This window comes from Hemitrygon akajei, chromosome 15 (genome assembly GCF_048418815.1).
Source record: "Hemitrygon akajei chromosome 15, sHemAka1.3, whole genome shotgun sequence".
NCBI lineage: Eukaryota > Metazoa > Chordata > Chondrichthyes > Myliobatiformes > Dasyatidae > Hemitrygon > Hemitrygon akajei.
In genome coordinates this window covers 75,451,041-75,595,219 of record NC_133138.1, presented here as the reverse complement: position 1 = coordinate 75,595,219, position 144,179 = coordinate 75,451,041, and the positions used below count along the sequence as shown (strand labels likewise).

Genomic DNA, 144,179 nt, shown 5'->3' with positions numbered 1-144,179 from the left:
TTTTCTTCCCCCAGGCAATTCCGATCAAATATTCTAGATGGCCCCCACCCCCCACCTCATTCACTGTACTGCTCTGTAAACACTTTAAACCATATTTTATAGTGTTGTTTACATTGTAACTATATGCAGTTATTTATGTATCTTTGCACATTTTATTCTATATTTTTACTTCTAATTTTATATAATAAATGGTTGAGTGTGTTTACACAAAAAAAAAGCACATCTCTCACACCAGAAGCCCTGGATGAACCAGGAGATTTATAGTCTGCCGAGAGCTAGATCAGCGGCATTCACGTCTGGCAATTCAGAGACCTACAAGAAGTCCAGTTTTGACTTTCAGAGTGCAATTGTAAGAGTGGAGAGCAATTCTGGACAAAGCTGGAGACCCAGCTGAATGCCTGACAGGTGTAGCAACTCTTGGATGCCATCACCTCCTACAACAAGTAGTATAAATGGCAAAAATGCATCACTCCCCAATGAGCTTAATGCCTTTTATGCGTTAATGACACCCCTGTGTGAATTCGCACAACACTCAATGGTCCTGTAATCCCAGTCTTGGAGGTTGATACCTGAACATCCTTCAGGAGGCTGAACCCTTGCAAGGAATCATTGGTCATCAACCAAGGTGCACATTTAGGCAGCATGTCTAGGCCTCTGCTCTTTCTATACCTACGTCTGTAAGGCTAAACATAGCTTCTGTTAATGCCCCTCCTCCCTTTCTTACCCCATCCCTGACTTATTTATTTCCCCCCTCCTTTTTTTCTCTCTCTGCCCCTCACTCTTTGCCTGTTCTCCATCTCCCTCTGGTGCTCCCCTCCCCCTTTCTTTCCCCCTAGGCTTCCCGTCCCATGATCCTTGCTCTTCTCCAGCTCTGTATCACTTTCGCCAATCATCTTTCCGGCTCTTAGTTTCATCCCACCCCCTCCGGTCTTCTCCTATCATTTCGCATTTCCCCCTCCCCCCACTACTTTCAAATCTCTTACTATCTTTCCTTTCGGTTAGTCCTGACAAAGGGTCTTGGCCCGAAGCGTCGACAGCGCCTCTCCCTATAGATGCTGCCTGGCCTGCTGTGTTCCACCAGCATTTTGTGAGCAGAGATGTGTACTTGTTTTTGATGTGAGCAGGTCACTGTTCAGATTGTGCAGCAAACTGATTGCAAGAAGGAAGAAGTTCCTTGGATTTACCTCCAGAGTCATCTCCAGGTGTGGAGGTTGAATCAATGGTGGAGCAATCTGAGTGCAAGCAGAAAGTGATCATTGCACATTCTGCATCCTGAGGGGATACTATTCTCAGAACACTGATGTTCCCCTTAGGAAGTCAACAGTTCACCTCCTACTCTAATGTCTCAGGCAGTATGCTCATCTGTACCCCAAACCCAGCCAACTTAAGCTGCTTCTTCAAATGGCTGGACCAACGGTATGAAGTCGACCAACTAGGTCAAAAGCTTCTGATGAGTTATCAAGAAATTTGTACAAGCCTGAAGGGAGAAGAGCGGCTTTCCATTAGCCACACCATAATTTTACAAGGGACAGTTTAACATAGCCCCAGGACATCACAAACTACACACAAGGTTGTGAAATGATAATACTTGAAATGATGCTGGAAAGAGATGACATTTTACTACATAGCTAACAGTACAATAGCTTTATATTTGAGGTCTTTCAAGCCTAAAAACTGCAATGGAAGCCACTGTTGTAAATGATGAGATTTTAAGCTATTGAAAAGAAGTAGTGTTATTATAAACCATGGACAGAGCCAGCATACTTGGCAGAACATAATATCCAGAAGGCAAGCACTGCAACTAAAAGTATCGTAGAGGCCTCCATTACTCAAATGTGGCCCTCAGAGGAGAGCTTCAGTTAAGAATGAAGTCCATAGTTCTAGGGCCTCCATTCCCTGAAAATTGCCTGGCTAATGAGGACCTCAGAGCAAGATTGTTTCCTTGGAGGGAGACGAGAGAATACAGTCTACTCTGTTACACTGAGGCATAACTCACCCCTAACTCACTTGACACAGTGCCCCATCTGAAGGTTTTTCAATTCACCACTTTAATTAGACAGCTGTATTGGTTAAGGTAAAAAGTGGTGGTATCTGCTTTATGATAAAATGGACATGTTGATATTGCCCATTCCTGCTCCCCTGACTTGGAATATCTGGCAGAGAAGTGCCGACCATCCTACCTAAAGTGGGAGTTGTCTGCTGTTATCCTGACTGCAATCTACATGTTCTCTTGGCAGTGGAGAGTAAACAGCTTTAAATTCCTGGATGTTAATATCTCAGATGACCTGTCATATTGACACATAGGTGCAATCATAAGGAAGGCTAACCAGCGTTTGTACATTCTTATGTGGCTAAGGGAAATGTGCTTGTCAACAACCACTCTTAACAAACATCTACAAATGTACCGTTGAAAGTATTCTGACTGGATGCATCATGGTCTGGTATGGCAGTTCAACTGTGCAGGAATGTAAGAAGCTGCAGAGAGTAGTGGATTCAGGCCAATACAACATGGGCACGTCCCTCACATCCTCTGGTGTACAAGCCATATATCTATTTTCTGTCTGTATTGTATTTTGTGGCGTATTTATTATGGTAAGCTGTCACTTGGGTTGAGGCATGGTAGAAGCAAAAGAGTGTAGCTATATATTCACGCTTTGTCTTAGTTGTTTATTGGATGGGGGGTGAGCCACAGGGAATGATATTTTTTGTTGACCACTAATTGGGATGTTATTGGAATGCTAACTTCATTATTTCACTAATTGGAAAGATTGGTTATGCTAATTACACGATTATATCGCTTAGTATCACTATTAGACCGTGACATTAGTTTTGTTTAATTAGTTTTTTTATTGCTACAAGGTCATTTGTCTTTAATAAAAGCTTGAACATAACTTTTTTGATTCTGAAATTCGTCATTTGGAAGTGTGTCACACCATGATGCACTTCCTGGCTTCCTCTCTCAACAGCTTTAGTTTGTTTTCAAGTAACCACTACATTTTGTCAACCAAATGAACACCAGCCTACAGCAAAGGATTGCCTTGGACCTGTTAATGAAATTGAAATTGCAACACTGAGAAGAACAGTTGGAGACAAGAGCAGTCTGCAGTAGGATTATCTGTGACCTTTTGTTAATTCATGCTGTGTGTTTGTGGTTTGAACACAGTTTTGAATGGTCAGCACTGTCCATCCATTGGGGACTGCTGCTTGATTGTGTTGTGTTTGCTGAAGAGTTCGTCTCTTTTTTATCGAAATACTGAAATATTCAGTTGCCGATGCTTGAATTGAAGGCTGTTTGTCCAGGCTGGTTTAAGCGATGTGGGTAAGCGGATAGTTTGTTGACTACATTTATTGAATTGAATATCACCGGTGCTGGAGGTAAACAAAGAATTAATGAGTTGCGCAACTGGGGAAAGTAACAGTGTATCAAAATATGGAATTGGTGCCAACAACCCTGCAGTTGGGGCTTGCAAAAGAGAAATTAGCGCTAAAGCAAAGGCTAATCCAATCAGAAGCCTTCAAAAGGAGTATGAAACAAATGTGAACAAATTTAAAGTTTTAGCACCATCAATTGATGATCTTATCAAAACGAAAGAAAATGCCTTACAAGTGCAATCTCATCTTGAGGACTTGAATAATCTCTGTTAAGCTGTTCTTAGGTAACATATAATGCTAATCTCATTACTTCTCAAGGCTGAACAAGAAAAAAAACACAACCCATGTTTTTCAAACATTGATTGCTATTGGAGTGCATTCATAGAGGAGAGGAAGCAATGGTTGAACCAAACATGTTCCATTGAAGGTCATGTTGCTGCAACAAGTGAATATGCATCTCACCTTCCATAAGACAATGTTTCTCAAATTCCAAGTCATGTTTTAACCATGCATAGAGCAGGTGACTCACAGGATTATGTCAAACTGAAAGGCAGTGCACCAATAAAACAGAAGCTGATTTAGCTGCATTAGTCACGCATCAACAATTATTGAAGGACAAATATGCACTGGAAGAACAAGAGGGGCATCTATCGAAAAGGAAGGAGCAGCTATGGAAAGGAAGGAACAACTTAAGTTGGAGGAAGGAATTGCTGCACAAATGGCTAAAGTTAATGTGCTAAGGGCTTCAGGTATGGCAAGTGCCAAAAGCTCTGTCAGGACAATCCTAATGTGTGAGTTCCTATATTGAAAATGCACAAAGAAAGTAAAAATACCCAATGTCAATGATGATTTATTTGTTCCTCAAGTGTCTGAAACATGAACGACACCCACAAGGGGTAGTTCAGAGTGTTTACTCTCAGCCTGCACTAATGAGTCACTCTGAACCTGTGTCAGAATCAGGTTTAATATCACTGGCGTAGGTCATGAAATTCATTGCTATGTAGCAGCAGTATATTGCAATACATAGTAATGAAGACTGTGAATTTAAGTAAATGTATATTATGAAAGTTAAAATAAATAGTGCAAAAGTAAAAGTAGTGAGGTAGTGTTCATGGTTTCAATGTTCATTCAGAAATCTTATGGCACAGGGGAAGAGGCTGTTTACTGAATCGTTAAGTGTGTACCTTCAGGCTCATGTACCTCCTTCCTGATCATATACCTCCTTCCTGATGGTAACACCGAAAAGAGGGGATGTCCTCGGTGATGCATGGTCCTTAATTGGTGAGTATCACTGCTTGAAATGTCCTGGATGCTGGGGAACTTAGTGCCGATGATGGAGCTGACTGAGTTTACAACTTTCTACTGCTTATATAGATCCTGTGCAGTGCCCCCCCACCCAACATACCAGATGGTGATGCAGCCATTTTGAATACTCTCCATGGTATATCTAGAGATATCTGTCATCTCCAAAAGCTCTAACTGCTTATGGGGACATTAATTTGCAGCATGGTTTAGCTGAAGAGGTCAAAGTAGTATTGGAGTATAAAAGTTGCATTGTTTGCTGTGTAATCAAAACTATGTAGTCAGCTTTGAACTTGCTATTTGCTATGCATGTATCCAATTTAGTAGGAGAATGAAATCTTAAGAATGTAGAAGACAATGGTGTGTTAATGAGAGGCTAGCTAAGAGATGTAGATAAGAACATGATTAAGTCAATGGGTAGAAACAATAGTGGCGGATGTACTTGTGATACGCAACTGTAGACCGATTGGATATGCTAATACAACTAAACCAGGAGATTGCTATAAAAAATGCTATGTACAAGGATCGGTGGGCAATCAGCGACTAGCTCAATGACTGTCTCAGCTTTGATTTGCAAATTAAAGTTTAATACTTCTTGAAGAATCTTCTGTGTCTCCTGGTCGTTTGTGGGGCACGAGAAACCACGACAAAATTGGTGACCGCGGCAGGTCCGGAAAGAGACCCGCGGAAAGGAAACGGCAGATTGGGGACTCTTCCCAGTCCTCTAGGGACCCCCACAAGTCTAACAGAATTAAGGGTGCACCCAAACAAAAGGTAAGCACTTTTTGCGACAATTTGGACTAAGAATTCTGTTGGTTTTGGGGAGGTCTTGGAGTCTCAGAAGTGTGGAACCACTGCCGAAGGGTCTCTCCGGTCCAAAGAATCTGGCAGAATTGGGGGTTAACAGGAGGCTCAGAGGATTGATCAAGAACACTGCAGTGAGGGTAAGTACAAATAAGTTAATAAGAAGTTAAGTGAAGAAAAATTCCACGTGGTGTTGGTAAGTCCCTGTGGATACTGCTTCGTATAAAACGAAGATCTGAACGGGCAGGGAAAGGGAACATAGAGAAAATCCTCGTGGATACCGCCTTAAGAGATAAGGGTCTGAATAGACGAGGTGCAAAGAGAAAGTTCTCTGGATACCGCTCTGAATAGAGGTCTGTACGGGCAGAACAGAATAAGAAACAAGGACAGTCCAATATATAGTTTAAAGCGCTGGTAGATAGACGATAGACTAGGCATAGAATTAGAGTAAATAATATTATCCAGTAAACGAACTGTGAATCTCTGAAATACCTTAAAAAGAGAGAACAACATGACAGGTAAAGGAACGGCAGTAGAAGGTCCCACATAGAAGATTGGTGGGTAAAATCAAAGCTCATGGCATTGGGGGGAAGACATTGACATGGATAGAAAACTGGTTGGCAGATAGAAAGCAAAGGGTAGTGGTGAATGGGTGTTTCTCGGAATGGCAGGTGGTGACTAGTGGGGTGCCACAGGGCTCGGTATTGGGACCACAGCTGTTTACAATTTACGTCAACGATTTGGATGAAGGCATTGAAAATAACATCAGTAAATTTGCTGATGATAGTAAGCTGGGTGGCAGTGTGACATGTGATGAGGATGTTAGGAGAATTCAGGGTGACTTGGATAGGCTGGGTGAGTGGGCAGATACTTGGCAGATGGCGTTTAATGTGAATAAGAGTGAGGTTATCCACTTTGGGAGTAAGAACAGGAAGGCAGATTATTATCTGAACGGTATAGGGTAAGGGAGTAATACAAAGGGAGTAAGGGAGTAATACAAAGAGATCTCGGAGTCCTTGTTCATCAGTCACTGAAGGTGAATGAGCAAGTGCAGCAGGCAGTGAAGAAGGCTAATGGAATGTTGGCCTTTATTACAAAGGGAATTGAGTACAAGAGCAAGGAAATCCTCTTGCATTTGTACAGAGCCCTGGTGAGACCACACCTGGAGTATTGTGTACAGTTTTGGTCTCCAGGGTTAAGGAAGGACATCCTGGCTGTAGAGGAAGTGCAGTGTAGATTCACGAGGTTAATTCCTGGGATGTCTGGACTGTCTTACGCAGAGAGGTTAGAGAGACTGGGCTTGTACACGCTGGAATTAAGGAGATTGAGAGGGGATCTGATTGAAACATATAAGATTATTAAGGGATTGGACAAGATAGAGACAGGAAATATGTTCCAGATGCTGGGAGAGTCCAGTACCAGAGGGCATGGTTTGAGAATAAGGGGTAGGTCATTTAGGACAGAGTTAAGAAAAAACTTCTCCCAGAGAGTTGTGGGGGTCTGGATTGCACTGCCTCGGAAGGTAGTGGAAGCCAATTCTCTGGATGCTTTCAAGAAGGAGCTAGATAGGTATCTTATGGATAGGGGAATCAAGGGATATGGGGACAAGGCAGGAACTGGGTATTGATAAGGAATTGATCAGCCATGATCTCAGAATGGCGGTGCAGGCTCGAAGGGCCGAATGGTCCACTTCTGCACCTATTGTCTATTGTCTGTAGAGATGCTGAGCAAAAAAATCCTGGTAAATAAATATGAGATCACAAAAACATCAGAAAAATGGGAAAAAAGAACCAAAAACCTGGTCACAAAATGGCCAAGAGAAGGAACGTTTGATGTAAGCTTGTGCGAAGAAATGGAGGCACTAATTAAAAATTACAAACCAAAAGATAAATCTAAGAAAAGAGGGCAAAAAAAGAGAACGAGAAATGGAAGTGCTAAAACTCTTCAGAACGGAGGGAGAAAGGCTGAGGAGGACAGGTAGAATATTGATTACAAGCGGGGAAGACACTAAGGTGCTGGAGAAACAGCCTGTTAGAAAGAGAGGAAGGTACAGTGAGAAGCTAGCTTCAGCTCCATACCGGATGTGAAAGAAATAGAAAAGCCCCCTCCCTATTATGAGGAAGGAACCCCTAAGCAGTGCCCCCTCCTGACAGGTACAGTAAACATGCAGGGAGAAGTACAAGTTTGGGATAATGAGGAGGATAAAAGACAATACGAGAAGGAAAAAGCGGCGATATGGAAGGAGATACAGGCAGAAAGGATAAAGGTGGAACAGGCAAAGAGAGAAATGAAAGAAGAGATTGAACGGATGAAATATTTGAGAGAGGAAAAGGAGTATGAGGAGTATCGGTTATACCATAGAAATAAACAGACTAGAAAAGCAAGTGGCTCATCAGGGCAGGAAGAGATGAGACATTCAAGAGGAAGTGGAAAAAAGATAGGAGATGAGAGTCTTGGTGAAACACAAGAGAGAAGGGAATCAAGCACGAGTAAGGATCATGAGGAGTCCCTGCCACAGGTGTACAGACACGGACAGGAAGAAAGAGAATGTGACTCATTGGAGGAGCAAGAGTTAAGTGGAGAGAGAGAGAGAGGATGCGAGAATTTGTGGGGAAGAGGTAGGAGGCAGAAGCCTAGAAGAGGAGAAGGAGGCGGTAGGGGAGTGACTTGCGGAAGTAGAGAGAGAGCTAGATAAGTTACTGAGAGGGGATTGCCAGAGGAGATGCGAAAAATACTCCAGAGGCCAACCAAGTATTGAATCAAGACAGAAAGGAAGGACTCCACAGGGAGACTGAGGGAAGAAGAGGACCCCGGAGAAATTTGTGTGGGAGGCAGTAAAGACATACCCTGAGACAGATGGGGAGTCAGGCGAGGAGGAGAGCCAGGGCAGGTGGGAAGAAGGAGGAAGAATGATGCCGTTGTTAGTTAAAGGATCAGGACAAGTGCAGTATATCCCTTGGGGATCCCAGGACCTAGAAGGGCTGAAAAACACTGCCCAATCTACATGAAGGAGCAGGGAAATGGATTAGAGCCTTTGAAGAAGAAACGGTGCGACGATATTGGCTATGGGAGATTTGAAGGCACTATTGATAAGGTTGATGGGAACCTCCAAATTTAACAAACTAATGGAAATGGCTGGCATAGTAAACTCGAACGACCCGAGAACTGATGGAGACGGGTTTGACAGAGTGAGGCAGAGGGTATGGCAGGCCCTCAGGAAGCTTTATCCACCCAAAGTGGACCCCAAAGCCTTAAAGGGGGATCCACTGGGAGACACTGAAAACCCAGCAGCCTACGTAGAAAACCAGTTGAAAAGGTGGAGACTGGAGACTGAGCAAGAGGTGGAAAATAGCTTATTTATCACCACACTGTTCCGACATAGCATTTTGGATGCAATGCCTCCGCAAGTAAAATCCAAACTGGAGGAAGTGGTTGGGCTGACGTCAATGACCCCACAAGAATTTAGAGACCACGTAGTCCATGCGGTTGAGAAATACTGGAAAGACAAACGAAGGTTGGCTGAGCAGCAGGAAGAGGTGCAAAGAAAGTTAATACAAATTCAGCTCGAAGAACTCAAAAAGAAGGGAAAAGAGAAAAGCAAAAAGATGCTGCCAGCAACCTCCGGTCCGAGTACAGCCATCAAACTGGATGAAGCACCGCTATATGGAGGAACCGATCATACTGAAAGACAAGGGCTGGAAAACCCCATGCCAATAATCAACGTCTTTGGAGGAGCATTCCCACAAATGCCCTATCAGGAACAGACTAAATTCAAACAGCCCAGACAGGTCTGGAAGTCCCAAGGAGGGGGACAGAGGAGCTATGGGCAGAGGGGACCAGTGAGGAAACAGGGGGAAAGAGAGGTAGAGAGATTGTGCTGGGGATGTAATCAGCCAGGTCACATGAGAAGAGATTATCCGTTTACACCATGGCCTGTCACACACCAGCAGGAACCGATAAGAAGGGAACTAAAGTTTAGCCAAGGACCAGTCCCCACAGGCCCAAGCGGACCTGTGAACCCCTATGCGAGGTATTAGGGGTGCCTCGAGAACTCGAGTAGGAAGGGACATTACCCAATGATAACAAGGGAGGCAGATGAGGAACCCATTGTTCAGGTTATGTTAGAAGGGCAACTGACACCAATGATGATAGATACTGGAGCCACGTACACTTGTGTACAGCCACAGTATGCCCTTCACCTTCCCATGTCAGGAAAGTTTATTAAGACGGTAGGGTTCTCGGGGAAAACACAGTTGACACAGTGCACGGCTCCAGTGCGGTTGAGAATGGGAAATAAAGGAATTGTTTTGCCGGTGCTAGTATTTAAAGGAACTCCGATTAATTTGTTAGGCAGAGATGCCTTATTGAAACTGGAATTAAAATTAGAATGCACCAGAAATGGGCTGAGTGTGGAAAGAGCAGGGGCTTAATTGATAGTGCGAGAAGACAAGAAGGCTAATGTCTTTTGGATAGGAGACATCGCAGATCAGATTCAGGAAACCTGGGGAAAATGGAAAAAGGGCGTGCAGGCTATATTACCCAGAGCTGTAATGCCCAAATCTGAGCTACATTGTACAGTGATTTTTGACGAGACTCAGAACAGGGAGTTAGAGGAGAGATGGCACCTGGAAGGGGAGGCTGTGATAATTGGAAAGCAAGGGGCAGCTTTACAAGTTAAGTGGAACACCTTTTTAGAAAAATGGTACAGGATACCGGAGGCTGCGCCCCACGTGACGTTGTTGGTAAACAAGGGATATCAGTCTAAAGACTTAGGACCCTTAGTTAAGAGTGCTGAAACCGTAACAGTGTGGAGGAAAATCACGCCAGAGGTGTGGATATCAGAAGACAATAATTGCATTAAAATAATGGTAAGTGTAGATATGGTAGGGACGGTGAGAGAGGTCGAAATAACTCCCCAACCACACATGCCATTGCTGGGAAAGGAAAGAGGCCAGCAGAAAGATAGAAGGTTAGATGAGTTGCCATCTATTCTGTGGTCACAGCATGACACGGACATAGGGAAAATAAAAACAGCTAGTCCGGTGGAAATAAGGCTGAAAAAAGGAGCAATTCCACCCAGGAGACCACAATGCCCTCTAAGACCAGAAGCAGAAGAGGGAATAGCATCGACAGTGCAGGGGTTGCTTGAAATAGGAGTGCTTAAAAGAACAAACAGTCCGTGCAATACCCCATTGCTGCCAGTCTTAAAAGCAGATAAATCTAAGTGGAGATTGGTGCATGATTTGCGAGCGGTAAATGATGTGGTAGAGGACTGGCCAGCGGTAGTCCCCAACCCACACACGCTCTTGACTAATGTTCCACCAGAAGCAAGTTACTTTTCAGTGATTGATTTGTGTTCGGCTTTCTTCAGCATTCCTCTAGCCGACCAGTGTCAGTATCTGTTTGCATTTACTTAGAGGTGCTCAGTATACCTATACCAGAATGCCGCAAGGGTTTAAACATTCACCACACGTTTTTAATCAGGTGTTGAAGGCAGACCTAGAGGGCATACCATTGGAAAGTACATTGTTACAGTATGTGGATGACCTGTTGATTTGCTCCCACAGTGAGGAACAGTGTGAGCAGGACACTATAACTCTGTTACGGAAGCTGGCGCACGGAGGACATAAAGTATCCAAAAAGAAACTGCAGTTTTGCATGCAGCAAGTGGAATACTTAGGCAGGGTAATATCCAAGGGAGTGAAGGCGATAGCACCAGATCAGATTGAGGCAATAACTAAGGCCCCAAAACCCCAGACTGTAAGGCAGATGATGACGTTTTTTGGGAATGGCAGGGTACAGCTCAGATTGGATAGGAGAATATGCTGAGATTGTGGCACCTTTGAGAAAGATAATGAAAGAAGCAGGACATACACATTTGAAGAATGGCTTACAGTGGAATGAAGAGGCGGAGATAGCTTTCAATACTATTAAGCAGGAATTGCAGTCAGCACCAGCATTAGCTTTGCCTGACTACGAGAAGGTTTTTCATTTGTATGTATCCAACCGACAGGAGGGTTATGTCACAGCGGTTCTAACACAAGAGACAGGCACAGAAAAAGCAAAGCAGCCGATAGCATACTACAGTACGAGACTAGATGAGGTGGCTCAGGGGTATCCACCCTATTATCAGGGATTGGCGGCGCTGTACTATGCATATGAAAAGGCATCATCTGGGCTATCCTGTGACTCTGTACACATGCCACAAAGTAGGAGAATTGCTGGAAAGAGGGAAATTTGTGCTGATGCCAGCCAGGATAGCAGCGTATCAGATGCTATTGACATTTCCAGACATAACTATACAGAGATGCACTACCAGTAATATAGCCGATTTTGTCCCTTTAGGCTATGAAGGAGAACCCCATGATCGTGTAGGGAAGACGATGGCATTTGCCAAATTGAGAGCAGATTTACGGTCAGAACCACTAGAGGATGCAGATTAAAAGGTTCTGTTCGTAGATGGCTCCTGTTATAGGGATTATGATGGAAATCATGCAGGGTTCTCAGTAGTGCAGCAGGATCAGTCGAGCTATAAGATTATTAAGATGGAGTCCTGTCCCCAACCGTGTTCCGCCCAACTAGCGGAAATCAAAGCCCTGACAGCTGCATGTGAAATGATGGAAGGTGAGAAAGTAGACATCTATACTGATTCGGCATATGCTCATGGAGTATGCCATTTGTTCGGGGCAGTGTGGAAACAAAGAGGTTTTTAAAAAAGTAGTGGAGATCCCATACAACATTGTCAGCGAATTCTAGACTTAATAAAAGCCATGATGAAACCTAAAGCATTGGCTTTAGTAAAATGCCAGGCACATAAAAAGGGAAATGATGTAATAATAAAGGGAAATCAAGCTGCGGACGAGGCAGCCAGAAAAGCGTCTGGATGTACATCAGCTGTCATTGCCCCCCAGGTAAGCTTAGCTACAGAACCTGTGGTAGAGGACCTAATTGAAATGCAAGGTAAGGCAACTTTGGCAGAATAGACAATGTGGAGACGAAGGGGGGCCAAGCAGAACCCGGAAGGCTTGTGGAGCATGGAAGATGATTTGTTGGACCCTCTACTGACGATTCTGATTTCAGAAGCGCATGGGATTGACCATTGTGCAAGGGGGAACGTGATAAAGAAAATAAAGAAGGATGGTTTTTGGTCACCTTATTTACAGGCTTCAGTGGACTTTGTCTTGTCACAGTGCGAGGTATGCACACAGAATAATGTTCGGAAGGGAATTACAACCCCAATAGGCCACATTCCTGTACCTGAAGGACCATTTAAACATCTAGTGATCGATTACGTAGACATGATAAAGACAATGAGAGGGAAAAGATACATGCTGGTAGTAATTGATCGATTTAGCAGATGGGTGGAGGCGGTACCTTCAAGAGATCAAGTGGCAAAGACAGTGGTAAAATTTCTGACAAATGAAGTGATCCCAAGGTTTGGAATACCTACAGAGGTTAGCTCAGACAATGGTTCAGCTTTTATCCAGAAAGTGGTCAAATTGGTACTACAAGCTCTGAGGATAAAGCAAAGATTTGGATGTGTATACCACCCTCAGTCGCAGGGCATGGTAGAGAGAATTAATGGAACCCTGAAAGCCAAACTGAACAAAATTTGTGCAGACACTAAACTTAATTGGGTCGATGCTTTACCGTTAACATTGATGAGTTACCACATGCAAACTAATCAAATGACATGCCTGACACCGCATGAGATGCTCACTGGGAGGCCCATGCCAGTGCCCCAGTGGAGAGGGCCGTATAAAGGACCTAGTTTGGAACAATTGGAAATAGAATTGAAACAATACATGCAGCAGCTAACTATGATACATAGGTCTATTTATGCACAGGAAAAACAGAAAGAGCCGGAGACCGTACAAGGGGAAGGACCGATCAAACCAGGAGACCAGGTTTACGTGCGAGTTTTTCGGAGAAAGTGGAACAAGCCAAGAAGGGAAGGACCCTTTACGGTGACCAAGGCATCACCCACCGCAGTTCAGGTAGAAGGACGCTCCACCTGGTACCATCTGCACCACTGCATGAGGGCAGTCCGCAAGGGCAATCAGGTGAGGTGTCTGAGATAAATGATGCGGAAGAGCAGTTAGCAGGAGACAGACAGGAGGAACAAGAAGCTGACACTGCACCTCAGGAGTTTGATCAATTAGTAAGGGAAATTTTTGATTCTGAGGACAGGTCTGAAGACCCTCAGGATGTGGTGGTGGACAGTAGGGCTTCTTCAGATAATGGGGATGAGCTGGGAACGACCAGTCGTGCCCCTGGGGACAAAGCACCCACATACTCCAGTGCAGACTTGGAAACCATTAGTGTGGCAGATATGGAATGGGACTGTTAAGTCCCCACAGAACCTACAGAAAAGAAGTAAGAGGAGCACAACACTTACCTCCTCGCCATGGTTACAGACATGTACTAATCAGTGGTATCAATGGGCAACACACGGTAGGAATGATGAAGAGACAGAATTGTTACCTGTGCTCAAGGGAAAGCCCCACTCAGCATGTAGTTCCCATGCCTTATAACTCCTCCACCTGCACGCGGTGGCAAAGAGAGTATAGGGAGCAATGTGAACGACAGCGTTCAGGTTCGATTAAGGCTTGCTTCCTGAAGCTTTGTGTTATAACAGATCCCTGCTATCAAAGCTGTATGAGAAACGCATCAATGTGCCCATTTTGGTGTATGTTATATCAGGCTTCCTCGCAGTTTGTGTGATGTTTGGAGAGAAGTGCTGTACTTTTATACCATATAACACTAGTCCAGAAGGATCGTTTACTAAGGCAATGTATAAGTTGAGAAGTCTAAGAAAGGAAGTTAATCAGAATGCAGGGTCCGGACATCAGTTATTTGACTGGTTAGAAAGTAGACTCAGAGGATGGGGAGCATGGCTGACTAAAATGGCACTAACTGTCAGTATTGTATTGTTGAGCTGTGCGCTTGTGCTGTGCTGTTTTCTTCCTTGTCTCAAGTCTCTTGTAGTGCGTGCTGCAACCAAACAATTTCCGATGCTCGTGGCAATTACTGAAGCAAGTTTAGTGGAGAAAGAAACACCGAAAATGTATCGTTACAGCCTACAACACCTGCAGGATGAACAAGAGCAAAACGACAGTGTGGGAGTAGATTGTAAGGGCTTCTGAGTTTTTTCCCCCTGTCTCAGGTACAAAGGGACAGGTTTTTGGCTCAGCGGCCCAGGGTAACAGGGAGAGAATACTTTGAGGTCTTGGCGCAGAAAATTATAGTTTAACCCGAGATTTGGGAATAAGTGTTTGAGTTTATTGGGGCTTTTGTGCACGGACTCTTAGTCTTTCTCAAAGGGGGGATATATTGGAGTATAAAAGTTGCATTGTTTGCTGTGTAACCAAAACTATGTAGTCAGCTTTGAACTTGCTATTTGCTATGCATGTATCCAATTTAGTAGGAGAATGAAATCTTAAGAATATAGAAGACAATTGTGTGTTAATGAGAGGCTAGCTAAGAGATGTAGATTATGTAGTCAGCTTTGAGTTTGCTATTTGCTATGCATGTATCCAATTTAGTAGGGGAATGAAATCTTAAGAATGAAGAAGATAATGATGTGTTAATGAGAGGTAGCTAAGAGATGTAGATTAGAACATGATTAAGTCAATGGGTAGAAACAATAGTGGCAGATGTACTTGTGAAACGCAACTGTAGACCGATTGGATATGCTAATACAACTAAACCAGGAGATTGCTATAAAAAATGCTATGTACAAGGATCAGTGGGCAATCGGCGACTAGCTCAATGACTGTCTCAACTTTGATTTGCAAATTAAAGTTTAATACTTCTTGAAGAATCTTCTGCGTCTCCTGGTCGTTTGTGGGGCACGAGAAACCATGACAGTAGTAGTATTGATATCATGACGAAACAAAATGAAATAACAACCTTATTGGTAAAACAGGAGAGCATTTCATCTTTGCCTAAAAGAGAGATTCAAATCTTTGATGGCAACATTGCTGTATCACACAGGGCTTTTGAAAACAGCATTGAAGGCAAGACTGACAGTTATAGTAAATGCCTATATTTCCTTGAACAGTACACTAGGGGTCGCCCTAGAGAACTTATTAGAAGTTGCCAGCATGTTGCTCTTTAAGGCTGATTTATACTTGTGCGTCGTGTCTACGCCATAGGTACTGCGTACCCTACACCATAGGGTGACGTGCACCTCCCCAAAAAAACTAACTCGAGCGTCACGGCAATGCAGACCGCAACAACTGTGATTGGTCTGCTTGGTAGCATCGTATTTCCTCTTATGCATTTCCTGTTGCTTCTTCTCTGCCGTGTCTGTATACCGATGTGAAATAGATGAATCAAATTGTCAAATCTACCTGCTGACATGCGAAAATGTTTGAAATGCATTTCCTCGTCTATGTCTTTCATGAAGAAACTCAACACAGTGGCATAGAAACCCCACCACCAACTAGCGTTTTGGCGCACACCAATGCATGCTCACTACGGCGTAGAGCGACACAGAAGTGAAAATCAGGGCTACAGCGTAGCCTGTACGCACAAGTATAAACCAGCCTTTAGAAAGGGTATCTAAAAGCTAAGGATTTACAACAGAAACATTTTGTAATGAACAGAACATTGCATTCGCTTGCATGCAAAAGGCTCTTTCTTGGTTACCTATCAAATCTAAAGATGTGAAAACTCTTCAAGACAACTGTCTTTCTCTTAGAAGCTGTTGCAGTGCCATGGAAAAAGTACAGTACATGCATGAGTTGGACATGCCTGCTAATATGTTGATTGTCGTAAAGAAATTGCCCTGTAAGTTTAGGGATAAATGGAGAATGGTGGTCTGGAAACTGCAAGATAGGCACAACCATAAAATTACTTTCACTGTTGTTGCTGATTTAATAGGAAGGCAAGTAAAGACTGCTACACACCTGGTGCTTGGGAATATACAGGATGCTACATCATCGGCAATAAGCAAAGGTATAAACAAAACTAAGTCACAATATTGTTCTAAGGCTAAAGGAAGCAGCGTTGGCAATACTGTGGCCACAGTGAGAAGTAAGCTAAAACTGAACCTGGATCTAATGGAAGGAAAGTTGTCTCATCAGCCAAAGGAGCTTGTCTGTTCTGCAAGAGTGAGCACATGTTGGATTCGCGCCCTTACCTGGAGAAAAGGACTCATAGTAAGAAGACTGCCTTCCTTAAAGAAAATGGTGTCTGCTTTGGGTGTTTGTGTACAGGACATATCAGCAAGGATCGCAGGAAGCGTCTTTCATGCAAGGTATGCAGTGGCAAACATCCTAACGTACTTCATATTCCCTCTAACAAAAAGGGTGCAAAATCAAAACAAACTGTGAAAGAACCAGACACAGCAGTGAGTAGTGCCCTGCTATCTAATGGCCTTACAGGGAATGGTGATCATAATTGTAAACTTCCCATAGTTCCAGTACAAGTGAAGTCTAAGAAGGGTAACAAGACAGTGGTTACTTATGCTTTCTGAGACCAAGGAAGTACAGCAATGTTCTGCATAGTGAGCCTCACAAACAAGCTCAACCTCACAGGAAAAAGGACACACATTCTTTTATGCACCATGGGTCAAGAGAAGTCCATGAGTAATGATTGTTTTAGGATTGGAAGTAGCTGGCTTAGATGATTAAGAACTGTTGTAAACTATCTAACATTTATGTGCAGGAAAATATACGTCCACCAATGGAACATTCCATGACAAAAGGATTTCCAGGGATACGAGGAAAAGGCAGGAGACTGGGGCTGAGAGGAAAATTGTATCAGCTATGATGAAATGATGGAGCAGACTCAATGGTCCAAATAACCTAATTCTGCTCCTATATTTTGTGGTTTTATGGTCTTAAAAGGGGGGACTTTGTGTTGTGCTTTACTGTGGAATGGCTTTTCAGGGAATACCACTTAGTGCTTAGATTTTACAGTGACCAGATTTACTAGCTCACTGATTGGAGTAATAACCAGATTCAGAAAAGAACCTGAATCAATGTTTCATCAGGTTAAAGTACATGTGCAAGATGTAGATCTGCTGAGGTTTCTCTAGTGGCCTGATGGTGAACGCAGCCATGACATGGCAAACTTTAGAATGTTGGTACCTCTGGTGCAACTTCATCACCGAGCTGTGCCAACTTCACTCTTAGGAAATGCGCAGAAGGCAATGAAGAACAGCTCAGCTGCAAGTTGGTGAAGAAGGCTTTGCATTGCTTCTATGTTGATGTCTGCCTTGTGTCGTGTACTTTGAGGAAGTAGCTGTGTTTCTAACATGACCTTGTATCCATTTTTCCTAGAGGCGGCTTTCAACTCACTCAAGTGGATAAGTAACAGACACAGTGTGCAGGCTGTGATACCAGAAGAACAAAGGGCAAACAGCATGAAGGATTTGGATGTGGATCAAGATATACCTTCAATGGAGAGAGTACTGGGTGTGTAATAGTGCATTCAGTCTGATATTCTCAAGTTGAATATCAAGATCCAAGATAGACCGCTCACCAGAAGGAGGATCCTCTCCACAGTTAGTTCCATTGTGATCCTCTAGGAATTTTGAGTACAGTGCTGCTATCTGCCTAAGAGATCCTGCAAGAGCCATGTAAGAAAAGGATTGGCTGGGATGATACTATACCAACATCAGTTGCTGATGAGTGGACAAGCTGGCTGGAAGGACTCTGCCAGCTGGAAAACTTCAAGGTTGTTAGATGTTGAAGAAGTTACTGCTGCATAGCTACACTTTACAGTCACAAGTGAAGATAGCTATGGAGCAGTGATCTACCTTTTGTTGCACAACACATGCTCTCAGGTGCTGTTATCATGGGGAAAATCTAGGGTAGATCCATTGAAGTCAGTTTCCATCCCTCATATAGAGCTCACTGCTGCTATGATGGCTAATCGTATGGACATGTGTGGAGGAAGGAGTTGTATATGTAATTTGTGGACTCACTGTTTTGTACTGTTAGTACAAGCAAGAATAAAACCCCTGGGTTCTGAACCTTCATTGCAAACAGAGTTTCAGAAATTTTTAAGGTCTCACAGGCATCTCAGTGGAGGTATGTAAACACTTCAAGCAACCTGGCAGATGTGGCCTCAGAGGTTGAATGTGAAAGCTTTACTAAGGAATGAGACATGGGTGTCGGGGCCTCAGTATCTTCTTCAATCTGAAGGCAAATGGCCTGTGAATCCCAGTTGATCTGGAAAATTTCTAAATGATCTGGAAGTCAAGAGAAGTGTTACAATGAATGCCATACAGATTGAAGAGGAGTTGGGTGGATGTGGTTACACGTATAATCCATCACTTTTCATGTTGGACCCATTTGAGGAAGACAGTGGTCTGCATTCTTAGATTTAAAAATCTGCTCTTGTTTCTTGGTTAGAAGAGGAAGCAAGTGAATATTGCTTTTGCTCAGTCTAACTTGGATGAAGAACAATAACGGTATTCTTCGGAAAGAAACATTGAGCAGGCCAAAGGTCAGGTTGGCCGAGATCGTCTCTCAGTGGAGGAGCTCAAAAAGGCTGAAATGGAGATCATTGTGTTTTGCCAAAGAAAGGGTTTTCCAGATGAATTTTCAAGTTTGCAAATGGGAGAAAGTGTGAAAAAGAGCAGCCATATTTTCAAGCTCAATCTAGCACTTGAAGGTGGTGTCTTGAGAGTTCATGGACGGCTTAGTGGGGCAGGCATGCCTAAAGAGTCTAAACATTCTGTTATACTGACAAAGGATCTTTATATCTCAGACCTCATTCTGAGGTATGTACCTCAAGAGGTGGGACAAGGTGGCTGTAACAACGTTATCCAGTTTGTGCCAAAAATACTGGATTTCTGGTGCTTGTACAGCTATAAGAAGAATCCTGTCTGAGTGTGTTGTTTGTCGACGGCTGCACACAACTCCAGGATACCAGCACATTGCCAGATCTACCTTTGGACAAGGTCTCCAGATGAACCTCTATATACACGTGTAGGTGTGGACTACTTTGGACCTTTTGAGATAAAGAGCAGGAGTACAGTGAAGAGGTATGGGGTCATATTTACCTGTCTAGCTATATGAACTGCATCTTTACTGGACACAAATTCCTTTGTTAATGCACATTGACGTTTTATAGCAAGACGAGGCCGGGTTTGTGAACAGTGCTCTGATAATGCAACAAACTTTGTTGAAGTTGAGCATAAATTGCGAGAGGCAATTGAGAAGTGGAATCACTCATAGATCAGTAATACCCTCCTTCAAAAAGGAATTAAGTGGATGTTTAACCCCATGGCTGGTTCACATCATGGATGAACATGGGAGAGGTTGATCTGGTCTATGCAAAAGGTCCTCAGTTCCACCGTGAAGGTACAGAGTCTCGATGAAGAGGGTTTCCACACAGTCCTTTGTGAAGTAGAGGCTATTAGCAATGGTCATCCAATTACTAAAGCATCTTCTGATCCCAATAATTTGGAAGCACTAACACCCAATCATCTGTTGCTTCTGAAGACTTCACCATCCTTACGACCAGGAGAGTTACAAAAGGATGACACTTCTGCCTGTCATAGATGAAAGGAGGTCCAATACATTTGTAGCTCTTTTTGGAAACAGTGGGCCAAGGTGTACTTACCACAGTTACAGGAACGTCAGAAATTGTCAGGTATATAACACAATTTCCTCCTGGGAGACATTGTCCTTATAGTTGACGACACAGCACATCGGATCGTGGGAACAATCATTCAAGTCTTTGCATACAGAAGAGGATTTGTACAGCAGGTGCAGATCAAGACCAAGGCAAGCTGTATGGATAGGCTAGAACCAAGATCTGTCTTCTACTAGAGGCAGAGGTGTGATGAACTACAGCTCTCGAAGTTCATAACTTTGACATGATTTAGTGACTTGACAGAGAATGGTGGTGAAGATCACTCTGTACTAGGCTAAGTGCTAGTAACCTCCGGCCTAGATGGTTACATGACTGAAAGAAGAAAGAAGACTTTTATATAAATGTTAAGATGTTTGCTCTTGAAGATTTCATGCCTCCCGTTTTAGTAGTATGTAGTTGTAATTATTATAGTGTAATAATTAAGGGGCTGGGGTGTAGGAGCCAAGTATCTATTTTCTGTCTAAATTGTATTTTGTGTTGCGCTTTTATTAAGGTAATCTGTCACATGGGTTGGAGCGTGGTAGAAGCAAATGAGTATAGTTACGTATTCAAACATTGTCTTAGTTTAGTTCAGCCTAGTGGATGAGGGCGTGAACCAAGGAGAATAATATTTTCTTGTTGATTGCTAATTGGGACGTTATTGGAGTGCTAACTAGATCACTGACTTTGTTTTTAGCTAATTGAGATGCTATTGGAATGATTAGTTATGCTAATTGTGCTGTTATACTGCTTCGTATTGCTAATATTGCTATTAAACCACTAATAAGACCAATATATGACTAGTTTAGTTTCATTAGTTTTTTTATTGCTACAAGATCATTCATCTTTGTTGGTTGCATTTAAAAAAAAATACATAAATAAATCAAATGTACCTGTTTTGATTTGGAAATCTGTTATTTGGAAGCACATAATGCAGTGTTGAGTACCTTGGCTTAGTCTCTCAGTGGCTTTGGTTTGTTTTCAAGTAACCACTACATCTGGGTTTTGTTTTCAGCTGATTATTGTTGTGAGCTGTTTAGTGGGTCAAAGAGATTGTGGAATGTGTGGTAGGGATACTCAGCAATGATTTGGGCCTTTTGGGCTCTGCAGGTAAATGTCACAGACGGGCGGGAGGCAGGGGTGGAGAGGAGACCCCGATGATCCTTGCTGTCCTCTACAGGTGATGTCTTGCAGCTTCCTAGCCAACAATGATGCAACTGGACAGGACATTCTTGATGGTGCTCCTGCAGAAAGTTGTTAGAATGGAAGCACAAGGCCTTGCACAACTCAATCACCTCAGAAGGTGTAGACACTGTTGTAAACAAAAAATACTCTGCAGATGCTGAGATCAAAGCAATACGCACAACACACTGGAGGAACTTAGCAGGTCGGGCAGCATTTGTGGAAATGAACAGTCAACGTTTCGGGCCGAGACGCTTCATCAATCCTGATGAAGGGTCTCAGCTCAAAACGTTGACTGTTTGTTTCCACGGATGCTGCCCGACCTGCAGAGTTCCTCAGATGCTGTTGTGCCTTCTTGACTAGTGATGAGATGGTGTGGGTCCAGGTTACGATTGTCTGCTATGTGCATACTGAGGAGTTTTTCATTCTTCACTCTCCAAAGCAGAGCTATTAATGTGCAATAAAGAGTAGTCAACCTGTGCACTTCCTGAAGTCCACAATCATCTCTCTTGTCCATGTTGAGACTAAAGTTGTTCTTGCACCATTTGACAATTTTCTCTTCCTCCTCTTTGTATGCAGATACATCATTGTGGCTGATGAGGCCAACCACAGTAGTATCATCAGTGAACCTGATGATGCGGTTTGAGCTGAATCTGGTGGTGCAGTCATGAGTCAGCAGCGTGTACAGCAGTAGGCTGACCACACAGCCCTGGAGGGCACCAATGCTCAGCGACGGAGCTTAAAATGTTGCCTCCAATTTAGACTGACTGGTGTCTTTCCCTCAAGAAGTCCAAGATCCAGTTACAGAGAGGTGTGTTAACTCCCAAGAAGGACAGTTTATCAGTCAACCTCTGAGAGATGAAAGTGTTAAATGCTGAGCGGGTCGGTGAGCAACATCCTGGCATATGAGGCATCGTTTTCTAGGTAGGACAGGATGGAGTGGAGGGTAGATACTATGGCATCATCAGTTGAGCCTATGGAGCGATAGGCGAATTGGAAAAGATCCGGTGTAGCCGAAGATGGGATTTTATACGATCCATTACCACCAGCCACTCAAACCCTTCATAATTGAAGTCAGTGCCACTGGGTGGTAATTGTTTAGGTTAGATGCCATTGTTCTCTTGGGCAGATGAAATGAAGATACTGCCTTGAAGCCAGTGGGGATACCGGACTGTGTCAGAAAGATAGTAAAGAATAAAGGGGGCCTTTTCTGGTTGGCTGCTAGTGACTAGTGGTGTTCATTAGGGGTCAGTATTAGGGCCATTCCTTTTCTCATTGTTGGTCGATGTTTTAGATAATGGTATTGATGGCTTTGTGGCAAAGTTTGTAGTTGATACAAAGATAGGTGGAGGGGTAAGTAGTGCTAAGGGAGCAATGTGATTGCAGTAAGACTTAAACAGATTGGAAAATTGGCAAAAAAAAGTGGCGGATGGAATATACTGTTGGGAAATGTATGATAATTTATTTGGTAAAGGAACAAAAGTGCAGACTATTATCTAAATGGGGAGAAAATACATACATCAGAGGTGCAAAGGGTCTTAGGAGTCCTCGTGAGACTCCCAGAAGGTTAGTTTACAGGTTGAGTCTGTGGTAAAGAAGGCAAAGGCAATTTTGGCATTGATTTCAAGGGGAGTAGAATATAAAAACAAGATAATGCTGAGGCTTTATAAGACACCAGTCAGGCTGCATTTGGAGCATTGTTTAGAGCCCCATATATCAGAAAGGATGTGTTGTCATTGGAGAGAGTCCAGAGGAGGTTAGAAAAAATAGAAAACCTACAGCACAGTAGAGGCCCTTTGGTCCAGAAAGCTGTGCCAAACATGTCCTTACCTTAGAAATTATCTAGGGTTATTCATTGCTCTCTATTTTTCTGAGCTCCATGTACCTATCTAGAAGTCTCTTAAAAGACCCTATTGAATCTGCCTTCACCACCGTCGCCGGCAGCCCATTCCACACACTCACCACTCTGTGTAAAAAAAACCTACCCCTGACATCTCCTCTGTACCCACTTACAAGAACCTTAAAACTGTACCCTCCTGTGCTAGCCATTTCAGTCCTGGGAAAAAGCCTCTGACTGTCCACACAATCAATGCCTCTCATCATCTTATACACCTCTATCAGGTCACCTCTCATCCTCTGTCGCTCCAAGGAGAAAAGGCCAAGTTCACTCAACCTGTTCTCGTAAGGCATGTTCCCCAATCCAGGCAACATCCTTGTAAATCTCCTCTGCACCCTTTCCGTGGTTTCCACATCCTTCCTGTAGTGAGGCAACTAGAACTGAGCACAGTACTCCAAGTGGGGTCTGACCAGGGTCCTATATAGCTGCAACATTACCACTTGGCTCCTAAACTCAATCCCATGATTATTAAAGGCCAATGCACCGTATGCCTTCCTAACTACAGAGTCAACCCACATAGCAGCTTTGAGTGTCTTGTGGACTTGGACCCCAAGATCCCTCTGATCCTCCACACTGTCATGAGTCTTACCATTAACACTATATTCTGCCATCATATTTGATCTACTAAAATGAACCACTTCAAACTTATCTGGGTTGAACTCCATTTGCCATTTCTCAGCCCAGTTTTGCATCCTATCTTGCTGCAACCTCTGACAGCCCTCTACCCTATCCACAAAACCCCCAACCTTTGTGTCATCAGCAAATTTACTAACCCATCCCTCCAGTTCCTCATCCAAGTCATTTATAAAAATCACGAAGAGTAGGGGTCCCAGAACAGATCCCTGTGGCACACCACTGGTCACCAACCTCCATGCAGAATATGACTCATCTACAACCACTCTTTGCCTTCTGCAAGCCAGTTCTGAATCCACAAAGCAATGATAGATAGATAGATAGATAGATAGATAGATACTTTATTCATCCCCATGGGGAAATTCAACTTTTTTTCCAATGTCCCATACACTTGTTGTAGCAAAACTAATTACATACAATACTTAACTCAATAAAAAATATGATATGCATCTAAATCACTATCTCAAAAAGCATTAATAATAGCTTTTAAAAAGTTCTTAAGTCCTGGCGGTTGAATTGTAAAGCCTAATGGCATTGGGGAGTATTGACCTCTTCATCCTGTCTGAGGAGCATTGCATCGATAGTAACCTGTCGCTGAAACTGCTTCTCTGTCTCTGGATGGTGCTATGTAGAGGATGTTCAGAGTTTTCCATAATTGACCGTAGCCTACTCAGCGCCCTTCGCTCAGCTACCGATGTTAAACTCTCCAGTACTTTGCCCACGACAGAGCCCGCCTTCCTTACCAGCTTATTAAGACGTGAGGCGTCCCTCTTCTTAATGCTTCCTCCCCAACACGCCACCACAAAGAAGAGGGCGCTCTCCACAACTGCCCTATAGAACATCTTCAGCATCTCACTACAGACATTGAATGACGCCAACCTTCTAAGGAAGTACAGTCGACTCTGTGCCTTCCTGCACAAGGCATCTGTGTTGGCAGTCCAGTCTAGCTTCTCATCTAACTGTACTCCCAGATACTTGTAGGTCTTAACCTGCTCCACACATTCTCCATTAATGATCACTGGCTCCATATGAGGCCTAGATCTCCTAAAGTCCACCACCATTTCCTTGGTCTTGGTGATATTGAGACGCAGGTAGTTTGAGTTGCACCATATCACAAAGTCCTGTATCAGTTTCCTATACTCCTCCTCCTGTCCATTCCTGACACACCCCACTATGGCCGTGTCATCAGCGAACTTCTGCACATGGCAGGACTCCGAGTTATATTGGAAGTCTGATGTGTACAGGGTGAACAGGACCGGAGAGAGTACGGTTCCCTGCGGCGCTCCTGTGCTGCTGACCACCGTGTCAGACCTACAGTCTCCCAACCGCACATACTGAGGTCTATCTGTCAAGTAGTCCACTATCCAATCCACCATGTGAGAGTCTACTCCCATCTCCGTTAGTTTGTGCCTTAAGATCTTGGGCTGGATGGTGTTAAAGGCACTAGAGAAGTCAAGGAATGTAATCCTCACAGCACAACTGACCCCATCTAGGTGAGAGAGTGATTTGTGCAGCAAATACGTGATAGCATCCTCCACTCCCACCTTCTCCTTATACGCAAACTGAAGAGGATCCCGGGCGTGCCTGGTTTGTGGCCTCAGATTCTGTATTATCAGCCGCTCCATGGTCTTCATCACGTGCGACGTCAAGGCAACAGGTCTGAAGTCATTCAACTCCTTTGGTTGTGGTTTCTTCAGTACCGGGACAATACAGGATGTCCCCTTGGATCCCATGCTTCCTTACTTTCTCAATAAGCTCCATCAATTTACCAACCACTGAAGTAAGACTCACTGGTCTATAATTTCCTGGGCTATCTCTACTCCCTTTCTTGAAAAATGGAACAACATCTGCAACCCTCCAATCCATGGGAACCTCTCCCGTCCTCATTGATGATGCAAAGATCATTGCCAGAGGCTCAGCAATCTCCTCCCTCGCCTTCCACAGTAGCCTGGGGTACATCTCGTCTGGTTCCGGTGACTTATCCAACTTGATGCTTTTCAAAAGCTCCAGCACATCCCCTTTCTTAATATCTATATGCTCAAGCTTTTCTTTCTGCTGTAGTTCTTCCCTACAATTGCCAAGACCCTTTTCCATAGTGAATACTGAAGCAAAGTATTCATTAAGTACCTCTGCTATCTCCTCTGGTTCCATACACACTTTTCCACTGTCACACTTGATTGGTCCTATTCTCTCATGTCTTATCCTCTTGCTCTTCAGATACTTATAGAATGTCTTGGGGTTTTCCTTAATCCTGTCCACCAAGGCCTTCTCATCACCCCTTCTAGCTCTTTTCTGCTAGCCCTATAATCTTGTAGTTCTCTATCATTACTTAATTTTTTGAACCTTTTGTAAGTTTTTCTTTTCTTCTTGACTAGATTTACAACAGCCTTTGTACGCCACAGTTCCTGTACCTTACCATCGTTTCCCTGTCTTATTGGAACGTACCTATGCAGAATTCCACACAAATATCCTCTGAACATTTGCCACATTTCTTCCTTACGTTTCCCTGAGAATATCTGTTCCCAATTTATGCTTCCAAGTTGCTGCCTGATAGCCTCATAATTCCCCTTACTCCAATTAAGTGCTTTTCTAACTTGTCTGTTCCTATCCCTCTCCAATGCTATGGTAAACAAGATTAGAATTGTGATCACTATCTCTGAAATGCTCTCCCACTGAGAGACTTGACACCTGACTGGGTTCATTTCCCAATACCAGATCAAGTACAGTCTCTCCTCTTGTACGCTTTTCTACATACTGTGTCAAGAAATCTTTCTGAACACATCTAACAAACTCCACCCCATCTAAACCCTTGCTCTAGGGAGATATCAATAGATATTAAGGAAATCTCCCACCACGACAACCCTGTTCTTATTACACCTTTGCAGAATCTGTCTCCCTATCTGCTCCTCGATGTCCCTGTTACTATTGGGTGGTCTATTGAAAAAAACACCCAGTAGAGTTATTGACCCCTTCCTGTTCCTAACTTCCACCCACAGAGACTCTGTAGACAATCCCTCCATGACTTCCTCCTTTTCTGCAGCCATGACACTATCTCTGATCAACAGTGCCGTGCCCCCATCTCTTTTGCCTCCCTCCCTGTCCTTTCTGAAACATCTAAAGCCTGGCACTTGAAGTAATCATTCCTGTCCCTGACCCATCCAAGTCTCTGTAATGGCCACAACATCATAGCTCCAAGTACTGACCCATACTCTAAGCTTATCTGTTTTGTTCATAATACTCCCTGCATTAAAATAGACTCATCTCACACCGTCGGTCTGAGCGCATCCCTTCTCTATCACAAGCTTTCTCTATTTGTGAGCCAACCGCCTCTTCCTCCGTATCTTCATTTCGCTTCCCACCCCCAAGTAATTCTAGTTTAAACTCTCCCCAATAGCCTTAGCAAACCTCCCCGCCAATATATTGGTCCCCCTGGGATTCAAGTGCAAGCCGTCCTTTTTGTACAGGTCACACCTGGCCCAAAAGAGGTCCCAGTGATCCAGAAATCTGAATTCCTGCCCCTGCTCCAATCCCTCAGCCACATATTTATCCTCCACCTCATTCTATTTCTATACTTACTGTTGTGTGTCACAGGCAGTAATCCCGAAATTACTACCTTTGTGGTCTTGCTTCTCAACTTCCTTCCTAACTCACTGTAGTCTGTTTTCAGGACCTCCTCCCTTTTCCTGCCTATGTCGTTGGTACCAATATGTACAACGACCTCTGGCTGTTCACCTTCCCACTTCAGGATATTGTGGACGCAATCAGAAACATCCCGAACCCTGGCACGTGGGAGGATAACTACCACGTTTCTTTCCTGCATCCACAGAATCGCCGTCTGACCCCCTATAGACCCCCTATAGAGTCCCCTATCACTGCTGCCATCCTCTTCCTGTCCCTACCCTTCTGAGCCACTGTTGCTTCCCCTAGGTAGGCCGTCTCCCTCAAAAGTACTCAAGCAGGAGTACTTATTGTTAAGGGGTACAGCCACAGGGGTACTCTCTAGCATCCGACTCCTGCCCTTCCCTTCCCTCTCCTGTCTGTTACCCACTTATCTGTCTCCCGAGGCCCTGGTGTGACTACCTGCCTTTAGCTCCTATCTGTCACCTCCTCACTCTCCCTGACCAGACGAAGGTCATCGAGCTGCATCTTCAGTTCCCTAATGCGGCCCCTAAGGAGCTGCAGCTCGACGCACCTAGCACAGATACGGCCGTCCAAGAGTCTGGGAGTCTCCAGGGCTTCCCATCATCTGACACCCAGCACAGAACATCGGCCTCACACACATACTTCCTGTCTGTATTCTACACAGGCAACCTACCTTGCCTTGACCCGTTATCGCTGAAGCCCTGTTGAACCAAAGCCCTCCTACTCTGTCTCACTCTACTCCAGCACCTGCTCTACAAAGCAGTCTCCTTTAAACTCTTCTCGCTGTTCTAACTAGCTGATGTCCACTTGCACAGTCACGCCTCGATCAAACAGCTGAAGAAATAACCGTCTCCTTTTAAACTCTTCTTGCGAAGGATGATTCCGGGAATGAAGGGGTTAACATATGAGGAGCATTTGGCAGCTTTGGGCCTGTACTCCCTGGAATTTAGAAGAATGCGGGGGAATCTCATTGAAACCTACTAAATGTTGAAAGGACTAGATAAGGTGGATGTGGAGAGGATGGGGTTATCTAGAACTAGAGGGCACAGCCTCAAATCTGAGGGGAAACCCTTTAGAACAGAAGTAAGGAGAAATCTTTTTAGCCAGAGAGTAATGAATCTGTGGAATGCTCTGCTGTAGACAGCTGTGGAGGCCAAGAATGTAGGTATATTTAAAGTAAAAATTGATAGCTTCCGGATTGGTCAGGGCATCAAAGGATATGGCGAGAAGATGGGTGTATGGGGTTGAGTGAGATCCAGGATCAGCCATGATGGAATGGCGGAGCAGACTTGATGGGCTGAATGGCCTAATTCTGCTCCTGTGTCTTATAGTCTTATGTAACCAACAACAATCAGAATGGCAGTGAACTCCCCCTGAAGTAGCAGGGCCTGCAGTTCCCATTTGAAAACGTTGCCTGCAGTGAATGGTCTGACAGTCTCACTGGCGGTCAAGAGCATTTATCTCTGGAGATTAGGCCTCCCAGCTGGATGGCCCAGGCTGGAATGGTGACCTGGGGCCATGTTTCTGTCCAGCAGTCATTCATCTCCCGCTGGTTCATATGCAGAATCAGATAATCCAGTTTATTCTCTAGCGATCAGACGTTAGCGAGTAGAATCATCAGGAGCGCGGGCCTGGAGGGATCTGCTTTAAGTCCTGCTTGAGTACCAGCGCGCTCACTGCTCTTCTACACTGGCCCTCTTATTACAGACATGGTAAATATGAAGACATGAATTTGTCAGTCATCTGTCATGTTCATACACAATGCGGCGTCACTGAAAACTCCCTGAAAATTAACTTTTTACAGAAGGGAATATTTTTGCCTCCTGCTCAAAGATCCATAGTACTATCCTCAACCCCGTGACCTGCATGCCTTTCCTAATGTCTCCAGTCATGAATTCTTGTCAGCAGTTTTAAAGTTACCCATTGTGTGCGTACATCAACAGCACTCGTTAATTTAAGTGCCCGTTGTGAATTTCACAAGGTCTTTGAGCAGTCTTCCAGTCAGGTGTCTTAAGGTCAGTACAGCATCCCTTTAATTTGTGCAATATAATTCTCCTGAGGTCATTCCAAGATAGTTGTTGGATAGAGCTTTGTGATCCAACTGAGAATTAATTATAGGCTGAAGTTTGCATTGCGTGATGACTGGTGTTATTAGATGCATATCTGATACTAAGAAAACATCAAAGGTTCAGTTTTGTGATTGGTGCACTTTCTTCTCGAAAATAAAACAAGAATATTTTTTATAGGTTAAAACTAATTTTGGGCTGTGTAACACTGGGGGAAAAACGGCACTACATGATCCAATTTCTAGACATCCTATCTTGGAGCTAGGTATGGCATGAACGAAAATAGCAAGCTATTGGAAAAATGAATGAATGCTAGTCTAATGGTTAATATACTAGACTGGTATTCAGAGACCCAGCAGTTGATCCAAGAAACACACACAAAATGCTGGAGTAGCTCAACAGGGCAGGCAGCATCTATGGTGAAAAGTAAACAGTCGATGTTGTGGGCTGATACCCTTCATCAGGACTCGGTCTGAAAGATTGACTGTTTACCCTATTCCATTGATACTGCCTGGCCTGTTGAGCTCCTCCAGCATATTGTGGGTGTTGCGTGGAACTACAGCATCTGCAGAATTTCTCTTAGTTGATCTATGAGCATAAGTCCATATTCCACCATCAAAAATGTGTGAATTAAATTCAAATAATAAAGTTTGCAAATTTATTTGAGTAACTGCTATCTTAAAGCTCATGCAGACTTAGTCTTCCTAAAGTCCATTACCATCTCGATTGATTATGGGCATACAATCAATCTACGAACTGTATATAAGCTATTTACGTATTTATATTTATTGCACTTTTTACATTATTGTGTTCTTAATCATATTCAGTCTTTTTCTGTGTTCCATCGGATCCAGACTAACAATTATTTAATTCTCCTTTACACTTGTGTACTGGAAATGACAGTAAATAATCTTGAATCTTGAATCTCATCTGTTGATACAAGTCCTCTCACCCAGTGGTATCCATCTCCTAATTTCACTTCCTTTGAGAAAATTTTGGAGGTTTATATCATTAAAAGGTTATGATCTTCTGACTGCCTTTTGGAAAAAAATTATTAAATATTTATGATGTTCAAAAGATATACTAAAATATTACATAAGTGAGACCCGACAAAGATTGGGGGAGTGCTTTGTTAAGCACCTTTGTTGTGTCCACAAAAAGCAGGATTTTCCGATGGCCAACCATTTCAATTCCAATCCCCATTTCCATTCTGATATATTGGTCCATGGCCTCCTCTTTCAGAGTTGTCCTTCTTGAAAGAATGGGGTTTCTCTTTCTCCACCATTGATGCTGCCCTCACCAGCATCTCCTCTATTTTCTTCACATCCATGCTCACCACATCTTCCCGCCGCTTTAACAGGGATAGAGTTCCTCTTGTCCTCACTTACCACACCCGTGAACCACTGCGTCCAACACATCATCCTCTGCAACTCCCATCTTCAACGGGACCCTACCACCGAGCCTTTCTTTAACTCCCCACTACTTTCCACTTCTCACACAGATTTCTCCCTCCGTGGTTCCCTTGCTCATTCGCCCCTCCCGACAAGCAGCAGAAGTGCTACATGTACCCATTCGCCTTTACCCTCACTTTCATTTAGGGCCCCAAACAGTCTTTGTGGTTGAGGCAACACTTCACCTGCCAATCTGTTGGAGTTGTATACTGTATCCGATGCAGCCTCCTCTACAATGGTGAGACACAACGAAGATTGGGGGAGTGCTTTGTTGTGCACTTTTGCTCCATCCACAAAAAGCAGGATTTTCTGGTGGCCAACCATTTCAATTACAATCCCTATTCCCATTCTGACATACAAGTCTACAGCCTTCTCTTCCGTCATGATATTAAGGCCACTCTCGGGTTGGAGGAGCAACACTTTATATTCTGTGCATGTAGCCTCCAACCTGATGGCATGAACATCGATTTTTTAAAATTCCAGCTTTCAGTAATTTCTTTCCTCCTCCCCTTTCCTCTTCTTCATTTCCACGCTGGCCTCCCTCTTACCTCTTCTCCTCACCTGCCTATCACCTCCCCTGGTGCACCTCCTCCCTCACTTTCCCCCATTGTCCACTCTTCTCTCCTATCAGGTTCCTTCTTCAGACCTTTACCTTTTCTACATATCACCTCCCAATTTCTTTCTTCATCCCCACTTCTCCCACTCACCTGGCTTCACCTATCACCTTCCAGTTAGCTTTCTTCCCCTCCCTTCATCTTATTCTGACATCTTCCCCTTTCCTTTCCAGTCCTGATGAAGGGTCTCAGCACAAACCGTCAATTGTTTATTAATTTCCATAGATGCTACCTGACTTGCAGAGCTCCTCCAGGATTTTGTATGGTACGTGTTGCTCAAAGCTATACACTTAATTCATTTGAGAGTGAAATACTGTGCACTGTTACTTCATTAGTGGGCTGCTCCACAACTGGCTGCAGGAGTTTGGGATCGCATTTTTTAAAATTTTAAAGGAATTTCAAATAATTGAACTGGACATCCACTTTCTTTCAGTACTCTTACCAATGCAAATAAACAGGTCTAGGCTCTGATCTGCAGTTCTTTCAAGTGGGACAGTATTATCATAACTCATTCTAAAAATAATTATTGTCTAACATATTATTTCTTGAAATTGTGGAATAATTTTTAGTGGAGAAGAAAATTCTGAAGAGTCATTGAAGTGGAAGAAGGAAACCATTATTTCTGGTTGGTGAGTTAAAGAAGGGGAAAGGGTCATTAATTTAAAGTCATTATTGAAAACAAAGAGGGAAGTTTGGTGAACAATCTTGACTGTTAGTTATTAAATATGGAGTAAGCAGAAATGGGAATATAAAAGGATAGATTGGTATGAAAAGCATAAATAACTATGAACTTATTTATTTATATAAACACACTTTCCAATATTATTTTCCTTTTAGTTTTTTTTCACTTCCCTAGACTATCTCCTCGGGTCTATCTTCTTCACATAATTTGAGCATTCACACTGGTTATTTGCACCTTAAAGAATTGTTTTATATATTAGTAAGAAACAGAGAATTTCTATCTAGCTTTCTGTTGTTCCTTTTGTTCTCGTGTATTTGTATTTCTGAGCTCTTGGTATTATGGACCCTTTGGTAAGAGAACTTCTATTTATCCTAAGATGTTGTCAACTGGAAATCATTTAATTAATAACGACATGCCAGAAGAGAAACATGATGTTGGGTGAAGATTACTTGTTTCTGAATGTCTAGCTAGATGCAGGTGTCAGAATTTGATGACAAAAAATAGTGTATGAACAACATGCGCCATTTTTAATATTATGGTAAATAGCTAGCAAGTTCAAGAGATAAGAAGACAACATATGAATTTTCTAAAAAAAATAAAAACACAAAATGCTGACAGAACTCAGCAGGTCAGACAGCATCTATGGGAGGAGGCAGTGACGACGTTTCGGGCAAAAACCCTTCATCAGGAGTGAAGTAACATGGGATGGTCGAGGGGGGATAAGAAGTCTCTGAACTTACCTTTCTTTCTCTTTTATTTCCCATAATTCTCCACCTTCCCCCTAGCCTATTTCCCTTCAGCCTATCACTTCCCAGCTCTCTACTTCATCTCTCCCCCCACTTCTTATCCCCCCCTCGACCATCCCATGTTACTTTACTCCTGATGAAGGGTTTCGGCCCGAAACGTCGTCACTACCTCCTCCCATAGATGCTGTCTGGCCTGCTGAGTTCTGCCAGCATTTTGTGTTTTTATTTATTTCCAGCACCTGCAGATTCACTCGTGTTGCACATGAATTTTCTACTCTTTTTACAGCTTTGCATGAACACCATCTAATCCAAAAATTTGTATTAGTTTTGAAATAAATTTTTCATTAAACTTAAAATGAATAGCACAGGTCACTCAACCTAAGCGACATACTAAGTAAACCATTTAAACTCTGGCATCTCATCCCTTCAAATACTGAATGGTTGCTGGAAATTTTAAAAATATAGGATCTACTTTATCTCATTATCTTTTTTTTCTTACTTGATTTTGCTTTCTCAATCTAATTTTATTCCAATTAAGCCTATTCACACCTTCCTTTATGTTTTCCATCACAGATCACATTAATTAGGAAGAAGCATTATTGGTATTGCTGTTTATTAGTTTTCCTCATTCCCTGGTGTAAAATTATCCTCATCTCTTCCATTAAGGTAGAACATATTTTTGAGGTAATTTTTTTTACAGAGAAAGAACTGTACAACACAAGCTATTAAATGCTGCAATCCACAAATTCAAGCCCAAGATCTTATTATAATATTTCCTCTTGTAAATGTTCATGCTATTATGTACTTACAGTTCCTCTTACAAGCTTGTGAGCTTATTTGTGTCTTTGGCACTAAGTCAATCCTAAATTTCTTTTATACATTCCCAATTGGTTGGTTTAAGAGGTGCACAGACAAATGCCTTGGGTGTAAACTTCCTGAACTCCATATCTATAAGAGAAAAAAAGTGTTGAGATGATAAACCAAATTTGAATTATTTTCCAGTTTTTTTGTTTATACCAGGGAAATTTACATCTGGGTGAGATTGTGGAGTGTTCAACTGACCTCTGATCGTTTGTTGATGAGGCTCTTTCTGTATGTAAAATCAAAGCAGCAACAATCCAGTACTTAACTATTAAAACGTGTCCTACAGCGGTCCCAAGAGCATTTTAAGATGAAGTTTGATACAAATCCATGTTTTACAGAAGTATTAGAATGTCCAGCCAAAGAGGAAAGTTTATAAGAGTGCATTTAGTGGGACAAGAGGAGTTTTGGAGCTTTTGGGCCTTTGCAGTTGATTACACAGCTACCAACGGTGGTTTAGTTAAGACAGGTGATGTTCAAGAAAATAAAATTGGAGGAGTGCAGATATCTCAGAGTAGTAGGGTTCCAAGCAAATGTTGAGATCTGGAGGGCACTGCAATGTTGAAAGTTTTTGAAATCGAGGGATTCCATAACCAGGAACCAGTGCATATCATGGGAGATTCATAACATTGCTTATTCCCATTACTGTAGGTAACAACTTCTTAGAACAAAGCAATAAAACCTTGAGTAAGACTCCAGAGTCTAAACAAGTGTAGATTATAAACGATGTTCCAGAATTATAAGTATACAGACTCTTTATTCTGTATTGGGAAATATTAACATCTAATGATAAATTTCACTCTTTAAGTGACACGCCACCCTTAAAGAAAAAAGGAATTAGTTTTGTCTATCTAAACTGGCCAATAACCAAGAAGACATCAAGTGGCCATTAATTTCTCTCATGCTTTAAAAGTCTATGTACTATGCATGAAAATGAAAACATGAAATGAAAAAATAATGTATGTTTGTCCTGTCAAAAGGAAACTGGTGATTTGATTTAATGTATATGGGCATGCAATCTCTTCAGTGAATCTGAGTTAACTTTAATCTAAAGTTCCTCCTGAAATGAACAACCTGAAGTCTAAAGTTCCCACTTGACCAAGTACATAACTGGCGGACTGTGACAATCATGCAAACTTGGAGTACAAATGTAAGATCCTTCCTGATAGCCTAGGGTATCCATACTGGAGTGACATGGTATCTAATTGGCCTGAGTCATTCCATCCAAGACACTTTGCTCAAAGGTCATTGCAATCCATAGCCAGGTCCTTCCACTTGCTTCTGAGTTGAACTTTAGTAGGTTATTATGGTCCGTCAGGCTGATACAATATGATGAAATTACATAAGACCATCAGATATAGGAGCAGAATTAGACCATTCGGCCCTTTGAGTATGCTTTGTCTTTCCATCAAGGCTAATTTATTATCCCTCTCAAAATCATTCTCCTGCCTTCTCCCCGTAACTTTTGCCACCCTCACTAATTAAGAACCTATTAACCTCTGCCTTAAATATACCTGATGACTTGGCCTGCACAGTTGTCTGTGGCAATGGTTCACAGATTCACTATTTTCCGGCTAAAGAAATTTTTACTTATCTCTGTTCAAAATGGATGTCCCTTAATTCTAAGACTGTGTCATCTGGTCTTGGACTCTCCCACTATATGAAATATTCTTTCCACATCCACTCTATCTAAGCCTTTCAGTATTCAATAGGTTTCAATGAGATCCCACCTCATTTTTCAAAACTCCAGTAAACAGGCCCAGAACCATCAAATGTTCTGCATATGCTAACACTTTCATTTCAGGGATCATTCTTGTGAACTTCCTCTCAACCCTCTCAACGTTAGCACACCCTTTCTTAGATAAGGGGCCCTAAACTAGTCACAGTACTCTCAAATGCGGGCTAACCAATGCCTTATAAAGCCTCAGAGTTACATCCCTACTCTTATTTTCTAGTCCCCTCAAAATGAATGCTAACAATACATTTGCCTTCCTCACCACCAACTCAACTTGCAAGTTAGCCTTTAGAGAATCCTGCACAATGACTCCGAAGTCCCTTTGAAACTCTGATTTTGAATTTCCTCCCCATTTAGAAAATAGTCCAAGCCTTTATTCCTTTTGCCAAAGTGCATTATCATGCACTTCACTGCACTATATTCCATCTACCACTTCTTTGCCCATTCTCCGACACCCTGCTTCCTCAACACTACTAGCCCCTCCACCTATCTGTGCATCATCCTCAAACTTGGCCACAAGGCCATCAACTTCTTCATCTCATCATTGATCTATAACTTGTAATGGATCGGTCCCAACACCAGCCCCTGCGGCACACTACTAGTCACTGCACCCTACCAGAAAATGCCGCCTCTATTCCCACTACCTGTTAGGCAGCCAACCTTCTATCCATGCTAGTACCTTTCTGTAATACCATGGGCTCTTATCTTGTTGAACAGCCTCATGTGTGGCATCTTGTCAAGGGCCTTCTAAAGATCCAAATAAACAACACCCACTGACTCTCCTTTGTCTATCCTGTCTGTTATTTCCTCAAGGAATTCCAACAGATTTTTCAGGCAAGATTTCCGTTGTAGAAAACCATGCTGATTTTGGCCTCCAAGTGGCCCGAAACCACATCCTTAACTATTGGCTCCAACATCTTTCCAATCACTGAAACCAGGCTAACTGGCCTATAATTTTCTTCCTTCTGCTTCCCTCCTTTCTTAAAGAGTGGAATGACATTTGCAATTTTCAGGAACTCTGGAGCCATTCCAGAATCTAGTGATTTTTGAAAGATCATTACTAATGCTTTTACAATCTCTTCAGATACCTCTTTCAGAACTGCAGTCCATCTGATCCAGGTGACTTATTTACTTCCAGACTTCTCAGCTTCCCAAGCACCTTCTCCTTAGTAATAGTAATGACACTCTCTCATTTCCGGCACTCTGCTAGTGACTTCCATGGTGAAGACTGAATCAAAATAGTTATTACGTTCATCAGCCATTTCTTTGTTGCCCAATATGACGTCTCATTTTCCAGCAGTCCGATATCTTCTCTTGACTCTCTTTTGCTCCTAATGTGTCTAAAACACTTTTTGGTATCTAACTTTATATTATTGGCTAGATTACCTCCATATTTCATCTTTTCTCTATGTTTTTGGTTACCTTTTGTTGGTTTTAAAAGCTTTCCAATGCTCTATCTTCTAATTTTTGCAAAATTACATGCCCTCTCTTTGCTTTTATGTTGGCTTATGTCAGCCACAGTTGCCTCACCCTCCATGAACTCTTCATCTTTGGGATGTATCTTTCCTGCACCTTCCAAATTTCCCTCAGAAACAACAGCCATTGCTGCTCTGCCGTCATCTCTGCTAGTAACCACTTCCAATCACTCTCTGTCAAGCCTCTGTAATTCGCACTACTCCACTGTAATACTGACAGATCTGACTTTAGATTCTTTCTCTCTCAATTTGCAGGGTGAATTCAATCATATCATGATGACGGTCTCCTAAGGGTTCCTCTACTTTGAGCTCCCTAATCAAATTTGGGTCATTATACAGCATCCAATCCAGAATTGCCATTCCCCTAGTGGTCTCAACCATAAGCTGCTCTTAAAAAGGCATCTCATAGGTATTCTACAAATTCCCTGTCTTGGGATCAGCATCAACCTGATTTTCCCAATCTACCTACACATTGAGATCCCCATGATAGTCTCAACATTGCCCTTTTTGCATGCCTTTTTTTAAATCTCCCATTGTAATCTGTGGCCACATCCAGGCTACTTTTTGGTGGCCTGTATTTAACTCCCATCAGGATCTTTTTACCCTTGTAGTTTCTTGCATGTTAAGCTCCCAACTATTACCTTCTTTCAGCCACAACTCACACATGCCCACATCTGCCAGTCTCTAACTGCACTACAAGATCACCTACCTTTTTCCGTATACTGCGCGCATTAAAATTTAACACCTTCAGTCCTGTATTCATCACTTTTTTCGATTTAGGCTCCCTATTACAATTTCACTCATCCTACCTCCTCACAGTCTCACTACCTCAGTCCTATCAATCTGATTCCCATCCTCCTGGCAAATTATTTTAAACCCTCTCCCACAGGTCTACCAAACCTGCCCGCAAGGATTTTGGTCCCCGTTGTCTTCAGGTGTAATTCATCCTCTTTGTATAGGTCATACCTTCCCTAGAAGAGATCCCAATGATCCAGAAATCCAAAACCTTGCCCCCTGCCTCATTTCTTCAGCCACACATTCATCTGCCAGATCATCCTATTCTTATCCTCACTGACATATGGCACAGACAGTAATCCAGAGATTTCTACCCTCTAGGTTCTGCTTTTCAGTTTAGCCTAACTTCCTCTATTCTCTCTTAAGGACCTCCTCCCTTTTTCTACCAATGTGTACCACCACCTCTGGCTGCTCACAACCCCCCCCCCCCCCCCCCCCCCCCACTTTTGAATGCTGTGGACCCAACTTGAGACATCCATAATCCTGCTAACTGGGAGATCACATACCGCCCGAGTGTCTCTTTTAAGTTGACAGAATCTGCTCTCTACTCCTCTAATTGTGGAATCCCCTATCACTACTGCACTCCTTTCTCTTCTGAGCCACAGATCCAGACTCGGTGGCAGAGACCCAGTCACTGCGGTTTCTCCTAGACCACTGCCCCCCCCCCAACAGTATCCAAAGCAGTTTTCTTATTATTGAGGGGATTGGCTACAAGGTACTCTACAGTGGCTGCCTATGCCTCCCCTCACTCCCCCTGCCTACTTGCCTGTCCTTTCCATACAAGGTTTATCTTCGGATGTTAAGCTCCCAACTATGATCTTCTTTCAGCCACAACTCACAGATGCCCACAACATCACACCTTCTAGTCTTTAACTGTGCTACAAGTTGGTCTCCCGTATTCTGTATACTGGTACCTACCAGGTACCTATCCCCTGCAGCTTATGGATGACTACCTTCCTGTAGCTCCTATCTATCACCTCCTCATTTTCCCGTATGAGCCAAAGTCATCCAGCTATTGCTGCTGTTTCTTAACATGGTCTCTAAGGAATTGCAGCTCAGTACACTTCATGTAGATGTAGTTATCAGGGAAACTGGTGGTCTTTCAGAGTTCCCACATCTTACACAAAGAACATACCATTACCTCCGGACCCACTCTCAGCACACTAGCTATGTACTAACAGAAAATAAAACTGACCAGAAACTTACTTAGAACCTCTGCCTGTGCTTGCTGAAGCCTGTTGAGCCAAAGCCGGACCATTCTAGCACTGCTCCGCTCCAACAATGGCCGCTCTGCTTACACCTCCCTTCTTTTTATTGGCCCCACACTGACTGTAGCCTACTGACAGGAGTCAAAAGCACTAGAGCTCTTTTTAAACCTTGCATTGTGTCACCAACAAATGGCGAGCTCATTGCAGCCTGCTGATATTTGAAATGAAAGCTAACATCAGTCTTGGAGTTTCTGAAATAGTTTCAAGAAATGTTATATAATTCAATCAGATAACAAAAAACAGTCATTTTTCTTTTAATTATGCAGTTTCAAATAGACATTACATTGTTAAATATTTACTGTTAAGTAACCAAATACTGGTTTACAAACCAGGTAAGGACATGTGCAGTTTAGAAAAAATACAGAAAATGCAACTCCTGCTAAACTATATATACATATAAAAAAACGTCACTACCAGTTAGTCACAACTATTGATAAATAATGTGCACCTCTTGGCTTGGCATTTAAATAGTTGTTACAGAAATTCACCTTTGCATTTATGTAGACTGTAAAGTTTTGCAGTGAGGAAAATGCCTTGAAAAAGTACTCAACCCCCACAACTACTTTCACATCTTACTGCCTCATTTTCCAAATTTAAACTATATTGAAGTAGGGATTTTTAAGCTAATCTGCAAGACATTGTGCGTCATGTCAAATCAAAAAAAATTTCTAAAACCTGTCAATAATTTACTAAAAATTAAAAACCAAAATTGTGAGGCTGAAAAAGTATTCATCCTCTTTGTCATTACTAGGCTAATATTCCTCAGGTGCAATACTATATATTACCTTACCAAGTCACCCAGTTTGTTGATGTAGAAAATTGGAGGATCTCCTGTTTTCAATGAATTAATAAAAATAAACTCCCCCCTCTCTCTGTAAGGTGCAACAGTAAGGAAGATTTTCAACAGATCAAACCAAAGTTAAGACAAAAGAGCATTCAAGATAAGTCAGAAAATGATTATAGAGAAGCACAAATCTGGGGAAGGGTACAATTTCAAAGGCACTGATCTTACCTCAGAGTTCAGTGCAGTCCATCATGAAAAAGTGGGAAAGCACACTGCCTAAGGCAGGACACCACTGTCTTTTTAATCACTGGAGTAGAATGGCACTTATAAGAGAGGCGAACGGGATGCCAACAGTCGCTCTGAGTGAGCTGCAAAAGTCAGTGGCTGCAACTGGAGATGAAGTTCATGGCTCCACAACCTCTACGGCTTTGCAAAAAAAAAAAAAGTAGCAAGGAAGAAGCCCCGGCTAAAATAGAAAAACATCTTTGTCCATAAAGACTCTACAAAGCATAATTTGAAAATGTTGTAAAGATGTGGACAAGGTTTTGTGGTTGGATGAGACTAAATTGGAACTTTTTGGCCTCAACACTAAGCAGTACTTGTGGGGTTAATCTACGTAATCCTTCGCCGGGTAACACCTTCCCTACTGTAAAGTATGGTGAAGGTAGCATCATACTATGGGGATGCTTTTCAGCAGCAGGGACTGGAATGCGGGTCAGGATTGATGGGAAGATGTACGCTGCTAAATACAGAGAGATCCTGGATAAAAACCTGCTAGCCTCTGCCAGAAAGCTTAAACTGGGGAGGAAGTTTGCCTTTCTGTAAGAAAGCGACTCAAAGTACACTGCCAGAGCATCTATAGAGTGGCTTCGAATGACGAAAATTGATACCCCTGCATGGCTCAGTCAGTCCCGACCTTAACCCAATCAAACATCACTGACAAGATCTCAGGATAGCTGTCTTCTGCCACTCCCCTGCTAAACTGGCACAGCTTGAGCAGGGAGGAATGGGCAAATCCTGCTCCATCACATAGTATAAAGCTAATAAAGACTTATTCCAAAAGACTTTTGGCTGTAATAGCTGCAAGAGGTGGTTCAAATAAGTACTGAGTGAATGGGGGAGAATACTTCTGAACTGCTGACATTTCAGTTTTTGAATGTTTAGTTTTTCTCTGTTTTTGGGCTCTACTGGGGAAAAAGGACTGAATATTTTTACAAGGCACAGTAAAAATGGTTAATAAGGAAGCTTGAGCTGGAGACTGAAGAGGTACAGTATTGTTGCAGAATGAAAGTGATTTGGCTCAGTTTGGTTCTGGTAGAGTGTGGGTTTAAATCCACATGTAAGCTTCAAACCTGTTCTGTGGATTAATAGATCCAGATTAGGTTTTGCTTGTTGTAATTAAGCGGGGTAACCACAACAAGTAAGCTACAAGTTCCATTGAGAAGTGTACATGAGCAATTGAAGATTATTCAGTTCACATATCAAGTGCGGTTTCACAACAACTAGGATGCAGCTTCTTAATTACAATGATGTTAACATAAATATATTCCTCTTCTGATCAATTTATGCAGTCAGAGAGCCAAGTCCACTGACAATGGATTCTTACAATTTCTCTCATGAAACCCATTGTCATATATAAGTTAGAAAATTATGAAATTGTTAAATATGCATTATGTTTTAAACGTGCAGGGGATGGGAGAGAAAGAAAGAAACAGGATGGAAAAAAATGACAGAATCGAGTGGGGAATATGAGAGAAACCAAAGAGAAAGGACAGATGAAAGAGACACGTAGATAAGGAAGACAATTAGATCCAAACATATAAACAGGAAAATATCAACCTATTCAACATACCTGCCCTACATCGTCGTGGCTGCAAGCTAGAGATGCATTGAATCCTACACATCTCTTTGTATAATTAAATGATCTGGAGCATTGAAAAGGTAAGAGATGAAGCATATTATTAACAGCCGTAAAGTTGAATTCAGGTGTTAAAATGTAATCCTTAAAAGCTTTGACATATTATTTTGACTTGCCAGCTATAGGTACATGGCTCTTGTAGCAGTGGGTGGGTGTTTAGGAATATTAATATGCTGCTGTGCAAATCCCTAGAAGAACTGGCCTTATGATAAAATAATTAATTTTCCACTGCATGTTTAACAGTGGGTACTGCCACTTCTGTGGCAGTATAGTAGTGTCCAGCAGGAGAAATATGATTAAATTGTTGCATAGGCTGTACAGCATGGATGAGGGTGGAAAGATATTTTATTTGTGGGGCTGTCTTTGCTTGCTGGGCCATTGAGGCAATTTCCAACACAGAGCTAAGGACAAAATGGAAGTTAGCTTATCAGCAGTTTATTTCTAGGGTCCCAGGGCCATTAGTGAGGAGAAAAGTGACATCCAAACAAAGTGCTATGAGCCCATGCCACTTACAAGAATTAATGTTAGTGACTTTTAGTCAGAGAATGCTCACCTGGAAAATTGGGGTTCTATTTACTATTACGTTACAGCTGAAAATAAGTAGTACCTCAGAGGAAGATAATAACGTTTGGTTATTTATTTCATAAATATTAAACTTCTTTATTGGTTTCCATTTAGTGGTTATTATCCTGCTAGAATATAACCGGTGCAACTTAAACAAGACTTAGTATTTAGAATTGCCCAGGTTTTCTGCAATGTGGATGAGGAGGAAATGCACCGGGCTCTAAAAGATTCCAGCAGGAAATTGCTGTGAATACCCCAATTTGTTCCCTGCATTCCAAGTAAATTTTTTAACTAGTAAATCTGATTCAGTATGTAGCTGGAAATGTTCCTGACTTTGCTTTCAGGAGTGAGAATGCCGGCAATTATTCTGTTCCATTCTTTACTTCATCTTCATATCAAACTTGAATCCTTGTTGCAGATAATCTTGGTGAGTAGACATTGGAGCACCACCTTTGGATTTTGGCTTATAGTCCAGCAGTAAACTAACAGTTGGAGATTGTGGGTGGACTGTGGATGCTGACCTGGACATGATGGGCTGAATAGCCTCTGTATTGTACTGTTTTATGGTTCTCTAAACCCTTTTGTTGAATGGGACTAAAAACTTCCATATAAAGACTTGTTCATGCTCCATGGAATTTCTTATAGAACTTTACACCATTTCTGAGAGAGCAAAATAAATGAAAGCATTACTACCTAAAATATTATATCCAGTTTAATCTATTCACCAAATAACTTAATATATATTTATGAGTGGTTAGCAATAACCACTTGCATTGAAGAGAACTAATTAGTTACATGGATAGAGGAGCATTCAGAATGTTTTTGGAAAAGAGGATAAACTTATTTCTCTGCAGATGTGATTGGAAATAGCAGTTAATTCTCAAAGCTCCTTTGGAGTCTTTACTCCACATCAGTTTTCTGTTTTTAATACATCGTGTCTCCAACCTCCATTGCTTTGTCACAGTGCGCCTCAGTGAATTTTGAGCCCAATAGCTATTCTTCATCAAGATCTCTCGATGCTTCTTTACCAAAGGGGTTTGAGGAGTCATTGGAGACTGATTGGTTCCTGATTTCACAGATTCTTTGAGGTAATTTTTAACATTTTTTCCACTTCACCAGCTAAAGTTAGGTTAGTTAACAGTGCAAAATGGAAATAAAAGCAGGAACTTCCCTGGCTCAGCTATGTAATGAGAAACCCAGTACAGTGAAATTACAGAGAAGAGGGTGTGTCTGTATATTTCTTTTCAAACCTAGGCCAAGTCTCCAGCTCTAATGCAGCAGTAATAAAATACACCAAGGGCAACAAGATCTGATAATGAAAACAATGTATACAGTTTAAAACAAGTGAGGCACACTACTTGAGACTTTAAGCAAACTCAACTGAACATCTTGCATAACATTCAGAAATAAAAAAAATAATTGGCATTATATTTCTTTCATTGAGAGGAATGCATTAGTCAGCACAGACTAGCACAATAATAGAAAAAAATACCTGGGTCTTTATGTATGAAGCACAAGGCTGAGGCTTGCAGGATACTGGGTTCCCCATGGGATATCAATATTAAACACTGCCGAACCCTGACATCCAAATCCAGATGTACATAGTTTGAGGAAGTACAGAGGGCTTTAATTAATATGAGTACCTGAGGCTTTGATAAGAGCTATCTTATGAATGACTGACATGAAAAATATCAGTTTTTCTTAATTATACATACTAAGCAAATCATACAAAGCTTTGCAGGTTACTAACAAATACGAGGGATCATAAACATCGAGTTGGATGGCTTCCTACCTCATAAATGTCTATGATAAGACCTGTCACCAAAGCCAATAATTAATTATTAAATAAGTATCTTCAAAATAAACAAGATACCACATATAACTAATATTGAGATGAAAGACGTTTGTCAAGCACATTCACCTAAAATATCTTTAAATAGTGACCATGTACAGCCAAAGGACAAAAGCTTCTTGTGAGACCAATATTCCTCGCAAATGGAGTGCAAATGAATTATTGCAATATCCTCCATAAATTCTCAGATTAATGGGAACCTGATAGGTTAACCATGCGCATCTTTAAGGTTTTGCCTAAATATTCTTCCATTAATGAAGTTTTCTGCAGGAAACCAGCATTTGTTCCTGATATGAAAACCTATTGATCATTGTGAATGTCGGTGAATTGAAAATTTACAGCATGAAAATGTTTTGAGGTGCTGAACATCAATGAGACACATTCACATTTCTCCCATTACGTGAGTGGGGCTGGTTTATCTTGTTCCAGCAATAATGGAGAACCAGTATATTTCATTTTCCATCATTTGCTAACAGTATTTCTAACTACAATCAAGTTTCGATGGTGGGTAGATCTAGTAAAAACAACAAGCAGTAGCTAGAGAGAACTGCTCAGCTCAAATGACATTCAAAGTATGTTACACTTTTTGGGATTTGGGTATCAAGGTATAACTTTCAGCATTGTATGTGTTTTGTAATAACGTGGATAGAATTTGAATCTAGTATATTTTTGTCTGTTCAGTAACAACTAACAGTGCAGACTAACTAACAGATGTATGTTTGTAATAAACTGAGATTGTAAGTTGTAATTTTAAATGTTCTCTTTACAAAAATTGTAAATAACCCAGGTATTAATGATAACACAGAAACTGATCAATCATGTAAACATGTAGGGGGAGGTAATTAGGGCACTCACTGAAATAACATGCTTACTACACTGACCTCTAGTATAGAGTGATAACTGAAGGCTTTTATTCAGTGTATTAAAAGTTATACATTTTGTTCAGTCCAGTACATCATGTACAGTATAGCGCATATCCTGGTAACGCATTTGCAAAAATATCTATATTCCAGTTATAATCACATGATTTCACACAGCTTCATTTCCTACATCACTATATTTCCATTCATGTGACGTTACTTCAGCCCCACTGTATGTACAGTATCTACTGGTAAATACTAAAACATGAACAATAACTAAACGGCATGCTACACAGAATAGGGAACAGCAAGCACTTGGCAGCCAATTTATTTTACCTTGATCTTCATAAATCAATCTCACTTCACTCTCATGGTTTTCAAGAGCACCAGAAACTGATTAAATTACTATTTATGGTTCATCACCAGCCATCTCTTAAAACCTACAGGGAGATTCTGGAAAGCAGTGTGGTAATAATGTTCTGATCCTAGGTGTCTATATAACAGTTAGAAAATTCTATTTCAACTACTTCTAGTGCATAGGAAAACCATGCAGACATTCAAAAACAGGTAATCATTAGGCCACATGAACCTGGATCTCTGGATGCAGTTGTAGTTCTGGGAAATTGGTGAAAATAACATCAATACATTCCATTTCAGAATCCCAGTTCTATTAATGAAAGGACAATCAATTCCATATCCTAGTTCAGATTTCCAATGCAGCAATCAGTTTCCTTTCACTGAACCAAATCTCTGGCGGCTTCTCTATTTCACAGTCCCCAGCTCTCCTTATACACTATGTACAATTCCAAACGAATAGTCCCCTCTCATCACTTCCACGGCACAGATTTCCAGCAAACCCAAGTCACTTTCCATCTACTTCCATTATTTAGAATCCCAAATCACTTTCTCTCAATCAATGTATAAATTTCCAACTCAACAAAAACCCTCACATTCATTTTAATGCTACCAAATTCCCATGAAGATATAACCCCCACGCACAGTTTTCCGTTTGTAGTATGTTAGTTAAGCATGCTTTCCTGTTCATTCTTGCAATGCGATTTTCTAATTCTGAAAATAAATTTCCAGTGCATAGTTTTAATTCTGATTGAATACAGTGAGTCTGCTACCAATGACATCTAAAGATCTAAATATGACAATATATTTAAAAAATCTAATTACTTTAATGTATTTTCTTTATTTTTTGAGATAGCTGGTTTGTTAAATTAGGTGAAATATTAAGTTACAGAACTAAAATCTGAAAACATAACAAGTTTAAAAACATTTCTCATACTGTATCTTCAGTTTATAAGATTTCCTGATTCCAAAAAATTACAGTACCATCACAAAACACCTCAGCCAGCTTTCCTTCTCTTTATCAGTTCAAATGGAGTGCAAGCTAAAACCCTCTAGGTTAGCTTAAGGTCGAGTTTGCAATAGCTGTTCACGTGGTCACTTCCAGGCACAAACTAACTAACTATCTGGAATGTTAGTTTTTTTTATTCACTGATGTTAAAATTCATAGTTTTTATTCCCATGCTGCCTTTTCACAGAGACCATACGGAGCAGGAAGTGATACAAATGGGGGAAGAAAAATAATCCAAAGGGAAGTAATGGTGATTGCAAACATAAGAATGGCTTAATATTTCCTAGGAGATATTTTGGTGGAACTTTATTTTGAATACTGTGGATGAGATGCATATATAACACTGAGCAAGATTACTTAAGTCTAGTCCCTCAACAACAGCTCAAGTATTGCTATATGCTGTGGTGACGACTGCATTCCCCCATACCTGCTAAAGACACAGTGCCCAAGCTCCTATTTACAAGGTATAGCTCTTCCATTATGCTGTGGCAGTTTCTCTGCTTGAAGCAAGACTCAAATCTGTGATGTACTGAAGGCAGATGGAAAGACTTGTGGCACTCTGTACGGCTTCTTCCCCACGCGACCCAGCTCACGCGGACTCGGGGCTGCTGGCGGTGCTGGTGGCTTTCTTTTTAGCACGTAACTTTACACTCTTCGATTGTGGCTGTAAAACAGATATTAAAAGACAACCAATTATAGACTGTGGGAGTTGAAGCTCAAACAATGGTCCAACTCCATTAGGAAAACAGAGCAATATGCTGGACCACCCAGGGAGATGTGTCCACTGCTGGCCTCAGTGAGGGTGCTCAGAAGTAAAATTACCCAGTGCATCCACTCCCAAGTGCTCTCCAGCTTTGCAAGCTCTGCAAGCTACTGATTTTTGACAGAGTGCTCGTGTATTTGCAATGAGTATGTAAAGGGGGGTTTCTTCTTTATCTTTGTTACTGAGTATGTCAATCAAAATGTCTTCTCTGTTAAAAGTAGGAATGCTTCTTTGTTGCGAGAGAGTGCTGGAAGCTTGTTTGGGTTAAAATTTACTGATAAGGAGAATTGTATTCCTGTGTAAACCAATTGGGATTAATGTTGTTCTTTCTTCTGAGTCTGTAAGCTATTGTTGGCGGGCATTTTGGGGAGATCGGCGCGAGGGGGTGAGAGAGAGAGAGGACGTGATGCTGTAAACTGGGCGAGGAACGGACCCCAAGTGGGGGTCCGAGGCCAGGAGGTACCCCGAGGAGAGGAGACGAAGATAGATGTGCTTGGTTGACCACTTCGGCTGGTCCTGAGCTGCAAGCCGAGGAGTTCGGAGGGGATCGAATGGTGGCCAGAAGACTTCAGTAATTGAGCTCCAACGGTTGTGCACGAAGTGGTTTGGACTTTGATAAGTTGGCGCCTTTTCTTTATTTTTTTTCCTTCGTATATACTGTATCGTTATTAATCACTTAGTTATAGTAACCTTTATAAATTGTACTCATTTAATCGCATATGGTGTACTGTCTGTTTTTGGGCGAGGCGGGGGACATCACACAGCATCCACACCAACTGATTACCCAGTTTGGCGGGGCCGAAGGCTGCTCCCCCTAGACGAGAACGAGCTGAGCGAGCCTGAGGCGACCCGGGGGGGTTACAAGTACATCCATTATCAAAAGCAATATCCAGTCTTAAATTGAAAAACAAAGCAGTTTTGAAAAATAGTTTCTGTGTGACAGTTGTTTATCACTGGCTCTCGTTTGAAATGAACAAAGCCTGTAGGTATTAAGTATTGCTGATCAATCAAAGAATCTTGATTCCTATGCCTACATCAACATCTGTAGGCCTTTCAAAGATTTACACCACCCAGCATTAATTAAGTGCCCATTCAGTATATCTTATTTTTTGGATAAGTATAGTAGAAGTATCATCACCTATCAAGATTTCATTCTGCATTGTAATTTGTGGTAATTAAACACCACAAACATATGCATTTCTGAACAAATTCATTTTATTTTCTAAACTCAAAAGAATTTCAGACGTTTAATATGGTTCTTCAAAATCTATACTGTTTCATTCAGTTAGATCGCTGCATTATTAAAATACCCACAATTCAATGTAACCCTTGAAGAGGAAGAATTGATGAGCTGGAGGATATTAACTGATGGAGCGGGTAACAAATAAATAAGAGAGCATTTTGATAACTAAATTTAATTGAGGCTATCAAATATAATAAAATACCTCAGAACGCTGCAGTTTTTGTTTACTGGCTTTAAGGCTCTGGGTGCGTTTTGGTACTTTGTCCACGGTATCTTCATCTGCTTGTTCAAGTTTCACATCTGGCTGCTCTCCATCTGACTTCTGGGCCTGTGCATTTCCCAGTTCTTCCCCTGAAGAAAGCCGGCGTGTGTCTGAGAAACAGCAAGCGAAAAGAAGGCTAAAACCCAAAACAACATATTGTGAGAGTGCATTTCTCAAAGGTATTTCAGAAACATAATTCTTAGCAGATGCAAACAAATTATGGATTTCTCAGAATAATAGTAATATATAAATACCAGGTACTGTTATAGGAACATAGACATATACATTTTCCAATTTGTGCTTCAATAATGCTCAACTTGGCTTTATTGATGCTTGTTCAATTAATAGAGTCTCATTTAAAATTTAGAAAAGTCACCCAAAGAATTGCAGCCAAATATTCCTGCCCTACCAATGTGAAATGAAAAAAACTGCCTTTGTTCCTTCATTGGACATGAGAGACATCACACTGTAGGTGATATTCTTTACTTATCACTTTCTTAGAATATGGATGTTGCTTGCTTTTACAGCATTTATTGCCCATCTCTAAATGCCCTTAAGTTTGATCTATCTTGAAACGGACTTTTTAACATCGTGAACCAGCGGGTTGTTGTTATGTCTCCCGCTTGCTGTGAAAATGGGGGGGCACCTCCCTCTCCCTTATTAGGGAGAGAGAAAACCTGTGGGTTTGCCGAATGCTGGATGAAATGTGATAGTCTTTGGGGTAACTGCAAGGTCTGTGTCTCTGCTATCGCCTAGCTCGTGCTTGTGCTCGGTAGCGGGTGCGCTTTCTTTTTGCCGGGGGGAGGGGGGTATCGTTGCCTTGCTGCCGCTTACGCGTGGGGGGGACTTTGGGGTTTTCATGTTTAACTGCCGTTCATTCTTTGGGGCACTCCTTTGTTTTTGTGGATGTTTGCGAAGTAAAAGCATTTCAGGATGTATATAGTATACATTTCTCTGACATTAAATTGGACCTTTGAGCCTTTGCACTGCTGCTATCCTGGCGAAGGTATTCCCTAATGCTGTTGCTGAGTGGGGGGGGGGGGGGGTCGGGTTCTAGGACTTAGATGTTGCAATGTCTTTCTGAGACACAGTAATGTAGAACAAAGAGAGAAAACAGATGTTAACACATGTCTGTTGCCCTTGTCTTCATAATGATAAAAATCATGGGTTTGGTAGATGTTGTCCAAGTATTCTAGGCGAGTAACCACAATGTGTCATGGAGGTAGTTCACACACTGCAGACATGGTTCAGGGAATGAATGGCTGAGATATTAGATAGGGTTCCAATCATGTCTGTTATAGAACATGGAACCGTACAGGGTAGTCCAAGCACTTTAGACTATGATGTCATGCTGACCTTTTAACTTACTGATCAATCTGACCCCTTTTCTCCCACATAACCCTCCATTTTTATTTTATACACGTGCCTATTTAAGAATCTCTAATTGTTTATGCCTCTACCATTACCCCTGGCTTTCCGCGCACCTATCAATCGCTCTGAAAAAAATCTTACCTCTGACATCCCCTATACTTCCCTCCAATCACATTAAAAACATGCTCCCTTGTAACAGCCATTTCTGTTCTGGGGAAAAAGTCTCCAGATGTCCACACATAGAAACCCTACAGCACAATACTGGCCCTTCGGCCCACAATGCTGTGCTGAACACGTACTTACTTTACAAAGTACCTAGGGTTACCCATAGCCCGCGATTTTTCTAAACTCCATGTACCTATCCAGGAGTCTCTTAAAAGACCCTAACGTACCACCTCCACCACTGTCACCGGCAGCCCATTCCATGCACTCACCACTCTGCTTAAAAAACTTAACCCTGACACCTCCTCTGTACCTACTTCCAAGCACCTTAAAACTGTGCCCTCTTGTGCTAGCCATTTATCTCAATCTATGCTTCTTATAATCTTTGCTACATCTATCAAGTCACCTCTCATCCTTGTTTGCTCCAAAGAGAAAAGGCCTAGCTTGCTCAAATTTTACTTATAAGACATGCTCAACAATCCAGGCATCATTCTGATAAATCTTCTCTGCCCTCTCCAGCGCTTTCACGTCCTTCCTATAGTGAGGCGACCAGCACTGAGCATAATATTCTAAGTCTGACTTAACCACAGTTTTGTAGAGCTGCAACATTTCCTCATGCTCTGGGACTCATTTCCCCAAATAATGAAGGCAAACACACCATATGCCTTCTTAACCAGTTTGGCAACTTGCACAGCACCTGTGAGGTATCGGTGAAGGTATCTGTCAAGATCCCTCCATTCTTCCACACTGCTAAGAATCCTGCCATTAACCCTGTACTCTGCCATCAAGTTCATCCTTCCGAAAGTGTATCACTTCACACGTTTCCATATTGAATTCCATCTGCCACCTCTCAGCCCAGCTCTGTTCCACCACCCCTCTACACTATCCACACCATCGCCGACCTTTGTGTCACCGACTAACCCTCACTTCAACTTCCTCAGACACGTCATTTATAAAAATTTTAAAAAAGCAGGGGTCCCAGAACAGATCTCTGTTGAACACCCCTGGTCACCAATTTCCAAGCAGAATACACTCCATCTACTACCAGCTTCTACCTTCAGTGCGCAGGCCAATTCTGAATCCACGTAGCCAAGTTTCCCTCAATCCCATTCCTCCTGACTTTCTGAATGGGACTACCATGGGGAACCTTGTAAAATTCCTTACTAAAATGCACACACACAACATCCACTGCTCTATCTTCATCCATTTGTTTTCGCACATCTTCAAACAAGTCATGCTGGCTTATGAGGCATGATTTGCCCCTCACAAAACCATGCTTACTGTCTTCAATCAGACAATGCTTCTCCAAATGCTCATAAATCCTGCCTCTAAGAACCCTCTTCAATAATGTTGTCACCACTGATGACAGTGATAATGTTGTCACTGTTCCATATTAATTTCTAAAGGTGATCCCTTTTCCCTTTCTTAAACAAAGGAATAACATTTGCCACCTCCAGTTTTCTGGTACTACTCCTGCAGCCAATAAGGACACAAGGATCATCCTCAAAGGTACAACAATCTTTTCCTTCACTTCCTGTAGCAACCTGGAGTACATCCCATCTAGCCCTGGGGATCAAATGTCTTTCAAACGTTCCCATAGATCCTCTTTCTTAATGTCATAATGTTCTACCATATCAGCCTGTTTTACACTGTCCTTGCATTTGTAAAGGTCCCTCTGACTGGAAAATACTGAAGCAAAGTATTCATTAAAGACTTCCCTTACCTGCTCCGACTCCAGGCACGTTTCCTCTTCTATCCCTGATTGCTCCTATTCTCACTCTCCTCCTTTTCTTTAGGTACTGTATGTGTAAAATGCCTTACGATTTTCCTTAATCCTACTCATCAAGACCTTATCATGCCCCCTTCTGGCTTTCCAAAGTCCATTCTTAAGATCCTTCTTGATTACCTTGTAAATCTCCACATCCTTATCTGATTCCTGTTCCTTATGCTTAAGTATGCTTCTTGCTTCCTCTTAACTAGGTGCTCTACATCTCTTATCAACAATGGTTCCACTACCCTACCATTCTTTCCCTCCCTTAATGGGACAAACCAATCCAGAACCCTATACAAGTACTTCCTAAACAACTTTCACATTTCTGTTGTACATTTCCCCATTCCAAATATGTTCCCAATTTACAGTCCAAATTTCCTGCTGAAAAGCATCATAATTCATCCTCCCCAATTAGACACCTACCTATACTATCTACTCCTATTCCTGTCCAAATCAATGGTAAAGGGCAGGGAGTTATGGCCACTATCTCCGAATGATTACCCACAAAGAGATCTATCACCTGACCAGGTTCCTTGCCTTCTACCAGATTCAGTCTACCTGTCTGCATATTGGGTCAGGAATCCTTCCTGAACACACCTAACAAATTCTGCTCCATTTAAAACTTTTGCACTGAAGAAATATTGATGGATATTAGGGGAGTTGAAGTCACCCATGACAACAACCCTGTTAGTTTTTAATCTTTCTAAAATTTGCCTCCTAATCTGCTCCTCAGAGTCTCTGTCGCTACTGGGGGAGGGGTAAGTCTATAGAATACTCCCAAGACAGCAAGTGCTCCCTTCCTGTTTCTGACTTCCACCCATACTAACTTAGCAGAAGATCTCTCCACGATGTGCTCCCTTTCTTCAGCTATGACATTTCCCCTGCTTGGCAATGCCATTCCTCCCACTTCTTTTACTTCCCTTTCTGTGCCTTTTGAAATATGTACCAGGAACATCCAGCAGCCATTCCTGCCCTTGTGACAGCCAGATCTCTGTAATGGCCACATCATAGTTCCATGTACTGGCCCATGCTGTAATTTCATCAGCCTTGTTCTGAATCTTCTTGCATTAAAATAGTACACTTCCACCCATCTGACTATACTTATGCCCTATTCACTGCCTCTATACATTGCATCTATCTTTACACCAACTGCCCCACCCACTCTGGTTCCCATCCCACTGTTAATCTAGTTTAAACCCACTCCATCAGCTCTAGCAAATCTTGGTCCTCCTCGAGTTCAGGTGTAATCCGTCTCCTCTGTACAGATCATATTTGCCCCAGAAAAGATCCCAATAATTCACAAATCTGAAATCCTGCCACTGCATCAATTCTTCAACCACTCATTCGTCAGCCAAATAATCCTATTCTTATCCTCACTGGTGTGTGGTACAGGCAGCAATTCAGAGATTACTACCCTTGAGGTCCTGCTTTTCAGCTTCCTACCTTGCTCTCTCTATTCATTCTTCAGGACCTTATGACTTTTCCTACGTTGTCATTGATACCAATATGTACCCTGACTCCTAGCAGCTCACCCTCCCGCTTAAGACTGCTAGGGACACGATCTGAAACATCCCTGACCCTGGCACCTGAGAGACAATATACAATGCGGGTGTCTCTTTCACATCCACAGACTCTTCAGTGTGTTCCCCTAACTATTGAATCCCCTATGAACAATGCTCTTCTCTTCTTCCCCCCTTCACTCCTAAGCCACAAAACCAGACTTGATGCCTGAGTCCTGGTGACATTTACCAGCTTGAGTGTCACAGCTACAATTATCCAAGAAAATGGAAAAGCAATTATCACACCCCCAAATTGTGGCATGTAGATGTCAAGCCTTCACAGGAAGGCACCTTTCAGTCACAACCAACTAACAAGAATCACCTGCCACTCGTTTCCAATTCAACACCTGCAGCCTATTTAAACCCAGCTTGTATCCACAGTCCTTGTTTACCCATTGGACCAGCCAGCCTCAACCAGTTGCTCCTAGCCTTCAGTTATGTTGTTAGATGTGGTGTTTAGTATAGTTCTCTCTGGTTTTATGGCCTCTCATGGCTTGTTATTTTGCAGTTACTGGCTATTGCCGAATCATCTCCCCTGCTCTGCTTTTAGATCAAGGCTCCTCTACTTTATGACAGGATGAGTGAATCAGAAGTTGACCCAGTAGAATTTGCTCAACCAAACCAAGACATCCATAAACATCAGTTTGCGATCTGGAGGCAGCAGGAAACCATTGACTATTTGCTCACCAATCTCAACCAACTCGCCATCTCATTACAGGAACCTCACGCCAGTCAATCTTCTCCCTTGGGCCCAAGTGGTTTGACAGATCCCCAACATGATGCCACAACCTCCTGTCCATGTATCTTACATTTCGAACTCCATCCATTTCTGTATTCTACGGACTGAGCCAAAATTGCCTTTGACATTTCTCTCATGACTGGGTGAACTCTGATCTGGTCCGCCACTAACTGGGACAATAAAACCACAATTTGCAATAAATATGAGGAATTCACTGCTGAGATGCACTGGGTTTTCAACCATCCGGGAAATGGAACAAAGGTAGTGGATTAGATACTTCACATGTGTCATGCTCAGTGCTGGATTACACGGTGGAATTCAGGACCCTCACGATCGGTGCTGGATTACACGGTGAAATTCAGGACCCTCACACTCGGTGCTGGATTACACGGTGGAATTCAGGACCCTCACGCTCGGTGCTGGATTACACGGTGGAATTCAGGACACTCACACCCGGTGCTGGATTACACGGTGGAATTCAGGACCCTCACGCTCGGTGCTGGATTACACGGTGGAATTCAGGACCCTCACGCTCGGTGCTGGATTACACGGTGGAATTCAGGACCCTCACGCTCGGTGCTGGATTACACGGTGGAATTCAGGACCCTCACGCTCGGTGCTGGATTACACGGTGGAATTCAGGACCCTCACGCTCGGTGCTGGATTACACGGTGGAATTCAGGACCCTCACGCTCGGTGCTGGATTACACGGTGGAATTCAGGACACTCACGCCCGGTGCTGGATTACACGGTGGAATTCAGGACCCTCACGCTCGGTGCTGGATTACACGGTGGAATTCAGGTCCCTCACGCTCGGTGCTGGATTACACGGTGGAATTCAGGTCCCTCACGCTCGGTGCTGGATTACACGGTGGAATTCAGGTCCCTCACGCTCGGTGCTGGATTACACGGTGGAATTCAGGACCCTCACGCTCGGTGCTGGATTACACGGTGGAATTCAGGACCCTCAGACCCGGTGCTGGATTACACGGTGGAATTCAGGACCCTCAGACTCGATGCTGGATTACAGGGTGGAATTCAGGACCCTCACGCTCGGTGCTGGATTACACGGTGGAATTCAGGGCCCTCACACTCGGTGCTGGATTACACGGTGGAATTCAGGACCCTCAGACTCGGAGCTGGATTACACGGTGGAATTCAGGACCCTCACGCTCGGTGCTGGATTACACGGTGGAATTCAGGACCCTCACGCTCGGTGCTGGATTACACGGTGGAATTCAGGACCCTCACGCTCGGTGCTGGATTACACGGTGGAATTCAGGACACTCACGCCCGGTGCTGGATTACACGGTGGAATTCAGGACCCTCACGCTCGGTGCTGGATTACACGGTGGAATTCAGGTCCCTCACGCTCGGTGCTGGATTACACGGTGGAATTCAGGTCCCTCACGCTCGGTGCTGGATTACACGGTGGAATTCAGGTCCCTCACGCTCGGTGCTGGATTACACGGTGGAATTCAGGACCCTCACGCTCGGTGCTGGATTACACGGTGGAATTCAGGACCCTCAGACCCGGTGCTGGATTACACGGTGGAATTCAGGACCCTCAGACTCGATGCTGGATTACAGGGTGGAATTCAGGACCCTCACGCTCGGTGCTGGATTACACGGTGGAATTCAGGGCCCTCACACTCGGTGCTGGATTACACGGTGGAATTCAGGACCCTCAGACTCGGAGCTGGATTACACGGTGGAATTCAGGACCCTCAGACCCGGTGCTGGATTACACGGTGGAATTCAGGACCCTCACGCTCGGTGCTGGATTACACGGTGGAATTCAGGACCCTCAGACTCGGTGCTGGATTACACGGTGGAATTCAGGACCCTCATACTCGGTGCTGGATTACACGGTGGAATTCAGGACCCTCACGCTCGGAGCTGGATTACACGGTGGAATTCAGGACCCTCACACTCGGTGCTGGATTACACGGTGGAATTCAGGACCCTCACGCTCGGAGCTGGATTACACGGTGGAATTCAGGACCCTCACACTCGGTGCTGGATTACACGGTGGAATTCAGGATTCTCACACTCGATGCTGGATTACACGGTGGAATTCAGGACCCTCACACTCGGTGCTGGATTACACGGTGGAATTCAGGACTCTCACACTCAGTGCTGGTGGAATTCAGGACCCTCACAGTCGGTGCTGGTGGAATTCAGGACTCTCACACTCAGTGCTGGTGGAATTCAGGACCCTCACAGTCGGTGCTGGTGGAATTCAGGACTCTCACACTCAGTGCTGGTGGAATTCAGGACCCTCACAGTCGGTGCTGGTGGAATTCAGGACCCTCACACTCGGTGCTGGATTACACGGTGGAATTCAGGACCCTTAGACTCGGTGCTGGATTACACGGTGGAATTCAGGACCCTCACACTCGGTGCTGGATTACACGGTGGAATTCAGGACCCTCGGACTCGGCGCTGGATTACACGGTGGAATTCAGGACCCTCACACTCGGTGCTGGATTACACGGTGGAATTCAGGTCCCTCACACTCGGTGCTGGATTACACGGTGGAATTCAGGTCCCTCACACTCGGTGCTGGATTACACGGTGGAATTCAGGTCCCTCACACTCGGTGCTGGATTACACGGTGGAATTCAGGACCCTCACACTCGGTGCTGGTGGAATTCAGGACTCTCACACTCAGTGCTGGTGGAATTCAGGACCCTCACAGTCGGTGCTGGTGGAATTCAGGTCCCTCACGCTCGGTGCTGGATTACACGGTGGAATTCAGGTCCCTCACGCTCGGTGCTGGATTACACGGTGGAATTCAGGTCCCTCACGCTCGGTGCTGGATTACACGGTGGAATTCAGGACCCTCACGCTCGGTGCTGGATTACACGGTGGAATTCAGGACCCTCAGACCCGGTGCTGGATTACACGGTGGAATTCAGGACCCTCAGACTCGATGCTGGATTACAGGGTGGAATTCAGGACCCTCACGCTCGGTGCTGGATTACACGGTGGAATTCAGGGCCCTCACACTCGGTGCTGGATTACACGGTGGAATTCAGGACCCTCAGACTCGGAGCTGGATTACACGGTGGAATTCAGGACCCTCAGACCCGGTGCTGGATTACACGGTGGAATTCAGGACCCTCACGCTCGGTGCTGGATTACACGGTGGAATTCAGGTCCCTCACGCTCGGTGCTGGATTACACGGTGGAATTCAGGTCCCTCACGCTCGGTGCTGGATTACACGGTGGAATTCAGGACCCTCACGCTCGGTGCTGGATTACACGGTGGAATTCAGGACCCTCAGACCCGGTGCTGGATTACACGGTGGAATTCAGGACCCTCAGACTCGATGCTGGATTACAGGGTGGAATTCAGGACCCTCACGCTCGGTGCTGGATTACACGGTGGAATTCAGGGCCCTCACACTCGGTGCTGGATTACACGGTGGAATTCAGGACCCTCAGACTCGGAGCTGGATTACACGGTGGAATTCAGGACTCTCACACTCAGTGCTGGTGGAATTCAGGACCCTCACAGTCGGTGCTGGTGGAATTCAGGACTCTCACACTCAGTGCTGGTGGAATTCAGGACCCTCACAGTCGGTGCTGGTGGAATTCAGGACTCTCACACTCAGTGCTGGTGGAATTCAGGACCCTCACAGTCGGTGCTGGTGGAATTCAGGACCCTCACACTCGGTGCTGGATTACACGGTGGAATTCAGGACCCTTAGACTCGGTGCTGGATTACACGGTGGAATTCAGGACCCTCACACTCGGTGCTGGATTACACGGTGGAATTCAGGACCCTCACACTCGGTGCTGGATTACACGGTGGAATTCAGGACCCTCACACTCGGTGCTGGATTACACGGTGGAATTCAGGTCCCTCACACTCGGTGCTGGATTACACGGTGGAATTCAGGACCCTCAGACTCGGTGCTGGATTACACGGTGGAATTCAGGACCCTCACACTCGGTGCTGGATTACACGGTGGAATTCAGGACCCTCACACTTGGAGCTGGTGGAATTCAGGACTCTCACACTCAGTGCTGGTGGAATTCATGACCCTCACACTCGGCGCTGGATTACACGGTGGAATTCAGGACCCTCGGACTCGGTGCTGGATTACACGGTGGAATTCAGGACCCTCGTGTTCGGTGCTGGATTACACGGTGGAATTCAGGACCCTCGCGTTCGGTGCTGGATTACACGGTGGAATTCAGGACCCTCACACTCAGAGCTGGATTACACGGTGGAATTCAGGACCCTCACGCTCGGTGCTGGATTACACGGTGGAATTCAGGACCCTCGGACTCGGTGCTGGATTACACGGTGGAATTCAGGACCCTCACGCTCGGTGCTGGATTACACGGTGGAATTCAGGAACCACAGACTCGGTGCTGGATTACACGGTGGAATTCAGGACCCTCACGCTCGGTGCTGGATTACACGGTGGAATTCAGGAACCTCAGACTCGGTGCTGGATTACACGGTGGAATTCAGGACCCTCACACTCGGTGCTGGATTACACGGTGGAATTCAGGACCCTCACACTCGGAGCAGGATTACACGGTGGAATTCAGGACCCTCAGACTCGGTGCTGGATTACACGGTGGAATTCAGGACCCTCACACTCGGTGCTGGATTACACGGTGGAATTCAGGACCCTCACGCTCGGTGCTGGATTACACGGTGGAATTCAGGACCCCCGCGTTCGGTGCTGGATTACACGGTGGAATTCAGGACCCTCACCCTCGGTGCTGGATTACACGGTGGAATTCAGGACCCTCGCGTTCGGTGCTGGATTACACGGTGGAATTCAGGACCCTCACCCTCGGTGCTGGATTACACGGTGGACTTCAGGACCCTCACACTCGGTGCTGGATTACACGGTGGAATTCAGGACCCTCACACTCGGTGCTGGATTACACGGTGGAATTCAGGACCCTCAGACTCGATGCTGGATTACAGGGTGGAATTCAGGACCCTCACGCTCGGTGCTGGATTACACGGTGGAATTCAGGGCCCTCACACTCGGTGCTGGATTACACGGTGGAATTCAGGACCCTCAGACTCGGAGCTGGATTACACGGTGGAATTCAGGACCCTCAGACCCGGTGCTGGATTACACGGTGGAATTCAGGACCCTCACGCTCGGTGCTGGATTACACGGTGGAATTCAGGACCCTCAGACTCGGTGCTGGATTACACGGTGGAATTCAGGACCCTCATACTCGGTGCTGGATTACACGGTGGAATTCAGGACCCTCACGCTCGGAGCTGGATTACACGGTGGAATTCAGGACCCTCACACTCGGTGCTGGATTACACGGTGGAATTCAGGACCCTCACGCTCGGAGCTGGATTACACGGTGGAATTCAGGACCCTCACACTCGGTGCTGGATTACACGGTGGAATTCAGGATTCTCACACTCGATGCTGGATTACACGGTGGAATTCAGGACCCTCACACTCGGTGCTGGATTACACGGTGGAATTCAGGACTCTCACACTCAGTGCTGGTGGAATTCAGGACCCTCACAGTCGGTGCTGGTGGAATTCAGGACTCTCACACTCAGTGCTGGTGGAATTCAGGACCCTCACAGTCGGTGCTGGTGGAATTCAGGACTCTCACACTCAGTGCTGGTGGAATTCAGGACCCTCACAGTCGGTGCTGGTGGAATTCAGGACCCTCACACTCGGTGCTGGATTACACGGTGGAATTCAGGACCCTTAGACTCGGTGCTGGATTACACGGTGGAATTCAGGACCCTCACACTCGGTGCTGGATTACACGGTGGAATTCAGGACCCTCGGACTCGGCGCTGGATTACACGGTGGAATTCAGGACCCTCACACTCGGTGCTGGATTACACGGTGGAATTCAGGTCCCTCACACTCGGTGCTGGATTACACGGTGGAATTCAGGTCCCTCACACTCGGTGCTGGATTACACGGTGGAATTCAGGTCCCTCACACTCGGTGCTGGATTACACGGTGGAATTCAGGACCCTCACACTCGGTGCTGGTGGAATTCAGGACTCTCACACTCAGTGCTGGTGGAATTCAGGACCCTCACAGTCGGTGCTGGTGGAATTCAGGTCCCTCACGCTCGGTGCTGGATTACACGGTGGAATTCAGGTCCCTCACGCTCGGTGCTGGATTACACGGTGGAATTCAGGTCCCTCACGCTCGGTGCTGGATTACACGGTGGAATTCAGGACCCTCACGCTCGGTGCTGGATTACACGGTGGAATTCAGGACCCTCAGACCCGGTGCTGGATTACACGGTGGAATTCAGGACCCTCAGACTCGATGCTGGATTACAGGGTGGAATTCAGGACCCTCACGCTCGGTGCTGGATTACACGGTGGAATTCAGGGCCCTCACACTCGGTGCTGGATTACACGGTGGAATTCAGGACCCTCAGACTCGGAGCTGGATTACACGGTGGAATTCAGGACCCTCAGACCCGGTGCTGGATTACACGGTGGAATTCAGGACCCTCACGCTCGGTGCTGGATTACACGGTGGAATTCAGGTCCCTCACGCTCGGTGCTGGATTACACGGTGGAATTCAGGTCCCTCACGCTCGGTGCTGGATTACACGGTGGAATTCAGGACCCTCACGCTCGGTGCTGGATTACACGGTGGAATTCAGGACCCTCAGACCCGGTGCTGGATTACACGGTGGAATTCAGGACCCTCAGACTCGATGCTGGATTACAGGGTGGAATTCAGGACCCTCACGCTCGGTGCTGGATTACACGGTGGAATTCAGGGCCCTCACACTCGGTGCTGGATTACACGGTGGAATTCAGGACCCTCAGACTCGGAGCTGGATTACACGGTGGAATTCAGGACTCTCACACTCAGTGCTGGTGGAATTCAGGACCCTCACAGTCGGTGCTGGTGGAATTCAGGACTCTCACACTCAGTGCTGGTGGAATTCAGGACCCTCACAGTCGGTGCTGGTGGAATTCAGGACTCTCACACTCAGTGCTGGTGGAATTCAGGACCCTCACAGTCGGTGCTGGTGGAATTCAGGACCCTCACACTCGGTGCTGGATTACACGGTGGAATTCAGGACCCTTAGACTCGGTGCTGGATTACACGGTGGAATTCAGGACCCTCACACTCGGTGCTGGATTACACGGTGGAATTCAGGACCCTCACACTCGGTGCTGGATTACACGGTGGAATTCAGGACCCTCACACTCGGTGCTGGATTACACGGTGGAATTCAGGTCCCTCACACTCGGTGCTGGATTACACGGTGGAATTCAGGACCCTCAGACTCGGTGCTGGATTACACGGTGGAATTCAGGACCCTCACACTCGGTGCTGGATTACACGGTGGAATTCAGGACCCTCACACTTGGAGCTGGTGGAATTCAGGACTCTCACACTCAGTGCTGGTGGAATTCATGACCCTCACACTCGGCGCTGGATTACACGGTGGAATTCAGGACCCTCGGACTCGGTGCTGGATTACACGGTGGAATTCAGGACCCTCGTGTTCGGTGCTGGATTACACGGTGGAATTCAGGACCCTCGCGTTCGGTGCTGGATTACACGGTGGAATTCAGGACCCTCACACTCAGAGCTGGATTACACGGTGGAATTCAGGACCCTCACGCTCGGTGCTGGATTACACGGTGGAATTCAGGACCCTCGGACTCGGTGCTGGATTACACGGTGGAATTCAGGACCCTCACGCTCGGTGCTGGATTACACGGTGGAATTCAGGAACCACAGACTCGGTGCTGGATTACACGGTGGAATTCAGGACCCTCACGCTCGGTGCTGGATTACACGGTGGAATTCAGGAACCTCAGACTCGGTGCTGGATTACACGGTGGAATTCAGGACCCTCACACTCGGTGCTGGATTACACGGTGGAATTCAGGACCCTCACACTCGGAGCAGGATTACACGGTGGAATTCAGGACCCTCAGACTCGGTGCTGGATTACACGGTGGAATTCAGGACCCTCACACTCGGTGCTGGATTACACGGTGGAATTCAGGACCCTCACGCTCGGTGCTGGATTACACGGTGGAATTCAGGACCCCCGCGTTCGGTGCTGGATTACACGGTGGAATTCAGGACCCTCACCCTCGGTGCTGGATTACACGGTGGAATTCAGGACCCTCGCGTTCGGTGCTGGATTACACGGTGGAATTCAGGACCCTCACCCTCGGTGCTGGATTACACGGTGGACTTCAGGACCCTCACACTCGGTGCTGGATTACACGGTGGAATTCAGGACCCTCACACTCGGTGCTGGATTACACGGTGGACTTCAGGACCCTCACACTCGGTGCTGGATTACACGGTGGAATGCAGGACCCCCGCGTTCGGTGCTGGATTACACGGTGGAATTCAGGACCCTCACACTCGGAGCTGGATTACACGGTGGAATTCAGGACCCTCACACTCGGTGCTGGATTACACGGTGGAATTCAGGTCCCTCACACTCGGTGCTGGATTACACGGTGGAATTCAGGTCCCTCACACTCGGTGCTGGATTACACGGTGGAATTCAGGAACCTCAGACTCGGTGCTGGATTACACGGTGGAATTCAGGAACCTCAGGCTCGGTGCTGGATTACACGGTGGAATTCAGGACCCTCGGACTCGGTGCTGGATTACACGGTGGAATTCAGGACCCTCACACTCGGTGCTGGATTACACGGTGGAATTCAGGTCCCTCACACTCGGTGCTGGATTACACGGTGGAATTCAGGAACCTCAGACTCGGTGCTGGATTACACGGTGGAATTCAGGAACCTCACACTCGGTGCTGGATTACACGGTGGAATTCAGGTCCCTCAGGCTCGGTGCTGGATTACACGGTGGAATTCAGGACCCTCACACTCGGTGCTGGATTACACGGTGGAATTCAGGTCCCTCACACTCGGTGCTGGATTACACGGTGGAATTCAGGACCCTCACACTCGGTGCTGGATTACACGGTGGAATTCAGGACCCTCAGACTCGGTGCTGGATTACACGGTGGAATTCAGGACCCTCACACTCGGTGCTGGATTACACGGTGGAATTCAGGACCCTCACACTCGGAGCAGGATTACACGGTGGAATTCAGGACCCTCAGACTCGGTGCTGGATTACACGGTGGAATTCAGGACCCTCACACTCGGTGCTGGATTACACGGTGGAATTCAGGACCCTCACGCTCGGTGCTGGATTACACGGTGGAATTCAGGACCCCCGCGTTCGGTGCTGGATTACACGGTGGAATTCAGGACCCTCACCCTCGGTGCTGGATTACACGGTGGAATTCAGGACCCCCGCGTTCGGTGCTGGATTACACGGTGGAATTCAGGACCCTCACCCTCGGTGCTGGATTACACGGTGGACTTCAGGACCCTCACACTCGGTGCTGGATTACACGGTGGAATTCAGGACCCTCACACTCGGTGCTGGATTACACGGTGGACTTCAGGACCCTCACACTCGGTGCTGGATTACACGGTGGAATTCAGGACCCCCGCGTTCGGTGCTGGATTACACGGTGGAATTCAGGACCCTCACACTCGGAGCTGGATTACACGGTGGAATTCAGGACCCTCACACTCGGTGCTGGATTACACGGTGGAATTCAGGTCCCTCACACTCGGTGCTGGATTACACGGTGGAATTCAGGTCCCTCACACTCGGTGCTGGATTACACGGTGGAATTCAGGAACCTCAGTCTCGGTGCTGGATTACACGGTGGAATTCAGGAACCTCAGGCTCGGTGCTGGATTACACGGTGGAATTCAGGACCCTCGGACTCGGTGCTGGATTACACGGTGGAATTCAGGACCCTCACACTCGGTGCTGGATTACACGGTGGAATTCAGGTCCCTCACACTTGGTGCTGGATTACACGGTGGAATTCAGGAACCTCAGACTCGGTGCTGGATTACACGGTGGAATTCAGGAACCTCACACTCGGTGCTGGATTACACGGTGGAATTCAGGTCCCTCAGGCTCGGTGCTGGATTACACGGTGGAATTCAGGACCCTCACGCTCGGTGCTGGATTGCACGGTGGAATTCAGGTCCCTCACACTCGGTGCTGGATTACACGGTGGAATTCAGGTCCCTCAGGCTCGGTGCTGGATTACACGGTGGAATTCAGGACCCTCACGCTCGGTGCTGGATTACACGGTGGAATTCAGGACCCTCACGCTCGGTGCTGGATTACACGGTGGAATTCAGGACCCTCGGACTCGGTGCTGGATTACACGGTGGAATTCAGGAACCTCACACTCGGTGCTGGATTACACGGTGGAATTCAGGATCCTCACACTCGGTGCTGGATTACACGGTGGAATTCAGGACCCTCACGCTCGGTGCTGGATTACACGGTGGAATTCAGGACCCTCACGCTCGGTGCTGGTGGAATTCAGGATCCTCACATCGGAGCTGGTGGAATTCAGGACCCTCACAGCAGAGTGCAGCTGATCCATTACCATCACAGCTTCTTGAAGCACTTGAAAGGCGATCAGTCAACCTGGGAGATGCCCATTGACCTCGAAAGCCTCAACACTCCGACCCTCCATATTGAAGTGTCTTGTGTTATGACCCACCAGATCATCAACCAGAACCCCAGTTCTGTTCCCAGAACCATTTCAGGATGCAGGACCCTTATCTGCAATGCCTCCAGAATTCAGGCAGTGAGAAAGAGCCCTCGCCATCGCACACCCCTCATACAGCATGAGTGTTAGTAGAGGAGGAACTTGTGTGATTACTGAGGAGCAGTCAGTCATCCACACATGAAATCATCAAATGCCCACTGCATCAAAACCAGCACCACCAGGTAGAGATGAGTGCCGAGCTCCCCCCCACCACAGTCCTTTTGTTTCAGGATTGTAGCCCGACTCACTCTCTCTGTCCTCCTCCACAGCCCTTTTGTTTCAGGATCGTAGCCCGACTCACTCTCTCTGTCCTCCTCCACAGCCTGTGTGTGCACATGAGACTCTGATGGATTCCAGTGCAGCGGGCAACTCTCTGGACTTGTCTCTGCGTGTGCCGCTTGGACCCCTGTTGAGTCTATCTCTCAGCCCTTCTGCATCACAGCCACTGAAGGACGTCCCTTGTGGTCTGGGATGGTCAGAGCTCACACGCGAGTATCTGAGAGCACCATGCACTTCCTCCGTACTGACTCACCCAACACTCCTCTCGTTTGGGTCACCCCTGGCCATCAGTTCACTGCTGAGTTGGGGACCTACCTGATGCAACCAAAGTTCAGTTCACCCTGTGAGTCCGTGGAGATGGAGGAAACCCTTGTCCTCACCAAAATCCCACAGGAATACCACAACTTAGCCATCGCCTTCAGTAAAAGGAAAAGCACCTCTCTGCCACCTCACAGGCCACATGATCAACCTCCTGGGAACTACCCCTCCCTGAGGTCAGCTGTTCTCTCTCTCCACTCCTGAGACCCATGCCATGAATGACCACATCACCGAAGGACTAAAGCATAGCTTCATTCAAACATCCCAGTCCTCATCAGCTGCAAGGTTCTTCTTAGACGAAAGGAAAGATGGGGGTCTCTGTCCCTGCATCAGCTACCTTGCACTCAACAAAGTCACCATTAAGAACTGCTCCCCTCTCCCCTTAATGGATAGCGCAATCAAAATGCTCCACAGGGCCAGGGTATGAGTGGAAGACAATGTCCATAACATCCACTGGCCACTACGAATACTTGGTGATGCCTTTTGGGCTTTCCAACAGTCCAGCCATTTTCCAAGCCTTAATTAACGAGCTCCTCCAAAACATGCTAAACAAGTACGTGTCTCATCTTCTCCAGGGATCCCCAAGACAACAACTGTCACATCCATACAGTCTGCCAGCATCTCCTCAAGAACCAACTATACTGCAAGTTAGAGAAACGCCAGTTCTACACCCCAATCATTTCCTTCTTGGGTACATCCTTTCACCCAAAGGCTTAACCATGGACCCAAAGAAAGTATGTGCCATCATTGAATAGCCCTGACCATGCTCCCTCAAACAGCCACAGCACTTCCTGGGCTTCTACTGCTGTTTCATCAAGAACTACAACCAAATCGCCACACACCTCACCTCACCTCACTCTGCAAATCACATACCTCACTGATAACCTGGTCTGTTGTTGTGGACCTCTCTTTTGAGAAGCTTAAGAGACACTTCACCACTGCTCCCATTCTCTGCCATCCAAACCCCTTTGGACATTTTCTGTTAGAGGTGGACGCATCTAACATGAGCACTGTGGCCACCCTCTCCCAACGAGGACTGGACAGGAAGACACACTCTTGTGTAGGTTCCACTCTACACAGCACCATTATGGATTAGGGGTACTCACCTTTAATTAGACCTTGGAGGAATGGAGACAATAACCGATAGGAAGCACAGAGCCCTTCCTGATCTGGATTAACCACCAGAAACTCATTCATACAACAGGCCCACAAACTCAACCCATGTCAGGCTGACAGGACCTTGTTCTTCAACTTCATTATCTCCTACCAACCCAGCTCCAAGAGCAGTAAGGTGGACGCCCTATCACGACAGTCTGACCCACCTGAAATGGAATTTAACCCTCAGCCCATCATTCCATCCTCGAAGATCCTTGCCCTGATTGGAATTTTGAGAACCAGATCCGCCAGCCCATAGGGCATGAGCCTGCTCTGGCTGACACACCTGACAACCGCACGCACGAGCCAGCAGCTGTGGGCTCTGAGGCACTCTAGTGGGCTCACCCCTCATGAGGCACTCCAGTGGGCTCACCCCTCATGCCTCTCCAGCCGTCCAGTTGCATGCCGGACTCTGGATTTTCTGAGGCCCCGGTTCTGGTGGGCCCTCATGGTTGCAGATGCAGGTCAGTTCATTCTGCCTGCCCTCAATATGTTCAGTCCAGTTCCTACAACCTGCAGGCCTCTGGGCTCCTGGGACCCTACCAGTCCCTCAATGCCAGTGGTCCCACCCACTGCCATGGATTTCATCAGGGGTTTGCCACCTTCCAATAGGGCCATGGGAGTCATCAGAGTGGTAGATTGGGTCTCCAAGGCAGCCCGCCTCCACAAACTTATGTCAGCCTGGAACCCCAGCATGCAGTTCACCTCTGTGGTTTTCCTCAGGATATCGTGTCAGACTCGTGCCCACAATTTGTCTCCCATTTCTGGCATGCCTTCTGCTCCCTCCTCCGCAGCTCGGTAAGTTTGGCTATTATCTGCAGACCAACGGTCAGTTAGAAAGAGCCAGTCAGCAAGTGGAGAAGATTCTACAACATTTTGCCTCCTCCGCCACGAGCATATCGCCCTTTAAAGTGCTTCATGGCTACCAGCTCCCATGGAGGAGCCAACAGTAGAAGTCCTGTCCGCCAGGGCCCTGGTTCACTGCTGCAGGAGGGCATAGAGGGTAATCCTTGTGCCAACTGTGCCTACTGCTATCATGCCAAATGCCAGCAAGGCCCAGCCAGACAACTCCAGCCTGGGGAGCATGTCTGACTGTCCACCCGGGATCTGCCCCTGCACACAGACGCCCACAAGCTCTCTCACTGGTCCTTTGATCCCTTCAGTATTACCCATCACATCAATCAAGTTGAATAGCTTGAAGAAGAGGGCCTATTGAGCCTGATATTGGTTGAGTTGGTGAGTCAGTGGTTCTGGTGGTCAGTCCAGATCAGGAAGGAGTCAGTGTTTCCCATCAGCCAACGTGTCTCCATTCCTCCAGCTGCCCCCATCCCTCAGGATCATACCTGCTTTCCATGTGTCCTGCCACAAGCCCCTTATCCTCGGACCACTCGACCCACCTGAATCTGCACCTCCCGAACCTAGGATGGTGGATGGTGGTCCAGTGTAAATGGCTTGACAGTTGATGGATTCACATCATCGTGGAGGGCGTGTTCAGTACCTGGTTGACTAGGAAGGGTACAGCCCAGAGGAGAGGTTTTGGGTGGCATCTGCTTTCACCTCGGACCATCAGGAAGTTCCACTGGACCCATCCAGACCATCCTGGGCCATCAGGAGCCAGACATAGGAGGGACGTCCTGTCAGGCTTGTACAGCGGGCACTTCCCAGTCTCCACCCAATCACCTGCCACTTGTTTCCAACTCATCACCTGCAGCCTATTTAAACCCTGCTCTCATGCACAGTTCCTTGTTCACCCATCGAACCAGCCAGCTTCTAGCCTTCAATTACCTTATTGCCTACGGTATTTACTATCTGTTGTTTCTTGTCTGGTGGCCTCTTGTGGCTTCTTATTTTGTGGTCTATTATTAAAGTTACCACTCATCACTGAATCGCCTCTGCTGCTTTGGTCTGCTCTACATTTCTGGGCAGTGGGTGGTGGAAAGGTTTTGGGATATCAGCAGCTTGCCACAGGACACTCAGCTTCTGATCTGTTCTTGTTACCACAGTAAGCATGTAACAGCCTATTTAAGTTAGCCCATAGAATGTTATGATAGTGTACTCTTATGCTGACACCATTGGTTATCAGAATCTTTTTGGAAGTTGTCATTTATGGCACTTTTGTGGCATGAATGTTATTCATATGGTGAGGTTATATGGTAAATATATAACCCACCATCCACAGAAATGGATTCACAGGAGCTCTTCTATAACATTTCATTTATCAACATCAACTGCATGTGAATAGTCAAGCAAACCAATCATCTCTTTTTTTTTGCAGAGCTTAACTTTTTCTATACTGTGCTCGCATTCATTTTAGAATACTGTTTATCATTTATTCCAATGTCTGTCTTTTAACATGCAAAAGATTCCCAGCAATATGAAGCTGATTTTAACTTTAATTCTACTTGTATCAACCATGGTGTTTGGAATGAATTACTTCACTGAATTGACTGTTTTCAACCCACTTCACTCGCTTAGAAAATATGGAATATGGTTCCCTTTAATTGTTTTCTCACAATTGTTTAACAACTCTGCCAATAAAACAGAATCTGAAACAATTCTGAAGGCACCACGTGCACCTCCACAAGGGAAGGCATTGTTTAAAGAAGATGGATAAACCATTGAATGTTGAGGCTAGTGACATTGAAGGTGGAAACATGGCAAGAACTCTGTTGCGTTTTTAGGAGGCAGGGGAAAGGGAGGTCGATGTGCGGGAAATTGCATAGAATGATCAAGGACTTCAGAATTCTCAGTACACCATCAGTACTCATCAATAGGCTTCAAAACCTACCACCTCGTGAACGTGCTCAGCCTACTGCTCGACTCTCTCTACAATCATTACTGCATGGTTATGCACAGCTCAAACACCAACTATAAACTCATTGATGACACATTCATTATTAGCAGAATCTCAGGTGATGATGAGGGGGTGTACAGGGGTGAGGTAGATCAGCTGGTTGAGTGGTGTTGAAGTAACAACCTTGTACTCAATGTCAGTACGACATTGTGGACTTCAGGATGGGGAAGTTGGGTGTACACACATCAGTCCTCATGGAGGGGTCACAAGTTGAAAGGGTGAGCAGCTTTAAGTTCCTGGGCATCAGCATCTCAGACAATCTATCCTGATGCAATCATGAAGAAGACATGCTTCATTGGGAGTTTGAGGAGATTTGATATGTCAGCAAAGACTCTAGCTAAATTCTACATATGTACGGTGGACAGCTTTCTGACCGGTTGTTCTCCACCTGGTGTGGAGGCTCCAATGCACAAGATCAAGACAAAGCTGCAGAGGATCGTAGACTCAGCTGGCTTCATCCTGGGCACTGGCCGCTCCACCATCAATGACATCTTCGAAATGTGGTGCCTCAAGAAGGCGGCATCCATCATTAAGGGCCCTCATTATTCATGACATGCCCTCTTCTCATTGCTACCATCGTGGAAGGCCCACAAGGGTCTCAAGACTCAACATTTTGGGAATAGCTTCTTCCCTCTGCCACTAGATTTCTGAATGGTCCATGAACCCATGGACACTACTTTGTTAATATTTCTTATTGTAACTTATGATAACTTTTGTGCATTGCATTGTACTGCTGCCACACAACATTTGTCAGTGATAATAAATCTGATTTTGCAAATTCAGTCAACGGGAATTTTCCTTATAATAAAGTATAAGTCCTGACATTGATTAGAAAAATTACAAGTATGATAAAAAGGATGAAACTTACACATATTTTCCAATTGGAGGCAAGAGGAGAAAAGGAAGAGTTAAAGCATTGGCAGTGGGGTAGAATCCATTCAGATCAATGTAATCAATGTAACAATCAAAAGCATTAAGTGCTTCAATTGTATCAACAGAAATATAAAAGAATTATAAAAAAAAGCCTTCAAAATGCATTTGTGCACATTTTATATCTCACTCACATAAATATTCATCACTATCAGTTTCTTTTTATATAACATGACTTTTCATGAGGCCTAATATTGCTAGGCCTCACCTCACTGTTAGAGATTGTTGCATACTGTCAACATGGGTAGAATTATCATGTGTTTGAAGTACTTAGTGTCAGTTTGGAAGAAGACCATAAGGCATACAAGTAGGAGTATTCAGCCCATTGAGTCTGCTCTGCCATTCAATCATGACTAATTTAGTTTTTGCTCTCAATTATTCTCCTGCCTACTTCATGCAATGAATTCCACAGATTCTCCACCCTCTGACTAAAGAAATCCTCCTCATCTCTGTTCCAAATGGGCATACTTTTAATCTGCTTTAGGTGTTTAATTGGAATATTTGTTTATCAGGTTTCATAACCTCTGCTCTATTTTAGGATTCTCTCTATCACATTAGCCTTAAAACCTGGAGGTTATTAGCATGACCTCCTTGGTTGTCATACAGCGAATCCTAAAGACTCAGCAGTGCTCACAGAACGGTGAACTTCATGTGCTCCATAGAGTCATAGAGCAGCACAGCACAGAAACAGGCCCTTCGGCCCATCTAGTCTGTGCTGAACCATTAATCCATCTAGACCCATTGACCTGTACCCAGCCTCATTCTTTGCCAACATCCTAAAAGAATCCTAAATATACATGCGTTGCTAACCAACAAGGAGAAACATCACAAAGGGCATAATAGCAATGCCTAAGGAGGCGCTTTTCCTATTACAAACTGCGTTAAGGCTTTGGTCTGTCACATACTGAGGGTATGAAATCATTAAGAGACATCGAGAATTGGGTGCGGTGCTCTGAAGCTGACTGATTCCTTGGCATGATTCAACTCGGGTGTGGACGGGCAGAATGGCTGTGGCAGAACTGGGAGAGTAGGTATCGGGATGTGAAGGAGTCCCTGCTTAATGCGTGGAAAATATTTCCTGCTTAGAAAGATGAGAGACTAGAGTCATAGAGCCGAAGAAAAGTACAGCACAAAAACAGGCCCTTTGGCCAATCTAGTCCATGCCAAACCATTTAAACGGCACTTGGACCATAACCCTCCATAGCCCTACCATCCATGTACCTATCCAAACTTCTCTTAGACAATGAAATCGAGATCACATGCACCGTTTGTGCTGGCAGCTCATTCCACACTCTCACGACCCTCTGAGTGAATAATTTCCCCCTCATGTTCCCCTTAAATTTTTCACCTTTCACCCTTAACCCATGACCTCTGGTTGTAGTCCCACCCAAACTCAATGGAAAAAGCCTGCTTGCATTTACCCTATCTATACCCCTCATAATTTTGTCTACCTCTATCAAATCTTCCTTCAATCTTTTCTGTTGCAAGGAATAAAGTTCTAACCTATTCAATCTTTACTTATAACTCAGGTCCTCCAGACCCGATAACATCCTTGTAAATTTTCTCTGGACTCTTTCAACCTTATTTACATAAAGGTCTTTGTTCAGAGAAACTTCAGACTTTGCACACAAATCAAAGAAAGCTTACAAAACAGGAAATCTGCAGATGCTGGTGTGTGAAACAAAAACAGAAGATGTGGGAACAATTCAGTCAGTCAAAAAGCATCTGTGGAAAGAAAATCTAGTCAATGGGTATTAGGGTCTCTTCCGCAGAAATGAGGTTTTCAACTGGCTAGGTCCTACCTACATTTTCTGTTTTAGTTAGAGACAGTTACAATTCTGTTCAACAAGCAATTGGGACATTGGTCTACCTTGCAGGAGGATAAGAGGACAAAAGCAGAAACCTTTGCATCAGTTATATAAGGTCCTGGTGAAACCATATGTAGAATATTGTGCACAGGCCTGGTTTTCCAGGAAGGATATACTTGTGATAAATGAACACTTGTAAATCTTTGGAATTCTCTACTCAAGGGGGCTGTGGAGGCCCAGTTGTTGAGTATATTCAAACAAATTGATATTCTTTTTTAATATTGAGGAACACAACAGCTATAGTGTGGGAGGTGGTGCCATTAATAAAAGATCAGCCATGACTTACTGAATGGGGGAACAGGCACGGGAAGCCCAATAGTCTTCACCTGCTTCTGTTTCTGATAATGGGAAATGAATGTTGAAATTCAGTGAGTCTCCTTTGTAATAGATTCAGTTGGACTGAGGGAATTTAACCTTATCTCACTTTTACCCTTAGTAAGGCTGTGTGCCAGGGAAATTAAAGCTGTGCATCCGGGAGGTAAAGGTATGCTTAGGTACAAACTGCAGAAAATGTTTTTAAGTGAAGTAATCTTATCATTTGACTATAAACCATCTATCTCAATATACCAGATGTCCTCTGGTGAAGTACTCCTGGCCAGTACCTCACGACACTCCATTTAAATTATGCCCAGGATTTGGAATAAATCAGAAACTTTTAACGAGTGTTAACACAGTTGCAAGTCTGGTAGATCAGTCATGGGCCCTTATCTGGGGAAGTTTATTGCCCACTTACTGTAGCAGAGTTTATTAACAACGCAGAAATAAGATTACACTAAGCGTGTGTTGTGCATGTGCACTTCCCCTGCTTATTCCAGACCAAACTGGAAAATTCTTTTCTCTTGAACATCAAACTCTCGTTACGCATTGTCTGCTATGTTAATTCTCTCCCCAGCAGTCTTGGCACAGTCTAACTCTCTCTAACTTCCTCACTCTCTCATTGATAACAGAGCGTATACTGTTCCCCTGTAATGTATCAACTGTCTTTATCCAAAATCTTCTGGCACAGGATGGTGTTTGGAGCTCCTTACCTGCCTGCACCAGTGATACAATAAGCAGAAACCTTGTGAACAACAAAGAGGATGGAACTTAGAATTATCCTGGCTCACTCAGGAGTTGTGCTAATGCCCGACCAGCTTGTCAGTATTCTGCACACATAGAGTGCAGCAGAAGCTGAGAAGTTCTAGCCCAAGTGCAGCCATGTAACTCATCTTTGTTCACTCAGGCAAGCAACCTCTTTTTCCGACTACGTGGTAACCCTGTGATGTGACGGCACTGCATAAACAGGAACCCTGCATTACTGTGTCAAACCATTTCGTTCTTTAGGACACAATAAACGCAAGCCCACTTGAAGTTTACAATGTTGCCTAGCTATCAAATCCAATTGTCAAGTACAGTAAATTTACAGAGAAAATCCTTAACACAGATGTGGCGATTTTGATCTTAATGTAAAGTGGATGTTGGCAAATTAGCAACCAATTTTAAACCCCTTGCAGTATTATTTACATCGAAAATAACAGGCTGGTGTTATGCAAAGAATGCAGAGCGTTCACTTTAAAATGTTTTATCCTGTTGCATGGTCAAAATCACCCATATTTAATACAAATGTAACAAGTGGTGCTTACATGATTATATCCAACTATAGGTGTATTTTAAATTTTGTCTGTTAATGATACTGGAAGATGTCAGAATCAATTTATCAAACAATCAATTCCTGAGCTGATCATTGAAACATGTTAGCTAATGTTAGATGTTCTCAAAACAGAATGATAGAGCACACAGAATTAATGCCACGATAGACTAAAACCGTCTATCACAAACTCCTACTGTACTGCAACCATGCTTATCCAAGACAAAGAGGCAATGTCTGTAACTACAGACAAAAGCAGCAATGACTTTAAGAAATTTAATTATCTTTTTCTAAAGGCTGGAAATTGTGCTGAGTTTTGTGTCCACTTTTCAAAAGCCAGTTCCATTCTAGAACATAATGTGACACCAACTATGATCCAACTTGCATCTAGGAGCTATGTAATGCTGCAGAATGCTCCTTCATATTCGAATTAGAAACATGGAATAATGACAGTACATGAAGCCCCAATCTGATTGAAATAATGATGGATGCTTTGACATACCACTAATCTATCAATTCTGAGCCTGTCTTAAGAATGAACAGAACAGAACCCATGTTGCTCGTGTTTACTCTTGTGGTTAGCTTAATGAAAGAGGAGTAATGTACCCTGAGTGATTGTTTTTACTAAATGTACCAGAATCGCTGATTGTTTCCAGAAGGTTGCCTGTGGATGTTCTCATGCGGGGGTCAGGGCTGCGCAGGTGAACAGAGTCCTCATCTCGGAGTAACGTCAGGTCCTGCATGCTGAAACTCCGCAGCTTGTCCGACAGCACTCCTTGACCCTGGGCAACATAGGAGATGGATGATGTTAGCTGCAAGTGACACCTAACTGCGGCAAGATAACCAATTTGTAAACTAGTGTTTGAGGATGCCAATGGAACAGTCCTCGCTACAGTAACAAGCACCAGACTTGATTCCCCAGAGTTCTTATTTAAACACTATTGTGTGCAATTAAAGTAGAATGTATTATAGAGGGAAGAGTGCTTAATTCAAGATTTGTAAAAGAGCTTAATGAAAAGAACCATCAGTTTCTGAATTACTTACAGATGGAAGTGGTACACATGCTTTGGTGTGTATATACACATACATGTGGGAATACTTGGGATCCTGACATTCGCAGCTCAAAATCTTCTGGCCCTGGTGCTAGGAACTGCTCTCTCAATGTATGGAGTCACTTCTAAGGACTCTTCATTTCATGTTCTCGATATTTATTGCTTATTTATTAGTAGTATTTCTTATTTTTTCTTTTGTATTTGCACAATTTGTTGTCCTGCGCACACTGGCTCTCCACCCTGTTGGGTGTGGTCTTTCATTGATTCTACAATGGTTATTGGATTTATTGAGTATGCCAACAAGAAAATGAATCTCAAGGTTATATATAGTGGCATGTATGTACTTTAATAATAAATTCACTATGAGCTTTGAGCTTAGAAATGGGTGTGTAGTGTAGGCCTCTGTTAGTCTCGATAGACCATGGATTTGCGCCTTGGAAAGTTTAAAATATAGCAAAAATTAGTTAGAGATTAGAGGATTGGGAAGCTTTTAAATACCAACAAAAGGCAACTAAAAACCATAAGGGGAGGAAAGATTAAATATCAAAGAGGATACCAAAAGTTTATTACGATATATAAAGAGCAAAATAGAGGCCAACGTGAATATTGGACCACTGGAAAATGATGCTGGAGAGGTAGTACTGGGAGACAAGGAAATGTCGGACAAACTCGATAAGTATTTTGCGTCAGTCTTCACTGTGGAAGACACGAGCAGTATGCAAGAATTTCCGGAGTGTCGGGGACATAGGTGAATGTAGTTGCTACTACAAAGGAAAATGTGCTTGGAAAGCTGAAACATCTGGACCAGATGGGTTCTGAAAGGGGCAGTGAAGAGATTGTGGAGGCATTAATAATGATCTGTCAAGAATCACTAGATTCTGGAATTGGTCTTGTGGATCAGAAAATTGCAAAAGTCATTCCACTCTCTAAGAAGGGAGAGAGGCAGAAGAAAGGAAACTATAGGCCAGTTAGCCTGACTACAGTGGTTGGGAAGAGGGTGGAGTCGACTATTAAGGATGAGGTTTTAGAGTACTTGGAGGTGCGTGATAAAGTAGCCAAGTCAGCATGGATTCCTTCAGGGGAAATAGTGTCTGACAAATCTGTTGGAATTCATGAGGAAATAACAGGCAGGATGGACAACGGAGAGTCAGTAGATGTTGTTTACTTGAATTTTCAGAAGGGCTTTGACAAGATGCTACACATGAGGCTGCTTAACGAGATAAGACCCCAGCATAGTACTGGAAAGATAATAGCATGGATTGACAGAAGGCAAAGAGTCAGAATAAAGAGGACATTTTGCTGGTGACAAGTGGTGTTCCGCAGGGTTTGGAATTGGGACCACTACTTTTCATGTTGTTGGTCAATGATTTGATTACAAAATTGATGATTTTCTGTCCAACTCTGCAGAAGATACAAAGAAAAGTGGAAGGGCAGGTTGTGTTGAGAAAGCAGGGAGGCTGCAGAAAGACTTGGACCGATTGGGAGAATGGGCAGAAGTGGATGATGGAGTATAGTGTAGGGAAGTGTATGGTCATAGACTTTGGTAAAAGGAATAAAGGCACAGACTATTTCCTAAACAGTGAGAAAATTCAAAATTCAAAGGTGCAAAGGAATTATGGAGTCCTTGTGCAGGATTCCCTAAATGTTAACTTGTGGGTTGAGTTGGTAGTAAAGAAGTCAAATGTAATGTTAGCATTCATTTAGAGAGGAAATTAATATTAAAGCAAGGATGTAATGCTGAGGCTTCATAAGCATTGATCAGACCACACTTCGAGTATTGTAAGCTGTTCTGAACCCCTTATCTAAGAAAAGATGTGCTGGCATTGGTGAGGTTTCAGAGGAGATTCACAAGAATGATTGTGGGAATGAAAGAGTTAACACATGAGGAGCACTTGATGGCTCTGGGCTTGTACTTGCTGGGGTTTAGCAGAATGAGGGGGATCTCGTTGAAATCTATCGAATATTGAAAGGCTTCGACAGAGTGGATGTGGAGAGGATGTTTACTCCACCATTAAGGACACCTACTGGTCTATCCCTCACCTGCATTTGGTGAATCTAACCACCTGGCTGTGCTTCTGCCTCTACAGACAGAGCTGCAGAGTGCAGCGATAATGAAGAAGACTATGAAGAGCAGGACAGTGAAAGCCAAGAAGCAAATTCAGGATTGCTTCTAGTCAGTGAACTAGAACACATTCAAGAATTCATTGAAGAACCTAAATGGATATGCTGCTCTCAGGGTGGACGAGTAACACCTCATACTCTGTCTAGGTATCTCCAACATGACAGCAGGAACATTGATTTCTCCTTCTGGTACTCTTTTTTCCATTCTTTATTACTTTTCCCCTACCCCTTCCTGTTTCATACATTCTCTACTCTAGCCTCTTACCTGTTCTCCTCACCTACCTATCACCTCTCACTGGTGCCCCCCTTCTTCCCTTTCTCCCATGGTCCACTCTCATTTCCTATTAGATTCCTTCTTCTCCAGCCCTTTCCCTTTCCCACCCACATATCTGCACCCATCACCTTTCAGCTGGTCCTCCTTCCTCTCCGCCCACCTTTTTATTCTGGTGTCTCTTCAACACGCCAAGGGTTCGGCCTGAGAGTCTCGATCGTGTTCAGAAGCCTGGGATCTCGGGGCTCTGGAGACGGGCGGATCGAGGGTCGGTGTCACGGCAGGAGACTCGTGTGTTGTTCGGGAGGCCGGAAAATCTTTTACTGTGGGCCCGAAGACATGAGGTCTTTGCGATCTTCAGACACAGAGCTTGAAAAAAGTGACGATACGGACTTTTAACATCGTAAACCAGCGGGTTGTTGTTATGTCTCCTGCTGACTGTGAAAATGGGGGGCACCTCCCTCTCCCTTGCCAGGGAGAGAGAGAACCTGTGGGTTGTTGAATTTTGGATGAAATACAAGGCCTTTGGGGTAACTTTGGTCTGTGTCTTTGCTATTGCTTGGCACACACTTGGGCTTGGTGACGGTACCAATGCGCGTTTTTTTGCTGGTGGGGGGAGGTGGGAATCGTTGCTTGCTGCTGCTTACACGTGGGAGGGGGAGCTGGGGGGGACTTCGGGGTTCTAACATTTAACTGTTGTTCATTCTCTGGGGCATTTCTCTGATTTGGTGGATGTTTGTGAAGAAAAAGCATTTCAGGACGTATACTGTATACATTTCTCTGACGTTAAATTTGACCTTTGAACTTTCATAGATGCTGCCTGACCTGCTCAGTTACTCCAGCATTTTGTGTGCGTTGATCTGTGTATGCTACAGTCATCACCAACTGCTTAAGAAAATGTACAGATGAGGGTGTCCCCACAAAACTTTTCTGAGTCTTCCACAACCCTAGATAAACCAGGAGATCCATCATCTGACGAGGGCTAGATCTGTGGTATTTAGGGATGTTGGCCAGAGTCATACAAGTACAACTATGGCCTCTAAAAGGCCATTGTGAACACAAAGGGCAATTTCAGACTAAACTGGAATCATGGACGGACACTCTACAGCTGTGGCAGGGTTTACACAACATCACTTCCTACAAGACAAAATTGGGTAGCTTGCGACAATAACCCATCACTCCCGGATGAGCTTAATGCCTTTTATGCACTTTGATTCGAGAACTATGACGCACCACCACATCTCCATGTGACCCCATAATTTCAGAGCCTCAGGCTGACAACTGGGCATCCCTCCATGAAACATATCTGGTCCAGACAGCATAACCTGGCCAAGTACTAAAGATCTGTACAGACCAAATGGGTGGAGTATTACATATTCAATATTTAACATCTTTTGCTTCTGTCTGAGGTTCCCAGCTTCTTTAAAAAGGCATCTATTGTATCTAAGATGACTGTGGTGATCTGCTTCAATGACTACGATCCAATGGCATTTACATCAACCATAATAAATTGTTTTGGGAGGCTGCTTATGGCACGAGACATCTCCAGCCTCAGTGATGATCTGGATCCACACCAATTTGTCTACTGCCACAACAGGTCAGCAGCAGACGCAATTTCTCCATCTCTTCCCTCTGGACAACAGGAACTCAGATATCAGGTTGTCTTTCAATACCTCATCTTCCCATCCAAATTCATGAAGTCTTGGGCCTCTGTACCTCCTTCTGCAACTAGATACTCAACTTCCAAATCAAGGAAGTCAACCAGTGGGGATTGGTAACAGCTCCTCTCTGACCATCAACACAGCTGCACCCTTGGGCACCTTCTCTACTCTCTAAACACGTATGACTCTGGCTAGTTCACTGACAGCACTACAGCTGTTGGATGAATCACAGGTGGATATGAGTCAGCAAGATAGGTCATCTGTTTGAATGGTGCCACAGAATAAACCTCTCGCTCAGTGACAGCAAAACTAACAAGCTGATTGTTGACTTCAACAAAGAAAGAGAGTGAACATGCATCAGCATACATTGAGTTATTGATGGTGGAAAGAGCAAGCAGCTTTACGTGCCTGAGCATTAACATATCAGATACCCTGTCCTGGTCCCAGCACATACAGTAGATGCAATGAAAAGGAAAGTGCTCTGATGTTTTTATTTTCATAGGAGGCTTGGCATGTTATCGAACATTCTACTCAAATTATACAGATCCTGAATAGTTGTATCATGGTCTGGTACAGTAATCTGTATGCACAGGAGTGGCAGAAGCTGCAGACGTCAGCCCAATTCACCACGGGCACATCCCTCCCCGCCTTTGGTGGCATCTACAGGAGAAGCACCCTCAAGAAGACCATAAGGCATAGGACCAGAATTAGGCCATTTGGTCCATTGAGTCTGCCCCACCAATTCGTCATGGCTGATTTATTATCCTTTTCAACCCCATTCTCCTGCCTTCACCTCATAACCTTTGATACCCTGATTAATCAAGAATGTATCAACCTCTGCCTTAAATAAACCCAATGGACTGGCCTGTACAGCTGTCTGTGGCAATGAATTCCACAGATTCATCACCCTCTGGGTAAAGAAATGTTTCCTCATTTCTGTTTTAAATGGACTTCCCTTGATTCTGAGGGTGTGCCCTCTGATCCTAGGCTCACACACTATAGGAATTATCCTCTCCACATGCACTTTATCTAGGCCTTTCATAGGAGATAGCTTTCAATGAGATCCTCCCTCATTTTTCTAAATTCCAGCAGGTACAAGACCAGAGCCATCAAACACTCCTCATCTGTTCACCCTTTCATTCTTGGGATTATTCTCGTAAACCTCCTCTGGAGCTTCTCCAATGCCAGCACATCTTTTCTTAGATTAGGGGACCAAAACTGCTCACATTATTTCCCCTGCGGTCTGACAATGTCTTATAAAACCTCATCATTACGTCTTTGATTTTGAATTCTAGTCCTCTCAGAATGAATGCTACCTAACAGCCTGGCCTCTCGACATAAGGTTTATCTTTGGATGTTAAGCTCCCAACTATGATCTCCTTTCAGCCACGACTCAGAGATGCCCACAACATCAGACCTGCCCATCTCTAACTGCGTTGCAAGATCATCTACCTTGTTCAGTATGCTGAACACCTCCAGTCCTGCATTCGTCACCCTTTTCGATTTTGTCCCTCTGTAATTTTGCCCTTTTTCTCAGTCTCACTACACAGTGGGGTAGTCTCAGAAGTGTTCAGAATCGGCACATGGCTGTAGCTATCATAGCTGAAATGTATTCTCGTTGACCCAACACAAGTAATTACAAGGTAATTTTAATGCCAGGAACTTCTCACTGACATAAACTGTTCAACAGCTTGCTTAGCCACCACGCTGATGCTACAACCAAGAGCACTCGCCAATGCCTCGACTTCCTTAGAAGGTGAAAGAAAACTGGCGTGTCCCCTGTGACCCTAACTAATTTTTATCAATGCACCATAGAAAGTATCCTGTCTGGATACATCACAGCTTGGTGGGGCAACTGCTCTGCCCGTGACCACAAGAAAGTGCACTGTATTAAGGTACAGCAAAAAATATGTCTTGCCCACCATCTGTATGATGATTTCAATACGACAGTGCATTGACGTACTACAAGGCAAAACAATAAAAGAGCACAGACTGAAAGGTTACGGTGCAGATAAAACGCAGTGCAGCTGAACAGTAAAGTGTAAGTAGATTTTAAGTGTATGTTGTCGTACTAGGGAAACATTTAATAGTGTTGTAACAGTGGGATAAAAGCTCTCCTCGAGTCTGGTGGCATGTGTTTTCAGGCTTTTGTATCTTCTACCCAAAGGAAGGGGGAAGAAAAGAGTAGGTGGGGTCTTTGATTATGTTGGTTGATTTACTGAGGCAGTGAGAAGTACAGACAGAGTCCTTTGAAGGGAGGCTGGTTTCTACGATGTGCAAGCAGGGTCCACAACTCTCTGCATACCATGGGCTCATCGGTTGTTAAGCAGCCTCATGTGCGATACTTTGTCAAAGCCCTTCTGAAAATCCAAGTACACAATATCCACCGATTCTCCTTTGTCTATCCTCCTGTTATTTCTTCAAAAAATTTCAACAGATCTGTCAGGCAAGATTTTTCCTAAGGAAACCATGCAGACTTTGGCCTGTTTTATCATGTGCCTCCAAGTACCCCAAAACCTCATCCTCAACAATCAACTGCAACATCTTCCCAACCAGTGAGCTCAGACTAACTGGTCTATAGTTTCCTCTCTTCTGCCTCTCTCCCTTCTTGAAGAACGGAGTGACATTTACAATTTTCCAGTCCTCTGGAACCATGGCAGACTCTATTGATTCTTGAAAGATCATTACTAATGCCTCCACAATCTCTTCAGCCACCTCTTTCAGAACACTAGGAAGTACACCATCCAGTCCAGGTGATTTATCTACCTTTAGACCTTACAGTTTCCCAAGCACCTTCTCCTTAGTAATGGCAACTTCACTCACTTCTACCTTCTAACACTCTCAAACTTCTGGCATACTGCTAGTGTCTTCCACAGTGAAGATTGATGCAAAATAGTTATTTAGTTTATCCACCATTTCCTTGGCCCCTGATTACAACCTCTCCAGAGTCATTTTCCAGCGGTCCAATATCTACTCTCACCTCTCTTTTACTCTTTATACCCATATATCTGAAGAAACTTTCGGTATCCTCTTTGAAATGTTTGACCAACTACCTTTGTATTTCACCTTCTCCATCTTTATGACATTTTTGGTTGTTTTTTTTAAAAAGCTTTCCAATCCTCTAACTTCCCACTAATTTTTGCTCTATTATACGCCCTGTCTTGGGCTTTGATTTCTCATGCTAACAACATAAAGTGGTGAGCGCATTTTACAATTACCTTAGCGGCAGCTGTTACTGCAGCATTGGCAGCAAGATTGAGTCCACGTTTGCCGAACCGCATCATGGTCTGATAACTGCGATCTTTGGCTTGGCTGATGTACTCGTCAATTTCCTACAGATGATCAGGAGAGGGAGGAGAATTAGAATAAAGACGCAACAGTCTGAAATGTGCAGCAATGTTGGCTTTAATTGTTCATGCATCCCTGTGCTTATATTGGCCAAAGGAGCATCAAGCCCTTAAAACTATGAGTCCTCCCCAAGTTATGACAGTCCAGAGAATTGCTCATAACCCAAGTAGTTTATAAGTCGGAAGTGTGGCTTCTTGGTTATTATTTGAATAAATAAAAAAAGCCAACCAAGTGCAATGCACAAGCAAGCCAGGACGTTTAACTAAACCATTCAGATTTCTCTGCAAGGTGGAATGATATTACTGCCAACCAAGTTTTCACATGGCAGAAGATGTCTTCAGTCCTACAGCAGCTGCTAGTCTCACAGGCTCCTGTTTGTTTGTATGGGCTGATCATAAATTGGACGTTTGTAACCTGGGGAGGATCTGTACCAGAGCACTGTCAATATATTCATTTGTTCAGAAAAAAAGAATACCAGGATTCTTATTACTGATTAGACCTCAAGTACTGTTTTGAATATATTCTTCAGGCCTTTTGCTACCATTTACTGACTAATGATCACACTCAACACTAAGCTAGAATCTCTCCCGTTACCCTGCCATCTGTTCTTTTCCACTTCTAATATCAGGACAGCAAAGATGCACACATCCGGATGCTCTTCAGCGATTACAGCTCTACCACCAATGCTGGCAGTGCATTCCACGCATCTGCCACTCTCTGTGTGAAAACCTTACCTCTGACATCCCCTCTGAATTTATTTCCAAGCACCTTAAAACTATGCCCCCTGTGTTAGGCATTTCAGCCCTAGGAAAAAGCCTCTGGCTCTTCACACAATCAATACCCCTCATCATCTTATACACCTCTATCAGGTCATCCCTCATCTAAGGAGAAAAGGCCAAGTTCACTCAATCTGTTCTCATAAGGCATGCTCCCCAATCCAAGCAACATCCTTGTAATTCTCCTCTGCACTCTCTCTATGGTATCCTCATCCTTCCTGTAGTGAGGTGACCAGAACTGAGCACAGTACTCCAGGTGGGGTCTAAGTAAGGTCTTATATAGCTGCAGTGTTACCTCAAGGCTCTTGAACTCAATCCCATGGTTGATGCAGGCCGATACACCATGCGCCTTCTTAACAACACTGTCAATCTGCGCAGTAGCTTTGAGTGTCCTAAGACATGGATCCCAAGATCTCTCTGATCCTCCATGCTGCCAAGAATCTTACCATTAATATTATACTCTGTCTTCAAATTTGACGTACCGAAATGAACCACTTCACACTTGTCTGAGTTGAAATCCATCTGCCAATTCTCAGCCCAATTTCGCATCCTATCGATGTTGCATGGTAACCACTAACAACCCTCCAGACTATCCATACCACCCCCAACTTTTGTATCATCAGCAAACTTACTAACCCACCTTTCTATTTCCTCATCCAGGTCATTTATAAAGGAGGAGGGGTCCCAGAACAGTTCCCTGCAGAACTCCACTGGTCACTGACCTCCACTGAGACTGAGGGGGTGACTGGTAGAGTTATATAAGATCATGAGGGGCAGAGGCATTGTGGAAGCACAGCCTTTTCACCCAGTGAAGGGGTGCTAAAAAGAAGAGGGCATATGTTTGAGATCAGAGGCAAAAGATTTAAAAGAAAAGCAACAGTAGCTCCTTCATTCGAAGGGTAGTTTATGTTTGGACTGAGCTGCCAGAAATAGTAACTGAGGCAGGCACATTAGCTGTGTTTTAAAGCTATCTACAAACGTTTGTAGATAATTACATGGATAGGAGAAGTTTAAAGAGCAAAATATGGGCAGATTAGACATGGATGAGTTGGGACAAAGGCCTGTTTCTATGCTGCCCATTCCCAATCATTAAATGACAGACATTCGCTCAATGATCACATTAATCAAAACTGAGTCAAACATAATGGAATTGTAAGAAATACCAACAAAATTCAGCAGAATTTGTGATTTTTCCAGTAATTCTATTTTTGCACAATCACCACTTTTATCTAGAGTAGGAATATTACCTTTCTGTTTGATAAGAGTGTTACTGTTCCCAAATTCAGTGCAAGATCAAATGATCTTAACAGAAATTGCCTGGTTCATGTTGAAATTCTCTTTCCTTAATATTAACAGCGTTAAGAATGAGCCAGATAACGATTAAAAGCAACACAAAATTCTTAGGCAAGCGTATTTGTGCCAGAACAATGTGCTGGTGCTACATTAATTTGTAATCAGGTATGACAATATTATTGGCAAATATTCATGATATCAGTTCTGATTTTGGAACTCCTTCAACAAATTACTCATTTTCAACTGAGGAAGATGATGCCCCTGCCTATTAAATACTGAAGAAACATGCAAAACAAAGATAAATTTATGCACTGGATCTTCATTGTTTGATAAAACACAAGCTAGACAAGGTAACTTCAAATGGAAATAAAATTCAAATGAATTTCAAACTGCTATTATCTTATAGAATGTTTATTAAACACTACACGTCTTCCCCAAGTTTCATTTCTGTCTTCAGGTTTAATGTCAGTATAAACACTAAAACTTGGTGAGGTATTGAATTTTACACACGGATCCCGATGTTCTATCGGTACGGTGGTAAAGATTATAATTCAGCCTAATCAGTGATACCTTCTCTTTGCTGGATAAGGTTGGATGAACAAACTTTCTGTATAGAACGCTGGAGCCTTTTGTGTATGGAGACAACAACCAGATAACGAAAGCAATCTTCAACTCAAAATAAAACGGAAACCTGTGGGAACACAATAGCAGGTTAACTGAGCAGAGAGACAGAGTAGTTAATGAAAGCTGTAAATTATCTCCCCAGGACCCACAAATTCTCCTACTGTGTTTTCAGTTTCTTGCCAATAATCTTGTACGAATGGTAGGACAGACACTAAATGTCACCAAGGTTCTTTCTCCATGTTTAACATTGCTTCATCCATTACAGTTGAATCACACCCACACAGCTTGCTTTCTGGTGCTAATCAATGCAATTCCAGAAAGGGGTTATTGTGCAGATAGCCAGCATATTAGAACAAGAGAGCCTGGGTTCCACAGGAGGAAAGAAAACTTAAGGAAGAACTTTTCATTACTTCACCAAAAGTGGGCTATGCTTGGAATCAACTCTTAGCCAGAATGGAGAGACTTAAATCTTTGCTTTATCTAATCAGAATCAGACTCAGGTTTAAAATCACTGACATGTTATGAAAAATGTTGTTTTGTGGCAGCAGTACATTGCAATTCATGATAATAAAAAAAACTATAAATCACAATAAGAAATTTGTAATTTCTTATTGCCGCCTTTCTGAGGCACTGCCTTTTGAAGATTGCTGGAAAAGTTAGTGTCTGTGATGGAGCTGGCGGAGTTTGAAACTTTCTGCTGCTTTTTCTGATCCTGTGAAGTGGCCCCTCCATTCCAGAATGGTCATGCAACCAGTCATGATGTTCTCCATGGTATATCTGTAGAAATTTGTGAGAGTGTCTTTGGAGACATACGAATCCTCCTCAAACCCCTAATGAAATATAGCCACTGTCGTGCCTTCCTTGTAGCCGCATCAGTATGTTGGGCCCAGGATAGATCCTCAGAGATACTGACACCCAGGAACTTGAAACTGCTCACCCTTTCCACTGCCGATCCCTCAGTCAGGAGTTTATCTTTAGCTCTAATCTGATTGTTTCTTAAAAACTGCATATAATTTGATTTACTTGCAAATGCTGCTTACGTGATGCTATGTGCCTGTGATGCAGCTGCACGTTTTCATGGCACCTGTGTATACAAGAATATACTCGATGAGAGACGTGCCACGGATCTCTTGTTGAGTGGATGAGCTGGAGTTCTCGTCAGTCACTCATCCTGTTTCCGAGTAGGGGCAGTCTTTGACCTACGTCAAAGCTCATCAGAAAGACAAGTGCACGCACAGCTACAAGCCTTTGCGGAGCACGTAATATACAACAATAATCTGAGTAAGCTTTGGAGAGGGTCCAGAAGAGGATAGCTGGATTAGAGGGTATAATGAGAGTTTGGGGCGTGGGTGCGGGAGCCGAGGGGAGATCTGATGGAGGTTTGTGAGGTTATGAAAGACATAGATAGAACAGACAGTGTCTTTTTCCCAGGGTTGAAATGTCTAACACCGAGGCATACATTTAAGTTGAGAGGAGGTAAGTTCGAGGGAGATGTGAGGGCCAAGGTGTTTTACACAGAGAGTGGCGGGTGCCGGGAATGCCCTGCCTGGGGTGGTGGTGGCATCCGTCGGTCTCGAGAGACCATGGATCTGCGCCTGGAGTTTCCAGGGCGCAGGCCTGGGCAGGGTTGTATGGGAGACCGGCAGTTGCCCAAGCTGCAAGACTCCCCTCTCCACGCCACCGATGTTGTCCAAGGGAAGGGCACTAGGACCCAAGCAGCTTGTTACCAGTGATGTCACAGAGCAAAGTGTTGTTAAGTGCCTTGCTCAAAGACACAACACGCTGCCTCAGCTGAGGCTCGAACCAGTGACTACCACCAGTGGTGGTAGTGCCAAATACATCGGGGAATTTTAAAAGATGTTCAGATAGGGACATGGATGTGGGGGAAATGGAAGGATAGGCAGAAGGCATTCATTTAATTGGCCATTTGATTACTAATTTAATTGGTTTGGCACAGCACTGTGGGCTGAAGGCCTGTTCCTGTGTTAGACTGCTCCATGTTCTACAGTACACATTTCGGAACGCCAGTGTTGTTAATTCCATGTTATTGTACTCACCATGACAGGATTAAATCTGTGAGAGTCTCTGCTGTGGTAAAAAATGCAAATACTATCCAATACATCATCCACTTCACCTGAAAATGAGGAAAATATATAACCGTTAGCATCAGGCCATTCAAGATTCTGCCTAATCTGTTGAGTAGATGATTTTGTTGGAGTAATCCTTATTCAGTCAAACAAACAGCAATTTGTAATCATTAAGCAATAAACAGCTCACCGGGTATTTAATAACAAGAGATATTGTAATAACTACAAAAAATGTACTCAGCTAGTGGCGAGTTATTTTGCTAATTAAACACAACTTTGAACTTTGCAAATATGTTGAGCTGCTACTAGTTAACAATGCTTACAAATGAATATTAGAATCACATACTTCAAAAATTCTGCAGCACCTGGAGATTTTTAAAGTAACACATCCAATAATGCTTTTGTATGGAGGTCTTCAGCTATAAAAACATAGTAACGTGCAGTACCCTCTCCGTCCCACTAGATGTCAATAACTTGTCCTTCGGAACGTTACATTTTAACTACATTTTCAAGCAATAAAAGATAAGCAGGTTGACTGAGGCTGCTTGCCGTGGATCCTGCTCGTGGTTTCATCGTCTGATAATACAGCATCGAGCTCACTTTCCCTTTCCTCTTCTAGTCAGCATCTGGAAAGTCACTCAAGCCATCAACTGTGAAACTGAAAACAAATAATTGCAGTATACTGTACCATACTGCCGATTTTCAGTTACAGTACCCTTGGCTCTTGCATTCAGTCAAACTACCTGCTGTGCCGAGGACCTGGGCAAATTCTGCAGGTGTTCCTGTAGCAATGAATTGCCCCATTTGTCAGAGGGACTGCATGGAAGGGAAGGGGTAATGTTGAATGAACTGCTCAGCTTCAGGACTGCACCCCACTGGACATTAAGCTTGTTACTACAGAGAAGTCTCTACATTGGGGGGGGGGGGGGCAGACAACAGCTTCCACCACATCCAACTGGAGGTGATGAAAGAAAGGCTACAGGTGCCAGGCCGATGGACAACGCACGGAGCAGATGCTGCTGGTTTCCAGAGAAGGTTAACGCTCTTGGTGCTGGCCAGGTAATAGCACGGATGGAGCCCCACATCTCAGCACTGACATGGAGCATCAGCACGTGGTCAAGAACATAGGTACCTTCTGTTCTTGTGAATTTTACAGAGCTACATATTATGTCAGCGAATATCTCTCCACCAGTGTTATGTAAACATGTAAAAAGACTGTTGTAATGTAGCCTATTACATATCCGCTGTTTACCAGAGAGAGAGGAGTTATGGGGAAATCATGTAGCCTGTACTGCCCTTGCTGCGGTGTTGCAACATTAACTAGACAATCAGCCAAACTCCGTTCAAAAATAGCATGAGAGTCAATGTACAGCCTCCCAGCTCCTTGGTTTTACTACAGACTCAATGGCATAACATAGTGGTAATAAGTGAAACAATTACCACACTGTTCCATTCACACAAGTAAATATGCGCAGTAAGTAAGAACATAGTTAAATTTGCTGCAGGTAAATATTATAGGATTCCCACAAGTAAGTACAGCAGGTAAACAGTATGTGTAAACCATTAGCATCTAGGTTAGTGCCTAATAAACTCAAAATTAGCACTCTATTTTATTAAAATCTTATTGGTACCTTTAGATTAACTTCTAAACAATACAGCATCAACTTACAAGCAATGTTTCTGCACGACGGCTTTAGATAGAAACTTCTTTCGCTCCTGACATAAACCTCTGGCCTTCTGCCAGCCAATGTATTTTCCTACTTACTATTTCCCGACAGCACAAGAAGTACCCTAATACAGATCTGAAACTGCTTATTTCAAAATCAAAGCTGAATGTGCTTAATCTCACAGTAAAAGCATATCTCAATTGTATGAAATGCAGAACTTAGCATAAGAAACTGGATGACAGACTTGAGTGGAGCACAGATAGGTTGTGTACAAGAAGGGCCAAAGGCGTCTCTACCTCCTGAGGAGACTGAGGTCCTTTGGCGTATGCAGGCCCCCCCCCCCCCCCCTCACATGCTCTACCAGTCTGTCACCAGTACAATATTCTATGCAATGGCATCAACATGGGTTGGTGGCATAATCCATGAACTGATTAGAAAGGCTGCCTCTGTTATATCAGTCAAACTGGACACGCTGGAGGCTGTGGTAGAACAAAGGACCCCATGGAAAATCCTGCCAATTCTGGACAATGTTTCTCACCCTCTGCTTGCCACCTTGGCTGAACAGAGGGGCACTTTTAGTAATAGACTAAGACAACTGTGCTGCTCCAATGAGCACCATATGAGGTTATTCTCACCCTCAGCCATTAGGCTCTATAATGAGTCAACCTATAGCTGGCCAAGTGATGACCCCACCCCCCTCCTGTTAGACTCTTGAGGTAACTTATGTTTTTATTCTTTTTTACTTCTCTTCTAATATTTGTATACCTGTGCACTTGTAATGCTACATTGACACTGTAATTTCCTTTGGGATCAATAAAATATCTATCTATCTCAGAGTATGAGTAATGAGCAGTTGAAATTGATTTGAGTATTACTGGGATGAACCCCATTCAGCAATGAAGACACAGAATTACGTAAATAAGATGCTGGAGATTTAAAAAAACTCCAAAAATTGTAGAATGAAATGGCAGATAAATGCATGGCTGATGAATTGAAGCAGGGGGCAGGAATTCAGATTTCTGGATCATTGGGACATCTTCTGGGGCAGGAGTGACTTGTACAAAAGGGATGGGTTGAATCCGAGGAAGACCAATATCCTTGAGGGCAGGTTTGCTAGAGCTGGTGGGAGTGGTTTAAGTGAATATCTCAGGGGGATGATAGAGCTGAGGATGAGTCAGCAGGTTTACAAGTAGATGATGGGTGTAACATGAATGTAAGGAAGGATAAGCCAATGATTGGGTACAAATGCAGACTGAGCAAAGAGTCAAATTATGCCACAGAGGTAAAATTCAGAAGTGTGAAGAATATAGGACTGGAGATACTGTATTTAAATGCATGTAGTATTCAGAATAAGGTGGATGAATTCTTAGCACAATTAGAGATTGGTCAGTATGACATTGTGGGCCTCACTGAGTCATGGCTGAAAGAAGGTCAAAGTTGGAAGCTTATATCAAAGGAGGAAGGCATAGGCGGTGGTGTGGCTCAGTTGGTAAGAGATGGGATTACATCTTTAGAAAGAGGTATCACAGAGTCAGAGAATGTTGAATCTTTGTGGGTGGAATTAAGAAACTGCAAGTTTAAAAAAACCACTATGGGAATCATATATAGGCCTCCAAACAGTAGCCAAGATGTGGGGTTGAGATTGCAAAGGGAGCATGAAAAAGCATGTAATAAGGGTAATGTCACAATAGTATTGGGGGACTTCAATATGCAAGGGGATTGGGAAAATCAGGTTGGTGTTGGACTGCAAGAGAGGGAATTTGTTGAAGTACCTATAAAATGGCTTTTTTAAGCAGCTTGTGCTTGAGCCTACTTGGAGAAAAGCTATCTTAGATTGGGTGTTGTGTAATAACCCAGATCTTATTAGGGAGCTTAAGGTAAAGGAACCCTTAGGAGGCAGTGATCATAATATGATTGCATTCATACTGCAATTTAAGAGGGAGAATAGTAAGTCAGATATATCAATATCACAATTAAATAAAGAGAAATACAGAGACATGACAGAGGAGCTTGCCCAGGTGGATTGGAGGGGGATTCTGGCGGGGATGATGGCAGAGCAGAGATGGCTGAAGTTTCTGGGAATAGTTCACAAGGCGCAAAATAGATATGTCCCACAGAGGAAGAAGTTATTAAAAGGCAGGGGTAGGCAACCATAGCTGACAAGGGAAGTTAAGCAGTGCATAAGAGCCAAGGAAAGAGCATATAATGTAGCAAAAGGGAGTGGGGATTTGGATGATGGGAAGCTTTTAAAATCCAGCTAAAGGAAACTAAAAAGTCTGAAGAAGGGAAAAGATGAAATACGAGGGTAAACAACACGAAGCAGGACAATAACAGTTTGTTTAGTTATATGAAGAGTAAACAGGAGGTGAGAGTTGATTGATCTTAGACTACTGGGATATGATGCTGGTGAGGTAGTAATGGGGACAAAGAAATGGCAGATGAATTTAGTAAGTACTTTGCATTAATCTTTGCTGTGGAAGACACAAGCAGTGTGCCAGAGGTCAGTGAGTGTCAGGGAACAGGAGTGAGTGCCATTGCTATGACAAAGGAAAAAGTGCTAGGTAAATTCAAAGGTCTTAAAGTGGGTAAGTCACCTGGACCTGATGGACTACATTCCAAAGTCTTGAAAGAGGTTGCTGAAAAGATAGCAGATGCGTTGGTTATAATCTTTGAACAAGCACTTGATTCGGGCATGTTCCAGAGGACTGGAAAATTGCAAATGTCACCCCACTCTTAAAGAAGGGAGGAAGGCAAAAGAAATTATAGGCCAGTTATCCTAACCTTACTGGTTGGGAAAGTGTTGGAGTTCATCATTAAGGATGAGGTTTCAGGCTATTTAGAGACTAATGATAAAATAAAATGATAAAATGACAAATAAATGATAAAATAAGTTAAAGCCAGCATGGTTTCTGTAAAGGGAAATCTTGCCTGACAAATCTGTTAGAGTTCTTTGCTGAAGTAACAAGCAGGGTGGACAAAGGAGAGGCAGTGGATGTCATTTACTTGGATTTTCAGAAGGCATTTGATAAGGTGGCACACATGATGCTGCACAAGGACTCCTAAATCCCTTTGCACCTTTGTTTTTTGTATTTTCTCTCCATTTAGTAAACAGTCAACCCTTTCATTTCTTCTACCAAAGTGCATGGCCATACACTTCCCAACACTGTATTCCATCTGCCATTTCTTTGCTCATTCCCCTAATCTGCCCAAGTCCTTCTGTAGTTTTTCTACTTCCTCAGAACTACTTGCCCCTCCATCTGTCTTCATATCGGCTGCAAGCTGCAACAAAACCATCAACTCCATCATCTAAATCATTGACATGTAATGTAAAATGTATCAGTCCCAACACAGACCCCTGTGGAACACCACTAGTCAATTGCAGCCAGCCAGAAAAGGCTCCCTTTATTCCCACTCTTTCCCTCCTGCTAATCAGCCACTGCTCTATCCATGCTAGAATCTTCCCTGTAATACCATGGGCTTGTAGCTTGTTAAGTAGCTTCATGTGTGGCACCTTGTCAAAAGCCTTCTGAAAATCCAAGTACATATCAACTGTTTCTCCTTTGTCTATCCTGCTTGTTATTTCTTCAAAGAATTTCAACAGATTTGTCAGCCAAGATTTTCCCCCATGCTGTCTACGGCCTCTTTTACCATGTTCCTTCAAGTACCCTGAAATCTCATCCTTAATAATCAACTCCAGCATCTTCCCAACCACTGAGGTCAGACTAACTGGCCTATAGTTTCCTTTCTTTTGCTTCTCTCCCTTCTTGAAGAGTGGAATGACATTTGCAATTTTCCAGTCTTCTAGAACCATTCTAGAATCGAGTGATTCTTGAAAAATCATTACTAATGCCTCCATAATCTCTTCAGCTACCTCTTATTCAGTTCATCAGCTATTTCGTTGTCCTCTGTTACACCCTGTCCAGCACCATTTTCCAACTGTCCGATATCCACTCTCAACTCACTTTTACACGTTATGTATCGGAGGAAACTTTGTCATCATCTTTAATATGATATCTAGCTTACTTTCGTATTTGATCTTTACCTTTTTACTGACTTTCTTAGTTGCCTTCTGTTGGTTTTATAAAGCTTCCCAATCCCCTAACTTCCACTGTTTTTTTCTCTATTATATGCTGTCTCTTTGGCTTTTATGTTGGCTTTGACTTTTCTTGTAAGTCACATTGTGAATATATTTCCTTTAAAATACATCTTCCTCTTTGAGATGTATATCTCCTGTACCTTCTAAATTGCTTCCAGAAATTTCAGCAATTGCTGCTCTGCCATCATCCCTGCCAGTGTTTTTTTTCCCAATCAATAGATGTTTTCAATAGAGATTTACCCACAGTGCATATATGGATATTTTTCTGGAATGAATTATTTATTGGTTCACCTCCATTATTCCTGATTGTTGGAGAAAATATTGTTTTATGAAGATCGTGGAGGCACTCACGAAGAATTATTACTAGTAAGATCTATTTTCAAATGGTTTATGAATAATGCAGCAGAGAAGCAGTCACTGACTGCTGATCAATAATCTGCCACAGAGCATAAAGCAAACTGCTGCAGGAACTCATTTGGGTTCAACAGCATTTGTGGATTCACAGAAGGGAGATGGTGAAGGAACTGTCAATGTTTCTGTACAAACCCCTGCATTGGGACCATTCCTTTCCTCTCACAGACCCTTCTCAAGTCCCGGAGTTCTTCCAGCATATTTCAACATTTGCAGTCTCTTGCATCTGCCAAATACCACAGTTTGTTCTCTCTTAGGAAATGATGCTCATTATGAAAATCGATTTTCAATACAAAAGGCTACTTGTCACTAGTCATCACTCAATCTGCAAAGTCATTAGGTGTAATGCTTTCCTAAACATTTTCTGAAATGTTGTCATCCAAGGTACAGTTAATTTCTGATAGGATCCCAACCATGAGTTATTGTTTTGAAGTCCACGCTGATGTTCTGTGTGAACATTAAAATTTTATTCTGCTATACTGTTGGTGGCTGGTAAAAAGACTCTTACTAAGAAATGGTTATCACAGGAGAGCCCAGCCTTAAATGCATGGATGGAAATTACAATGGATGTTTACAAAATGGAGAAGATAACAGCATCTGTTAATCATAAGCTGGAACAATTTGATTCATACTGGGAAAAATGGTTTAACTACATAACACCTCATAGGCCTGATTTTATTCTCACAAATCCATGAATATGTTGTAAAAAAAATCACTCCCTACTTGTACATAGTTTTCTCCTTTCGCTTGTTCTTTCTTTCCTCTCTTTTCTATAAGTGTATACCTCAGATAAATATTATGTGGAGATTTGTGGCATATATGACTATAAGATATATATGTATAGTATCTGAAATACATCTTATGGAAATGTTTGTTTGATGATGAACTTCAATAAAAAATAAATTACAAAAAAAAATTATTCTGCCATGCTTCCTATTTTAGGTGCTCTAGATTCTTTGTGGTTTGCAAATAAAGAAAGATTTAAACAATATTAATTGAGGAAGGAGGATAATAGCTATAGTCCTAGGCTTAGCTGCATTCTGTACACCACTGGGATGAATATCAGAGAATGTATATAGTACAACCACCTTAAATTCTTACCCTTCACAGACTTGCGTGAACAAGAAACCCCAAAGAATGATAGAAACATCAGAACCCCAAAGCTTCCTCCCCCTCCCTCCGCTTGCACCAGCAGAAGCACTGAACTCCCACTCCCCCCACTCCACCATGTGCGCAAGGCCAATGCAAAGTGTGAATTTCATCATAATTTAACACATGGTGTAGTTTGGGGATGGGGTGATTTGGGGTGAAGAGCAGTTTATTGTATAACACTATCCCTGCAGTATATTTTAAGGGATATTACACTGTTACTTGTCAGATGATAAAGCACTACAGCACAGTAAATGCCCTTCAGCCGACAACCAATGTTCCCTCTCATTTGCAATGACCAGTGTGCGCAAAAATCTTGTGCTGTGCAATTTTTTGCCCTGTGACATGTGTGCACAGAATTTTATATATAGAGGTTTTTATTTTAACAGCTAGCAAAGCACTGCCAACAAGAACTTTAATCTCCTCTTGACTTCAGGAGGAGGAAACCAGAAGTCCATGAGCCAGTTTCATCGGAGGATCAGAGGTGGAGAGGATCAGCAACTTTAAATTCTAAAATGATATTATTTTGGAGGACTATCCGGGGCCAGCAAATAAGCGCCATTACAAAGAAAGCACAGCAGCGCCTCTACTTCCTTAAGTGTCTGCGGAGATTCAGCATGACATCTAAAACTTTGACAAACTTCTAGTGATGTGTAGTGGAGAAAATATTGACTGGCTATATCACAGCCTGTTATGGAAACACCAATGCCCTTGAATAAAAAAGCCTACAAAATGTAGTGGATACAGCTCAGTCCCTCACTGGTAAAGCCCTTCCAATCACTGAGCACGTCTACATGAAACGCTGTTGCAGAAAAGCAGCATCTATCATCAGGGACCCCCACCACCCAGGACTTGCTCTCTTCTTGCTACTGCTATTGGGAAGAAGTAACAAGAGCCTCAGGACTTGCACCATCAGGTTCAGGAACAGTTGCTACCCTCAGCCAACGGGCTCGTGAACCTAAGGGGATAACTTCACTTGCCCCATCATTGAAAAGTTCCCTCAATCAATGGCCTCACTTTCAAGGACTCTTCATCTCATGTTCTCAATATTTATTGTTTATTAAAAATCATTATTGTTTCTTCTTTTGCATTTGCACATTTTGCTGTCTTCTGCGCTCTGGTCAAAAGCCCTAGTTGTCGGTCTTTCATTGACAATATTACAGTTATTATTCTGTATATTTGTTAAGTATACCCACAAGAAAATGAATCCCAGGGTTGTATGTTCATACACATGTACTTTGATAATAACATTTCTTTTGAACTTCAAGTTTGTCGATGACATCACTGTCGAAAGTGGTGATGAATCAGCATACAGGAGGAAGATTGAGAATTTGGCTGAGTGGTGCCATAACAAAGGCTCTTACTCAGTGACAACAAGAGCAAAGATAATCTTTATCGACTACAGCTCAGCATTCAATACCATCATCACCCCAAACTAATCAATAAGCTCTTAGACCTTGGCCTCAATATTTAATTGTGCAATTGGACCCTTGATTTCCTTACACGTAGGCCCCAGCCAGCTCGGCTCACCGCTCTCAACAACGTTCTGTCTTGTTACAGCATCCCCGCACCAGCCAACCTCCTCCCTTGGAGCACCAGATTCGGGTACCCGAATGCTTCGATGGATCCCCAATGTGATGCTGCAACTTCCTGTCCCACTTTCAGCTACGGCAATCTCTGTTTTCTACTGACCAAACTACGATTGTCTTTGTCATCTCTCTCGAGCGAGAAAGCTCTGACCTGCGACCACCATTTGCAATAATTACACTCGACAGCAAAGACTTTGCTTCCCGAATACTCTCGGGGTGTATCATATGGATTTTGGGCCGCTGATCATGAAAATTACCATGAGATTTCCCTATCACGCAACATTTCTTTTTTGAAATTGCCTATAGTTGTTATTTTAATTGATAATTCAAGTCAAATAAAATGTTGAATCACAATCAAGAGAAAATCTGCAGATGCTGGAAATCAAGTAACGCACAAAATGCTGGAGGATCTCAGCAGGCCAGGCAGCATCAATGGAAAAGAGTACACGGTCAATGTTTCAGGCTGAGACCCTTCATCAGGACCAGAAAAAAAGAGATAAGAAGTCAGAGGAAGAAGGTGGGGGGGAGGGGAGGAAGAAGAACAAGATTGTAGGTGATAGGTGAAACTGGGAGGGGGAGGAGTGAAATAAAGAGCTGGGACATCTATTGGTGAAAGAGATACAGGGCTAGAGAAGGGGGAATCTGATAGGAGAGGACAGAAGGCCATGGAAGAAAGGGAGGGGGAGGAGCACCAGAGGGAGGTGATGGGCAGGTAAAGAGATAAGGTGAGAGAGGGAACTGGGAATGGGGAATGGAGAAGGGGGCAATTACTAGAAGTTTGAGAAATCACATCAGTATGTGATTACGTTGATGTGCATGCTTCACGTGTATAGCATATTGTGTGTCCCTATTATAATCAAGTAATTGTATTTTCAGGAGTGATTGTGATAACAAAATGTGTCACCATTGTTGCAACAGCCACAATACTTTCTGTTATATTTGTGGCAGGTATACTCTTAAATCTCAAAGACAGAGCATGACTCCTCTTGTTAAGAAAGCTTATGAGCTCTACTTCAGGTGTAAAATTGGCGAACAAGGCAAAGCTTGGGTTCCTCACATCTGTTCCACAACACGTGCTGTGATCTTAGCGCTTGGCTCAGTTGTACTCGGAAATCAGTGCTGTTCACGGTCCCAATGAAATGGCAAGAGCAGAAGGAACACGTGACAAACGGCTACCTCTGTCCCCTTCCCCTTTCTTTCTCCCGAGGCCTCCTGTCCCACGATCCTTTCCCTTCTCCAGCTCTGTATCATTTTCGCCAATCATCTTTCCAGCTCTTAGCTTCATCCCACCCCCTCCGGTCTTCTCCTATCATTTTGCATTTCCCCCTCCCCTTCCTACTTTCAAATCTCTTACTATCTTTCCTCTCAGTTAGTCCTGACGAAGGGTCTTGGCCCGAAACGTCGACAGTGCTTCTCCCTATAGATGCTGCCTGGCCTGCTGTGTTCTACCAGCATTTTGTGTGTGTTGTTTGAATTTCCAGCATCTGCAGATTTCCTCGTGTTTACTACCTCTGTCTGTCTGGTTTCTCTGCTAAAAACAAGAATAGCCCAGTGTCCCCTCAGCCATGAGATCTGTGCTGCATGACGATAATCTTCCAGTTCCAAGTCTAGAGGAGGCAGACAAAGATGCCACGATGCACGAGCCAGGTATGGAAAATAACACTGATACTGATGCAGATTTTGAATCCTTTCTGTCAAGTGAGCCTCATCAGATAACTCAATCTGAGTTAAGTGACCTGGTCAGAGACTTGTGTTTGTCAAAGCCAAAAGCAGAACTACAGGGTTAAAGACGGCACCAGGCACAAACATTTCCACGAAGGACTTCAATATCTGAAACTGCCGTTTCCCAGAATAACTGATAGCTAGATTAAGGAAGACATTTTTATTTTGGTTCACAAATCAAACAAGTCATCAAAGACAGGCAATTTGAAGAAGTTCTAGTGGGACCGGAGAAGACAGCATGGAAGGCATTCGAGGATGTTGTTGAAAAAGTACCAATCTACGTGCAGATGGTTGACAACACGCTTCAAGCATACAGGACCACGAAGTGCAACTGTCTCTAAAGATTCATTTTCTGCATTTCCATTTAGACTTCATCACTGCAAATCTTGGCACTGTCAGTGACAAGCATGATGAAAGGTTTCACCAGGACACTGCGATCATGGAGAAACATTATTAGGGCAACTGGAATCCTTCAATGCTGGCTGATTATTGTTGGACACAAGTGAGAAGCCTCAGACACTGAGTACAAATGAAAATCATCAACAAAACCTCAGTTGAACTATTGCAAAGCGTCAGCACCGTTATGCAATTAAACGCATTATATTCAATAAAAGTTAATTTCCTGTTTCTATACTGAAATTATATTTGTGTTCAGCATCAAGCAGTCTATTATAATCACAAAAAAATTCTGAGGAAGTCACACTTTTGAAAAAAATTTGCTGTCCAATGTAATGAGGAATTCACTGCTGAGATGTGCAGGTTTTCAACCATCCAGAAAGTGGAAGGGAGGCGGTGGATCGGATACTAGGCCTCAGGCTCAGTGCTGGATGACACCATAAAATTCAGGACCCTTGCAGCAGAGTGTAGCTGGAATGCCGATGCTCTGTAGACCCATTACCATCACAGCTTCTTACAGCGCTTGAAAGATGAGATATCTACCTGGGAAATGCCCATTGACCTCATGAGCCTCATCACTGGCCTTCCATACTGACAAGCGTCTTACTGAATGAAACAGCCCTGTACATCACCAGCCAGAGCCCCAGGTTCCATTCTCAAACCATCTCAGGCTGCAGGACCCTCATTGGCAATGCCTCCAGAACCCTCGCAGTGAGGGAGATCTCCCTTAATACCCAAAAGTGTGAGCGTCAGTGGAGAATAACTTGTGCATGTACTGATCACCCACACGTCAAATGCCCACTGCGTCTGTGAAATCACACAACCAGGTAGAGACGAGGGGGCTCAAATCTGATAAGATCTCTCCAACCTCTCATTCCAGCACCATAGTCCGACTCACACTCTCTGTCCTCCTCCACACACCGACGGCCCTTCACACACACAAGGTTCTGGTGGATTCCAGCAATGCCCTTAACCTGGGTTACCCCTGGCTCTCCATTCTCCACCTTCACTTCACTGGTCATCAGGTTCACTGCTGAGTTGAAGGCCCATGGAGACAGAGGAAGCTCTCGACCTTACCAAACTCCCACAGGAACACCACGACTTAGCCTTGCCTTCAAAAGGGAAGCAGCACCCACCTGACGCAACTGCACGATCGACCCCCTTCCGGCCATCCCCCCTCCTCCAGATCATCTATTCTCCCTCTCCCCTCCTGAGACCCAAACCATGAAAGACTACATTGCCAAAGCGCCTCATTCAACCTTTCCAGTCCCCAGCTCGTCCAGGACTCTTCTTTGTCAAAAATAAAGAAGGGGTTATCCATCACTGCATTGATCACCATTCAGAACAGCTACTCTCTCTGCTTGATAGATAACACATTAGAAACACTCTGCAGGGCCCAGGTCGTCACTAACCTGGATCTATGGAGCACATGCAACCTGATCTGCACCTGCCAGGGGATGAGTGGACAAAGGCACTGACCACTACAAATACTTAGCGATGCCTTTCTGACTTGCCAACAGTCCAGCCATTTTCCAAGATCATTCACAAGATCTTCCAAGACATGTTGCAAACCTTCCATGTGACCTGCATCAAGTCACCTGAGCCTGCACCTCTGGACCCTAGGGTGGTGGAGGGTGGTCCAGTGTACACAGTTGATGGATGAATGTCATCGTGGATGACGTGTGAAGTAGTTGGCTGACTGGGAACGGTACGGCCCCGAGGAGCGGTCTTGAGAGCCCTACAGCTTCATCTTGATCCCGTTGCTCATTGAGCAGTTCCACTGGACCAATCTGGATCATCCCGAGTCACCATAGGGGCGGGGTCCTGTCAGGCGCTTCTCAGTCTCCACCCACCTAACAGGAGTTACCTGCCACCCATTTCCAACTCATGACGCACAGCCTCTTTAAACCCAGCTCTCATCCACGGCCCTTGTTCTCCCATTGGACCAGCCAGCCTCAACCAGTGATCCTAGCCTTCAGTTACCTTGTTGTCTTTGGTGTTTAGTGTTTGTTCTCTCTTGTTTTGTGACTCTTGGTGGCTTGTTATTTTGCAGTATGCCTCGAAAGTTATTGTTCATTGCTGAATCGTCTCCACTGCTCTGCTTTTGGGTCAAGCCTCCTCTACGTTTCCGGACAGAAGGTAGCTCTCCAACGTCTTCTCAAGTAAAGAAAGTAAGGAAAGGCCACAAACGCTGGGCGTGGTAGCACCGTCCATGTCCCGTAAATCAGTGCAGATAATTAGCCTGCAGAAAATTCAACTACACATTCACAAAGAATTGTTTACTTGAAAATGACCAGTATTTATCACAAATAAAATCAGTCCCAGAGTTTTGCATGTTTTAACTGCTAAGACTTGAAAGAATGTACTACATTTTGAATTCAACAGTGAATTAAAGAATCATTATAATAAATTCAGGAGCAGGTGCTGACAATCTCATGTTTTGCTTCTACATTAAATTCCATCCCCACGTCATGTTTATGAGTCTTTGACTTAAACTCTTAGTACTCCCAATCAAATAGATGCAGAAAATCAAATAGATGCAGAAAATCAAGCCATGACGAGCTTGGGTTTTTATTAGGTTACTGACATTTGGATGTAGTGAGGCCATAAAACGTAAAGTAAATGACATGACAACCCTCAGAATCAGATGTCCACAGGCAATCTCAACCGGCTACAGCCACAGAGATGGGGATATGGAAGGCTTGGAATCACATCAGTTGAACCTGTTCCCTTTACTATAAACTTCCTGCACAATCACGTTAGAAGGTGTAAAATTAGTCGTGGTCAACTGTGGCTTTGATCTTATTTCCACCCTTTGTTTTAAACTTCCACTGTCAAATTACTTACTTCAACTACTTGTAAATTAGTTCTTGTAAGCGCACCATAGTGGTGACTTGCGGGAGCACATTCCAAGTGCCAACAGTATGCAAATGTACTTCTAACCTTTCATCATATCAGTGAAAACTGATAAATGTGTGCCCATTCAGAAAATGGCGTACTGTTTTAAAGTCATGTGTAGCTTTATTCATTAGGACAGTGTGGTGAGCTACAGTCTCAGAGTGTGCGGTGGTAAGAGGCACTGGGAGCTCCGCACCAAAAACAAAAAAATGCTGGTGTTACTCAGCTGGAGGACCGGAGAAAACACGCTGAGGAGTAGGTTAAAAAGGTGGGGGAGGGGAGAGAGGAAAACACAAGGTGATAGATGGAACATAAAAGGGGAGGGATGAAGTAAAGAGTTGGGAAGTTGATTGGTGAAGGGGGTACAGGGCTGGAGAAGGGGGAGAGGACAGAAGGCCATGGAAGAAAGAAAAGGGGGGAGGATTCACCTCCAGAGGGAGGCGATCGGTGGACAAGGACATAAGGTGACAGAGGGAAAAGGGGATAGGAATGGTGAAGGGGGGGCGGCAGTACAGGAGGTTTGACAAATGGATGTTCATGCCATCAGGATGAAGGCTACCCAGACAAAATAAAAGGTGTTGAATTCCTACCAAAGGTGGGAATGGGAATTAAAATGGGTGGCCTCTGGGAAACTCCATTTTTTCTGGCAGATGGAGTGTAGGTGCTTGGCGAAGCAGTCTCCAAATCTACGTCAGGTCTCACCGATATACAGGAGGCCTCACCGGGAGCACCGGACACAGTCTATTACCCCCACAGACACACAGGTGAAGTGTCGCCTTACCTGGAAGGACTGTTTGGGGCCCCGAACAGTAGTGAGGGAGGAGGAGTAGGGGCAGGTCTAGCACTTGCTGCTTGTAAGGGTAAGGGCCAGGAGGGAGATCAGTGGAGAGGGACAAATGGACAAGGAAGTCATGCAGGGAGCGACTCCTGCAGAAAGCAGAAAGTGAGGGGGAGGGAAAGATGTGCTTGGTGGTGCGATCCCATTGGAGATGGCAAAAGTTGCAGAGAATTATGTGCTGGATGCAGTGGCTGGCGGGGTGTTCGGTGAGAACACGAGGAACCCTATCCTTGGTAGGGTGGCGGGAAGATGGGGTGAAAGCAGATGTGCATGAAATGGAAGAGATGCAGTTGATGGTGGAGAAAGGGAAGCCCCTTTCTTTGAAAAAGGAGGACATCTCCTTTGTTGTGGAATGAAAAGTCTCACCCTGAGAGCAGATGCAGGAATTGAGAGAAGCGTTTTTGTAAGTAACAGGATGGGAGGAGGTATAATCCAGGTATGTAGAATAGTTTATGTTCCAAGCCTACACTGGTGTCCGTCCCGTACTTCTCCTGCGCTGCATTGACGACTGCATTGGTGCTGCTTCCTACACCCATGCAGAACATGTCGACTTCATCCACTTTAGCTCCAGTTTCCGCCCTGCCCTTAAATTTACCTGGTCCATTTCCAACAACTCCCTCCCCTTTGTCGATCTCTCTGTCTCTATCTCTGGCACCCCGCCAGAAAAAGTGGGATCTTCCAGTGCTACCCATTCACAATCCCATTCCGATATGTCCATCCACGGTCTCCTCCACTGTCGTGATGAGGCCACACTTAGGTTGGAGGAACAACACCTTTAATTCCGTCTGGGTAGCCTCCAACCTGATGGCATGAACATTTATTCCTCAAACTTCCGGTAATGCCCCCCCTTCAACATTCCTTATCCCCCTTTCCTTCTCTCACCTTATCTCCTTGCCCACCTGTTGCCTCCCTCTGGTGCCCCTCACCCATTTTCCTTCTTCCACGGACTTCTGTCCTCTTTTATCGAACTCCCACTTCTCCAGCCCTGCATCTCTTTCACCAATCAGCTTCCTAACTCTTTACTTCATCCCCCCCGCTTAGGGCTTCACCTATCACCTTGAGTTTCTCTCCCCTCGACCCACCTTTTAAATCTACTCCTCAGCATATTTTCTCCACTCCTGCTGAAGGGTCTCGGCCTGAAACATCGACTGTACTCTTTTTCCATACATACTGCCTGGCCTGCTGAGTTCCTCCAGCATTTTGCGTGTGTTGCTGGTAAAAGTTATGTTAAATTTGCTAAAAGGGTACAAGGAGGGGCATATTCTTGGTGCAAATGGCGATCTTCTCTTAAGCTGGATCACAAGAAAGAGAGACTGGAAAAGCTATCTGATATTTCCCTCCAGCAGTATATTATGTAGTGTGACTGGTTGACAAGTATTAATTTTGTCTCTTTTCAAAGTTCAAAGTCAATCTTATTATCAAAGTACAAATATGTCATCATATACAACCTTGAGACTCATTTTCTTCTGGGCATACTCAATAAATCTACAGATTAATAACTGTAACAGAATCAATGAAAATCTGCCCAACTTTGGCGTTCAGCCAGAGTGCAGGAGACAACAATCCGTGCAAATTCAAAAAGAAGAAATAATAATTTAAAAAAACTAATAAGTAATAAAATCAAGAACGTCAGATGAAGTGTCCTTGAAAGTGTCTTATAAAAGAAAACTAGATCATGCAAGGAGACCCACACTGTCTCAGGGAGCACAGCTGAGAACGGGGAGTGACTCTTCACAGACCGTACCCAAGTTTAGGGCTGAATCCGGGTTATGGTGCCGCAAGGCAGCAGTTCTACTAGCAACACCAGGCACCCTGCTCTTCCACTGTCACAAGCAAGGGCACACAGGCTCTGAGAGCAAGATTGTATACAAACCTGTCTTAAACACGCCTCTTAGCTGCCTCAGCCTAGGCAGCGTGCTGTGTCCTTGAGCAAGGCACTTAACCACACATTGCTCTGCGACTTCCGTTGGGCAACAGCGGTGGCGTGGAGAGGGGAGACTTGCAGCTTGGGCAACTGCCGCTCTCCCATACAACCCTGCCCAGGCCTGCGCCCTGGAAACTTTCCATGGTCTCTCGAGACTAACGGATGCCTTTATGGCTAACAGTCTTCAACAGAAGGAATTCACCTGTCAATGACAGTAGCTTAACAGTGCCTACCTGAATGATAGGATAAATGCCAGCTTGCATATCTCTTATAGTAGGGGTTCCCAGCCTGGGGTCCATAAAAGAGACTGGGAACCTCTGTCTTAGATGAATATAAAACAAAAATCTAAAACTTATCAGCATCCTTCATCATGGCAATAATTATTTTGAATCTGCACAGCAGCAGTGAAAGTAACTTGCTGGAGTCAAGATGATTCACACTTCCAATAAAGACTATTTTCAGACACAATATTTTGTTAAATCTTGTGTGAAATATTGAGAATTATGGAGCACATGGTAACATTTCACTGCTGTACTAGGAAATGCTGGGATTTATAAATAAATAGGTTAAATATTTTATAACATAAAGTAAAAGTGAGGTACCCAGTTAAGTGATCAACACAACTCCATCTTCAGGTTTTCTTTTCTCAGCTGTACTGCTGAATTGGACTACTATTGATTAATGCCCAAGTATTGCGTTGGGTTTGAATACTGCTCTACTGCACTGTGAAGCAGTCACACTGAATTGCAGAAAGAAAATGTCAAATACCAATGAAAACACAATATATCTCTTCTATTTCATTGCAATTTATGCAGCAATCTTCAATAATATATTGCTGACACCACTTTCAACTCTAAGAGGCCACATTTACATTTTCAGTGCTTTCCTTCAGTAGACAGTGAACGTTGAGTGGATTGATGCCATTAGGAAATGTATTCACTTGTACGGGGATTAATTTAATCTCTTGCCTGTATTGAATTTGTGAAGAAAGGTTAAATGCATTAACCTGTCCCTACTAACAGCATTGCCATCAGATGTGTAAAATAACTGAACATTAAAGAAAGTCCAGTTATACCTCGTCTATTTGTAAATCAACGTGTAGAAAGTGAGGCACCAACCACTGGCATCTGTTAGCTGTTTCCCATCTTTGGCATTATTTTTTGTGTCCGGCTTCTCAAAAGTTTGTATTATCCAAAGTGTGGTAATGATGCTTTGCACATAAGAAATGCTAACACTACGAATGGATAGACTGAATGATAGTGTAAACATCTAGACTGAATCATGCCATGAATGTAAAGTAGGCCATGCTCTTTTTTTGTATTCTTGTATTTAATTCTCTGAATAAAGGTTATTGCTGAAGTTAAAAAAAAAGCTGACATCCACTGATAAATCACTTTAGAGCCGCATGTCCAAAAAGATGGGCTGGATAGAAATGATCTTACAATTCATGTTGAAAAATATTTTGCAAACAAAAGTTAAGGGTTTTTTTTACTAAAAGCAGAAGGAAATGAATATCTCACTGCATCCAGTAAAAGCAGTCTCTCCTGAATAATTCTACGCCCAAAGCTTTGAGCAGTGACTTGGGTACTAATACAGTACTTACTGATGGTTCTTGAATAAAATGAACAAATAAATAAGTTATTCCTTGAGTGTTGAATCTGGCTCTAGAGTTCTTATTTCAGAAGGAATTCCCTAGCTGCCATGTATCACCGTCAAATCAAAAAATGAGAACAAAATTGGAGTTAAAAAAATCAGAATTTCTGACTAACTACAATGTTCCAAGCAACTGCATAATTGCTGCATCATAGTCATCCATTGAATATGGAGGGACTTTATCTATTCTGGAGACACGATATTCTGAAGCCTGAAGAACGACTTGGATCTGCTCCAATTTGCCTACTGTAACAAGAGGCCAACAGCAGATGCAATTTCATTGGCATTTCTCTCAACCCTGAAACATCTGGACAGTGCATACATCAGGATGCTCTTCATTTCTAAAGCTCTGCATTCAATCACTATCAAAACTAATCAATAAGCTTCAAGATCCACGCCTCAGTATCTCCTTGTGAAACTGGATCCTCTATTTCCTCACTTGCAGATACCAGTTAGTTTGGAATGGCAACAACATCTCCTCCACAATCACCTTCAGCTCAGGTGCACCACAGGCCTGAGCAGTTAGCCCTCTGATCTGCTGCTTTATGCATTTGGCTGTGTGGCTAAGCACAGCTCCAATGCCATATTTAAGTTTGCTGATGACGCCACTATTGTAGGCCAAATCACAGGTGGTGAAAAACCAGGGAGAGAGATTGAAAATCAGGCTGAGTGGTGCCACAACAACAACCTCTTAGACAACGTCAGCAAGACCATGGAGTTGATTATTGACCTCAGGAGGAGGAAACCAGAGGTCCATGAGCCAGTCCTCATTGGGGGATCAGAGGTCCATGAGCCAGTCCTCATTGGGGGATCAGAGGTGGAGAGGGTCAGCAACTTTAAATTCCTCTGTGTTATCGTTTCAGAAGACCTGTCCAAGGTCCAGCATGTAATTGCAATTATGAAGAAGACACAGCAGTGCCTGCACTGTTCTTAGCAGTTTGCAAAGATTCGACATGTCTTCTAAAACTTTGGCAAAATTTCTATAGATTCACGGTGAAGATAAACAGTCTGGTTAGATAATGGCTTATTATGGAATCACCGATGCCCTTGAATGGAAAAAGACAAATGTAGTAGAAATGGCCGAGTGCGTCACAGGTAAAGCCCTGCCCTGCATTGAGCACATCTCCAGGAAAGCAGCATCCATCATCAAGGACACACACCATCCAGACCATGCTCTCTTCTCACTGCTGCCATCAGGAAGGAGATGTAGGAGCTTTAGGTCTCACATCACCAGGTTCAGCAACAGTAATTACTCTTCAACCACTGGGACTCTGAAACCCAGTGGATAACCTGTGGTTGTGATTCACCATCAACGATTCTTCAACTCTTGTCCTCATTATTATTTATTTATTTATCTGTTTATTTGATCATTATTTATTTATTTGTTGCCATTTTGTTATTAGTTTTCTGTTTTGTATTTGCACAATATGCTGTCTTCTGCACACTGGTTGCTTGTCTGTCTTTGTCACGTGTGTTTTTTCACTGATTCCATTCTATTTCTTTGCATTCGCTGCAAATGCCCACAAGAAAATGTATGTACTCTGATGATAAGTTTACTTTGAAATTTGAGTTCCATATAAAAGCATGTTCTTTACTTTTTCCCTCTAGAATACAAACTTGTTTCTATTAAATATCTGCTAATAAAAACGAGCACAGAGATGACCAAATTCTTGCAGTTCGTGCTTCGAGTTATTTAGTCAGATCATGAGTAAATAGAATACATGCGTGGGTCAGTTCCGTGTAGTTCCCACCACTTGAATCACAAGATGTGCAGTTAAAGTGAGAATATTGTAAGTAGATTCAGGTATGGCAGAGGCTGGAATACAGGATACCTGGCACAGGCAGCGTCCAACAGATCTCAGCTTATTCAACATCCAAATCTTTGAGGAAATTTACATTGTTCTCCAGTCAGGAACTTATGATTAATTTCTTTTCTCTGGTATTTGTTGATAGGCAATGGGAAAATCAATTCCATCTCTCTCTCCCATCAAACTCTTTCCTTTTTTCCTCTCTCTCTCTCCCACTCACACACACAAACACACGTGAAGAGTGACATCAAGACCCAAAATAATGCTACGTTTTAATCAAGTTGACTGCCTTCTCCATATATATTGCTATTATATACAATTAGTTCACAATATAACAGGCATGGATACAGTGGATGGGCAGTGTCCACACATTCAGCAAATCATTCTCCTAACTTCTGCCATCTTCGACAGGATTGTACCACAAAATCATCCTTCCATCAACACTCCCCCCCCCCCCCAACTTTCCACAAAGATCACACTCTATGTGGACTCCCTTGCTCACTCGTCTCTTCCCACCGATCTCCCTCCCGGCACTTATCCCTGAAAGCAGGACAAGACCACCATCCAGGCCATGCTCTCTTCTCAGTGCTGCTGTCAGGAAGGGATAGGATCCCACAGCACCAGGTTCAGGAAAAGTTATTACTCCTCAACATCTGGCTGTTGGACCAGAGGGAAAAACTTCACTCACCCCACAACCTATGGGCTCACTTTGAAAGGCTCTACAGTTCATGTTCTTGATAGTTGTTGCTTATTTATTTTTTTTCTTTTATTATTTGCAGTTTGTTGTCTTTTGCACATTGGTTGTGCATGGTTTTCATTGATTCTGTCGTGTTTCTGTTTGCTCTGAAAACAAATCTCAGGGTAGTGTAATGGTGATGTACTATACATCTACTTTGATAATAAACTTACTTTGAACTTTGAAGCATTACACCTCCTCCCTCACCAACATTCAGAGACCCAAACAGACCCTCCAGGTGAAGTGACCTGTGAGCCTGTCAGGGTCATCTACTGCATCCGTTGCTCTTAAAGATAGGGAACCAAGGGATATTGGTGACAGCTGAAGTAGATTGGGAGAGCCCACCTCATCGAGAATCTTCGCTCCACCTGCCACAAGAGGCAAGTTTTCCCAGTGGCAACCCATTTTAATTCTACTTCATATTTCCATTCTGACATGTCAGCCCATGGTCACGTTGGGAAGAGCAACACCTCATATTCCATCCGGGTAACCTTCCACCTGATGACATGAAAATCGATTTCCCTAACTTCCAGTAATTTCTCATCCCTCCTCCTTCTCTTCTTCCCTTCCCCATTCTGCCTCCTGTCTTAGCCCTTCTCTTCTCATCACCTGTCCACCACCTCCCTCCCTTTTTTCCCATGGTCCAGTGTCCTCTCTATCAGATTCCTTTTCTTCAGCTCTTAACCTCTTGCACCTATCACCTCCCAGCTTCATTCCCCACCCCGCCCCCCCAGCTGCAGGCACCCAACTTCCCCTCATCTGGTCTCGCCTATCACCTGTCAGGTTGTACTCCTTTCCTTTTGTCTTCTTCTCGCTTTGGACAGCCTCAGCCCAAAGTATTGGCTGTTTATTTCTCTCTATAAGTACTGCCTGACCTCCTGAGCTCCTCCAGCACTTCGCAGGTGCTACAACAAACAACTACAGTAAACAGAATCAATGAAAACTGCGCACAACATGTTCCCAGTGTTGGGGGAGTCCAGAGCGAGAGGCCACAGTTTAAGAATAAGGGGTAGGCCATTTAGAACGGAGTTGAGGAAAAACTTTTTCACCCAGAGAGTTCTATGGAATGCTCTATGGATCTATGAATGCTCTGCCTCAGAAGGCAGTGGAGGCCAATTCTCTGGATGCTTTCAAGAAAGAGTTAGATAGAGCTCTTAAAGATAGCGGAACCAAGGGATATAGGGAGAAGGCAGGAACGGGGTACTGATTGTGGATGATCAGCCATGATCACATTGAATGGCGGTGCTGGCTCGCAGGGCCAAATGGCCTACTCCTGCACCTATTCTCTATTGTCTATAATTGTCCCTGATGTAGAACATGAAGACCAAAACTGGCCAATTTTCTCGTGAAGCTGTTGCAGTTCAGTTTCAACACTGGCCTTGATATAACTTTAAAATTTGTAAGGTTGCCCTCAATACTTAGTTTATAGAACTTTAAAACTTGTAAGGTCCTCAGTTAGAGGAACGCTTTACAGTGACAGCTGTAAGATCAGGGTTCAATTCCCGCCACTGTCTGTAAGGAGTTTGTACATACTCCTCATGACCGTGAGAGCTTCCTCCACTACTCTGGTTTCCTCCCACACTCCAAAGACGTTCCGGTTAAGTTAGTAAGTCGAGGGCTTGCTGTGTTGGATCCAGAAGCTGCTGACACTGGAGAGACGCCCACCACAATCCTAGCTGGTTTGATTTGACTCTATGCATGTCACCGTATGTTTCACTGCACGTGTGACAAATCTTCAGTACAAATCCGATCCTTCTGATTATTGTCCTATCAGTCTGCTCCTCATCTCAGCAAAATATTGGAAGGTATCACCATCAGTGCTGTGAAATGGCACTGACTCGCCAATTACCTTCTCACTGATGACCAAACGGCCTTTGTCTGGTTTGCTCAGCTCCAGGCTTCACTTGTATTCTAGAGGTGAAATGAGAGCGACTGCTCTTGAGAGCAAGGTAGCATTTGGGGACAATGCAAGACAAAAGTCAGTGGGCAGCAAGAGTTAGCACTTTAAGTGACTGTGGTCCCACCTTACACAAAGGAAGATGGCTGCCATTTCTGTAAGTCACTCATCCCAGCACCAGGACACCGCTGCAGGAGTTCATTAGAACAACGGCCTCGGCCCAAGCATCTCCATCCTCCGCATCAGAGGTTAAAGTCAGGGGTGGGGATGTTTGCTGATCATCGCACAATGTTCAATCTATTTGCAACTCCTCAGCAGACAATGCAGCCCATTCCTGGACGCAGCAAAATGCAGTATAAGAAAGTCCTAGAATGAGTCTATCCACCCTGGATATTTAGTATCATTTCCAAATGAAGTCTTTCATCTTCCTGCCTGCTGCTATTGACCAAAAACTCAACTGGACCAGCCATATAAAGTCCGAAGCAGGTCTGAGGTTGGGTGGGCTGCAGTGTGAAGCACTGTCTAGTATTTTAAGGCCTCACCATCATTTTCAAGGGACAAGAGCAGGTACGGATGGATACTCTGCATTTGCCCAGGTAAGTTCAGCTCCACAATATTCAAGAAACGTGTAATCATCCACGACCCAATAGATTGGCATCCCATCCAGCACTGTAAACATGCATTTCCTCTGGGCTACATTGCTTACGCATGGCTGTTATTCATTCTGGAATAATCTCCTGGCATGAACAGATGAGGCATGAGATGACCTGGCTTTTCACATTTCCCTCTCTGAAGTACAATAATACAAATCCAAACACAGAGCAAATCAGCTTCCAAGACTTCATTGCTCCTCAGCCCTCTTACTTACAATACATGAAACCATTTCCAATATAATAAATCAAAGTTACTCACATATTCCTTAACATTTTTCGTTTTGACTGCCTTGTAAGAAGAGTACGCAGGGTACAGAGTGCCGAATATTAGCCTGTGGGAATATAACATTACAATTAGTGGATGAAATGAGACAATCGAGTTGTTCAAAAAATAGATATGCAGACAAGAATGTCAACCTGCGATCGAGTCTGCAGGACAGTGAGATAGATCATTTGGAAACAGGCAATCACAAAGAGAGAAATTGTAAAGAAGAATGAGCTAACTCAAGGGGTGGCCAACCTTTTACGTTCCATGCGTCAATTTTTTCACGCAAGAGTTCAGATGTGCCATACAACTCTTGTACCCCATTCAATTCTTGTAAAAATATGTTAATATAGACATTTTTAGCATTTTTACATGACATATTGATTTAATATAAAAACAAGATAAACATTGGACGTCCATTTAGAACAGAGATGCAGAGAAATTACTTTAGTCAGAGGGTGGAAAATCTGTGGAATTTGTTGCCACATGCGGCTGTGGAGGCCAAGTTATTGAGTGCATTTAAGGCGGAGATAGATAGGTTATTGATTAGCCAGGGCATCAAAGGGTATGGGGAGAAGGCAGGGGAGTGGAGATGACTGGAAGAATTGGATCAGCCATGATTGAATGGTGGAGCAGACTCTATGGGCTGAATGGCTTACTTCTGATGCTATATCTTACGGTCTTATATTACTTACCTTAATGAGACTTCTAACAAATATATTTTGTCTTCTTCCTTTTCCTTAATCACATATTCGTTTCGTAACTCAGACCCAAGCACTAGCTTCAGCTTTCCTTCTATTTCAGTCTGATGTTTTGTTTTATAGTGTCTGTTAAGATCATGTCTTCTATTATGTGGGAAAGTGTTTTCACAAACAATGATGGACCCGCTATAAATAAGAACTCATTTTCCCACTGTTCATTGAATTCACACTTACTATCACTTCCTGCTTTTCTTTTGCACTGTGATGAGTAACTGAATGTAAAAACAAGGCTTAATTTTCAAAAAAGTACAGAACTGCAAATGTTCACAAAGGACGAACAAAGCACAACTCCGTAGCGCACGAGTGTCAATTGTAAACTGACTGGCAAAAACCTGCGACACACCGCTGGTGCAGACGCCTGGCGCCTCAGGATCAAACAGACAGACAGACTTTATTGATCCCGAGGGAAATTGGGTTTCGTTACAGTCGCACCAACCAAAAAATAGTGTAGAAATATATCAATATAAACCATAAATAAATAATAATAAGTAAATTATTCCAAGCGGAAATAAGTCCAGGACCAGCCTATTGGCTCAACCAGTATCAACAAGTATCAAACGTGTATTGAACAGTTATGGAACGACTGCAGAACAAAAGTCCTTCTTTCCTAGTTTGACTCATTGATCATTTTTTAAAAATTGAAAATAGATTAATGTGAAAGAAGGTAACATAAAGAAGTGCACGAAATAACAAAAATCGCTAAAAATTATTGCTAAGTTTTAGATTTATTCTCAGTAAAGCCCAGTTCTAGCTCTAAGCTACTTGAGTTCCTGTTATAGATTTTTTTCTACAAATGGGTTTTTGGTTAATACTTTTTGCATGAGTAGGCTTACTTTTTTATTATTATCACTGGGGTGCAATGCGCCACTTCTGATCATCCAATGCGCCACTTTTGGTGCATGTGCCATAGATTGGCCATCCCTGAGCTAACCAGTTCCTCTGAATTCCCACATACATCTTTGACCTACAATAAAGAGCAACTCCTCCACACAGCTGCGTAATAAGCAATACTTTTTTTGCTGGATTATTATAGTAAACAACAGTTATAGTAACATAGAAAACCTACAGCACAATACAAGCCCTTCAGCCCACAAAGCTGTGCCGAATATGTTCTTACCTTAGAAATTACCTAAGGTTACCCATAAGCCCTCTATTTTTCTAAGCTCTGTGTACCTATCCAGAAGTCTCTTAAAAGACCCATTCCACGCACTCAACACCCTCTGCATAAAAAACTTACCCCCTGACATCTCCTCTGTACCTACTTCCAAGCACCTTAAAACTGTGCCCTCTCACGCTAACCATTTCAGCCCTGGGAAAAAGCCTCTGAGTCTCCACACAGTCAATCTAGCTGAATTCGTAACAACTGCATTGTTAAATTGGGTGTGATTCTAATTCTGTGCAATAAATGACAGTTATTCTTAGTACCAGAGCTGTAATGGTGGGTTTTAAAAACCTTTTGGATAATGGGTTTTCGTGGCTCTTCATCTAATTACGTCAGATGCAATTATCGTCCTCTATTATAACTATGTTCAGCACAGCAAACCCTAAAGAATGATCAATTAACCTGGCAATCTGTTAAAAAAGGAACAAACATCACATATAGAATGCAGCACTATAAAGCTGTACTGAAACATTTCCTATATTCAAAGTTCCCTTTTTATCTTCTTCTATGACACCATCACTGACAGATCTGTAAGCAGCCGATACTTTATCAGTGTTGTATGCCAACTCCATACACAACCAAAGTTCAAACACAATCTACCATGAGGCTTCCAGTGTTTGATGCCATCGCATTCGTCAGTGAAACACTTTTGACAACAGACGTGGAACCATCACAGTCACAGATACTGTGCATGTTATCATCTGCCTGACTTCCTCTGCAATACCAAGGCACTGTGATGACTGTACCATTGAACCATAAAGATCCACTGTAAAGGAGGCTAATCAGCCCATCATGTCCATGCTAGCTAAAAAGAGACATTTCACTATCTCTCACATTTCAGCTGTGATTGTTACAGCTCTTCAAGTACATATTCAGGTACCAGTTATACTGTGAAGAGAGTTTCTGCCTCCACCAACTTTCCAAGTATGGGTTCCAGATCATCACTATGGGTAGAAGCATTTTTTTTCAATTCTCCTAACACAGGCGTAAGCACCAGGCATTTCACACCTGCCTTGCCATTTAGTTTGATTATGGCTGATCTACTCCAGGCTTCATTCCTCTGCTAGGTCCATGAATTTCTTGATTGTTCAAAATATATCTTCCCCCCCTTTAAATACTACTGATGATCTAGTCTCACACCATCTGGAGGACAGATTTTCACCCTCTGCAAAAAAAGAATTATGTACCCAATTTTAAATGATCAGGCTAAGCAGGTCAACAATGTCTTCCCTCATTTACATTTTAACCCCTTAGTGCTGGGGACTACTTTAAGAAATGTGAAAACACATTCTTGGGACACATTTCACAATCAACTACGACCATTTCCAAAACAAGGATTAAACATTTACAGACAGAACAATGTGTTACCTTGATCCAGTTCCTCCCTAAAGCAGGAACTCCACAAACTGTGGCAAGACAACATACCTTTGGATGTTAAGTCTTCAGACTGACTCATTAACTGAACAGCTGATGTTAACCAGTAAATATCACCATGAATGACTGTTTTTAAAGTTTTTTTTATACTGACAATACTGGAAAGCATGGACATGATTGGGAAATTTCCTCATCAATCAAGCTTAGTAGCTGCACTGCTGTAAAAGACCGATGAAGGTCTTATGCTCCTCATATACCAAACTTCAAAGTAAATTTATCATCAAAGTACATCTATGTTACCACATACTACCAATAGATTCATCTCCTTCCGGTCATTTACAGGACAAAGGGAAACAAAATAGAATTTTATATTAAAAAACTGTATATTAAGACAAAGGCTGACAAACAGCCAATGTTGCAAAAGAAGACAAACTATGCAAATCAAAAATAATACTGAGAGCATGCATTATAAAGAGTCCTTGAACGTGAGTCCGTAGGTTGTAGAATCAGTTGTGAGTAGCAATGAATGAAGTTATGCACGCTGGTTCAGGAACCTATTGGTTGTAGGGTATGAACTGTTCCTGAACCTGTTGATGTGAGACCTAAGGCTGCTGTACTTTCTGCCTAATGGTAGTAGCAAGAAGAAGGCATGGCCTGGATAGCCAGAGTCTTGGATGATGGATGCTGCTTTCTTGTGGCAGCATTCCATGTAACTGGACTCCAGGGTGTGATGGACTGGGATGTATCCACCATTTTCTGTAGCCTTTTCAGTTCCTGGCCATTGGTGTTTCCCCACCAGGCAATGTTGCAACCAGTTAGGTTACTCCCTACTGTGCATTTGTAGAAGTTTGTCAAAGATCTTGTTGACATGCCGAATCTATGCAATCTTCTTGCAGAGACACTACGGTGCATTCTCTGTGATTACGTTTATGTGCTGGTCACAGGACAGATTCTCTGATAAGATAACAGTAAGGAATTCAAAGCTGCTGACCCTAGTGAGAAACAAGAGAAAATCTGCAGATGCTGGAAATCTGGGCAACACACACAAAATGCTGGAGGAACTCAGCAGGCCAGGCAGCATCTATGGAAAAGAGTAACGTTGACAGCCTGGCCTGCTGAGTCCCTCCAGCACTCTCTGTGTGTTGCGTGACCCTAATGAGGGCTGTTTCATAGATCTCTGGCTCCTTCCTCCTGTCCTCAACCACCAGCTCTTTGGTTTTGCTGAGAGGTAGTTGTTGTGGGAGCACTCAATCAGATTTTCAAGCTCCCTCCTGTATGCCAATTCATCACCACCCTGGACTCAGCCAACAACAGCGGTGTCATGAGCAATTGCATTGGTGCCGTTCTTAGCCACACAATTATTAAGTATAAAGTGGGTAGAGCGGAGGGCTAATCGCATAGTCTCAACCCTTATGTGCACCTATTGATAGATAGATAGATAGATAGATAGATAGATAGATAGATAGATAGATAGATACTTTATTCATCCCCATGGGGAAATTCAACTTTTTTTCCAATGTCCCATACACTTGTTGTAGCAGAACTAATTACATACAATACTTAACTCAGTAAAAAAAATATGATATGCATCTAAATCACCATCTCAAAAAGCATTAATAATAGCTTTTAAAAAGTTCTTAAGTCCTGGCGGTAGAATTGTAAAGCCTAATGGCATTGGGGAGTATTGACCTCTTCATCCTGTCTGAGGAGCATTGCATCGATAGTAACCTGTCGCTGAAACTGCTTCTCTGTCTCTGGATGGTGCTATGTAGAGGATGTTCAGAGTTATCCATAATTGACCGTAGCCTACTCAGCGCCCTTCGCTCAGCTACCGATGTTAAACTCTCCAGTACTTTGCCCACGACAGAGCCCGCCTTCCTTACCAGCTTATTAAGACGTGAGGCGTCCCTCTTCTTAATGCTTCCTCCCCAACACGCCACCACAAAGAAGAGGGCGCTCTCCACAACTGACCTATAGAACATCTTCAGCATCTCACTACAGACATTGAATGACGCCAACCTTCTTAGGAAGTACAGTCGACTCTGTGCCTTCCTGCACAAGGCATCTGTGTTGGCAGTCCAGTCTAGCTTCTCGTCTAACTGTACTCCCAGATACTTGTAGGTCTTAACCTGCTCCACACATTCTCCATTAATGATCACTGGCTCCATATGAGGCCTAGATCTCCTAAAGTCCACCACCACCTCCTTGGTCTTGGTGATATTGAGATGCAGGTAGTTTGAGTTGCACCATATCACAAAGTCCTGTATCAGTTTCCTATACTCCTCCTCCTGTCCATTCCTGATACACCCCACTATGGCCGTGTCATCAGCGAACTTCTGCACATGGCAGGACTCTGAGTTATATTGGAAGTCTGATGTGTACAGGGTGAACAGGACCAGAGAGAGTACGGTTCCCTGCGGCGCCCCTGTGCTGCTGACCACCGTGTCAGACCTACAGTCTCCCAACCGCACATACTGAGGTCTATCTGTCAAGTAGTCCACTATCCAATCCACCATGTGAGAGTCTACTCCCATCTCCGTTAGTTTGTGCCTTAAGATCTTGGGCTGGATGGTGTTAAAGGCACTGGAGAAGTCAAGGAATGTAATCCTCACAGCACAACTGACCCCCTCTAGGTGAGAGAGTGATTTGTGCAGCAAATACGTGATAGCATCCTCCACTCCCACCTTCTCCTTATACGCAAACTGAAGAGGATCCTGGGCGTGCCTGGTTTGTGGCCTCAGATTCTGTATTATCAGCCGCTCCATGGTCTTCATCACGTGCGACGTCAAGGCAACAGGTCTGAAGTCATTCAACTCCTTTGGTTGTGGTTTCTTCGGTACCGGGACAATACAGGATGTTTTCCACTGTCTGGGTACTCTTCTCTGCTCCAGGCTCATGTTGAAGATGCGCTGTAGTGGTTCTCCCAGCTCAGTCGCACAGGCCCTCAGTAATCGTGGGGAAACTCCATCCGGTCCAGCCGCCTTGCTGGTACAGATCTTCCTCATTTGACCTTCCACCTGTGCAGCCGTAATCCTGGGCGTGGGCAAGGTCTCCTGTGAGTGGCTATTTTCCTGTGAGGGAAGTAAGCCTGGTGTGGATTTCTGCGGTGAGGATAAGATTGAGCTGTCGAACCTGTTGAAGAAGTTGTTCAGCTGGTTCGCTTTCTCCACATCTCCACTTATGTTCGCCCTCCGCTTTGCACCGCATCCGGTGATTGATCCATCCGCCACTGACTGCCTTCTATTCTTTTATTGGGACAAACTTTTGTAGTTGTGCATCTGCTGTAATATAAGTATACTGTGTTTTCTCAGCAAGTGAACTTTGTGTGCTCAACACAGACAGTCATTATTTTGCTTATTCCACTTCAATGCTGGTGTGGTGTTCTCAATACTAATTTTTGTGACATTTTCCATTGAGTTGATTCAATTAAATGCATCAAAACATGATAATTTACTGAACATACACTAGGATTAGGAATGCTGTGGAGCAAGAGTGATTTCATCTATTGGAATTCAATGCTCAAATCAAAATTATTCTAGCATCAGGAGTCTTTTTTCTCTCTGGAGTGCAAAGTGACGACAGGCTGAAAACTTTGGGTTTTCATGGCCCGGCAATTCAGCAGCAAACACTGTCTGCTCATGCAAATAATCCACATTGATTAGAAAGGCAGTGTGGTGCACTTGTTTGGAAAGTGCTGGATGGAAGCAACAGAGTAGAATGGAATTCTGCCTCACAATTCGTCACTAATCACAGCATTGTGGGGTGTTCATCAGCAGGTCACTTCTTTCTGTTTCCCTGCACAGCAATTCTTCATACTTTTGTGAACATGAACGTAACTACTGGATATTTGACACAAATTGTGTGCTCGTCCATTCAACTAAAGAAAATGTGCTGGGATCTTATTGGGATGGCTGTGTTTGAAACACAGCAATGTCAATCTAAAGGAAGTATCCAGTTCCTTGGGAAGTGTTACAATAAAACACTTCATTGGTCAAAGACAGCACAGTAATTTTTTCCCCCACAGAAAATGGGTTTTGGATTACAGATTCTGAGATGGAAAAATAAAGCCCACTATGAAACTGCGGAGGTGGCAGCAATGACTTAACACGATATCCTTGAAGCAAAACGCACAACACGCCGCAGTAACTCGGCAGGTCGGGCAGCATCCGTGGAAACGAGCAGTCAACGTTTCGGGCCGAGACCCTTCGTCAGGACCGAAGAGGAAGGGGGCAGGGGCCCCTCACAGAAGGTGGGAAGGAGAAGACTGGTAGGTGCCAGGTGAAAAGCCTTCTTCTCACCCTCCCCCACCTTCTTTGTGGGGCCCTCCCTCTTCGGCCCTGATGAAGGATCTCAGCCCGAAACGTTGACTGCTCATTTCCACGAAGCCTGCCAGACCTGCTGAGTTCATCCAGCGTGTTGTACGTGTTGCTTTGTACTTTGTGCTTATGATATCCTTGGTGCAGGTTTGGAACACTTGCCTCCAACATCATCCCACAAACTCACAAAGTCAGTGCCAACTACATAGAAACTATGATCCTGAAAGCACAAGCTTTTTAAACCAATGCTGACTTTCTGTTGCTTTTTCTTTTCTGGACCTTGCACTTACACCTTGCTTTTCACATTCCTTTCACGATTCTTCGTAGAGTCGCAGCACAGCACTTTTCAGCCTATCAGATTAGATTTGACTTCATCTTCCAACAGTGTGCAACCTTTACTTTCGCAGATTCTGGTTGGCTGGCAATGCAAAACAAGTGCAGGTTGTTCGAAAGGACTCCTTCAAATCGAAACAAGTCAGCTCATCCACCACCTGCTGCATCACACCCCATACCCATCACTACCCAGACCACGCACAGAACACAAAAACAAGTCATTGGAAAACGCAATCTATCTGTTACTGATGTGTTGCAGACTACCAACTGGTGATGAATTTCAAGGCACTTTTATTCATACAGTAATACAGAAAAGCAACAAGCTTTTTGTTCTACCACCAACCATTTACAATAATCCTACACTAATCTCAATTTATAGGAATACAGGAACAGACTCTCCCACTCACCGGGCCTGCGCAGGTTATGTTGTCACTCTAAACTAATCCCACCTGTTGGCACATGGTCTGTATCTCTCAATTCCCTGCCTGTCTGTCTGCATCCAGTATGTGAATCACGAGTACTCAAAAATTAAGAGTAGCGTTACATTTGTTAACTAGTCTGAATATCAACGCCACTCGATGTAAAAAAAAGATAAATATTCAAACACCAAGCAGTAGGATTCAAAAGTACAGATATTATTTGTAAGATTAATATGCCTCTGTCCTTCAGATGCATAGAAATATCTACAAGTTTTGCTTTAGATTTTTAATCTCAAACTCTGACTATTTAACATTATGATGTTCTTCAATGCAGTGGCGTCAGAAATGCTGATGACACGTTGGACTATTAATAGCGTATAGTTTAACAAGAAGTTAATGCAATTTAATAGTGTATGATTTAACAAAAACATACAATGGAGATTCTGATGAGCTGCAGTTGTAAAATCAGTGAAGTCTGTACTTACTGCTCAAAGTGACTCATTCAAATTAAAACTAGTCAGTTCATCCAACACCTTCTGCATCACACCTCTTACCTATCATTATCGAGGCTGAATTCCAGGTAAAGTTGGGTTCCTTTATATATATATCCATCCCTTCATTCCTCCACCTTTTACAACAGCAACTAACAGCGACTCCTTTGCTTGCATCTTCGGAAACAGCTCTATTTCCATCTTTAATATCTCTATTTTTCCTTTCAGGGTTCTTTTGAAGACCCTGACCTGGAGTTACACGCTGGCTTAGTTTCTTTGCGGGAATGGGACCCGTTCTTGGGGTTCCACAACATGCCAAGTGTTTGCCTTCGGAAGCCTAAGATCTTGGGGGTCTGGGGATGGACAGAATGAGGGTTGGTGTCATGGCAGGAGACTCGTGTGTCATCGGGGAGGCTGGGAAATCTTTCGCTGTGGGCCAGAAGACCCAAGGTCTTTGTGATCTTCGAACGCAGAGCTCGAAAAAAGCGATGAAACAGACTTTTAACATCGTAAACCAGCAGATTGTTGTTATGTCTCCTGCTCGCTGTGAAAATGGGGGACACCTCCCTCTCCCTTGCCAGGGAGAGAGAGAACCTGTGGGTTGTCGAATTTCGGATGAAATGCGAAGCTTTTGGGGTAACTTTGGTCTGTGTCTTTGCTATTGCTCAGCACACGCTTGGGCTTGGTGATGGTACCGATGAGCGTTTTTTTTCTGGTGGGAGAGGGGGTGTTGTCTTGCTGCTGCTTGTGCGTAGGAGGGGGAAGCTGGGGGGGGACTTTGGGGTTCTAACATTTAACTGTCATTCATTCTTTGGGGCACTTCTCTGTTTTCGTGGATGTTTGCAAAGAAAAAGCATTTCAGGATGTATATTGTATACATGTTTATGGTTATTATTTATGGTTTTATATTGCTATATTTCTTCACTATTCTTGGTTGGTGCGGATGTAACAAAACCCAATTTCCCTCAGGATCAATAAAGTATGTCTGTCTGTCTGTCTGTCTGTCTGTTTCTCTGACATAAAATTTGATCTCAGAACCTTTGACCATCTCCCCAAAATACATTTGGACAAAAGTCATTTGGACTGCACCAAGAATAAGAACAAGTTCTGAACTATTTCTGAACTGGATTAGTGACGTTTAAAGAACATGAAAATAATATACCCAAGTTTACAGATGATCAGAGTTAGGTGGGAAAATGGACTTAAATCATCTGTTTTGAAATTTGCAGTTAACTGTCCTTCTGCACTATCAAAAACTTACCAGCACAATAGTAAGGACCTGGAGTATAACAATAGAACTCCATAAGACCGTAAGATATAGGAGCAGAATTAGGCCATTTGGCCCATTGAATCTGCTCTGCCATTTTATCATGACTGATCCATCCTCTAAGCCTCAGTCTCTTGCCTTCCCAGCCCCTCCCTCCACCCCCACCGTTCCTCCCCCCCCCCCCCCCATGGCCTGACCAATCAGGAATCTATCAAATTCTGCCTTGTATATACATAAAAAGACTTTATGTACGTTGCCTGTTGCAACGAATTCCACAGATTCACCACTCTCTGGCTAAAGAAATTCCTCCTCGTTTCTGTTCTACAAGGACACCCCTCTATTCTGAAGGTGTGTCCTCTGGTCGTAGACTTTCTCACCATAGGTAACATCCTCTCCACATCCACTCTACCAATGCCTTTCATCATTTGATAGGTTTCAATTAGGTCACCCCTCATTCTCCTAAATTCCAGCGAATACAGGCCCTGAGCCACTAAACACTCTTTATATCACAAGCTGTTTAATCCTGGAATCATTTTCATGAACTTCCTTTGAACCTTCTATAGCTTCAGCACATCCCTTCTAAGAACAGGGGCCCCAAAAGTGCTCACAATACTCCAAGTGAGGCCTCACAAGGCTTTATAAGGTCTCAACATTACATCTTTGCTTTGATATTCTAGTCCTCTTGAAATGAATGCTAACATTGCATTTGCCTTCCTCACTACAGGCTAAACCTGCAAATTAGCCTTCAGGGAATAATTCACAGGGACTCCCAAGAGCCTTTGTGCCTTAGTTTTTTGTATTTTCTCTACACTTAGAAAATAGTCAACCCTTTCATTTCTTCTACCAAAGTGCATGACCATACACTTCCAGATACTGTATTTCATCTGCCACTTCTTTGCCCGTTCTCCTAATCTGTCCTTCTGCAGCCTCCCTACTTCCTCCAAACTACCTGCTCCTCCACCTATCTTTGTAATGTCTGCAAACTTAAAGCCATCAATTCCATCATCCAAATCTTTGACATATAACGTAAAAAGAATCGACCCTGACACAGACCACGTGGAACACCACTAGTCACCGACAGCCAGCCAGAAAAGGCTCCCTTTATTCCCACTCTGTCTCCTGCCAATCAGCCACTGCTTTATCCATGCTAGAATCTTTCCTGTAATACCACGGGGTCATAGTTCGTTAAGCAGCCTCATGAGTGGCGCCTTGCCCAAGGCCTTCTGAAAATCCAAGTACACATCATCATCTGATTCTCTTTGTTTATCCTGTTTGTTATTTCTTCAAAAAATTCCAAAGGATTTGTCAGGCAAGATTTTCCCTTGAGGAAACCATGCTGACTATGGCCTATTTTATCACGTGCCTCCAAGTACACTGAAACCACATCTTTAACTATGAACTCTAACATCTTCCCAACCACTGAGGTCAGACTAACTGGCCTGTAATTTCCTTTCTTCTGCCTCTCTCCCTTCTTGAAGAGTGGAGTGACATTTGCAATTTTCCAGTCTTCCTGAACCATGCCAGAATCTAGTGATTCTTGAAAGATCATTACAATCTCTTCAGTCACCTCTTTCAGAACCCTGGGGTGCACACCATCTGGTCTAGGTGACTTAGCTACCTTCAGACCTTTCAGTTTCCAAAGAACCTTCTCTCTAGTAATGGTAGCTTCACACACTTCATTATCCCTGACAGCTGGAACTTCCACCTTACTGCTAGTGTCTTCCACAGTGAGGAACTCCAACTTGGTCTGGTTCATAACTTAAACAGTTGTGCCTCAATTGTTCAAAGACAGACCTGAAATTAACATGTGGAATTGAAGAGAGTGTTATTAATAGCACTGATTCTTACAATTCTAGTCAGTTTCCTTAACACCAGAGAGATTTTCCAGTCAGGCAAGCATACCCCTCTCTCCAGAGCTACCTGTGCTTCTCAGGCAATTACCTGACAAGGTGGAAAATTGTTCAAGTTTGCCCTGTTGTTGACAGTTCTATCAAGCCACACTTACTCATTAATAATCTCCTCACTAATATCCAGATTGGATTCTGTGAGGACCACTAGGCCTTATCACAGAGTTGATCCAAGTTCTGATATCAAGGCAGCAATTGACTACATGCAGCATCATGGAGAAAATATCCCTGAGTTTGGACTCAGGCCTTTTATAAAGGAAGATGACTGTGGTTGTTATATGTCAATCGTCCAGCCTCAGGACGTAACAGCAGGAATTCTTCAGGGCAGTACCCCAGGATTGAACTGTTCCATCAACAACCCAAATTCCAACAAAAGGTCAAGAAATGGCGATACTCATTGGTAACTGCAAATGAGAGTAGAACAAACATGCTCTGGGTGACATAAAAAAGATGTACAATTCGGTTTGGTTGGAAGACTGAGAAGTGTACCTGTACAGATTCCCCTGGCGAGACTCCGAGGACGAGGAGCTGGGGGAATATGCAATCGCAAGAGTGAACATCGGAGATAAGCCAGCAGGGTGCATTGTGCAGCCAGCAATGTGCAAAACTGCTAACCTCTGTCCTTTCACCCACCTCAAAGAGGAGCGGCAGGTGCTCCAACACAACAGCTACGTTGATGCCATTCTCACATTCCACAAGAATGACTCTTGCTGAAGAGAGGGAACTTGAAGTTGTAAGAAGCGGCCTCACCTATGTCACAGGTTATCCATTAGTAACTCATTCAACGAAGCACTTCAAGCCTGCATGCAGCAAGACTTTGATAATATTCAACCATGAACCGATAAATGGTGGATAACATTCATACCACCAGAGTACAAAGCAATAATCTTTTCCAATAAGAGAGAGTTTGAATACTTGTCCTTGGCATTGAGTACCTTTACAACCTCCAGAATGAATATCCTGGGGGGGGTCAACATTGAACAGAAATTCAGCTGAGGACCAACCACATTAAAATTCATGGTGACAAGGATAAGGCAGGTGTCACCTGCTGATACTTCAAAGCTACATCATCATCAAAATGGCACAGGTCACGAACATGCTGGCATATTCTTCACACGCTTGGATGAGTATACCTCCAGCAATTCTCACGAAGAATGCAGCATCTTCAACTGGCTCACACCAACCACCGTAAATATCCATTCTTTCCACCTCCAGAGCGCGATACAAAAAATTGCTCTGCAGTTACTCAGCTACAACATTCAACAGCGTCTTTCTCTCTGTAATTTATACACAGTGTTTCCTGCATTATAACAGTGACTTCACTGCAGACCCACTTCATTAGCTTCATTTTTGGTATTTCCTAAGTTTATGCAAAAATAGTTCATTAATTATTAGCCTGACTGTTTCACTTCTAGGGCAAAAGCCAAAATGCTACATGAAGAAGTTGCCAGGTAACATCAGTAAATCTATAAATCCTGCAAGGATTCGCCACAAATATAATAATAGAATATTTCTAAAATTTGCTGATTAGTGGAATTTCAACTGATTAGGAAATCTTCTCAGTGTCAACGAATGGAAAATTCAGCCAATATTAGGGTGATGGAGGAGAGATATAGATAGTGTGGATTGATTCAGTTGGTACTGAACAATTTGGCAGGACGTGGACGTGTGGCACTAGAGGGTCTTGGTAGAGGGCGAATGGAATAGCTGTAGAGCTAAGAAATGAGGGTTCAAGTGCCCTGTGCCTGTAGGGGTGGTGCTTGATTAACAAACAAAAATTTAATTTAGCAAAGGAGAGCTTTGTAATTCTCATCGATTTGGAAAGTCAATGCTCTTTGATTTTATGTCTCATATTATCTTGCTGCTCAGTTCAGAGATGAGTGTGTTGAAAAAAAAATCTGGGCTCACTATTTTTATCTTAATATCTTTCAGGCATGACCTTGTTTCTCATTTCTCATTACAAGTTGTGAAAAAAATTGCAGGGGAGGGTGCTGAGTACATGCTGAGTCCAGTTTGGACTGGAGTGGTGAATCAAGTGAAAGGATCCAAAATCTGCAGGTCACCATTGTTGTTGGCAAAATCTCAGAAGTTACGTGGCAACAAAGAGGCACAAAAAAAATGAAATAGATCAGCTGGTTGAGTGGTGTCACTACAACAACCTCGCACTCAACATCAGCCAGACCAAGGAATTAATTGTGGACCACTGGAAGAGCGAAGTTGGGAAAAGACACACAAGTTCTCATTGAGGGATCGGTGGTGAAATGGATGTACAGCTTCAGGTTTCTGAGTATCAGCCTCTCAGAGGATCCATCCTGGGCCCAACAATTTCATACAATCATGAGGATACCACACTAGCAACTCCTCTTCATTAGGAGTTTGAGGAGGGTTGGTGTGTCACCAAATACTCTTGCAAATTTCTACAGATAAATGGTGGATAACGTTCTGACTGGTGCCATTGCAGCCGACCATGTAGACTCTAATGCACAGGATCTCAAAAGGCTGCAGAAGACTGTAGACTTAGCCAGCTCCATCAGGGGCAGAACCCTCCTCACCACTGACAGCGCCTTCACTAGGTCCTTCACTATCCATGGCATGCCCTCGTCTCTGGGAGGAGAGCAGGATCCTGAAGATCTACACTCAATGCTGTAGAGACAGCGCCATTTCTGAAAGGTCCATGAAACCATGAGCACTACCTCGTCATTCCTTTATTTATAACCACGTTAACAATTACAGCACGGAAACAGGCCATCTCGGCCCTCCTAGTCCATGCCAAACGCTTACTCTCACCTAGTCCCACTGACCCGCACTCAGCCCATAACCCTCCTTTTTGCACTAGTTATTTTGTACTTTTTAGAGAAGTCTTGTCTTTGCACTGCGCTGCTGCTGCAACACAACAAATTTCACATCATGTAATGAACTTGGTACTGAATTGTCTCTGCAGGAGGCAGAGAAAAATGTTAGATCCATTTATCAATGCTCGATGTATTCTCCAGCTTGAGCTTCTTTACGGGTTTGTGATAGCTCAGGTCACAGCTCGTGCGGGTCAAAGATGACCTGCGACTCGGGACCGCTGGTGTTTACAGGATTCGGAGCAGTGTATATCGGCCAGATGGGATGTATGGTGCAAACCCGTATCAAGGAGCATTGGAGGTGTATCTATTTGGGTTACCTGGAGAAATCGGTGGTAGCAGAACACTGCATTCACAATGACCATAGGATTAACTTCGACAGGACAAAACGATTGTGCTGTGCCAATGGCTTTTGGGACCATCGGGTGAAGGAAACCATTGAAATAAAACCGGAGGAAAAATTTTAACAAAAGCACAGGTCTTACTCTAAGTAAGAACTGGAAATTGATTGTAAACAAGCTAGGACAGCGGAAACCAGATTGGATGAGGACTAACCAATCAGGAGGGACGGACGATGGGGTATAAATACCACCAGATTAGACAACCTCAGGCATCATCCCTGATGAAGATGGCATAGTTTGTCATCAAAATGTTGGTTATAATCGACACCCGTACCCGCTGGAAGCTCGTGAAGAGTTTATTCATCATATACATGGGGAAAGCACAAGATCCTTTTTCATTTTATTGGAGACATTATCATACTTTGATTTATGGTCCACAGGTTTCACTTCACAATTCCTGAAGTGCCCCAGTTGTTGATTATTTGGGAGTGTGGTGAGGCAAATTGATGGGGATTATTCAGGTTAGATCAGGCCTCACTACAATCAGTCACAATCAGAATCAGGCTTAATATGTTATGAAATCTGCTGTCTTTGCAGCAGCAGAACAATATATGATCATAGAGACAAAAACATAAATCACAGCAATATATCTATCAAATAGCCAAATGAAATAGGTAGTGCAAAAATAGAAAAATAAGTACTGAGTAGTGTTGATGGGTTCAATGCCCATTCAGAAATTGGATGGCAGAGGGGAAGAAGCTGTTCCAAAATCAGTGAGTGTGTGTCTTCGGGCTTCTGTACCCCCTTCCTGATGGTGGCAATGAGGCTAAGGCATGACCTGGGTCATTTAGTCATGACTGAAATATTTACTGGATGCAATACTTTAACAAGTCGCAATTCACTTTACATTGGTTACATACAATGTGGCTAGATTCCATGCCATTTACATGTTACAGTAAACAATACAAGGCAAGCAGAATTATAGCAGATCTTATGAGAATAAAATGGTGCCAATTGTTTAAAGCAAATGGTGAAGAAAGGTGGCAGCTCCACCGAAGATAAGGAAGTCTTGGTGGAAGAGAATAAATCATCAATCAATCACAGGATGCAGAGGTTAAAAATCCCTGGTCTGTTGAGCCAAAAGAGACCTTTCTAAAAAGGAAATACATGGATAAATTACTTGCAAGCAACAAGGACAGAGATGGCTTGCCATTTCAATCCCACCGTTTTTCAGCCAGGGTTTGAAAGGCATTGCAAAGAGATTTCTTTCTCAGGTCAATCAGTGGTATATGTACTATAAAAGATTTCCATATCTCTCATGAAGAATGATATGCTGCTTCACAAGCATATCTACGAAAGAGGTGGAAGTGGAAGAACCTTGCATGCAGTCAGATTTGTGGTTCTATTACAACTGAGAAAGTATTAGCTAAATGTTGAACTCAGATTATAAAGCCTCAGTGGCCACTTTATTAGGTACCTCCAGTACTCGATAAAGTGGCCACTGGGAGTATGTTTGCGGTCTTCTGCTGCTGTTGACCATCCACTTCAAGATTTGATGTGTTGTGCATTCAGGGACGCTGTGGTAACACATGGTTATTTGAGTTACTGTCACCTTCCCGTCAGCTTGAACCAGTCTGGGCATTCTCCTCTGACCTCTCTCATTAACAAGGCAGCTTTGCCATTCACTGCATGTTTTTTGATTCTTCCACCATTCTCTGTAAACTCTAGAGACTGCTGTGTGTGAAATTCTGAGGAGATCAGCTTCCTCAATGTGCTCAAACGCATGGAAATAGTTCAACTAGCTCAAAGAGCGTTAAATATAAACGAAAGAACTGCAGGCAGTAGTGGTGCCAACATCAACAAGTTTGGCAAACTGTCACCAGGGTTTGCTGCTGGCAATCCAGGTGTTTGTCTCAAACTTACTGCTTCATGCCACGTGAAGACAATGAAAGTACCTGAAAAGTGGAACACTCAACCTTTGTTAACCCACAGTTGCCATGGGTACAGGCTGGCCGCACCACTTAATGGAAATTGTTGTTAAAATTTCCACGTGTACTTTTCCAACCAAGTGGACATTATTCTATTATACTGCTGACTTGTGACCTATAGATGGCGAAAAGGCCGTGGAGAACTTGAAACGGAGTCTCTCGCAGAAGGATACCAAGCCTCTAACCTGCCCTTGTTGCCAAAATGCTTACATGACTGATCCAACTGAGTTCCCAGTTGGTGAAGATCCCTAATTGGAAATGAGCGAGTCAGCAATGGTAATAGCATTGGACATCAATGGTGGGTGGTGAGACTCTCTCGTTAGAAGTGGTCATTGTCTGGCGGTTCATTGACATTAAGAGTACTTTCTACTCATCAGCCATGCCCGGATCAAATCAATTGACGTGGTAGGTTAAGTGGCCACTGTAAATTACTCGTAGTGATCAAGTCAGCAGGAGATGGGATGGAGTTGATGAGAATGCGAGGAGAATAAAAATTGAGATTAATGTAATGAAGTTCAAAAGTAAATTTATTATGGAAGTGCATCCACAGTATGTCACCATATCCTACTCCAAGATTCATTCTCATGCAGGCATTCACAGTACATACAAAGGAACACAATAGAATCAATGAAAAGCCACTCAGAACAAAGACAGACAAACCAGCTATGCACAAAGAAAACAAATAATAAAAAATAAATACACAAATAAATAAGCAATACATATTGAGTACACGAGTTGTAGTGTGAATGGGCCGCTGATGGTCAGTGTGCGGTTAACCAAAAGGCCTGTGTTCACTCTGCACCTTTTAGTGACTGTGACTGCTGTCTTATTTCACTCGGGCATGTGCTGCTTCATTTCCTGAGGAGCTACAAATGGAATTCCAAAATGTTCAATCATAACTGTACTGTACATACCTACTAAGACCCAATGATGGATGAAAGGTCATAGATTACACATTTTAAGATTACTGTGCCTGGCAATATGCCCTGAGAAACTCCAGCACTCATGTCCTGGGGTAGTGATGATTGACCTCCAACTATCATAATCCTTTTGATGTTCCTTTCCATGTCTTGAGGTGCATCAGGCAGTAATCTTGTTTCTTTTGCAATTTTGTCTTTTTTTTTTACAAGGTCGAGTTGCTAGTTTTGTGTTCAGTCCAGCACTGATGGAAGATGTGTCGGATTTGAACCTGGGGCCGTCCGCCTCAAAGACCGGTGTGGACGCCACTACACCACCGGCTGGCTAATCTTTTGGGACAGGAATAATTCCAACCATTGCGATGCTTGCCCTTTGATTTCATTTTTTTACCAGGGCTTTTTGGTGCTGCTTTTGGTCCGATGTTACCTTGACACCAAAGTCAGGCACTCTTGCTTCTGCTCAGGAACTTCACTTGTGCTGAGTCTAGTGAAAACTAGTCCTGGCACGGGAAAGCCACTGAGATCCATGTAGAACACCAGGCTCTGTAAAAATGACACGCTCTGACAGAGCATGCTCTCCATTGCTCTCCGCACATTTGGCAATCCTGCAATCCTCTGTGAGCTCACTCAGCTGCCGGTCATTATTGGATGAATTAGCTGCTGACTGCACCGATCCAGTTACTGCTATGTTCCGATGAACATGGCCTCAAACTCTAGAAGGAGAGTTGTCCAGGCATTGGAGCATGGCAGGAACTCTACCTACAGAAGATCAACAAACCTCCAACACCAATGGCCTAAAGATCTTTAGACCCTGGAAATGTACAGGTTTCAGAGAACTGGTATCAGAATCCGGATCAAAATTAGCTTTAATATCACCAGCATACATTGTGAAATTTGTCGTCTTTCTGGCAGCAGTACAATGTTCATAATAATGGAAAGAAAAAACCGCGAATTACAGTGAATAGTTAAATAAATTTAAGTAATGCAAAAATAGAAATAAAAAAGTAGTGAGGTAGTGTTCATGGGTTCAATGTCCATTCGGAAATCAGATGGCAGAGGGAAAGAAGCTGTTCCTGAATCACTGAGTGTGTGCCTTCAAGCTTCTGTATCTCTTTAGCGTTGGTAGTATGAGAACAAGACATGACCTGGGTGATGGGGGTTCTTAATGATGGATGCTGACTTTCTGAGATATCGCTCTGTTGGCTAGAAAGAACTATAGTCTACAAATCAGTGTATTCCGACGAATCAAGGACAGTGGAGGTAGGCAAAAGGAACTACAATCTACAAATCAGTGGACTTGGATGAATGAAGGACGGGGGAGTAGACAAACCAATTGTGTTTGTTTCTCCCCATTTTCTCAGGCTTCCTTGCAGTCCCCTCATTTTGTGAACTCTGAACCTATTCTCGCTCTGGGATCATCCAATCGGAGCAACTGAATGTGGACACAAAAAGCTTCAGGCAACGGCCTGCTAAACCAGTGATCATTCTCAGACAACTTTATTGTTAAAGTGGCAGATATATCAGAGGAGTCATCTGTAATCTCGTTAAACTCAGTGTCTGGGTCACCTAGCTTTGACTGGCTTGAACCAGTTAGTGCTGAAAGGAACAAAGGCACAAGGCTGGGGGCAGAGACCATAGAACGATATTGTTGGTAGCCCTGGACTAGACCCAGTAAAAGGTGACCCCGGTAGGTCAGGTAACCTTGAGCCAATGGGATGGAGATCTTTCCTGTGTGATACCTTTTCCCTTCATTGGCTGTTCATGGAGGGTCAGGAAATTCTAGTGGGGTGCACATAGCTAGTTAGCTTGTGAACCCATGTGCTTTTTAGTTGAGACAATAAAGGTAACTTGTCGGTAAGTACAGGTTCTCTCTGTGCGTCTCTGATCATTATTACTAAGGGTTGTCCCTGGTCCTCCTGATCCAAAGATATTAATCTTAGGATCAGCTCCTTGAAGACAATACCTTGATCACTTTGGGGGACAGTGCACCTGCGGAGGTTCTGTGCTGCTCTTTTCGCCCATGAGCGAAAATTCTGCTCACCATTCTGCTCTCTTTTTGCACCAAGTTTTAATATACTTCTTGTGGTTACTTGTAGTCATTTTTTTGTATTGCACTGTACTGTTGCTGCAAAACAGCAAATATTACGACGTATGTTAGTAATAATAAGCCTGATTCTGATTTATCTGCCCTGCTTCCAGGAACTGCATGCTCACTGAGCCCACCACACACAGCTAATTGGCAAAATGGCAGCACCCCTTGCCAAAACTGCTCATGGTAGCTGGGAGTGACCAGCAAACTTCTGGGGTTCATTGCAGGGTGTTTTGTCATGGGCGAGAGCACTCCCTTCAATAGCTCACCTTGATGAGTGAGGGCACTCTGAAAACAGTGCGCCCTACACTTGGCTGATGTGTATCCCAAATCAGAAAATGTGACCTAATTTCAGCTGCAAACTCTTCAGGGCAAGCACAGCCCAATGGATAATGTCACTCCAGAGCTTTTCTGTCAGGCAAATATCTCACACCTGCTGCTTTTGTTCTGCAATCAAAGGAAGTCAAGTCATAAGTTGTGAACTAGGTTCTCCTCTTGAAGTAACTGCCTTTTTATGATTTGCAGCTGAAAGCGAAAATAAAACAAATGTCACTATTGATCTGACACCTTTTTATTCCAAGCAAAAAATTCCTACCTAATTTGCATTGAGATTACTTTAGTTAACTAAACTGTAATCTGATTTGTATGATCAGTACTATAATCTCCTTTTCCATTACAATTATAGGCTATCAACGGCTTATGCCAGTTTTGTTGATAACTTTGATGTTTTATGGAGCACTAAGATTAAATCTTGACATGGTTTGAAGTGTTGTTGGGGAGGGTTTGAGGTGGAAGTGAGTGGTTGCTTGACTCTCAGTCTTATTCCTGAATCATTTTCTGTGTGATTATCTTTATTGTTTGTAGCAGAGAGTGGATCGTTCTTCTGAAATGTACCGGAGAAGATGTCTAATTTACTGGGTGAAGTGAAATGCTCAATATTAGAGACATTAAACCATCTGTGGTGCCACTGAATCTGTTTCATTCGATTAACTGTGATGAATGTTAACAACGTTCAGTGAAGAGTAAACAATATAATTCACTAGAGCAATCATGGTTCAAAACATATCCAAAATGCTGAATTTGATCATGCATTTTGACTGTTGTTTTAAAAGTTTATTTATTGCGTCAACGAGCTGTGTACTAAAATGATCCCAAATTCTATTCGTAAATCAAAAATAAGAAAATGCAGATGCTGAAAGTCTGCAATAAAAAGAGAAAGTGCCAGAAACAGTCAGAATCTGTGGAAAGAGAAAAAGAGTTAACTTTTCAGGACTGGATCCTATAATCGTGGGATTATTAGAGGTTCTGGAACTTAAGAGCAGAACACAGATTTTATGGGAAGCAATCCATCAGCAGGCACTGGCTCTCTCAGGCTGACGTTAATGATGTAAACACTGAGCCATCAGTAAAATAAATATAGTCTTGGCTAGGAACTAAATGCCAGCAGCTGGGACACCAATGATGGAATCAATTTATTTGTCCTCCAGCATAAATTATCTGAGCTCAAAATTCAATAAAGGATATTTAAAAAAAGAATGATGGTCCAACTTGCTTTTTTAACCTCTTTGCTAAAGGATTCCACAAAATCCCTGCTTTGCCTGCAGCAAGAACATCGGTGACTGCACTACTTCATGTAAACCGGTTTGCTCTGAAATGCAGGAGGTGATTTTTGGATGCTGGGCTAAATCAGAACTGGTGCAAGATTGCAAACCCCACTTACTTCCACAAAAATTGTAGGCCAATCATAAATCCCTACCGAAGTGCTTTGAGATTTGGTTAATTCACTTCCCCAGCTGAACCAACTGTCAAAAGTGCTATAATCACAGATATCTCCGACAGTCACTCAAGAATTATTCAGAAAAAAATCAAAAATTATACGCTGAACGAGAATATATCTAAATATTTTAAAATAAATAAATGCATTTAAATTAACCAATTTAAATGAAATATAAACTGCTTTATTCTTAACTTTCTGCCTCACTACCATACTTCTACATTGAAATGAATAAGCTTGCTGTACTTGCAGCAAGTGGCTTGCCTATTTCAATGGGCAGAATTAAGATCTGGAAGCAGCAGGAACGCATGCATGCACTGCTACTAAACTCTCCAAGAAGTCCAACACTGCAGCACCATCAGATAATTCCTGGTTAACAATGCAACAAAAAATTAAGGACTTCCATGTATTTTATTATGGAACTACTGACCCTTAGAAAAAGATCTGAGTGTTTGGTTTCCTCCTGTACCACAGAGTGGAAAACAATTGACAGGAGATGACACAGCAAAATGTTTGTGCTCCTGGGCTAATGATCATGAATCACGAGTTCAAATGGCAGAGGAGCAACTGGCAAAATTAAATGCAGGTTTTTAAATATGCCAACAATAAACATCTAGTACCAATTGTGTTGAACTGGACCATCAGAAAGGCGTAATAGCCTGACACAGAACACACTCATGAAATCATTTCTTTCTGCCAACATTCCAAATGAACATCTTCCCTAGTTATCTCCCACTACAGTGACATGAATGCTATACTGACAGGAAGAAGTAGATCTGTGAGTCTTCAAAATTGACTCTGGCATAATGGCCAAAATTGGTAAACAAAGATCCTGACCATTAACTTCTCCTTCCTCCCTCAGATGCTTCAACACCTGTTACAGCGTATCACTCACTGCACTCAGAATCAGGTTCAATATCACCTGCGTATGTCATGAAATTTGTTGTTTTATTACACAGCAATAACCCCTATAAATTACAATAATATATAAAAAATAAAATTAAATAAGTAGTGCAAAATGAGATAGCACGGAAGTGTTCATGGGTTCATTGTCCATTCAGAAACTGATGGCAGAGGGGAAGAAGCTGTTCCTGAGAAGTTGAATGTGGGTCTTCAAGCCCCTGTGCCTCCTCATTGATGATAGCAGTGAGAAGAGGACGTGTCCTGGGTGATGGGGGTCCTTAGTGATGAAAGCCGCCTAATTTGTCCTTGATGCTGAGGAGGCTAGTGCCCCTGATGGTTACAATTTTCTGCAGCTTTTTCTGATCTTGTGCGATGGATCCTCCCTACGAGATGGTAATGCTCTCCATGGTACATCTGTAAAAATTTGCAAGAGTGTTTGCTGACATACCAAGTCTCCCCAAACTCCTAATGAGTTGTAGCAGGCCAGGCAGCATCTATAGGGAGAAGCACTGTTGACGTTTCAGGCCAAGACCCTTCATCAGCAGGGTCAGTCCTGATGAAGGGTCTCGGCCGGAAACGTCGACAGTGCTTCTCCCTATAGATGCTGCCTGGCCTGCTGTGTTCCACCAGCATTTCGTGTGCGTTGCTTCAACTTCCAGCATCTGCAGAGTTCCTCATGTTTCCTAATGAGTTGTGCCTTGTTTGTAATTGGGCCCAGGATAGATCCTCAAAGATGTTGACACCCAGGAACTTGAATCTGCTCACTCTTTGATTCCCCAGTGAAAACTGGTGTGTGCTCCCCTGACTTACCCTTCCTGCAGTCTACAATCAATTTCTTGGTCTTATTGACATCGAGTGCAAGGTTGTTCCTGTGACACCACTCACCCAGCTGACAGATCTTCCTTGTCACCATCTGAAATTCTGCCAGCTTTAGTGGCCTCGGCAGCATGTTTACAGATGGTGTTTGTGCTGTGCCTAGCCACACGGTCGTGGGTGTAGAGAGAGTAGAGCAGTGGGCTAAGCACGCATCCTTGAGGTGTGCCAGTGTTGATAGTCAGCAAAGAGGAGATGTTAATTCCGACCTGCAGACTGTGGCCTGCTGGTGATGAAGTCGAGGATCCAATTGCAGAGGGAGGTGCAGAGGCCCAGGTTTTGGAGCTTTTTGATTCTGAGGGAATGGTAGTGTTGAGGCTGAGATGTAATCAATAAACATGTTACTATTGCCCAGCTGATCCAAGCAGAGTGGAGGTCCAGTGAGACTGCATCTGCAGTGGGTCATTAAATGCAGCTAAAATGATCTGAAGTTCCATTAACCTTTGAATTTCCACTATGTAAAAAAAAATTCAAAGTCACATACAAAACTTCACAAATTTGCCAATTATCTCACGAGAAAGATGGTGCAAAAAGCATGTTTCTTACATTGCTATTTCAATATCCTAGACCTACAGCTTCCTATTAACACTGGAAGTGTTCACACCAATGGCCTGCAGCAATTTACAAAGGTGACTTGTTCATTGTTCTTTCCAAATCCCATTTACGAATTACAATGTTCCCAATCCACAGTTTTAATGCAGTGGTCTGCGTGCTGTCTGTGTGGAACCTGTACATGGGCTCCACCTTCCTCCCTCCCCTCAAAGGCATGTTGGCAGGATAATTAAATTACTCCTGGTCAAGGTAAGTGAGAAAAGAAACAAGTAGAACTGATGGGCATACAAGAGAGGATCAATTGCAGGTCTGTGGGAAAGTAATGAGGGAGATTGGGAGCTGGAACTGACCCAAAAGGGTGAACAGCCTTCCTCTGTGTATAAATCGTAAAACTTGTTAACATTTGTTTCCACTACCGCCTTCATTTTCATTTAATAAAATATTGCTTCACTTGTAATGCCACTGTGACACTGTAATTTCCTTTGGGATCAATAAAGTATCTATCTATCTAAAAGCTCAATCAAACTAAAACTAACACTGAACCACTGAGGAAAATGCCAGGGCCAGTGACAAAGACCTGGTGAAAGAGCAAGGTATCAGTTTCGGATACCCTCTCTCAGTTTAAACTGATTTATGATTCATTGTTCTTAATGCTTTTATACTTATTCATACCAAATCAATAAATAACAATAGTTAAAACCATATTTTACAACCTTAATAGCAGTGTGCAATTAACTTTTACCCCAAAGCATAGTTAGACAGCCCCGCATGTGCATTTGGCTCTCAGTTTAAGCAACATGGCTACGCTTTGTTTAATGATGGAGAAATCTCAACAAACCTGTCTTTCGGGATCTCACTGTTCCAACAGTTGGGTACAAAGATGTTCGATACAAAACCCTGCAGCTGGATCTGAATAAAGATATTGCACAGTACTGCATGATTAACAGTTCTAGGATAAGCTTGGTGCTCTATGTGTTGAGGAACGCGGTGAGGTAGCTCTATTCCTATTGGATGAAGGATGATAAACTGGAGGGAATAGTATGTCATAAAGCAATTGACCTAATTACTAATGAAAGCATTATTCACAATGACTCAAGAATATGATAACAGATCATACAGTGCGTTTGCAAATATATATTTTTAAATACACAAACATGTGCAAGAGACCCTCAGGATATTTGTCATTACTGCATTTTTTAAATTTAACAAACCTGGGTAGCAACACTGTAAAAGTGCTGTTAACCATCTTTGTTCCCAAGACAAAAAGCCATCTCCTCTCATTCCAATACCTCAAGCAGCAAAAATCCTCGCACAAATAAAAGGACTTAAAATTTATTTATGTATTGAAAGAGCCTGAAGCTGTTCCATGGTGTTTTATAATCTATCAATCAATGGACGGCATCAAATGCTGTCACTGTTGTCATGGAGGCAGCCACCAATATGCACAAGCAAGTTTCCAGAAGAACAAAGATTGATCTTTTTTTGGTCCTAATTAAGGGATGAATATTGCCGGGACAGAAGCAGAGTTTCTTGCGTTGCATAAAATGAGATATTTTGCAGTTATCTGGCCAGGCAGCCGAAACCTTGGTAAAACAAGAGACTGTGCTTTTGGCAATACATGAATGAACTGGCAAAGCACTCAGATGTCAGCGTAGATTGTGTGTGTTGTTACAACCCACAAAACCTCCACCCCAAGAATTGAAAGTGCAATCAAAGAAATAAGGTGGTGATTCTGCACGTGGCGTCTTTGCAGTGATCTCTTGTTGAAACCTGCAATTGGATTTCCCACAGTCATGCAACCCAGGCTTCAGATTGGAATTCCAAAAGCCTTTCCAGTCCACCTGTAAAATGTGTAGATCCTGAACTTGCAAGGCCACAGAAGCTGCTTAGGAATAGGTTGCTCATGAGCACGTTCGCCTTCTATTAGAACACATCTCAATTCCATCCACCCGCCTTTGCTTACTTAACTCTTGACAAACTTACCCAACTAACTCTGCCAATCTCGGTCCTGAAAGTTACGCTCGTCTCGGAGCGCCACGGAGTGGTGAGTGCGACAATATTGAAGAGCAGGGTGTTCTGGAGTTCAGAGTTCAACTCTAGTGCTGTTCGGTAAGGAGTCTATGTACGTCCCCTCCCCATAGAGCACGTGGGTTCCCCCTCCCCCCCCCCCAGGTATTCCAGTTTCCTCCCACAGTCCAAAGATGTACTGGGTAGGTTGGTCGGCCATTGTAAAATTGTCCCACGGTTAGGTTAGGGTTAATCGGGGTTGTGGGGGGTTGCTAGGGTGATGTGGTTCCATGGGCTGGAAGGGTCTATTCCATGCTGGATCTCAATAAACCAAATAAATAAATCCAAAGACATCGAAGGATTTATAGTTTTCCCTCTGACCAGTGTGACAGTAAATATTTTCACATCTGATTCTTAATGACTAAGCTCTAATTTTAATGAACTTTATGAACCTAACAGTCATTCTAAATCTGATCTAGCAAATGCCTTTGTAGCTGAATTAGATCCCTGCCCAGTCTTCTAAAGTCAAGTGAAATACAAGCCAGGTTTATACAACAGTCCTTTTAAGTCGGATGAACATTGTGCTCTCTTAAAAGCGCAAGTACTTTTCCTAATTATTGCTGTCAAAATTCAGGTCAGTACTCCAAACAAGGTCTGAACAGATTGTACACAGCAGGACTTCCTTATTGTTACATCGTAGCCCCCTTCAGATAGCAATCCATAGTACTCCAATGGCTCTGCTTATTCATCTTTGTACCAGTGCACTAGCTTTTATAATTTCTGTGTGTGGACAACCACATCACTATTCCTCACCAGTTCCCATGTTATGCATCATTAGAAAGTGCCTGTTTTGTAAACAAAGTTGTTACCCACATGATTTCCTTACTTAACTCTATCTAGCAGTTTTAGCCATTGTCTATGTTCTATTACATAGGGTAAGTGGACTTAACAATACACAATTTTAGCCCTAAGTTCCACTTGTTTATCGTCGTGGCAGAACTATAACTTGGCTATTGATAAACCCTCAACATTAAGTTGTAAATGCTGGCCCAATTTTGAAGAGGTCTACAGGATTCCAAATTGCTCAGGATAATTGTATATTCTTAAATTGTGAACCTGTAGAATTATCTACTACTCCAAAGCAGACAGCATACAGGTGAGTGGGCATGCAAGTCCTTGGAAAATTGTTTTGAGAATTTACTACCTTAATTTTTCTTACCCTGGTTCAACCGACATGCCAGTGACATGCTACCACCCAGGTGCTGAAATCTATTTGTGCAATCAACCTTTGAAGTAGCTTGCTGCATGTAGCTTTTTCCAATGTGGAGAAAGCCCCAGGCGATGATGCTGTGAAATGGGAAGGCACCTTCAAAATATGACACCTTCTGTCGAAGATCAGAAAGATAGTTTCATCATGATAATGTCAGGAGGCCAGTAAACACAATAATGAACGAAAAAAAGAAAAACATCAAGCGGTAGATATTTAATCAATTAGTAACATAGAGCATTATACAGGCCTTTCAGCCCACAATTTTGTGCCAACATTTTAACCTACTCCAAGATCAACCTAAAATTTTCCTCCCATTTTTACTTCATCCACGTGCCAAATAGTTAACATACTAATGTTAAATTAGGATGAAAACTTGCTATTTTTCTTGTATTTTCCCTGTAACTTTCCTACGCTTCCTTGAATTTTATATATCCACCTATATACATGTACTTATTCATTGAATTTTCCAGCAATTACAGTACAGTTGCTTCTGTATTTTTCCTAGTAGTTTCTTAGTTTTCTTAAATCTAGTTATCTTATAGGCTAATTATTATCTCTAGTCTGAGTATGAGATGACCACAACTGCTTTTACCCTTGTTATTTCAGTTCTTTCTTTGTTCTTGTAACATTTAATAAAATGACGGTAAGCTAAAAGCTCTGTGCCTCTTTCTTCACTTCCAAAGAACCTCAGAATTACAAAAATATTAGAATCCAACTTACCCGAGTTAGATATAGCAGCAAAGTTCGGGACATTTCCGAGTCGTTTCAGCAAACTTGCAGACTCCTTGTTACCGTCACTTGACTTCAACCTCTGCAATCTCACTCTCTTTTGCAGAATGTGGTGTATCAAAAAGAAGTCAGTGAGCATGCAGCAAACTCAGGCATCTAGTTCAACTCCACAATCTACAGCGTTACAGGAACTCTTCAATCAATTACTTTCTTTAGCCACACTGCTACCCCTCAGAATAGGAAACAGCTACTGGCTGGACCTACAGTGGTACTAGAGGGCTTGTCTATGGAAACAACTTAATTTCTACCGTTAATCTCTCTTTTTCCTTTAGAAGGTGGATGGGTTCCGTCGGTGCCCTTGACCTTCAGCTGCACTCAAACTGCAGTTCTTTACGGTGGTATTTTCTACTCCCGGGTCTCACCAACCAGCCGTTTATCCCATGGGCGTGGCCAAAAGACGAGCGTGCTTTTGGGGTTCCGAGGCTTTGAGACCCTGTGGACGAGCTGATTCAATGCCGGTGCTGCTGGCATAAGCGCCAGGGGTAAAACGGAATATCAGGAACAGCAGATTAGCTGTCGGAGGTCTCTGTACTCACAAACCTCTCTCTCTCAACTCATATTGGTGGGGGGGGGGGGGTGGAGAGTTTGCTGCTGATTCTCAAGTCAGAGAACTCGAAAAAAGTGACACAGCAGACTTTAACACCATAAATCTAACATTTTTACCGTCATTCATTCTTTGGGGTACTCTTCTGTTTTTGTGGATGTCTGTGAAGAACAAGAATTTCAGGTTGTATATTATATAGCTTCTTTGAATACAACAAATATCATGCCCAGGAATGAATTTGCCAACCAAAGCTTCCTTTTGTTAACAAACTTTCATTCAACCAACTACAGATCTTGCATCATAACATCCATAGGACATTACAGATATGGTATGCTGACAAGAAGACTGCACCTGAAACTAGCCACCAACGAGCTCCTAGCACCAGATCCAAAACCTTGGCTATCTTTGTTTGACCAGCTGGTGCAACAGTGGGCCATTTTTTGTGAGCAGTTCCACATGAAGCCTGGCATCTGTGCAGTTAATCAACAGTGCTAAGATCTCCAAGCTACATTTCCAATTTACACTTATGTTGCAAGTAAAACCAAGGCACACATTGTGGATGAGTGGTGTCAGGCCTGCACAAGCAGGCTCCTCCCAGTCTCCACCCAACTAAAAGGAGACAACTGCTAGTTGGTTCCAACACATCACCCGCAGCCTATTTAAACCCAGCTCTCATACACAGTCCTTGTTCACTGATATGAACCAACCAGACTCAACCAGTTGCTTCTAGCCTTCAGTTATTTTGTTTGCTTGTCATGTTAAGTTTTGATTCTCTCTTGTCACCTGTTATTTTGCAGTTTATTATTTAAGTAATCACTCACTGCTAAAATGCCATCTATAAATTTGCTGATGATACAACCAGTGATGGAAGAATCTCAGATGGAGATGAGAGGGCGGACAGCAGTGAGATATACCAGCCAGTTGAGTGGTGTAGCTGCAACAGACTTGCACTCTGTGTCAGTGAGACCAAAAAGCTGATTGTGGACTTCAGGAAGGGTAAGAGGAAGGAACACATACCAATCCTCATAGAGGGATCAGAAGTGAAGAGAGTGAGCAGTTTCAAGTTCCTGGGTGTGAAGATCTGAAGATCTAACCTTGGTCCCAACATATTGATGCAGCTACAGAGAGGGCAAGACAGTGGCTATATTTGATTAGGAGTTTGTGGAGGTTTGGTTTGTCACCTAAAACAGTTGAGAACTTCTACAGATGTATTATGGAGAGCTTTCAGACAAGCTGCATCACTGTCTTGTATGGGTGGGGGGGGGGGGGTACTGCACAGGATCGAAAGCGACAGAAAAATGTAAAATTTATCAGCTCTATTTTGGGTGCTAGCCCCTACAGTATCCAAGACATTTTCAAAGAGCAGTGCCTCAAAAAGGGGGCATCCATTATTAGGGACCCCCATCACCCAGTACATGCTCTCTTCTCATTGTTACCATCAGGTAGGAGGTACAGAAGCCTGAAGGCACACACTCAGTGATTCAGGAACAGCTTCTTCCCCTCTGCCATCGATTCCCAAATGGACATTGAACCCATGAACACCACCTCATTTTTATTACTTTTGTTTTTGCACTATTTTTAATTTAAATATATCATATACATATACACTTACTGTAATTGATTTACTTATCTCTTTCAGTGTTACCGTGTATTGCACTGCACTGCTGCCACTAAGCTGACAAGTTTCAGGACATGTGCCGATGATGTTAAAACTGATTCTAAATCGTCTCCGCTGGGCCAGGCCTCCCCTACATTTCCTGACATGCTGCCCACCAGTTCTAATCATTGACTTTGCCAGCTACACCAACAAATCCATGGTAGACTATAGACAAATTCTAGGTACCTAAATGGCAGAACCAGACCAAAATACAACACATCGGTTTTTCGTTTCCAACCATTATGCATATTCCCCCTTATTTAATCTTGTGACTCGACAGAAAGGGAAGGACCCGATCTGATAATTATAATTTCAATTGACAAGAGGCAGACGACTAGTCCAATTAAACAGCAAAAGCTTTATGCACTTTGAGTCATTTGTTATTTCAACCCTTATAACGTGACACTTAATTACTTTAAAACAGGATTTTGCATTACTTGAGCAATTAAAACACATTGTTTACTGCATAAAGAATCAGTGCAGAACAACTAAATCACAGCACTGACAAAGCAAACGTCCAGGTGCTATCAGCATTCACGACACTCGTCCAATCAGTCCTCATCAAGGCCAACCGACACTAGTCCTCATGCAAATGCAGTTTGGCCCTCATTCACACAGTGTTACCCTGTGGCAGGGTTAGTGCAGTGAGAAAATTCCCGACATTCACACAGTACAGCTGAATCCCAGCTCTGGTCCATGTTCATTCACACAGTCTCTGCTGAGACAGTTGGGGGAAAGGTAGAATAAATGTCACCAACCACCTCAATGATACCAACCTCCAAATAATGAGCAAGGACCAAGCACAGCCCAGAAAGCTTCTCTCTCCCTATAATGTGGCCCTAGCTCAGCTCTCAATGCTCCTGCCCTTGCACGCACTGGAGGAAGTGTTAAGGTCACCTTGAGATAGGTCACCCTTACTTCTGACCTCCTGAAGTCCATCCTTGCCCTGAAGGAGAATCCCACCCCCCACCCCCGCCCCTCCCCCGCCATTGGCAACATCTGGCTCCCGTCCTCTCCACAACCTCATTCTTAGCAGAGTCCATCTTGGCTCCAAGAAACCCACTGTCACCAAGGAATCCATTGTTAATTGCCACCCAGCCCAACATGCTCACGGAGCCCCTGTCCTAGACTCACCTTGGCATCCTCCAACACTCCCACCCTGCCATCCACGCCCGGCTCCATTATGACCCTGCCTCTTCATCCGACCTCCGCCCTGTCGCTCTGCACTCGCCGGCTCCCGAACCCTCTCACATGGTCCCCCGGCGATCTCCATCGCATTAAAGCAAAGAGCCAGCGGCAACCAAATTGGGGCGAGCTCCCAGCACAGGCGCCTCTGTAGCCAGAGCCCAAGAACGTTCATATCCACCTGATAGCAAGAAGCGATTACATCAACCGGATCCCGTTTTTAAAGATGATTTAAAAACGAAGTTCTTGTGGGCGACCATTTCCAAATGAATGCAAACAACAAAATGAGAATATTTCCATTTTACATTTTCTTTTCATCTATGGCAAGGTTCTCTAAGGGCTACGTGCGAAACAAAATACGCTTTTTGATTCGTTTCTCCAAAGGCATTTAACAAGGACATCTCGATGGGTACGGGTGGTGGAGTGAGGGTTGCTAATGATAAAATGCCAGATGATTGAGTGGGACTGACTGAGGCAGACCGTTTGCACCGATCGGGGAGATACCGGTCATAATCCGCAATACTCACACTACCAGGCGTGAGATCATCCAGGATACCATGGCGAGAACTCGAGTTTGCGGCCGGCAGTGTGTCCCGAAGCTGGAGCCAGTGTTGTGTCCGGAGAGAGAGAGAGAGGATCCGCCGCAGCGGGCGCTGTCTCCAAGGCTGCGGCTGGCTCTACCTTTCCCCCGCACGGCGAATAGATACCAGGCGCAGTTCCGGCCGCTCAAGCACGGGCGAGCTGCTTTAAAGGGGAATGACGCAGGCGGCGACCTTCTTTGCTAGAAATTAAATAAATAACTTGGTTTTAGCCTTTGCTCACCGCCCTAATGGCCAAGTTTGTCCTGTCGCCGTGATACGTCTGTTGATGTTATCCCTGTTTCTCCCCGTTGGAGGAACGGCTTGCTATCTTTCTGTAAATCCGCAGTGATGTCATGCCAACCCACTGGTTACAGATCTAATCTTGTTAACGTTTTAGATGGTGGCTCGTTTCTTATCAGGTTCAAAGTCACAATAGTATTTACCTTAATGTTGACCGTTCTAACGGTGGAAGTGATTAGCCCCAACACATCAAACATCACGTCTTTAATCATCTAAGTGCATCAGTAGCTCTCCGTCGGCGCTAATCGCTTTATGCTCCCAGTATCTCTGTTCGTGTGCGTCCATTTAAAGCATCTGCTTTAGACCATAAGACTTAGGAGCACAATTAGGCAATTCGGCCCATCGAGTCTACTCCACCACCCCATCATGGCTGATTTATTATCCCTCTCAAACCCATCCCCCTGCCCTCTCCACATAGCCTTTAATGCCCTGACCAATCCAGAATTTATCAACCTCCGCTTGAAATATACCCAATGTCTTGGCCTCCACAACCACCTGTGGCAATGAAATTTCACAGGTTCTCCACTCTCTGGTGAAATTCCTCCTTATATCTGTTCCTCAGGGACACCCGTCGATTCTGAGCATGTGCCCTCTAGTC

At 43.6% G+C, this 144,179-nt stretch overlaps 1 protein-coding gene across 3 annotated transcripts; it reads right to left on the bottom strand.

Annotated features, from left to right (window-relative positions):
* Positions 1 to 45,127: 45,127 nt before the first annotated feature.
* reep2 (receptor accessory protein 2) lies at positions 45,128 to 143,857 on the bottom strand. Of its 3 annotated transcripts, none has more exons than XM_073067793.1 (9): positions 143,725 to 143,857; positions 143,228 to 143,481; positions 110,927 to 110,999; positions 87,201 to 87,277; positions 85,090 to 85,210; positions 82,321 to 82,434; positions 74,632 to 74,779; positions 48,670 to 48,839; positions 45,128 to 47,125 (listed from the first exon to the last, which is right to left on the bottom strand). In XM_073067793.1, exons 1-9 carry the CDS (start codon positions 143,791 to 143,793, stop codon positions 47,051 to 47,053), a joined length of 1,101 nt encoding a protein of 366 aa, XP_072923894.1. In that variant the 5' UTR covers positions 143,794 to 143,857; the 3' UTR covers positions 45,128 to 47,050. The 3 variants fall into 3 exon arrangements, with proteins under 3 accessions (XP_072923894.1, XP_072923895.1, XP_072923897.1); XM_073067794.1 differs by having other exon boundaries at positions 48,670 to 48,818; XM_073067796.1 differs by lacking the exons at positions 143,228 to 143,481; positions 143,725 to 143,857 and adding an exon at positions 142,650 to 142,779.
* Between the last annotated feature and the right edge of the window lie 322 nt (positions 143,858 to 144,179).

Bases quoted from the DNA above. Each gene is read 5' to 3' on its own strand.
- reep2 (XM_073067793.1), bottom strand. From the start codon at position 143,793: ATGATTAAAGACGTGATGTTTGATGTGTTGGGGCTAATCACTTCCACC. The intron at 85,211-87,200 runs GTGAGTACAATA...GTGTTCCCACAG, and splicing joins ACAGATTTAATCCTGTCATG to GTTTCCGTTTTATTTTGAGT. The intron at 74,780-82,320 runs GTAATTGTAAAA...TATGTTGCCCAG, and splicing joins CAGTAACAGCTGCCGCTAAG to GGTCAAGGAGTGCTGTCGGA.